The sequence below is a fragment of the Erythrolamprus reginae genome, chromosome 1 (assembly GCF_031021105.1).
Source record: "Erythrolamprus reginae isolate rEryReg1 chromosome 1, rEryReg1.hap1, whole genome shotgun sequence".
Lineage (NCBI taxonomy): Eukaryota > Metazoa > Chordata > Lepidosauria > Squamata > Dipsadidae > Erythrolamprus > Erythrolamprus reginae.
In genome coordinates, this window is record NC_091950.1 from 131,530,846 (window position 1) to 131,658,247 (window position 127,402).

A 127,402-nucleotide genomic window follows, 5' to 3' on the forward strand; every position below is an offset into this window, starting at 1 on the left:
CTTTCTTATTACCTATTGTTATCCTATTACGTATTATTATTGCTTAGTTGGTTGTATCTTATGATTGATCACTTTGTTGCTTTTATGTACACTGAGAACTTATGCACAGGACACAAATTTCTTATGTGTCTAATCACATTTGGCCAATAAATAATATTCTGTTCCGTTCCATCCCACCCCACTCCACCCAAAGCTGGCTGAGGAACTCTGGAAGTTGAAGTCCACAAGTCTTAAAGTTGCCAAGGTTGGAGACTCCAGCTTTAGACTCTTGGTATATTTGAGTGTTTGACAACACTTTCTCCAACATAGAGATATCCAGGCACAGAATTTCATTGCCTTTATGCTTTGTGAAGGTTTGCAAGAAACAAACCATTTCTGCACATCCTACAAGAGGTGGTTGCACAATCTCCTCATTTCTCTTCAGTCACTCTATGTCTGGTTGGAGAGGACTGAGAAAGGGCTTTTTATTATTTTTTCTATTTACCATGGCAACAACCCAGGTGCCCAATGCAATAACTTGATGATAAATCTCAGGACAGAAGAAACGCAACATAAATAAAAGATGCGCCTGTTAGTCATCCAGTGCTGCCTCAACAAATGAAGTCAGAAAAGTATCATTTTGTTTGTGACTGATGGTGATACTCAGTTTCCTCAATGCAAGGGAAGCTAATTTGGGATCCCGAGGGAATGGATGATAGTGAAGTCCCTGTGTTATGCTCTTATCTCCATTCCACTAATAACCAAATGCAAAAACTACACATGCTTATTACATGAATAAAGTATTGCTTTGACCAGATGTTTATTGCTAGTTCAAATCTGGTTTTGAACTTCCAGTTTAATAAAATCCAGTGGTCTGCCAGTGGCAGTTTTAATAGCTCCATTATATGGGTGGAGCAATACTTTTACAGGTAGCCCTTGACAATTTTCCGTACTGAAGGAGTGGGTCCACCAGTCACATGGGTTGCTCTCTGTCCAATCCGCTTAGGACCGAGCCTTGTCTTTTAAAAGATTGCTGGATCCGCCCCTTCCCAGAATTTGCTCGTTCCTCCTACCGGCAGGATGAGTGGTGGCTCAGCTCCTCTCAAAACACCTTCCCTTCTTCGTCTTACCCTGCAATTTAACAGATAAGAAAATTAGTTTTCTTCATTGCTCCTATCCTTTCATTCAGAAAACATTGGTTTTCGAGCCAGCCCCCCTGGGCTCGGCTTTACCTGGAGAAGCCATGGCGCGGTTTTAATCGCGGATTGCGCAATTGCCTCGCCTGTGCCGCCGGCGGACGTATTTACCAGTAAACCCAGCTGGGAGGTTTAATTTTTGTTTTTCCCTACTGCGGAGTCAACAGATACCCCACCTGGGACTTACCTCAGGTTCTGAATTCTCTTACGCACGCTCTATATGGACCGTTAACATCGGCTTCCTTCTGGCACCTGTCGTTTAAGGTAGCCTTCCTTGTGGCAATCACTTCGGACACTTTTCTGAACTGGAGGCACTCTCCATCCACCAGGATCTATACCAGTAGTCCTCTGCCTGGACCCTACATTTCTACCAAAAGTAAGTTCCATGTTCCACAGATCCCAAAACATAGTCTTACCTTCCTTCGGCTCAAGCCCGAACCATCATCCCTCTATCAAATGGCACACGTTAGACCTCACAGGAGCGCTACATATCTATATCCAACGGACTAAGACCTTTTGTAGGTCTGAAGCCTTATTTGTGGCATATCACCCCAGATCCCTAGAATCCAAATCTCGTTGACTGTGTTGGGCCGTTGGATACGAGGCACAATTGCAAAAGTGTACGAATCAGCTTCCCTCAATGTTCCAAGAGGCATTACTGCACATTCTACAAGGAGCGCAGCCACAAAAGCCCCATTGGAAGAGGTCTGGAAGGTGGCCACTTGGGCCTCCCCTAACTCTTTTATATGCCATTATAAAATTGACACTTATGCCTTCAGCAGATGCTGCCTTTGGCAGGAGAGTCCTCCAATCTGTTATTCCTCACGATATCTAAACTAATCCCTCCCTAGGAACACATCTCTTGGCTGCTGGACCTGCTCCTTCAGTATGGAAAATAGGCATTGAATTCTTACCTGAACGCCTCTTCTCGTACACTGAGCGGGTACAGCAGTCACTTCCCTCTCTATAATAATAATAATTTATAATAATTTATTAGATTTGTATGCCGCCCCTCTCTGAGGACTCAGAGCGGCTCACAACAATAATACAACATGTACAAATCTAATGATAAAAAGCAATTTAAAACCCATTATTATAAAAAGAAAACAATCACACAACCTAACCATACATAAAACCGTGGAAGCTGGGGGCATATTAATTTCCCCATACCTGATGACATTGGGTCTTCAGGAGCTTTCGGAAGGCAAGGAGGGTAGGGGCAGTCCTAATCTCTGGGGGGAGTTGATTCCAGAAAGCCATGGCCACCACTATGTCTTTCTGACTACTTGCTTGTGTTTCTAAACTTTATCCTTATTCATGAGAGTAGAGCACCTTTTAAGCCATCACTATCGAGCCAAAGTCTACGGATTCACGAATTCTGTGAAGGGGCGGATCCAGCAATCTTTTAAAAGACAAGGCTCGGTCCTAAGCGGATTGGACAGTGAGCAACCCACGTGATTGCTGTGCCCGCTCAACGTACGAGAAGAGGTGTTCAGGTAAGAGTTCAACGCCTAATTTCTGTTGCTAAGTGAGATATTTGCTAAGTGAGTTTTGCCCCATTTTACAACCTATCTTGCCAGAGTTGTTAAGTGAATCCCTGAAGCTAATAACTTAATTTGGTTCTTAAGTGAATCTGGCTTGCCCATTCACGTTGCTTGTCAGGAGTTTGCAAAAAGATGATTACATGACCTTGGGACATAGCAACAGTCATAAATATGAATCATTTGCCAAGTATCTAAATTTTGATCACATGAAATATGCCCCAATGTGTCTTTTGGAGCAAAAAATAATGTAAGAACTGGTTTTATTTTTGAGGAAATACTGTAGTTTCTGTATGATATGTCATTCAGGACCTTGATGGGTATTGGGTTCTGCTGTTTAAACCTAGGAGAAATTACTGATTGCATCACAACTAGATGAGGATATTGTATGTAAGGATGAAGTCAATTTAAGCAGACAATGTCCCAGGCTCGGCATAAAGACTTCTTATGCCTGTGTTGATTTGATTATATCCATGTTTCCCTGAAAATAAGACCCTGTATTTTTTTTAAAAAAATTGAACCCTGAAATAAGCCCTTGGCCTTATTGCCATGCATTCAGAAGACCAATTGGTCTTATTATCAGGCGATGTCTTATTTTGGAAGAAACAGGGTAGCATTTCTTTTTAAAGTGATTTGGAAGGATAATTTTCATGAGGTTGCTGGAGTATTATTCATTTTAATTTTAATTCTATTTAATGTAGGTGTTTTGGAGGATATGAGAAGTTAACAAGAATACTTTTAAAACTAATATACCAATGAGAACAACCCTTCCAGCAAAAATGTTACTAATAACTGCATGTGTATTTTAAAAAATATAGAAAGTGGCACACTAGGGGTAAATTGGCATCCGATGTCTCCAGTTGTGAATAGTTCACATTCAAAATACTATTATTAATTTTTGAAAAATCAACATAAGCAGCTGTAAAGGAAATAATGGGTTGGATTGCACTGGGATAAATAGCTCCTGTTGTCAGAATTTCTATAGAAATGTACGTATTTGATGGCACTAATTACATTTGGTAATTTAACAACGTAGCTGAATGGGTGAAATATCTATGAAATCTTCCATGCCACATTATAATGTGAAGAACCCTTGAGAGCTTCCATGGTGATTAGATGCTCAGTGAGGAGATAGAAAATTCTTTTTCCATCGGCACTCGTCTCTCCAAGCAGTATGTTTTCCTCTAATCAAGCCTGAAGTGTTTCCAGTAGAAAACATGATAGTATGTCAGCACTGATTAATTGCAATAAAATGCAAACGGCTTTGTTACCTTCCCTGGGCCAAGATAAGGAGCCATCTGTTAGTCATAATTACTAATTTTAAAGTAAATGTTTTCTTCAATGGAGAAAAGGCACAAGCACAGTGATGAGTAAGGATTTAGAGAAGAGGATATTTCAAAGGCCATTACAGATTCCAAAAGTATAATGGATAAAAAAACTGCAAGTGCAACTTTTCATAAAGGATGAACAGCATTCGCAGTTCTGGGCAAAGTTTCAGCATTCCTAGCCCAATCGTGTGTGTTTCAGTGGATCCCTGAGTGAACAAAAGCTGACACAACCGTGGTATACTTCAAAGGGAAATACATCTTTCTGTAAATCTGAATGCTTGCCATAGTCGTGCCATTGGCTATAGATTCAAAATAAGAAAACTGAATGTTGTGGATGTTGAAACTTTTGTGTCTTTCCAGTCACTACTGTAAAATGCCTTTTATAGCAGAATATCTTCCAAACATTTCCTGTAGCCGGTGATAACTATGATGATTAAGTGCCATTAAGATGGTATCAGCTCTTAGCAGCTGCCTAAATAGGCTTTCTCCATGATCTGTTTCTCTAACTGGTCCTCTTTGGGGCCACTATTGGGCTAGGAAGGCAGAAAGACCAGAGATATCAATAACACTTCAGATTTATATACTGCTTTACAGCCCTCTCTAAGTATTTTGCCTCCCAAGAATCTGGATCCTCATTTTACCCACCTCAGAGGCTGAGTCAACCTTGAGCCTGGCGAGATTTGAACTGCCAAATTTATTTATTTATTTATTTTATTAGATTTGTATGACGCCCCTCTCCGTAGACTTGGGGCGACTCACAGCAACAACAAAACAATGTACAACAAATCTAATAATTTAAACAACACTAAAAACCCCATTATTAAAAGCAAACATACACACAACAATACCATGCATAAACTGTATAGGCCCGGGGAGATGTCTCAATTCCCCCATGCCTGACGGCAGAGGTGGATTTTAAGGAGTTTGTGAAAGGCAAGGAGGGTGGGGGCAGTTCTAATCTCTGGGGGGAGCTGGTTCCAGAGGGTCGGGGCCGCCACAGAGAAGGCTCTTCCCCTGGGTCCCGCCAAACAACATTGTTTAGTCGACGGGACCCGGAGAAGGCCAACTCTGTGGGACCTAACCAGTCGCTGGGATTTGTGCGGCAGAAGGCGGCAGTGTTCCCTCTAATTTTTTTTTGGGGTGGGCGGAAAATTATAGTGTCTGAGCGGCAGTCCCTTCGGGACTGGGCGGCACAGAAATAAATAAATAAATAAATAAATACTGTGTGTCTATAACAGTGAGCTCATAATAGGGCAACTCTATCAATATCAAAATGCCACTTAAATAGTTGAGCTAGTTTCAAACTAGATTTTGATTTTCTTTCTCTCTTCCTTACTCCCATTCTTTTTCTTTTCTCTTTTCCTTCCTCTCTTTTTTCTATCTGTTTCTCTCTCTTCCTCTCTCTCTCCTTCCCTCTCACTCTTTCCCTCTCGGTTTCTGGGCAGGTTTGGAAAACTCTGAGTTGATGATGATTTTTAAGTGAGCAATTGCTCACTGCTCAGCTTAGAGGGAACTATGGAAGGCGGTCCCGGAGATACTCTGGTCCAAGGCCATGAAGGGCTTTATAGTAACCAACACTTTGAATTGTGACCGGAAACTGATCGGCAACCAATGCAGAGTGCGGAGTGTTGGTGTAACATGAGCATACCTAGGGAAGCCCATGATTGCTCTCGCAGCTGCATTCTGCACGATCTGAAGTTTCTGAACACTTTTCAAAGTTAGCCCCATGTAGAGAGCGTTACAGTAGTCGAACCTCGAGGTGATGAGGGCATGAGTGACTGTGAGCAGTGAGTCCCGGTCCAGATAGGGCCGCAACTGGTGCACCAGGCGAACCTGGGCAAACGTCCCCCTCGCCCCAACTGAAAGATGGTTCTCTAATGTGAGCTGTGGATCGAGAAAGACGCCTAAGTTGCGGACCCTCTCTGAGGGGGTCAATAATTCCCCCCCCCCCAATACTGCACTCTGACCACTGTGCCACCATAGCTCCTAGAATAAGCCAGCCTGGGATTCTTATCAAAGGACTTCAGTGCTAATGAACTAGTCCTTGTGCCTTAGTGATGATTTGCATTTGAAAACCCTGGCACAAGTAGTCCTCAACTTAAAACCATTCATTTACTGACCATTTGAAATTATAACTGCACTGAAAAAGTGGTTTACACGTTTATGATGGTTGCAACCTTTGCATGGTCTCATGATTGAAATTAAGGCACTTGGCAACTGGCATATATTTATTTAGATTATTAAATGTATATACTGTCCATCTCGCCATTGGAAACCATTTAGGATGGTTGTAGTATCTTGGGGTCATATGATCAGATGCTCTAACCTTTCCAGTTGACTTCTGACAAACAAAGTCAATAGGGAAGCCAGATTTATTTAATGACTGCATGTTTCATTTAACAATCGCAGTGATTCATTTAACAGCTATAACAAAATAATAATAATCCATGAAACTCATTTAATGATTGCATTGCTTAAGTTCAGAAATTCTGGACCCAACTGTGGTTGTAAATCCAAGATTACCCATAAATTGTAGATTTTGTTTCAAGGAAAAGTGATGGGAACAGCTTTAAAACACTGATTTATTTGGCTTGTTTGCTTATTTGTTTTCAAACTGGCAACAAAATCATATTGGTCTTTGTTCAGTGTTTTTTCATTTGCCTTTTTTTTTCTTATTTGATCAGTGGGCAATCACTCTGCTTGATGACACAAACTCGGTGTTTTCATTTTCTTTTATTTGCTGCAGCCTCTTCTCTATTGTGTGCAGGTAGCAGAATTATGTTCTCTGCTGGCTAGATTAAACATCCTGACAGGGAAGAAGATGGAACAGCTATGAACAGCAACTGGATGGACCAGCTTTGCAAACAACGGAAAATTGAAGAGCTTCCTCCTTTACAAACTCTACTTTAGGAAGGGTGGATGAGCTATTTACTTTAAACAACCAATTTCAGCCACTAGACTCCACAGAAATTGGAATGGAGTGAGAAATGACAATTGCCCTTCTTCCCTGCCACTATGCTCACAAAGATGGACCTTGTTCCAAATAAACAGTTCAACATTTTAAGGAGAAATGACTTGCAGAAGAACTTTCAAACAGACAAGCAATCTTCTCTATCTGCAGATACAATGGCTCTGGGTTTTAATGAGAAAATGTTCAGTTAGACTGAATATGCTTCTGAATTTTGTTCCATTATTAACCTTAGACACAGGAAATAGACTTTTAATCCCTTCTATAGTTTTGGTAAAGCCAGATGCCTACCAGTCTACTGATAATATTCTTGTTTCTTTCTCAGTGTTTAAAATTTAGTTTAAATAAATGACTAACTGCAGTAAACAGTTGCAAATGATGTTCACAATCTGAAGTTAGTTGCGGGAAAGATCAGAAGCAGCATGAGAAAATATTTTACTGCAAAAGTAGTAGATGCTTGGAACAAACTTCCAGCAAATGTGGTTGGTAAATCTACCGTAACTGAATTTAAACATGCCTAGATAAACATATATCCATCCTAAGATAAAATGCAGGAAATAGTATAAGGGCAGACTAGATGGACCACGAGGTCTTTTTCTGCCGTCAATCTTCTATGTTTTATTTCATGTGCCACATTCATATTGTGTAAATGTGAATAGCTAGCTCAAAAAAATGAAACAATTAACGAGTTGGAGCTATACTCATTCCTTCCAAATTTATGAAATTTGCCAAGCCTCGTGCCTAAGGCGGACTTTTTAGAGTGGCACCTTTGGGGGTTATGAAAGTTGATGTCATTAGTACATTGTCAGTTTGGGAAGCGTGACTTAAACTCTCTGTTTAAGGCTTTGAGCAAAATGTTAGCAATTTATGGCTGAAGGAAAACAAGATCTTCAGTGTATTTTGCTGAGTAAATGATTGGCTGTTGAAGAGAGCTTTAACCTGGAAGGAAATTTAGTACCCTTGGTACTTAGGTTACCCTATTTCTCTTATCTACAGTAGTTTATTTATACTGTTCATGCAAAGATGATGAGATTTTCTGCTGTCAAGAAATTCAGCATCCTTAGTATCTAAATGATTCTCATAAAACCTTCTGCCAAAAATCGAAGCCTCTGGGAGGCAGCTTAAGTTATGCCTGAAACATTTTTGTTATAATGGCTTTTAGAATTGTTTGCTGAAAAAAAATCATTAATGTAGAAATGTGTTCAAAATCAGTCAAAATGTGCTAGCCACCTGTTCTCTATATGGTATGTTTTACTAAAGTTAAAACTGAATACCATTTATACTGCAGTCACATTTTTAATCAGGTTGGCAAGCTAAATTATGATGGCAAAAAAGGCTAACAAATTTCTTCTTATAGGCTTTAGGACATAGTATATGATAAGGACTGATAGCCTTTTCATCATTTTTTGTTTTTATTATATAAAATACAAAAAAGAAAAGACAAAATAGGAAATTAAAGGAAGGAAAAGGAGTGCGAGATGACAAGGTCCTGAGTCCATGGAGAGGGGCGGCATACGAATCCAATAAATAAATAAAGGGAAAAGAGAAAAAGAAAGAAAAGGTGGCATTGACTTCCAACTCTGAGTAGCACATTACAAGATAAACATACTCCAACCTCAATTTTTTGCTTTTACACTTTAACATATAACTAACCATTCCAAAACACCAAATCTTTCTAGTCAACAAAGCCAAAATCAAAGTTTTATTTTTGCCCCAGAAGCACAAATTCCAGAAATGATATCCAAATAAGAACATATTTTCTGCTTTCAATAAAACAATCAATTTAACCATTCTTGCTTTATCTTCCTTCCTATGTAAATAATGTATACAGTGATCCCCCGTTTATTGCGTCCCCAACCATTGCGAACAGGGTACTTCACGATTTTTCAACCCGGAAGTCAAAATACCATCTACGCATGCGTGCCCGTTTTTTCTATGGGCACGCATGCGTAGATGGCAACCGGGAGATCAGCTGCTGGGCGGCTTCCCTGGGTCTTCCCCCTCTTGCTGGCGTCAGCGAGGAGTTTCCCCACCGCCCACGCAAACTCCTCGCTGCCGCCCGCCCTTCGCCTGCCCACGCCGTTCATTCTCGCCGCTTTCGAGCTGAGTCCTGAAGCGAATTCGCTCCAGGACTCAGCTCGAAAGCGCCGAGAGCCAGCGTGGACAAGCCGTTCGCTGGCGCTGGCTATCGGCGCTTTTGAGCTGAGTCCGGAAGCGAATTCGCTCCCAGACTCAGCTCGAAAGCGCCGAGAGCCAGCGTGGACAAGCCGTTCGCTGGCGCTGGCTATCGGCGCTTTTGAGCTGAGTCCGGAAGCGAATTCGCTCCCGGACTCAGCTCGAAAGCGCCGAGAGCCAGCGTGGACAAGCCGTTCGTTGGCGCTGGCTATCGGCGCTTTTGAGCTGAGTCCGGAAGCGAATTCGCTCCCGGACTCAGCTCGAAAGCGCCGAGAGCCAGCGTGGACAAGCCGTTCGTTGGCGCTGGCTATCGGCGCTTTTGAGCTGAGTCCGGAAGCGAATTCGCTCCCGGACTCAGCTCGAAAGCGCCGAGAGCCAGCGTGGACAAGCCGTTCGTTGGCGCTGGCTATCGGCGCTTTTGAGCTGAGTCCGGAAGCGAATTCGCTCCCGGACTCAGCTCGAAAGCGCCGAGAGCCAGCGTGGACAAGCCGTTCGTTGGCGCTGGCTATCGGCGCTTTTGAGCTGAGTCCGGAAGCGAATTCGCTCCCGGACTCAGCTCGAAAGCGCCGAGAGCCAGCGTGGACAAGCCGTTCGTTGGCGCTGGCTATCGGCGCTTTTGAGCTGAGTCCGGAAGCGAATTCGCTCCCGGACTCAGCTCGAAAGCGCCGAGAGCCAGCGTGGACAAGCCGTTCATTGGCGCTGGCTATCGGCGCTTTTGAGCTGAGTCCGGAAGCGAATTCGCTCCCGGACTCAGCTCGAAAGCGCCGAGAGCCAGCGCCCCCCGGACCCCCAACCCGGGTTTGGGGGGCTGCTAGGAAGCCCCCCATGCCGGCGGCAAACAGCCGCGCCACCCCCAATCTTCGGCTCCTCGCTAGCGCTGTGGGAGTAAAAACACCATCTGCACATGCGCAGATGGTGTTTTTACTTCCGCAGCGCTACTTCGCGAAAACCCGCTCGTTGCGGGGGGTCCTGGAACGGAACCCTCGCAACGAGCGGGGGATCACTGTATTTCTATTTGCACTTAGTAATCTTTGTGTACTGTCACCATTTTTATTTACAACATTTATTGTATTCTTTCAAATTCTTTGACCTTACTTAAAGAAAGGGGAAATACCCTGTCTTTCACTCTTTTTTCTCTTCAAAGTCCTAAACTTTAAAAAGAACACTTATTTTTTTAAAATCAAAATTTTCTAATACATCTTTTTCTTTGACTTCTTAACATACAAGCTATCAACTTTAGTATTACCTTTATGTCCCTTCCTCCAAACTACCCTAGAAATCCCATCACCACCTGTCAGCGGTGATGGTTTAGGAATATATAATATTCCTAAAACACATATATATTTATAAATATCTTAAACATATATAATGAGGCCAGAACAAGGCCGAAATGGGACCATCCTAGTCTCCCTTAATTTTAAAATTCCAGCTAAAAAAAACATTTGACACATACAGAATATAGTTGTCGGCTCTAAATAAATTAACTGCCTTGAAATGGTCCTGGGTTGGGCCTAGAGGCAAAAAGGAGCTGTGACGTTCCTTCAATATACCAGGGTGATCCGACATAAAAAAAACATATAGCCCCTCCCTGGTACAGAGCTGGAAGGGATCTGATCTGATAGCTCAACTGCTAATTCTCTGCCTTACAAGGCAGAGTCCACCGAATCGAATCCCAGTAAGGAAGGGTGTGGCTAGCTGATGAGGCCAGAACAAGGCCGAAATGGGACCATCCTAGTCTCCCTTAATTTTAAAATTCCAGCTAAAAAACATTTCTCTCTCTCTCTCTCTCTCTCTCTCACACACACACACACACACATATATAGTGCACAAAAAATAATGGGAACATTCAAATAACACATCCTAGATCTGAATGTATGAAATAGTCTAATTGAATGCTTTGTTCTGTACAAAGTTGAATGTGCACAAGAGCATATGAAATTGATTGTCAGTGTTGCTTCCTAAGTGGATAGTTTGATTTCACAGAAGTTTCATTTACTATAGTTATATTGTGTTGTTTAAGTGTTCCCTTTATTTTTTTTGAGCAGTGTATATAAACATCCTCTAACATTCAGAGTTTTTCTTTAAACTGGTACATCAATTTCTTTAACTTTCTCTTAATACAAGTACTCTCGAGTACATTTTCAATATCTTTTTGATGGCTTTTCGAGGCAAGGAAGAACCATACATATTTATCAGTTAGCTCAACCAGCAAACCCAACTCTACGTACTTTCTGTTGAAGAAACAACATAACTGACTAGCTCAGTTCAAGATGGAAGAATTCTTAAATTGAAGCCTTGTAATACTGAGACCACCTCTCATCAGACACAATCATTAGACCAGCTGGAAAATCAGGGGAGCTTAATTAATGCAATATAATGAATGAGTTGTGAGCAAACATCTGGATTGCAATGTTGCATAGTGCCTCTATTTCTATGAAAAAAAGCCTTTCAGCATGGATTCAGAACACAGCACCTTTTGTTGCTATGGCCTTTATAAAATCACGGGCATTTTGTAACCTTGTGAAAGGGATTGCGGGGAACAGACAGGTGAGAATTTGTTCCCATATACATCACATAATGGGTGATTTCAATTTTGTGGCTGTTTCAGAATGTTTTCAAGGAAGAAGTGTGTGCCAATCACCAGGTTTGATTTGAGCAACAGTTTGGAAAATAACATTTATCAGCTTGGCCATTTAGTTTCAAATTTGAAGCTTTATTCACTACTTCTTCGTCTATTATGAACTGTCTATTTGGTCAAAACTGGATGACAATTACAAGATTTGCTTGAAAATACAACCAAATCTATTAATTATGGTCCCACTGAAGAGAGGCAGATGACATTGGCCACATAATAAGTTCTAATAAAACATGTCACTATTTTTTAACAAGATAAACACACAGTGGCAACAATAAGTGAAATGTAAGCATTAGAGAATAAAAGAGTATTAGATGTAACGAAAATATTTTAGGTTTAGAGGGGGGGGGGCAAAATAAAAAAGAATCTATGGATTTCTAAACAGTTTGTCAGGAATTTTGGTGTAATCCTTGGGGTGGGGGAACGCATAGTTACTTTGCTTCTAACCCACCAAGCAATAAAATTGAATCCTTTTCTAGCTCTCCTATTTAATATATCTGAATTCAGTGGTATTTATCATCTCAGTGATGGGCTGTTTGCTGCTGATGGAATCACTTTTTCAATGGGCTTTGAGAGGAGTTGCAGAACTCTATAAAAAGTGAGGGCTTACAATCAATCAATCACTCTAAGATCAATCAACTTTGTGATTTTCTTGGGTTTCTTCTTATCACAAACATCAAAGGCAAATTAGATAACATCAGAATTTGAAGAAGCTCCAGCTTTGGCATAATTTTTCAGACCTCTAGAGCTTGGCACAAACGATTGTATTTCTGCCAAAGCTAACAATAGTGTCAAGGCAATCCTGTTTGTTTTGTTTTCATTCTAACAGAGCAGATGCCTACCTGCCACCATCAAACTTCGTAAACAGATTTAATTTGCCATATCTATACTCCAAATGCTGTATCATTCAGAATGTGCCCACAAGGATTCAAAATCCCTGAAATTGCTCCAAATGAATTGTAACATGTGCTGTCCCGCATTCACCTGTGTTTCATATGCTTTAATGAAAACTGACATTTAATTGGGAAAAGAGTTCATATCAGCCAATTATCTTGTTGGCTTAAATTCCTGTTTTCCAAAGTTCCCCTGGTCTGATTAATGGTTTTTCATGGTTTTTCATCAAGATGGAAAGAAAAAAAAATCTTAGCTGATTATTCATTCAATTCAGTGATTATTGTGACCTTTCCATCTACTCTGCTACCCCTAGATTTAAAGATAAATACAACTGAAATCCATCACTACTGAACTACTGAAGTTTGCAGACAATATAACAATGATTGGTCTCATTCGTGACAACAATGAAATTGCATACAGATGGGAGGTTGAACAACTAGCCTTGTGGTATGACATGAACAATCTAGAACTGAACACACTCAAAACCATAGAAATGGTGACATACTTTAGGAGAAACCCTCCCATCCTACCACCTCTCACAATACCAGACAGCACAGTATCAACAGTAGATATCTTCAAATTTCTATCATATTGCAAGACCTAAAATGGTCACTTAATATCAAAAACGTCATCAAAAAATGTTCTTTCTACACCAACTCAGGAAGATCAAACCGCCCAAGGAGCTGCTGATACAGAGGAATCTGAGTCTGTCATCTGCACCTCTATAACTGTCTGGTTTGGTTCTGCAACCCAACAAGACCGAAACAGACTTCAGAGGATAATCAGAACTGCAGAAAAAACAATTGCTCCCAACTTGCCTTCCATTGAGGACCTGTATATTGCACGAGTCAAAAAGAGGGCAGTGAAAATATTTACTGATCCCTTGCATCCTGGACATAAACTGTTTCAACTGCTACCTTCAAAACGTTGCTACAGAGCACTGCACACCAAGACAACTAGACACAAGAACAGTTTTTCCCTCAACACTGTCAAACTGTTTACTAGTTCTGCACTACTATTGCTACTAGTTTTTTCTCATCATTCCTCCGACTTATGCCTATATGACTGAAACTTGTTGCTTATATTTTTCAGATTTTTATTAATATTGTTTCCTCATTGCTTATTTGACCCCAGGATAATCATTAAGTGTTGTACCTCATGATTCTTGACAAATGTATCTTTTTCTTTTATGTACACTGAGAGCAGATGCACCAAAGACAAATTCCTTGTTTGTGCAATCACACTTGGCCAATAAAGAATTCTATTCTGTTCAAATCATCTTTGACACTATACAGCAGATGAATTTCGATGCTATAGCCATCCTTCAGTGGTGGTTGTAATTTGGAAATTTTTTATACATTTTCAATGTATTTTAATCCTCAACTTACAATCGTTAATTTCGTTACCGTTCAAAGTTACAGTGGCATAGACTTATGACTGTTTTTCAGCCTTACGGTCATTGTATCCTCCCCATGGTCATAGGATCAATATTCGGACACATGGCAAATGACTCCTATTTATCCCTGTTGCAATTTCCTGGGGTCATGTGATTCCCCTTTTGAAAAGCAAAGTTGATGGGAAGCTAGATTCACTTAACAACTGTGTTACTAACTTAACAATTGCAATTCCTTAACAACTGTGGCAAGCAAGGTTGTAATACGGGGCAAAACTCATTTAACAAATGTCTCGCTTAGAAACCTAAATTTGGGGATTAATTGTGGTCTTAAGTCAAAGACTACCTGTACCTGCAAAATACTTAATCTTGCTTTGTCTCATTTTAGTGCCTCATTCTTGGCAATATTAGTTTCCCCTGTACTGTGGTGCAGTGGTTAAAATGCAGTATTATAGGCTAACTCTGCCTCGTACCTGGAGTTAGACCCTGATGGCTCAAGGTTGACTCAGCCTTCCATTTTTCTGAGGTTGGTAAAATGAGAACCCAGATTGTTGGAGTCAATGTGCTGACATTTGTAAACCATTCAAGAGTGCTAGCTTTGGTGTCACACAACTCAGAGAACACCAAAGACCCCTACAAATATTCAACAGTACTATATGACAGCCCCCTTTAACTGATGGGCCCTGTGTTTGTAGTGAGAACGAACCTGAAATACTATCATTGCCTACCATTTCCTTTTGCAGGGATTTTCATACAGAGGCATAACATTTCCCTATTTTATTATGATGACATTAAGAAATCTTTCTTTACTCTGATATTATTGCATTTTATGTAATTGTATTTCTATTTATCTTAGGTTTTATCTTTTTGATTGTATTATATTCTGTTTTTCTCTGTCTCAGTTTTTTAAATCTTAATTTTTCTATTTTATGTGACTACCACACTGTTCATATTACATTGGATTTATTGTTCCATGTTTTTATTTTGCAGGTTATTGGTCATAACTAAATAAATTACGGTATTCCTTCTAGAGGTTAATATTTGCGAAGGGCAAATATACTCTTTCTATATAATTAAACAGTAAGTTATCACAATGAGATAGTTCGACTTTAGCTAGCAGTTGGATGAATGAAAGCAACAGTTATACCAGTTGAACTTGTTTAAGTATTGTTTATTAATCTCAGAAAAGCAGAATGAAATGAGAAAGCAAGTTTGGTGCTATATAGAAGTTTATGCCTGCAGATTATGTTACATTATTTAAAGACTTGTAACCTGTGCCCCCACCTCCCAAATCAGCAAAGCAAGAGAAAGAAGGATGGGCATATACAAATTTAATTTTCTACATTACAATGCTATACATTTCTATCATTATGTTAAGACTATATGAAAGAGAAAGACCCTCCAAAGAGAAAGACCTTCCAATGAGAATGCTCTCATGAAAATAGTTTGCCAGAATGAATGTAATTTTTTTAACATGAAAAAGTCATTAATTTGATTAAGCAACTGGCCAATAGAAAAATCCAAAGTAGCACTGAATGATGACTGATTTCTGATGAGTGATTGTTGGATTTATCTTGGAGTAAGAAAAATAAAACATTTTCTCCTTCTAGCTGGTTGCGGCTTCAAAGATGCATCCATTTTTGCACGTACATTCATCCACATATAAATAGTCATAAACGATGGTTGTGCCATTCACACATGTTAAGGTCACTTCTTTTTTATGGCTCTTGAACACTTGGCAACAATTACAATTAAGATGGAATGCCTTTTCCTTTTGGGAATATCTGTCCAGGTGGAGAAAACAAAAGTTATCGGTAGATACTTTTGGTAAAAATGTAATTTATTGCATGCATTTTTACATTGTCCATCTCAAATCAGTCTTAGGCGTTACTGCAGATTTTAAAAACTCCAACAAATAGTTGGTCAGAACGATTAAAAATGCACATGGCCACTCAATCATCAAAACAATCCAACATAATCAACTGATAAATTGAAAGGGGCTCTTGTCTCGAAAAGCAAATGAAGCTGATATTTTACGAATATCACATTACCCAGTAGAAGAATGAATAGATAAAAGTAGGATAGGCTTCCTTGTTACTTACACTGAAGAGCTTGGACAAGTTCCTTCACAGTAAGTCAATTCAATAGGTTCAGATACACATTCATCTTCATGGATTATAGTTTGATTCTTGTATGGCTTGCAGTTTGGTACTAGAAAATGAAAGGTGAAAAGGAAATATTTTACTTTTCACAGTCTTCATATTCACTCTTGTGGTTGCTGATTAATGAAACAATCTATTTGTTTCCTTCAGGGTTTGGTGTTTTGTTTTGTTTTGTTTTTATCTTCCCAAACTATCCTACAACTTTGGAATTTCCTAATGCAGTGATGGTGAACCTTTTTTTCCTCGAGTGCCGAAAGAGTGTGAACACACATTATTGCGCATGTGCGAGTGCCCATACGCATAACTCAATGCTTGGGGAGGGCGAAAACAGCTTCCCTGCCCCCTGGAGGCCCTCTGAGGCTGGAAATGGCCTGTTTCCCAACTTCTGGTGGGCCCAGTAGGCTTGTGTTTCACTTTGGAGCCAGGGAAGGGTAAAAATGCCCTCTGTATCCCACCCTGGAGGCTCTCTGGAAGCTAAAAACGCTCTCCCAGAGCCTCTGTGTAAGCCAAAAATCAGTTGGCCAGCACACACACACATGCTGGAGCTGAGCTAGGGCAATGGCTCGCATGCCAGCAGATATGGCTTTGTGTGCCACCTGTGGCACCCGTGCCATAGGTTCGCCATCACTGCCTTAGTGGCTGCCCATTCACATGTTAATAATCTATTTTCCCATTTAACTTTTTAGTTCACATAATGTATGCATATGCTAGATGTTGCCATCTGTTCAACGCACTACTAATAGTGACAAATGTTACACAAGCACACAAAGCCTTCAGTAATGCAATAATTGATAACACTGGAGGATTACTTAAGAGAAGTGTGCAGGATGTGCTTCATAAACAGACTAGATTTTGCTGAGCTGATACATGTCCATGACATGTAAGATGTAAGCAAAAAGAAACTGAATATTTTTTTAGGAATCTCAGGAGACAATGTATCTCTAATGATATAGCAGAAGGTTTAGTTCTTGTCCTGCCCTCTTCAACGTTTTGATTCATAAATTTAAATGAAGACGTAGAGGTAATACTTATCAAATGTACTTAGTAAAGACCTTAAGAATTATGGATTTTTCAATTTTTATTTACTTACCCTCTTTGCATATTTTGCAGCAACCATTGTGAGTCCATTCAATTTGATCCTTTGATAACAAAGAAAGTTTGTATTATTAATTTAACCAATATCACATCTTGATGTATAGTAAAAGTAGACATTTCTAATAGGGGATTTTAATTGTCTTCAAACGTCACTACCTACATAACAAAATGTTTCCATCTATCATTATTCAATGTTTCCAAAGAGGAGAATCAAAACCAGAAAGTTATGAATCGATTATGAGTTATTGTTTATTAATATGTTATTGCTTATCTTTATAAAAGGACAATGATTTCAGTGAATAGATTTATTAATAGAAGCATTTTATGATTTTTTTTTATTGAGCCAACAGTTTCAATCAATTCATCCAAGTGTGTGACCACTGCTCTTCTGCCATATGCAATATACGTAGAAGTTTTTTTAAAAAAATTCATGCTGAATATATGAATATTTTCATTCTGAACAGGATGGGACACACACCTAGCTTTAGTCACCACCATTTCTTTTTTCTGAACAAATAACTTGATCCACAACTTTATTGTATAGGAGGGAACTGTTAGTTATTCAGTGTTTATGAATTAAGAATCATTAGAAAGAATAATTGATAACATTAATCTCAATCTTGAATGATGGCTGTTGATCCTGACTATTTGATATGGATCTTTGGTATGATTTAAAAAAACATTATATTCAACAAATGTAGACCATAAATGAAAAAAAGAATAAATAAAAAGTGATAGAAAACTTACAGGACTGCAGGTTGGATCAAAGAAAGGGCATGTTTCTTGAGTCTCAACCACAACTAGCGTATTGTTCCTTGGTTCACATTTGTACTGTTTACAATTATCCGTTATTGTATGCCCGGGCTGTTTTTTGTAAATTAGAAGAAAGTATGAGAGAGGATAGTTATTTTAATTTTAAACTTTGATAGAAAATTATAAACCAAAGTTCTTAATACGTTTATATGAGAGTTTCTCATCTCAGGAACTTTAAGATGTACAGTATGGACTTAAACTTCCATAATTCCTCATCCAGCATGGCCTCAGGATACTACCCAACATGTTTCAAGATATCCTAGTACTGAAAGCACATATAGCAGTGCCCAGTTCAGTGTTAGCGAACCTTTTCGGCTCAGAGTGCCGAAACGCAAACGCACTCCAGGATGATCTTCTGGTCCCACCTGGTCTTTGGTTTCTGGCATGCATGTGTGCACATAAAGACCAGTTGTTCTTCAAGCGTGTGCATGCGTGCCAGAAACCGGAAGACCCAGTGTCCTGTACCCATGTGCACGCCAGAAACCAGAATATCTTCCTGATGCAAACTGGGCAGCTGCTTTTCTAGTTTCTGGTACTACAGTGCATGTGAAGACCAGCTGGCTGGCGTGCTGGAACCCAGAAGAGCAACCAGCGATGGCTCATGCGCCTGGAGAGATGGTTCTGCATGCCACTCCCAGCACGTGTGCCATAGGTCCGCCATCATGGGCATAGATGCTTTTGTGAATGGCGGGTTGTCTACCAGTGCAACGTGGGCTGCACCTCTTTCTCCACCATCTTTCTTCTCTGTCCTCTGCCACCACCCCCAATTGACACCTCCCATATTGACCGTTCTCTCAGGAAGCCACCACTGGTTCTTGGCCTTGCATCCTGCTACCTCTTCCCTGATTGGCCCTGGCAAATTCCTTTTGGCAGATGAAGGTCCAATGCTCTCGCTGCACACATTTCAGAACTGCACCCTTGTCCAGTGATTGGATTCAGGGCCACCAGCAGGAGATAAAGAGCAAAGGTCAACTGTGGGCTGCAGCACTGGGGAGCAGCAGGGTTATGTGGCACAATGCAGAGTACCCAAAAGGGCAGAAATGGGAGAGAAGAGGAGTGAAGGCAGGCACGCGGAGCAGGAGAAATGTGAAGTCCTTGCCTATCAATAGCACTGGCCTGACCTGATGATTGCAACCTGGAACTGCTATTGCAATTGCAATTGCAATTACTAAGCAATACACTCAAATTATGTTTTGCCTAATGGCTACATTGCTTAGCAATGGAAGTTCCTGTTCCAATTGTGATCATATATCAGGGACTACCTGTTTTCAGTTTAGTCCAGTTTAGTCCAGTTTTCCCATCCTATCAGTTGCTACCAGTTATTCGGGATGATGAAGCATATTGATATGCTTCACAAATCTAATAAATAATAATAATAATATTAGGAGGGAAGCATGCTGAGTCCTATTCACATTTTAACAGCTTACAGTATCAGTTCTCATCTGCCAGTGCTATGAAGAAAGTAGGCATTGAAATGCAGTCTTACAGTTTGACAAGGACTTCAGATTAGTTAGGGAAAGCACAGGAATACTGCATTATTTCACTTGTGCACAATACAAATGAAAAGATACTACCTCCAGTATCTCAGCAGTGCCATTAATGATGACGATGCAAGCCACCTGGACGCAGTTTCCACAACATTCGCCAGGTTTTATTTGGTACTCATGACCCTGTTACGAGACAGCATGAATTAATACTGATGGAGAGATAGCCTATTGTAAAAATCCAGTTAAGCTACATTTAGGCAGGAAAGACTTGTTCTTACCATGGGACAATCTGTGTTGCAGGTAACTGGCTTACATTCCACAACATTTTTCTTGGTCGCACTGTCCTTAGCTGGACTACAGATGCAAGTTTCACAGGGTTTACCAGGAACGATCATTCCAGTCTGGGGGGGGGGGGAATACAGAATATAATTCAATAAAATCCTCATAAGGCAGCATTTGTATTTACTGTAACCCAAGTCTCTATATATTTCATTAGGCATGTATGGTGATAGGGAAAGATGGTGCATATTAAGTAGGAATCTATGTCAGAATGTCAGTGGGTGGGCAGCTCTGAAGCTATGGTCCTGGTCCCTTTTCTTTGCTTACTTTTATTTATTATTGTCACATGTAGAGTATATTAACATCCACAAGAAAACAACCAAGCTCAGAGAGTACCAAGGACTCTTCATTTCAACCCTAAGTTATAAACATTCTCCTTTATAGACTTAAAAGGCTTTGACTGTGACATTGTCAGAAGTGGGTTCCTCCTGGTTTTCACCTGTTCACCCAAACAGGTAGCAAAATGCTGGTGATGTCATGATGATGTCGTAGAACAGTTTTGATTGGTGCTGGTCTGTATATTTTTTAATTTTTCCAGTTTTTTTCCCTTCAGCGCATGCGCAGAAGCCGAGTTTCCAGAACTGCACATGCGTCACCATCTTGTTTTCAGGGAGGGCGGTGGGGGATTTTTTTCAGATTTTTCAGCACTGTGTATGTGCAGGCACGCAAATCTTGCCCACGTGGCACAGGAGGAAGCGAACCGGCAGCCAGGTAAGTTAGAACCCATCCCTGGCCATTGTAAATATCATCTTGATATTTGGAGTCCCCCTCATATATCTCTCTCCCTGTGTGGGTTGCCTAGAGTCCAAGCCAGTGAACTCTTTTCCTGACAGGGATGGTCAAATCCAGAATACAGTATGGATTTTTATGCTAAACTTTTGATTTATTATTGAAAATGTATAAAACAGTTTTATTCACATACATGAATAATAAATACTAGTTTCTTTACCTCATAAATTGATTCATTAACCAAACAGACATCTGGCCTTAATTCTGAAAATGGAAAGAACCAATTATTTAAAGTATAATGGGAAAAGATATTCAAACTTAAAGATAATAATAAATAATAATAATAAGAATTTAATAGAATTTAGAATCAGAATTACAATGCTTTATTTCACCAAGAATGATTAGACGCACAAGGAATTTGTCTCCAGTGCAGAAGCTCTGTATACATGCCAAGCAGTAGAGTAATAATAATAATAATGTTACCAATAAGAGGGGGTACTAAGGAAGTTGAGAAAGATAATAGTAATAATACAGCCAGAAGGGGCGTGGCCAACATCCCAGTACAATGAGTGTCTCTTGCACTCCATGGGAAACCCCAAATCCCAGCTGTTTGGGAACCTGGAACCTGGACAGGTGGTGAAGAAAAGAGGAATCAGTTGATAGTCTGCAGGGGGCTTGCAACCCCCCCAGCAAGCCAGCACCAGCCTTTCAATCAGCCACTGTGGAAGACGACTGTCGCCATTAGCTGGGATTGCCATGATTGGAAAGATTGGAACAGACACATCATGGATTGCTTGGGTGACAAGATCTAACATTTGTGCTGGAGAGATGTGAAGAAGTGTTGAAGCTAGGTGAGTGTTTGGCTGATTTAATGATAAAAAGAAGAAATTCAAAAGGAGACAAAAGATCCCAGAATGGAGTTAACAGTTATCTAGCAATTGAAAATACCATAGAGTTAAAGGAACAGAGTTTAAAAGCCCAAGAAACATGAGGATGCCGTCTGCAGGCTAAAAGAAACTATTGCAAGAGACTGGAAAGCTTGAATTTGCTGGCAGTTGGAGATTGATCTTGCTCATAAGAAAATAACTAGGAGTTGAAAGGATTTAAAAGGAGTATGTGTTGTGTTTGATGGTGTACTCTTGGTGACAGAAGATAATAGGACTTTGAACTTGATTGGACTGAAATACAAAGAGATTATATGGACTTAAGCTTCAAGCAAAAAACCCCAACAACACCCTAAATCTCTAACAATTGTGAATTTGACAATATGAAGATGTGTAACTATGAAGAAATTACTGAGATCTAAAAAAAAAAAAAAGGTTAGCAATCACTGCCTTATAGTGAAAAATCCTGAAGGAAGGAGTTGAAACAGTTTATGCTCAGGATGTGAGGAATCTATAAATATTTTCCCAGCCCTCCTTCTAGCTTGTGCAATATACAATTCCTTAATGGAAGGCAGGCTGCTTGCAATTATTTTTTCTGCAGTCCTCAGTATCTGTTGGAGTCTGTACCTGTCCTGTTTAGTTGCTATACTAAGGTGACCAGATTTTAAAATTAGTAAAGGGACACCATTGATGGGGGTGGGGAGGTGGGGGTGGAGTTTCGTGATTAAAAATTGGTCTAAATTGTAAAAGCCTCTGTAAAAGTATTCTGAGGCATGCAGGAGTGATTGTTGGTACAGAAATTTGATAAGTAAGTGAACTTTGAGTTAAATGTTAGATTTTTTTAAAAAAAATTGAAGGAGGTACAGAACAATTAGAAATAGAAAATTACTTGGAAATCTAAAAACAAGCACGGTAGAAGCATTCAGAAGAAACCAGATTTTGGGACTTGATACAGGGAAGTTTAAAACTTGCAGCCATAAAACCAAGGACGAATCTGGCCAATGTAGTAATAGCTTGTCTATGATAAGATATGGACTTCATTTGGCAGTATCAATTGAAACTGGGGATTTTTGCTTTATATTGCAAACATTACAAACATTTATATTTTTTAAAAAAGAGGACCAATCTTACTTTATTTCTGTTGCACACTAACTCTCTTAAGGTAAGCCAACAAGTCTTAACTTTCCAGCGGTCATTCAGATTTTTTGCAACCCAGATCTTGTCACTTAATTTCACCAGAATACACAGAACTGAAGCTTTGGTTGACTAAACTCATAGTTTCAAACTAAATTTTGCTCTCTCCCTTCCTCCCCCCGCCTCTTTTTTTCTTTCTCTCTCTCTCTTCCCCTCCCTTCCCTCTTTCTCTTTCTCTCTCTCTTCCTTCCCCTCCCTTTCTCTCTATTTCTCTTTCCCTATAACTGGGCAGTTATAGAAGTACAAACAACAGACTCAATAACTCCTCTGTAGAACTGTATCAACAGTTCCTGGGGCAGTCTGAACTTCCCAGTTTGACTATTTAATACCATTTAACTAGCCAGGAATAACTAGTAAGACAATAGCGGAATACTTTATATACAAAGTTATTTTTATTTTATTTTATTTATGACTTTTTATATTGCTTTCCTCCAAGACACTTATAGCAGCCAACAAACCTCTGGGATATATAAGGCACAAATATAGTGATGAGACTAAATCCCTCATTGATGGAATCCTGGGTGAATCTCCTCTGATTTAAAACCCACATCCCCAAATTCAGGGAATATGTGAATATGAAATGTCAGTCTTTATTGCAGAATGAAGATTTAAATGGGGATTTCACAGTTTTACCAGACTTTGCTACCCTAAATTCCCATTTTTAAATTAAAGTTTGTTATGAGATAAAATACAGATAGAAACAAAAGTTAGGAATATATTCACCCTACATGTTGTCATGTTGTTTCCTTGCATCTACATTTCCCCTGGTTATGGCTGTTTTCCCCTTAGACTGTATAATCCATTTATCTTATACCTTAGCAAGTTTAAACTTACCACATTCAAACCCGCCACAGCATTTCTCATAAGAGATTCGGGATACGTGATATCCAGGTTTGCAAGTCATCTTTTCCTTGGAGCACAGAGAGGTGTTGCATACTGTGGAATTGATCAAGAAGAAGAAAGAACTGAATGAGGCCCCAAACAATTGGACTTGCCTGGCGTTCTAATGTGATATCAGAACAAGTAGAGCCTGGCATATTGGGTGCTCATAATCTTGTTCCTCTAGGAAATAAGGAAAAGAACATTTCCAGATGTCTAGTTTTCTGTCCAAAATCTCTATTGGAAGCATATGGTGCTAGTATGCAAAGAATACAAGGTGTTTGAATCTCCAAAGATTGCTAGCTATCTTATATATCAAATATGTGGATTGGTAATTAAATTATCTTTTAAATGTTCATTTACTATCCCTGTTAGATTCTCTCTCTCTCTCTTTCTCCAGGTCCATTTTTTCTCTAATGGAAGCATATTTAATTTTAACATTTTAAGGCTCAATTATTACTTTTCTTGTTTCTGTTTCCAAGAATTGCAATAGCTTTGGATAATTGTTCATCACCATACTAAAAAGATAAGTGGTGGCAGAAAGTTGAAATATCTGTATTTTCTAGGCATAACAATGCCTCCCTTCTCTTCCAAAATCAAAGAGTGCTGCCTATGCGGAAGATTCAACAACCACAACCAGATAAACCTGTTTAGTCTCAAAGGTGCTGGTGAAAGGGGCAGTTTGTGTCAGCCAGACAGAAAACATGATAAGATACACCAGATAGAAAACTTGATAACAAGAGCTAATTTTACTTTATTGAAAAATTACAATCACAAAATCTTGCAAATATGAAATTACTTCCTTTATAGCCTCCAAAACTAGGGAAAGTATATTCTGAGCTCTTGCCCTGCTCACGGTCTTGCTCAGCGATGGGCTACCAGCCGGAACGCTAAATTGTGCTCGCCATTGTGGCTCGTAAGTTCTTGTGGGACAAGCGCAATTTTGCTGCTGCACCTGTGGAGGAAGCAAAATTGCGCACAGAACCGCAGGTGCGCCCATATTTCGCTGAGGGTTTTTTCCCTCTGTGCATGCGGAAACATGGGCGCACCTGCGGTTCCATGTTATGAGCTGCCGCGGTGAGTGCAATTTAGCGTTCCGGCTCATAGCTGGTCTTTCTGTAAGCTAAGTTGCCTTTTAACTGATCCTTCCCTTAGCTCAGTTGACTGCCTTGCATCTCAAGGTCATTTCACATATATCTCCCTCCCTCTCAAACCCTCTCTCTGTGTAAGAGAGAGTGAGAGACAATTCTACCTACAAGCAAGCCCAAAGTTTTCACTGATCATTTCGTATTTCTTTATAGACCTTGGCTGTGCAACACCCTGATCTCATTTCTTTAGATCATTTTCCTCAGACATTTGGGCTCCTACCGCTTCCAACCAGTCTTTAGAACCGTTAATAGCTTGCCAATGACGTCACAGAGACGGTTCTGTTGGTGTCTCTGTGGGCGCCATCATTTTGGATTTCTCCTGGCACAGAAGCTATTTTTATTGCTGTGGGCACATGCGCACAGCGCGACCCTGGCAGCAAACTGGCAGCAAAAGGATCCACAACTAACCCCTGATCTGAAGGTTCATTGGACCGCAGCCCTTGTTGTTCCAAGCAATCATAGCACCACCAGAGGGCAATAGACGTTGTGGTGGTGTTTGTGGACCCTTTAATACAGTGATGGTGAACCTTTCCTTCCTCGGGTGCCAAGAAGAGCATGGGTGCGCACTATTGCGCATGCGTGAGTGCCCACCCCCATAATTCAATGCCTGGGAAGGGCAAAAATAGCTCCCCCTCTGGAGACTCTCTGAAGGCCAGAAATGTCATGTTTCCCAACTTCTGGTGGGCCCAGTAGGCTCATGTTTCGCCCTCTCCAGGCTCCAAAGGCTTCCCTGGAGCCAGGAGAGGATAAAAACGTCCTCCCCAACCCTCCTGGAGGCTCTCTGGGAGCAAAAACCAGCTGGCCAGCAAACACATGCACGTTGGAACTGAGCTAGGGTAACGGCTTGTGTGCCAGCAGATATGGTTCCGCGTGCCACCTGTGGCACCTTTGCCATAGGTTCGCCATCATTGCTTTAATATATTAAAGCAGTATATGGATACAGGTGTGTGAGAGAGAGCACGACAGAGCTTCACAACCCTTTTTAGATATAAGTAAAGAAATAATGCATACCACATTTTATTATGGGGCAGCATCGATCATCAGGATCTAGTATAGAGATGGGTATGTATCCTTCCTCCTTACATTCTTCGGGTATTGATGAGCAGTTCTGTGGCTTACATTGTATGCTTATAGTCAAAGGGTCACATGTACACTCTTGACAGTTGCTCTTCCATTTGCTACCAGGCTGTCATTAAGAAGGGTTAAATTAACAACAATGCAATGATAACTATAATTTTTTAACTTATCACTTGGACCATCAGTGTACTTAAGAAGAAGCAATTACTTGGCTTTAAACTTTTCATTATGTCAGATATACCTGCTGAATTTTTCCTTAAACTTTGGAAGAGATTTTCTTCATGGTGATTTTATTTAATAGCCAAGAAGGGCTCTAAAATTACAAACCACAGAAAACTATGATAAATTCAAAAGTTCTGTCTGATAAATATAAACTTAATACTAGTGGATATGAAGTTGAGAATTGTAGTTAGTACTGATTTTTTTAATTTTTTCATATACAGAAGATGGTGAACATACCAATACTCCTTCCCCGTAATATTTTCCCCACAACAACGAGGTTAGTTGAGCTGTGAGAAAGTGCCTAATCTAAAATCACCCTGCCAGTTTTGCATTCCTAAGGTAGGGCTAGAATTGATAGTCTCCTGGTTTTTAGACCAGAACCTTAACCACCACAGCAAATTCGCTCCCTAAATTTTATATTTTAGTTAGAGTTTATTTTACAAGGTGCTATCCAAGTATAGTCCGAAACTTTATTTTCATTTAATTTAATCTCGCTCTTCCAAGAACAACTTTTGGGCATGTGTTTTGACTCTGCCTCTGCCTCCACTGACAAATTGTCCCATTTTGTGTTTCTAAGTGAAATGGTCTCCCATCTTCAATCAAAAGTGGCATGATATATCCTTTTCTAGTGATGTACCTTGGGTTCGTGATGACATAGCATCCTGTATGAATTACTTACCAGTTTTGGGGATCCATCTGGTCCCACACAACCTATTAAAAAAAAGGTTAAAAATTCACACAAATGTCCTTTGCTTAGATAATATAGTACAGTCTGCTTTAACATGGAAGCATCCAGATGCATTAAGACCACAATGAGCTTTTAATTCTGAACATTGTTTTGAGAATGCTGCCTAATTTGGGTAACGAAACTATTAAAAGTTTTTTTGCAAAATTCAAAGCGCACACAGATGACTGATTCAGCTGGATTCAATAACTTCTTTATAAACATAATAATAGATGAATTTACAATACCATTAGCAGAGTTCTTCAAGCAGTTACAAACAGCAGAAAATAGTTAGATTCATTTCAGCAGAGTTCAGAGTAGAAGCATGCAGACTGAACCAGCCTTAAGCTTAAGTATTCAGTTTTGATTCTCTGCACAGACTCAGAAGTGGTTAGCTCCTATTGACTGACTCAGTTACTATGCCTATTCATTGGCTAACGTAGTTAACATGGCTCTCCCAGTTCATGAATATCGTAATAAAAACTTCTGCAAGAAATCAAGCAAACTCAGAGAGCACCGGGGACCCCTCATTTCAACGCTGAGCTACAAATATTCTCTTTTACTGGATTAATACCAGTTATGAAAAAAACTATGGCCACGAGAGCTGGTATACTTAATTTCCTTAGAAAAGCAAAGTTGAAAAGGACATCTCTCCTTCCCAAACCATACAATTGTTCTTCCCAACTGCCAAATATAAAGATGATTCTACCTATTATCAGTATGTTGTATGCTTCAATAACCAGGGGGTCGTTACTTTTCTTAATCAAAAAAGAAACTTACCACATTCTGGAACACAGAGACCACTGTGAGAATTGAATAAGATTGAGTCCTCTGGGCAAACACATCGTTCCGCAACATGGTCATTCTCCTCATGCTCTAATCTGCAAGAAGTAGAGAAAACTGGATATTATTGAAATATTTTTTTAGTATTATATAGTAAGCGAGCCAGGGTGGTGCAGTGATTAGAGTGCAGCACCGCAGGCTAGTTCAGCTAACTGCTAGCTGTAGTTCATCAGTTCAGAGCTCGTCACCAGCTTAAGGTTGACTCAGCCTTCCATCCTTCCAAGGTGGGTAAAATGAGGACCCAGATTGTTAGGGGCAATATGCTTATTCTGTAAACTGCTTAAAGAAGACTGTAAAAGCACTATGAAGCAGTATATAAGTCTAAATACTAATGCTAAATGCTATATATAAACATTTATTTTTCAGTAATAAAATAGCTGCCAGACAGATTAATATGGTGTATTCCAATTTGTAATTAAATGTTTGAAAAGCACATCATGAAGAGATGCAACGCCCCTCCTCCCAAACAACAACAACAACATATTTTAGTTCTTTAAGCATAAAAGAAAATTGGCACTGTCGGGGCTAATTCTATGTCATTCCTTTCCTAGCTTCCAGCAGTCAAAGCAGCCATTTATCCAGCCAGAGCAGAGAAATGCTTGATTGGTTCAGGGTGCCATTTCTGGGCGGAGCCTTTCTCATCAGAGTTGTTTAAGTGAATCATTGTAGCTGTTAAGTTAATAATATATTGTTAAGTGAATCTGGCTTCCCCATTGATTTTGCTTATCAGAAGATCGCAAAAGGTAACCATATGACACTGGGACACAGCAACCATGATAAACACAAGGCAGTTGCTAAATGTCCAAATTTACATCATGTGACCGTGGGGTGCTGCAATGGCGATAAGTGTAAAAAATGGTCATAAGTCACTTTTTCCAGTGCTATTGTAACTTTGAACGGATACTAACAAAATGTTGTAAGTTGAGGACTACCTGTATGTGTCTACTGAAAAATAATCTCCATTAGGATCTAATCTTTTGATGCAGGGATCTTTGAGCACCTTCAAACTTCATGCATATTCCCTATGTCAGGGGTCCCCAAACTTGGCAACTTTAAGACTTGTGGACTTCAACTCCCAGAATTCTCCAGCCAGCTATGACCTTTGCCCTATGTACTTTGGATTGGTTTATTTTTTCTGCTTTAATGGTAGGAGATCTGAATGTAGAAAGGACACTCAGAAATGGCCATTTTTGTTGCTTACTCTCATTTAATAATTATTCAAAATTAGATACTTCAAAAATCCATTTTTAGCTTTTGAAATCTCCTCTCTCAAATATGAAAGTTAAGGCAGACTGAGTCTGAACTATGTTTTCAAGTAAAGTACGTGGAGATGACTTATCAAAGAGCTTCCCTTCTACAACACTAGAGTGCCTTTCACAAATAAAGTTTGCAGCTTACACTACCTTAGGACTTTTCTGGATTTCCTTAAAAGAGTCCAATATTTTTCTGGTGAGCTCAAACAAAAGATGCAACTGCTTTAAATTATTCAAACATTAGATGACAATCAACTCTTTAAAAAGCAGGGTGTTTTTTTCTCCAGACTCAAGCAGAGATTTGAAAAAGCAGGGCTACGTTAGAATTGGGTGACATCCAAATTGAATAAAGGAATAAAGAAATAATAAAAATAAAATTCCAGAAAATAATCACACAGTACAGTGACAGGTATGCAGTCGTGTAGAAGGTCAGTAAAATGTAATCTCATTGTATGAACTAAATGCAATGTTACTTTAATTTTCCTCATACATCATTATATGGATTAAAATGTTTAAAATAACTTTTTTTCTAATTAATACATAAATTGTCATTATGTCACACTTTGGTCTAAATTCATAATATACTATCAAGTCACATTTCCTATAGAAAGAAGTAAAAAATAAAGGAATTAGTATACCATTACTTAAAATTTCTTACCCATTTTCACAGGTTCGTGGATGAATAGGGGCACAAGGAGCATACACTTTGTCTTCTGGGCAATTGTAGGCTGTAATGAGAGAACAAAACACATTATAAATAGACAAAAGTAATGTTTCCAATAGGGGAAAAACTATATGGCACCTATAGATACACAATAAACACCCTAGAAAATGTCCAGAGATACTTTACTAGAGAAGCCCTCCACTCCTCTACTTGCAACAGAATACTCTACGCAACTAGACTTACAATCCTAGGTTTAGAAAGCTTAGAACTACATAGCTTTAAACACAACCTAAGCATAGCCCATAAAATCATCTGCTACAACGTCCTTCTTGTTAACGACTACTTCAGCTTCAACCACAACAACAGTCGAGCACACAACAGATGCAAACTTAAAGTAAAACGCTCTAAACTCCACTGCAGGAAATATGATTTTAGTAACCAAGTAGTTAATGCATGGAACTCACTACCATACTCTGTAATATCATCACCTAACCTCCAAAACTTTACCCTTAGACTATCCACTGTTGACCACTCCCGATTCCTAAGAGGTCAATAAGGGGCGTGTATAAGTGCACCAGAGTGCCTTCCGTCCCCTGTCCTAATGTTTCTCTTTTACTAGTATCATGTATATAAATATTATTATATCTTTGTATACCACCAATACATACTAGACAAAACAAATAAATAAAATAAACCTCTTTCTCCAAAGATTTTGTAGAAGAACAAAACCAGTAAAACATCTACAAATAATTTCAAATGTTTTGAGAAACAAGGAGATGAAAGAAACTATAACTTTTCTTTCTTGTTATTTATCTTTCTCCAGTCAAATCCCCACATAATTCCACTAAGAGTGCTGTCTATTAAGATTGCAGGACTGAATCTTAAGTACAGTATTTATAAGTTCATGGGGCAGAGGGCAACTTCTTCCTTTTGGAAAACATTTATGTCCTGATAAACTTGCAATTGTTAATCAATTAAAAAAACTTTTCAATTGCAAGAGGGAAAAAAATATTGTAACAGAAATAGAATCTTTGGATTTGTTTCTGAGCTCTTTAAAACAGATCTTGAAAGTGTTATATTTAGGATATTTTCAGAAACTTTGAGGTCTCTCCCCTACCCCCTGGAAATGCTTTTTTGTTTCATTATTGTCAAAAATAAGAGTGATAACAATTTAATGAATTAATAAACAATTTCATCCAGTAGTTTTAAACTTTTTACTCATTAAAACTTAAGACTTGTGAACAGGCACCTTCTCTTTCGATGGTTAACCAACATAGTATACAGTATGTATCTATTTAAAAAACAAGGATCTAGAAAATATCAGATCCTGTGGGATAGGATAGGACATTGGGTACTATCCAACAGGGCACCGGCAGATTTGATTTATACTGTACAGTATAATATGCAGAACTGAGGATGTTTGCTATTGTTTGAAACTTACCACTGTTAATGGTTAAGTCACCAGGCTACAAAGCAGGAGACCATGAGGTCTAGTCCCTCTTTAGCCATAAAAGTTGGCTACCTGGCCTGTGTTGGGCCAGTCACTCTCTCTCAGCTGAACTCACCTCACAGAATTGTTGTAGTGGGGAAAATAGGAGGAGGAAGGTGTGTTGGATATGTTCATAACCATGAATAATTATAAAAACAATATTTTTTTAAAAAAATGTATCCTAAACAGAGGTGGGCAGCTATGGCTGCTTTATGACTTGTGGGCGTCAACTCCCAGAATTCCTGAGCTAGCATAGTTTTGGCTCAGGAACTCTGGGAGTTGAAGTCCAAAAGTCACGAAAGAGCCACAGTTCTCTACCCCTGTTATAGAAGAACAGAAAGACTTATACAAGGGAGCAGATACATCTGAAGACTAGAATATAATAAAGAATTAGCTAAAGCTTATGTTCTAAGTGCAACTTCCAAGAAATTGAATCCACTCCTTTTCTTCCCAGTACTTTACATATTTCCTTCTGCCTTGCATTTTGCTTTTCAATCCTTCAAAAACAATTATGAGGTCTGAAAAAAGGTTGGGATACAAGACGCAAATAATGTAGGCTCGTGTCATTGTTGTTCAGTTTGTAAGGTTGACTCTTAGTTTTTTAACAGAAGCAGAAACATTTCATTTTCTACTTACGGCATTTCCCTTCAGTTTTGTTCCTCCAGTCAGCACAAGCTCCGGTAGCCGTACAAAGAGAGGCATAGAGGTCAATGTAGAAGCAACTCAAGGTAACATTGGAAGCCTGACATGTTTCACTGATGCAGGTGTCATAGAATTTTCCTGGAGACAGAACTTTATGGCACTCTGCAAAAACACTTTAAAACCAGGAGATGAAATTATCATAATATCAATTAAACAAGCTTTTTTTCATGGTGAAAGAATAAACCTTGTAGCAAGACATGATACTGAAACATATAAAAACTGCACTGCTAGGTCATATTCCTAGACTACTATCTGATGTATAAGAAATCTGAAGACCGTTTGAATATCTGGTAAATAATACAAAGCAATACCTAATTCTGTGAGATATCATAATAGTACTACAGAAGGTATATGTACAGTTGGGGAGACCATTCGTGGTCCAAGGACTGGTTGTGGACTGAGATAGCCTCCCATCAGGACTGCTGTTAGAACTGCTGTTTCCTAGCTCAATCAGATAATGGCCTGGTTACCAAGAATTGCTATTCTGCTGGTGAAGCCTTTGGAATGAGGGAGGGCGAGGGTTGGGAGGAGGGCATCCCAGGATCACTGCTCCAGTTCCACAGAAGGCAATAAAGGAATTTTGGTTCTGATTTCTGCCCAGACAATCTTAGCAAAGTGCAAATGTCCATGTCTGGAATATGAAGTAGGTGAGTTATCACCCAAATCTACTTTAGGGCAGCAGCAGCAATTAGATTAGATTAGATTTATTGGATTTATATGCCGCCTCTCTCCGCAAACTTGGGGTGGCTCACAACAAAGTAAAAACAATACATAATAGCAAATCCAATACCCACCAATCCAATTACAATTTTAAGCTAAAAAATTCATTAAAAAACACCCCAGAATATTAAAAAACAAGCACACAATAAATCTAACACCAAAACAACATGGGCAAGGGGAAGATGTTTCAGTTCCCCCATGCCTGACGGCAGAGGTGGGTTTTAAGGAGTTTGCGAAAGGCAAGGAGGGTGGGGGCAATTCTAATCTCAGGGGGGAGCTGGTTCCAGAGGGTCAGAGCCGCCACAGAGAAGGCTCTTCCCCTGGGTCCTGCCAGACGTCATTGTTTGTGAGCTGATGCTCCAGTTGCTTTCCACCCAGGGGAGGCTTGGGTCCAACTGGGGAGCTGATTGGGGAGATGATGAGGTGGATTGTAGTGATGGAGAAAGTCCTTAAGGAGATTGATAAGCATGTGTCCCTGACTAATGGCTGAGTCTTGAAGAGTGTGTGTGTGTGGCACGGGGGCCCTATTTATACCTTTTCCAGACTCAGTCCTGATTGGTTAAAGGTGATGTTTTCCCATCCTTGGAGGCTAGCTCCACCTACTATGGAGAAAGCAGAGTTTCACTTACTCGCTTAGAATCACCTCGCACAAAGGTGAGGGAAAGCTGCAGGGTGTTGGTGTTGGTGTTGATGTTGGCGTTGGCATTGGTGTTGGTGTAGTCTTCACTGGTGTAGTTGTCATAGTTGTGCTCATTGTAGGAGGTGGTGTTGTTGGCTGCTGACAGTAGGGCTTCTTGATATCAGGCACTTGCCAGTAAATAGCCATTTCTGAGCAGGAGGAAGCTTTCTGTCCATTGGGCTTGCGACAATCATCTGATCGGTCATTTGAACAACTCCCTAGGAATAAAAACAGGTGAATCATAAGTAGGCTAAAAATGCAAGTTGTATGAATATTCAGCATGCCCACTTGGAATAACATTTGGACGGTGGGATAGATTTCCTATTTCAATAATGATAAACTATGATATAATATGAGCAAATTTCTGTAACATACAAGCATGCACACAGACTGGGAATGATGGCTAACATTGGTATATATATTTGTATATATGTGGGTGAATTTGCTTTATATTAGGGGTGTCAAACTCAAGACACATGGCCATGATCTGGCCTGTTAGGTGTTTAGAATTGGCCAGCAGGGCTGTCCTGGAAACAGCAAAGGACCGACCCATGGTGCCTCTGTCAGTGAAAACGGGCTTTCCATCTCCATTTTCAGCTGGGACGGCCTCCTGCAACCCTCTGCCAATGAAAACAGAGCTCATGGCCCTCCATTTTTGTTGGCAGAGATTTGCAGCAGGAGGTCCCAGACAAAAACAGAGATTGGCAGCCTTTTTTCACTGGCAGAGTCTTGGGCCGCCACAGGCACCCTGACATCAAGATGGCCATGCCCACTCTGGCTATGCCCATCATAGTCCCCTGAGGCCAAATGCAACCCTGATGTGGCTCTCAATGAAATCGAGTTTGACACCCCTGCTTTATATCAAGTCCTTTAGAAAGTGTCATCACCTAGCTGACATTGTTTGCCTCACAATTTAAACTGGGAAATCACCTGGGACCTCCAACGCTATTTGTTAATACAGTGATACCTCATCTTACAAACCCCTCCTCATACAAACTTTTTGAGATACAAACCCGGGGTTTAAGATTTTTTTGCCTCTTCTTCCAAACTATTTTCATCTTATAAACCCAAGCCACCGCCACTGGGATGCCCCGCCTCTGGACTTCTGTTGCCAGTGAAGCACCCATTTTTGTGCTGCTGGGATTCCTTTGAGGCTCCCCTCCATGGGAAACACGACCTCCGGACTTTTGTGTTTGTGCGATGCTGCAGGCGAATTCCAGCAGCACAAAACCAGGTGCTTTGCTGGCAACGGAAGTCCGGAGGTGGGGTTTCCCAGCGAGGAGAGCCTCAGCGAAATCACAGCATCACAAAAACACGGAAGTCTGGAGATGGTGTTTTGAGGACTTCCGTGTTTTTGCGTTGCTGCAATTTTGCTGAGGCTCCCCTCGCTGGGAAACCCCACCTCCGGACTTCCGTTGCCAGTGAAGCACCCGTTTTTGCGCTGCTGGGATTCCCCTGCAGCATCACAAAAATACGGAAGTCCGGAGGTGGGGTTTCTCATGGAGGGGAGCCTCAGGGGAATCCCAGCAGTGCAAAAACTGGTGCTTCGGCTGGCAAAAGGGGTGAGTTTTGGGCTTGCACGCATTAATCGCTTTTCCACTGATTCCTATTAGAAACATTGTTTCGTCTTACAAACTTTTCACCTTACAAACCTCATCCCGGAACCAATTAAGTTTGTAATGCAAGGTATCACTGTACTTCCTTGAAAAGAAAGTGTTCAAATATTTTATTTATTCTTGCTCCTTACATAGAAACATAGAAGACTGACGGCAGAAAAAGACCTCATGATCCATCTAGTCTGCCCTTATACTATTTTTTGTATTTTATCTTAGGATGGATATATGTTTATCCCAGGCATGTTTAAATTCAGTTACTGTGGATTTACCAACCACGTCTGCTGGAAGTTTGTTCCAAGGATCTACTACTCTTTCAGTAAAATAATATTTTCTCATGTTGCTTTTGATCTTTCCCCCAACTAACTTCGGATTGTGTCCCCTTGTTCTTGTGTTCACTTTCCTATTAAGAACACTTCCCTCCTGAACCTTATTTAACCCTTTGACATATTTAAATGTTTCGATTATGTCCCCCCTTTTCCTTCTGTTCTCCAGACTATACAGAGTTTTTCCTGATATGTTTTATGCTTAATACCTTCCACCATTCTTGTAGCCCGTCTTTGGACCCGTTCAATTTTGTCAATATCTTACCGCACTGTCCCTCTGTGTTGTCTTGAAAGAGTTTATGTGGAAGCAGAATAAGGAAGACGTAACCATTGAAGGAAACAAAACTGTTGATTTCAGGTATTTCAATGGTCATGGTAAAACCGGTATTAGTAGCCACAATGCCATTTTTGACAAAACCTTGTGGGACAGACTCATTGCCGAAAAAGATCTAGAAATATCAGGATAAAGGAGATTGAAGAGCATACTGCAATGTAAATCTGAACAATTTACCTTATACCATTTAAATGCATTTTAGTTCAATTACTTCTATAATACTTATGATCTACTACCTTTTAGATTTTTTTAACCTGCCTTTTCCCCAAAGTACCATTAAAGCTAACATTCAAATAATAATACAGTGGTACCTCTAACTTATGAACTTAATTTGTTCCGTGACCAGGTTCTTAAGTAGAAAAGTTTGTAAGAAGAAGCAATTTTTCCCATAGGAATCAATGTAAAAGCAAATAATGCGTGCAATTGGGGAAACCACAGGGAGGGTGGAGGCCATGTTTCCTCCCTGGAGATTCCTAGAGAGGCCCCATGGAGGCTTCTCCCCACCTTTTCTGACCCTGTTTCCTCCCAGGAGACTCTTAGAGAGGCCCCGTGGAGGCTTCTCCTCACATTTTCCAGGCCTGTTTCCTCCCAGGAGATTCCTAGAGAGGCCCCACAGAGGCTTCTCCCCGCCTTTTCCAGCCCTGTTTCCTCCCAGGAAATTCCTAGAGAGGCCCCATGGTCTGGAGTCTTCTCCCTGCCTTTTCTGCTTACAGTTTCGGAGGCTCGGGTTTCTAAGTGGAAAATGGTTCTTGAGAAGAGGCAAAAAAAATTTGGACACCCAGTTCTTATCTAGAAAAGTTCGTAAGTAGAGGTGTTTGTAGTTAGAGGTACCACTGTAACGATAATATTCTGACTTTGCAACAAACCACCTTACTTGGAACTGCCTGCATACCTAAATATTACCTTAACAGTTCTTTAGGTCGTCGGTTAGGACTTGAACTTTTAAATTTTTAAAATAATATGTTTAAAAAGAAAAAGGAAAAAAATATGTTTGTATGCACACACACACACGGTATGTATGTATGTATGTATGTATGTATGTCTGTACCGTGTTTCTCCGAAAGTAAGACAGTGTCTTACTTTCTTTTTACCCCCAAAAGCCCCACTACGTCTTACTTTCGGGGTATGTCTTACATTGGAAAAAAATTGAAAGGGCCGCGTTCCCGAAGGCATCTCCCTAGAGTCCAGAAGGGCAGCCGCGGGACAGGAGCCTCGTGAGCCCTTTTCCAAGTTCAACCTCAGGGCTCCAAGCGGCGTGCACGCGTGGAGCCACAGACACGTGTCGGGGAAGCGTGTGTCTGGAGGGGAGGAGCCGTTCTGCGCAGTTGGGCAGCCCCACCTGCCTGCCGGAAAGGAGGCGGGCAAAGGAGGGCGCAGCTCCGGCCGCTCGCCTCGGAGCTGGTCGGCCTCGCTGGCCGCTTGCAGCCGAGCTTCGGCAGGACTCGGTTGCTGGGACGAGCGCCTTCGCTGCAAGCCGCTGCCCGCTCGGCTCGCTTCGGACCAGCGCCGTTCTTCGCTTTGCCAAACCGGGGAAGAGGCGGTGGCGCCGCGGCGAGGCGAAGGCGAGGAGTGCGTGGGGAGCTTGGAAGCGACGTCATCGGGCTCCCCCCCCTCCCGGCAATACCCCCGTGTTTCCCCGAAAGTAAGACATATGTCTTACTTTCGGGGTACGGCTTATATTAGCCGACCCCCCTGAAACCCCCGATACGTCTTACAATCGGGGGTGTCTTACTATCGGGGAAACAGGGTATGTATGTATGTATGTATGTATGTATGTATGTATGTATGTATGTATCTCTGTCTCTGTCTCTTCCTCTCTCCATGTTTCCTATATGCATGTTTCTCTCTCTATATGATACAATGATGTTCAACTGTTTAAAATTGCAACCATTCATAACTGGCAATTTAATAAAATGTCCTTGAGTATAAATGCAGCTGGCTGAACTGTTTGAGCTTGCTGTTTCTGAAGACACATAATCAATGGGCAACTAGAATGTCAATGATTGGATGTGTGAATGCTCTTCTGTCCCCATCAGATATCTTTTCCAAAGGGCAGTGTTATGATTTGGTAGGATTGTGTTTACATGAGAAAGGGCTTCAGTTTAAAATGGTGTTTGATTGTAATCTGGACTTAGCTATTACAACACTTTCTGTTCCACCCTTCCATCACTATGTGGCTCTGTGAAGCATCTGGAAGCTTTTAATTCCCCAAGATGTGGTCTAATGGCATTGTTTCTAGGAAGATATTTACCTGAACTCCTAACTCCAAAACCTTTTATCTCAGATTACCTATAATTGACTTCTCCCCCTTTCTAGGAGATCTGTAAGGGGTGTGCATAAGCGCACCATTGTGCCTACCATCCCTGTCCTACTGTCCTATTGTCTTTTATCATTACTCTTTATCATTACTTTTCTAATGTTTTGTTTATACAAATTACCATCTTATAATTGCCTGACAGATATAAATAAATAAATAAAATAAAATAAACTTTATGCAATGTATTTGTATCGGGAAACATCACACCATAAATAAACTTTAATTCAAGATTAAAATTACAGTAGTTAGTCTAACCTACAGATAATTCAACATTTTTTAAAAAATATTTTCTCGTGATGACTAAACAACTATTTTGCAATATTGTCTTACCATAACTATAGTTTAATATATTTGGTTGAAATACTATTATTGTTAAAACCCAGGACACTTTACCTTGTTAACTCTTACTCCTTCATGTATTTTACTAACTAGTCGGACTTCCATAGAGTTGTAATATATAATCAGGGATCTGGAACAGGATTGATTGGCAGCTATATCACAGAAGTCATTGTCAAGCAAAATACGGAGGTTTCCATATGTGTTCATAATCTCTTTCACCAAGATATAAGTGCAATTGCCATGAAAAGTGTAAGAAGTGCCGTCAAAAGTCATAAAATTGTAGTGGTCCCATCCCTTACAAATACCTATAAAAATTTAAAAAGTACACATTTATGCATGCAGTCTTTAGAAATTTTAACAAAGGATATTTAATACACCACTGAAAGAATTAGTAATCATTACATTTGAAGGACTACAGAACTGGCTTGTAATCATGAAAAAGAGTGAATAGGTCATAATTTGGCTGATGCTATTGGTGATGTATGCCATACGCACATATATATATAGGAGATAATCACATATTACATAAAATTAAAATTTAAGATTTTTTTCCCTTCCAGAAATCAAAACTGGGATGCTACAACTACAACTGCATAACGGAGGTGGAGTTAAACCTGGCAGAGCTTACCCCTGTGTGAATATGAATATTATACTGTAATCTATTTTGCTTACATTCACACTCATAGCGTTCTATGCAACCATCTTTATCCACAATTTTCTTTGGTTCAAGTCCACTGGCACAGATTATCTTCTCAGCTTGTGGGAGCGGCACCACAACAATTCGATTGTTCCCCTCACATGTTGCTTTAGTGCAATTAGTAAACATCCATGTTTCATTATACTGGGAGGCAAACAAGATAACATTATTCCAAAATCATTGACCTCATTAAAAATAAAACAAAAAACAAAAAAGAGAAAAAGTGGTAAGGTCAATTAGGGAGCAATGGAAATCAATCCTATTTGGGAAGCAAATGGGTATTTATTTATTTATTTATTTGTTTGTTTGTTTGTTTGTTTATTAGATTTGTATGCCGCCCCTTTCCGTAGACTCGTGGCGGCTCACAATACAATAAAACAATTCATGACATATCTAATAATTTACAATTTAAAATTTAAATGTGGTGCAATAATACCACTTGGGAAACATAGAGTGCCACCAGAGAACAACCCATTGATTTTGTCTGGCCTCATAAGATAATAATAACAATAATAACAATAACAACAACACAGTTGGAAGGGACCAATCTCTTGTTTGGGCAGGAGACCCTACACTACTTCAGACAAATGGTTATCCAACATCTTCTTGAAAACTTGGAGCATTCACAACTTCTGGAGGCAAGCTGTTCCACTGATTAATTGTTCTTACTGTCAGGAAATTTCTCCTCAGTTTTAAGTTGCTTCTCTCCTTGTTTAGTTTCCACCCATTGCTTCTTGTCCTACCCTCTGGTGCTTTGGAGAATAGCCTGACTCCCTCTTCTTTTTGGCAGCCCCTGAGATGTTAGAACACGTCCTTCTTTTCATTAAACTAGACAGACTTCAAATTATATAGATTGGTTTAGATTGGTTTAGATTGCTTAGAGCTACATCGCCTTCAATCGGATCTAAATGTAGTTCATAAAATCATCTGCCACAATGTCTTACCTGTCAATGAATACTTCAGCTTCAACCGCAACAATACACGAGTACACAATAAATTGAAACTCGACTGTGGAAAATATGACTTCAGCAACACAGTGTTCAATGCCTGGAATGCACTGCCTCTGGAATGCACTGTGGTTTCTTCTCCAAACCTCAAAAACTTTAACCTTAGATTGTCTACAGTTGACCTCACCCCATTCCTAAGAGGTCTGTAAGGGATGTACATAAGCACACCATTGTGCTTATACAGGTCCCTGTCTTACTGTTCTACTATCCAATTTATCTGTACCTACTTTGCTTTTGTTTGTTTATACCAATACCTACTATCCTGTACATGTTTAAACAAACAAACAAATAAACAAACAAATGTATGTTACTGGATGGAATGCTGCATACTGCAAAATGTTAAAAAAGATCAATGGGGATACTGGTTCTAGAATAGATCACCCTTTTAGAAAGTGAGACGAACGGGAATCTTGAAAGCACAAGACTTAGTTTTATGGATCCGCACTCACAGTAAGAAAAGAAAAGAAAAATACAACTGAGGATTTGAACATGGGCCTCCACATTCCATGGCCAACATCTGTTGTTTTTCTTATCAAAGAGACTTGCAGGAGGTCCTTTTTTTTGTTCAATTTGTTTTTAGAGTTTATGTGACACTTTGCATTTTGTCTTCCAGATCAAATACTGGTCAAACAGTAGATGTAGTCAGGGAAGGACTCAATAGTGTCAACCCCTAATCCCCAACATTTCTCCCTTAGACTATCCACGATTGACCTCTCCAGGTTCCTAAGAGGTCAGTAAGGGGCGTACATAAGTGCACTAGTGTGCCTTTCGTCCCCTGTCCAATTGTCTTTCCTTTATCTCATATATCATATATATTTTCTTCCTTTCATATATCTTCTCCTCTATTTTTACATTTTATCTTTTTATATATTACTTCATGTCTATTCTCTTCCATATGCATTGTGTATTGGACAAATGAATAAATGAATAAATAAAATAAGGCTTTGAGAATGACAAGGAGGTGTTTGGGGACTTCATGCACTCAGTCCAGCTTTAAACCTCCAACGTTTACTTTGCTGAAGGCAAACCTTTAGAGAGTTGTGCCCCATTAGTTTAAATTCCCCATGCAAGTCTTGTAAATGTCATATTTCATCATAATTAATAGAAAATTGTGTCAGGAGTGAGTAAAAAAAATCACATTACCTTTCTAGGTGGATCTGCTTCAGGGCAATCTGGTGTAGGAGTTGAGAAAATGTTTTCCTTAGTTGTAGAACTGGGAGTAGGTAACGTTCCTGAGGTTGGACGGGGAGTTATTGTAGGGCAGTATACTGGATACCTTTTAATTTCGCAATTTTCATCACAGATCGCAATAAAATGGCATCCAGAACTATCAGTTCTATTATATATAGTTTCCCCTGTTTAAAAGAATCAATAAATTAAAAACCAGCATATGCAAATGCTATGAACCCAAACATATATTAAATGTTAAATACATGTGTAATTCAAATATTTTGTTTTTAATTGCAACATGTCATTTTAATCAAGTTTATGCAGAAGTAAATCTGGTATGCTATATAAGCATCAAAGAAGTTATCATTAAATGTGATTCAGGATGTGTCCTTTGAAGAGAGACCCATTTTTGTTAGCGGATATTCCTCCCCAAAAAACATGGACAATATTACAGCTTTATGATTTATAATAAGCAAGTGGGAGGGGAGAGAGAACAAGAGAGCAAGAGAGACTAACATGAGGATCAATAACTATTCAGTTTCCTTGTCTAGCCCCAAATGGTGCCCGACAGAGAAGGATAAATAATTTATTCTATCTGATTGCAAAATTTCCTGAATCTAAAGGAGAATAAAATATTATAGGCCAGCCAAAATCTATCATTTTAAAATATTAAGCAAAATTACACAACACATTTATAAGGAAAAAAACATTCCTCATCAGGATATAAAACAATGCAGTCTCTAGGAAAAAAAATAAGCATCAAAAGATGCATATTAACAGAAATGTTTACAAAAACCATCCACATGAGACTAAGAAAAATGTCTGAAAATAGAATTTATAACCTTATCTAGCTTAAGCCAGAGGATCCTGGAAAAACACAAAACTCATGATCCAAATGCTAGGGAGCAGACTGGTAAACTATACGTTGATTGGCATATGATAATGAGTCTCGAAGGACCAATATCCTTAAATTAAGCATTTAAAATAGGAACTGATGCTTTCAGATGCATTATAAAACAAAATGTTAAATGCCTGAATAAATGATAGCATTTCCATTAGCTTTTCAGCAAAACAGCCTTCCCCAGATAAAGTAGTCGAAAACTATAGCCTACTTGTGTAGAAGTGGTGGCATACAAATCCAATTTAAAAATCCAATAAAATAAAATAAATAAATAAGGGTGAGCTCTGGGACCGACTTCTGCCCCATGAATCCCAGCGACTGGTTAGGTCCCACAGAGTTGGCCTTCTCCGGGTCCCGTTGACTAAATAATGTTGTTTGGCAGGACCCAGGGGAAGAGTCTTCTCTGTGGTGGCCCCGACCCTCTGGAACCAGCTCTCCCCAGAGATTAGAACTGCCCCCACCCTCCTTGCCTTTTGTAAGCTCCTTAAAACCCACCTCTGCCGTCAGGCATGGGGGAATTGAGACATCTCCCCCGGGCCTATACAGTTTATGCATGGTATGTTCGTGTGTATGTTTGCTTTTAATAATGGGGATTTAGTGTTTTTTAAATTATTAGATTTGTTGTACATTGTTTTATTGCTGCTGTGAGCTGCCCCGAGTCTACGGAGAGGGGTGGCATACAAACAAACAAACAAACAAACAAACAAATGTATAGTAAAAGCAATTTTTGAATGAAACTCACCAGGAGAAAACAAAGAATCAGGAGTTCCAGATACATGGCAGAAACATGGAGTTGCTCTGCTTAAAGTAGTTGCTAGTGTGAAACCTAATATTGACAAAGACACAAAATGTAACATAGAAGTAACCAAACAATATGAGATCGATACCAACTGAAATTGTACTACCAAAATTTAATACTGCCCTTCATAAATTATGGCAAAAACAAAACTCCCTATCAACACAAAAAACACAGTTATTAAAACTAAAAATTCTGCAACCACATTTAGGAAAACAACCTGATGCTTAGAAAAGCCATTCACCACTGACTACCTCAAATCCATACTTACTGAAAGTACTGTCAAAAAAATCCAGTCCTAGGCCTGATATTGTAGTATGAATTAAGTGAACCTGAATGAAGTTGTTTTCTTAGTACATGGGGCAAATGCAATTTCTCACTAAACTACATGAATTGCTACCACAGCTAAATTGATCAATATGCATTTAAAATGGCCCTGAAATGTCTTGCTGAGAAGATGTAAGATAATAATAGATATCACATGATATACCCTACTTCTCTCCCTCTTTTTGGTGTCATGAAATAAGTATTTGACAGACTGAGTTAACAGTGGAATAAAAATAGAAACGGTGCTTGCTTACCTGTTGATACTACTACACTTGTAGAGACAAGTGTTGATAGTGGAGTAGGGACAATAGTGGTTGTTTGCTTTCCTGTTGTTACTTCTGCACTTGTAGACACCACAGGTGTGCTTGGAGTAGTGGTCAATGCAGTGGAGATAATTCCAGATGTGACTGGTTTTGTTGATGGTGGAGTAGGGAGAGTGGTAGTGGTATGCTTTCCTGTTGTTACTTCTGCACTTGTAGACACCACAGGAGTAGTGGTCGATGCAGTGGAGATAATTCCAGATGTGACTGGTTTTGTTGATGGTATAGGAAGAGTTGTGGTTGTATTATTTCCTGTTGTTACTTCTGCACTTGTAGACACCACAGGAGTAGTGGTCGATGCAGTGGAAATAATTCCAGAAGTGACTGGTTTTGTTGTTGGAGTAGGGAGAGTTGTGGTTGTTTGCTTTCCTGTTGTTACTTCTGCACTTGTAGACACCACAGGTGTGCTTGGAGTAGTGGTCGATGCAGTGGAGATAATTCCAGATGTGACTGGTTTTGTTGATGGTGGAGTAGGAAGAGTTGTGGTTTTATGCTTTCCTGTTGTTACTTCTGCACTTGTAGACACCATGGGTGTACTTTGACTGGTCGATATTGTGTGTGTTAGGGCAGATGAATGGAATGTTGTGGAAGTATGCACTGTTTTGGCTGATGTGGGTTTGGAAGTTGCAGATGTTGTGAGTGGTTGGCAATCGCTGTAATTACAACAAAGGAAACTCAGCTCATAGTTGACACATTTAAATGGTTTCTTTGTCTGCTCTGTATGATTGCACACTAGTCCAACTTTTACATCGCAGTGAATATTCTGCTCAGGGGCAGGATTCTTAGTGTGTGCATAGTCTTTTGCCTGACATCTAATGTCTTGGAGATGATCACAAGCCAATCCACGTGCTCGTATATCTTCAATGCGCTCAAAATCTCCATCAGGGTTAGTTTTGGGATTGTCGGTATCAAACCATTGGGTCCACTGGCATTTAGGACGGCAAGATGTGGATCCGGTCTGCACTGAAGTTAGTGTAGAGGGCTGGGAAGTAGGGCGAGTGGTCTCAATAAAATGTGGAGTTGTAGATTTAGGTATATAAGGTGCTGATGTTTTTGTTTCAGTGGATGGAATTGTCCCCGCAGTGGTACTCGTAATATGAATTGATGTTGACAATGGAATGGAAAATGTTGTAGATATGTGCTTTCCTGTTGTTACTTCTGCACTTGTAGACACCACAGGTGTGCTTGGAGTAGTGGTCGATGCAGTGGAGATAATTCCAGATGTGACTGGTTTTGTTGAAGGTGGAGTAGGGAGAGTGGTAGTTGTTTGCTTTCCTGTTGTTACCTCTGCACTTGTAGACACCACAGGTGTGCTTGGTGTAGTGGTTGATGCAGTGGAGATAATTCCTGGTTTTGTTGATAGTGGAGTAGGAAGAGTCGTGGTTTTATGCTTTCCTGTTGTTACTTCTGCACTTGTAGACTCCAGAGGTGTGCTTGGAGTAGTGGCCAATGTAGTAGAGATAAATCCAGTGGTAACTGTTTGTGTTGTTTGTGGAGTTGGAAGAGTTGTGGTTGATTGCTTTCCTGTTGTTACTTCTGCACTTGTAGTCTGCAGAGGTGTGCTTGGAGTAGTGGCCGGTGTAGTGGAGATCTTCCCAGTGGTGACTGGTTGTGTTGTTGTTGGAGTAGGCAGACTGGTGGTTGTTTGCTTTCCTGTTGTTACTTCTGCACTTGTAGACACCACAGGTGTGCTTGGAGTAGTGGTCGATGCAGTGGAGATAATTCCAGATGTGACTGGTTTTGTTGATGGTGGGGTAGGAAGAGTTGTGGTTGTATGCTTTCCTGTTGTTACTTCTGAACTTGTAGTTTCTAGAGGTGTGCTTGGAGTAGTGGCCGGTGTAGTGGAGATCTTCCCAGTAGTGACTGGTTGTGTTGTTGTTGGAGTAGGCAGACTGGTGGTTGTTTGCTTTCCTGTTGTTACTTCTGCACTTGTAGACACCACAGGTGTGCTTGGAGTAGTGGTTGATGCAGTGGAGATAATTCCAGATGTGACTGGTTTTGTTGATGGTGGAGTAGGGAGAGTGGTGGTTGTTTGCTTTCCTGTTGTTACCTCTGCACTTGTAGACACCACAGGTGTGCTTGGAGTAGTGGTCGATGCAGTGGAGATAATTCCAGATGTGACTGGTTTTGTTGATGGTGGAGTAGGTAGAGTTGTGGTTGTATGCTTTCCTGTTGTTACCTCTGCACTTGTAGTCACCACAGGTGTACTTTGACTGGTTGATATTGTGTGTGTTAGGGCAGATGAATGGAATGTTGTGGATGTATGCACTGTTTTGGCTGATGTCGGTTTGGAAGTTGCAGATGTTGTGAGTGGTTGGCAATCGCTGTAATTACAACAAAGGAAACTCAGCTCGTAGTTGACACATTTAAATGGTTTCTTTGTCTGCTCTGTATGATTGCACACTAGTCCAACTTTTACATCGCAGTGAATATTCTGCTCAGGGGCAGGATTCTTAGTGTGTGCATAGTCTTTTGCCTGACATCTAATGTCTTGGAGATGATCACAAGCCAATCCATGTGCTCGTATATCTTCAATGCGCTCAAAATCTCCATCAGGGTTAGTTTTTGGATTGTCGGTATCAAACCATTGGGTCCACTGGCATTTAGGACGGCAAGATGTGGATCTGGTCTGCACTGAACCTAGTGTTGAGGGCTGGGAAGTAGGGCGAGTGGTCTCAATAAAATGTGGAGTTGTAGATTTAGGTATATAAGGTGTTGATATTTTTGTTTCAGTGGAGGGAATTGTCCCCGCAGTGGTACTCGTAATATGAATTGATGTTGACAATGGAATGGAAAATGTTGTAGATATGTGCTTTCCTGTTGTTACTTCTGCACTTGTAGACACCACACGTGTGCTTGGAGTAGTGGTCGATGCAGTGGAGATAATTCCAGATGTGACTGGTTTTGTTGATGGTGGGGTAGGGAGAGTGGTGGTTGTTTGCTTTCCTGTTGTTACCTCTGCACTTGTAGACACCACAGGTGTGCTTGGTGTAGTGGTTGATGCAGTGGAGATAATTACAGATGTAACTGGTTTTGTTGATGGTGGAGTAGGAAGACTCGTGGTTGTATGCTTTCCTGTTGTTACTTCTGCACTTGTAGACTCCAGAGGTGTGCTTGGAGTAGTGGCCAATGTAGTAGAGATAAATCCAGTGGTAACTGTTTGTGTTGTTTGTGGAGTTGGAAGAGTTGTGGTTGTTTGCTTTCCTGTTGTTACTTCTGCACTTGTAGTCTTCAGAGGTGTGCTTGGAGTAGTGGCTGGTGTAGTGGAGATCTTCCCAGTGGTGACTGGTTGTGTTGTTGTTGGAGTAGGGAGACTGGTGGTTGTTTGCTTTCCTGTTGTTACTTCTGCACTTGTAGACACCACAGGTGTGCTTGGAGTAGTGGTCGATGCAGTGGAGATAATTCCAGATGTGACTGGTTTTGTTGATGGTGGAGTAGGGAGAGTCGTGGTTGTATGCTTTCCTGTTGTTACTTCTGCACTTGTAGACTCCAGAGGTGTGCTTGGAGTAGTGGCCAGTGTAGTAGAGATAAATCCAGTGGTAACTGTTTGTGTTGTTTGTGGAGTTGGAAGAGTTGTGGCTGTTTGCTTTCCTGTTGTTACTTCTGCACTTGTAGTCTGCAGAGGTGTGCTTGGAGTAGTGGCCGGTGTAGTGGAGATCTTCCCAGTGGTGACTGGTTGTGTTGTTGTTGGAGTAGGGCGACTGGTGGTTGTTTGCTTTCCTGTTGTTACTTCTGCACTTGTAGACACCACAGGTGTGCTTGGAGTAGTGGTCGATGCAGTGGAGATAATTCCAGATGTGACTGGTTTTGTTGATGGTGGAGTAGGAAGAGTTGTGGTTGTATGCTTTCCTGTTGTTACTTCTGCACTTGTAGTCTTCAGAGGTGTCCTTGGAGCAGTGGCTGGTGTAGTGGAGATCTTCCCAGTGGTGACTGTTTGTGTTGTTGTTGGAGTAGGGAGACTGGTGGTTGTTTGCTTTCCTGTTGTTACTTCTGCACTTGTAGACACCACAGGTGTGCTTGGAGTAGTGGTTGATGCAGTGGAGATAATTCCAGATGTGACTGGTTTTGTTGATGGTGGAGTAGGGAGAGTGGTGGTTGTTTGCTTTCCTGTTGTTACCTCTGCACTTGTAGTCACCACAGGTGTACTTTGACTGGTTGATATTGTGTGTGTTAGGGCAGATGAATGGAATGTTGTGGATGTATGCACTGTTTTGGCTGATGTCGGTTTGGAAGTTGCAGATGTTGTGAGTGGTTGGCAATCGCTGTAATTACAACAAAGGAAACTCAGCTCGTAGTTGACACATTTAAATGGTTTCTTTGTCTGCTCTGTATGATTGCACACTAGTCCAACTTTTACATCGCAGTGAATATTCTGCTCAGGGGCAGGATTCTTAGTGTGTGCATAGTCTTTTGCCTGACATCTAATGTCTTGGAGATGATCACAAGCCAATCCACGTGCTCGTATATCTTCAATGCGCTCAAAATCGCCATCAGGGTTAGTTTTGGGATTATCGGTATCAAACCATTGGGTCCACTGGCATTTTGGACGGCAAGATGTGGATCTGGTCTGCACTGAACCTAGTGTTGAGGGCTGAGAAGTAGGGCGAGTGGTCTCAATAAAATGTGGAGTTGTAGATTTAGGTATATAAGGTGTTGATGTTTTTGTTTCAGTGGAGGGAATTGTCCCCGCAGTGGTACTCGTAATATGAATTGATGTTGACAATGGAATGGAAAATGTTGTAGATATGTGCTTTCCTGTTGTTACTTCTGCACTTGTAGACACCACAGGTGTGCTTGGAGTAGTGGTCGATGCAGTGGAGATAATTCCAGATGTGACTGGTTTTGTTGATGGTGGGGTAGGGAGAGTGGTGGTTGTTTGCTTTCCTGTTGTTACCTCTGCACTTGTAGACACCACAGGTGTGCTTGGAGTAGTGGCCGGTGTAGTGGAGATCTTCCCAGTGGTGACTGGTTGTGTTGTTGTTGGAGTAGGCAGACTGGTGGTTATTTGCTTTCCTGTTGTTACTTCTGCACTTGTAGTCTCCAGAGGTGTGCTGGGAGTAGTGGCCGGTGTAGTGGAGATCTTCCCAGTGGTGACTGGTTGTGTTGTTGTTGGAGTAGGCAGACTGGTGGTTGTTTGTTTTCCTGTTGTTACTTCTGCACTTGTAGACACCACAGGTGTGCTTGGAGTAGTGGTCGATGCAGTGGAGATAATTCCAGATGTGACTGGTTTTGTTGATGGTGGGGTAGGGAGAGTGGTGGTTGTTTGCTTTCCTGTTGTTACCTCTGCACTTGTAGACACCACAGGTGTGCTTGGAGTAGTGGTTGATGTAGTGGAGATAATTCCAGATGTAACTGGTTTTGTTGATGGTGGAGTAGGAAGAGTCGTGGTTGTATGCTTTCCTGTTGTTACTTCTGCACTTGTAGACTCCAGAGGTGTGCTTGGAGTAGTGGTCAGTGTAGTAGAGATAAATCCAGTGGTAACTGTTTGTGTTGTTTGTGGAGTTGGAAGAGTTGTGGTTGTTTGCTTTCCTGTTGTTACTTCTGCACTTGTAGTCTCCAGAGGTGTGGTTGGAGTAGTGGCTGGTGTAGTGGAGATCTTCCCAGTGGTGACTGGTTGTGTTGTTGTTGGAGTAGGGAGACTGGTGGTTGTTTGCTTTCCTGTTGTTACCTCTGCACTCGTAGACACCACAGGTGTGCTTGGAGTAGTGGTCGATGCAGTGGAGATAATTCCAGATGTAACTGGTTTTGTTGATGGTGGAGTAGGAAGAGTCGTGGTTGTATGCTTTCCTGTTGTTACTTCTGCACTTGTAGACACCACAGGTGTGCTTGGAGTAGTGGCTGGTGTAGTGGAGATCTTCCCAGTGGTGACTGGTTGTGTTGTTGTTGGAGTAGGCAGACTGGTGGTTGTTTGTTTTCCTGTTGTTACTTCTGCACTTGTAGACATCACAGGTGTGCTTGGAGTAGTGGCCGGTGTAGTGGAGATCTTCCCAGTGGTGACTGGTTGTGTTGTTGTTGGAGTGGGCAGACTGGTGGTTGTATGCTTTCCTGTTGTTACTTGTGCACTTGTAGACACCACAGGTGTGCTTGGAGTAGTGGTCGATGCAGTGGAGATAATTCCAGATGTGACTGGTTTTGTTGATGGTGGAGTAGGAAGAGTTGTGGTTGTATGCTTTCCTGTTGTTACTTCTGCACTTGTAGACTCCAGAGGTGTGCTTGGAGTAGTGGCCAGTGTAGTAGAGATAAATCCAGTGGTAACTGTTTGTGTTGTTTGTGGAGTTGGAAGAGTTGTGGCTGTTTGCTTTCCTGTTGTTACTTCTGCACTTGTAGTCTCCAGAGGTGTGGTTGGAGTAGTGGCTGGTGTAGTGGAGATCTTCCCAGTGGTGACTGGTTGTGTTGTTGTTGGAGTAGGGAGACTGGTGGTTGTTTGCTTTCCTGTTGTTACCTCTGCACTCGTAGACACCAGAGGTGTGCTTGGAGTAGTGGTCAGTGTAGTAGAGATAAATCCAGTGGTAACTGTTTGTGTTGTTTGTGGAGTTGGAAGAGTCGTGGTTGTATGCTTTCCTGTTGTTACTTCTGCACTTGTAGACACCACAGGTGTGCTTGGAGTAGTGGCCGGTGTAGTGGAGATCTTCCCAGTGGTGACTGGTTGTGTTGTTGTTGGAGTAGGCAGACTGGTGGTTGTTTGCTTTCCTGTTGTTACTTCTGCACTTGTAGTCTCCAGAGGTGTGCTTGGAGTAGTGGACGGTGTAGTGGAGATCTTCCCAGTGGTGACTGGTTGTGTTGTTGTTGGAGTAGGCAGACTGGTGGTTGTTTGTTTTCCTGTTGTTACTTCTGCACTTGTAGACATCACAGGTGTGCTTGGAGTAGTGGCCGGTGTAGTGGAGATCTTCCCAGTGGTGACTGGTTGTGTTGTTGTTGGAGTGGGCAGACTGGTGGTTGTATGCTTTCCTGTTGTTACTTCTGCACTGGTAGACACCACAGGTGTGCTTGGAGTAGTGGTCGATGCAGTGGAGATAATTCCAGATGTGACTGGTTTTGTTGATGGTGGAGTAAGAAGAGTTGTGGTTTTATGCTTTCCTGTTGTTACTTCTGCCCTTGTAGACACCATGGGTGTACTTTGACTGGTCGATATTGTGTGTGTTAGGGCAGATGAATGGAATGTTGTGGAAGTATGCACTGTTTTGGCTGATGTGGGTTTGGAAGTTGCAGATGTTGTGAGTGGTTGGCAATCGCTGTAATTACAACAAAGGAAACTCAGCTCGTAGTTGACACATTTAAATGGTTTCTTTGTCTGCTCTGTATGATTGCACACTAGTCCAACTTTTACATCGCAATGAATATTCTGCTCAGGGGCAGGATTCTTAGTGTGTGCATAGTCTTTTGCCTGACATCTAATGTCTTGGAGATGATCACAAGCCAATCCACGTGCTCGTATATCTTCAATGCGCTCAAAATCTCCATCAGGGTTAGTTTTGGGATTGTCGGTATCAAACCATTGGGTCCACTGGCATTTAGGACGGCAAGATGTGGATCCGGTCTGCACTGAAGTTAGTGTAGAGGGCTGGGAAGTAGGGCGAGTGGTCTCAATAAAATGTGGAGTTGTAGATTTAGGTATATAAGGTGTTGATGATTTTGTTACTCCAGTAGTTTTGGTAGCAGTTGTTGGTGTCAAAGGACCACATGGTTCAAAATTGCAACAGAAGAATCTGGTCTCATAATTGTGGCACAGTGGTGGAGTCTGATCTTTGTTATTGCAAATCAAGCCATCAGTCGGTGTGCATATTACATTTTGATTGAGGGAATGCAATGTTTCATTGGAAAGTTCTTTTGGTCTGCATTCCACCTTATCTGGATTTTTGCAAAGATTATGTCCTTTGGCTCTTATGTTTTCCGGAGTTTCATAATCTCCACTTGTTTCATATGACGGATGGTCAACATCATACCAACCCATCCATCTACAAACTTTATGCACACACATTGTTGTTTGTGTTGGAATTGATTCTGTAAAATAAAACATAATTGTTTCAATAATGTGCATCGGGAGCCCGTCCTTTTGAGGAGCGGACTTCTTTTCCCTATTGTATAATTTATTATTTAAATGTAGACATCTTTAAGGGTAAAAAAAGCAATACTCTTTTTAATGCTTATAACTTTAAGGAAACAAATTGGGAAAGATTTCTATGTACAGAAACTTCCCCACTTACAATAGTGAGTCTTTGAATTTATAACAGCACTGAAAAAACTGACTTATGATAATTTTTCACATTTATGACCATTGCAGCATCCCCATAGTCATGTGATTTACATATGGTTGCTTGACAATTGACTCACATTTATGATGGTTGCAGTGTCTCAGAGTCACGCGATCCCCTTTTGCTCACTTTTCCCATGCAAAATCAACAGGGAAACGGATTCACTTAACAGCCATGTTACTAATCTATGAACTGTGGTGATTCACTTAATAAATTGTGATAAGAAAGGTTGTAAAGTGGGGCAAAACTCACTTAACAAATTTATCATCTCTTAGCAGCATACATTTTGGGTTCATTTGAGGACTAAATGTATATCTTTTTAATTTTATTATATAGGGTCACGTAACAAAGCCAAGCAACTCTGGTAGTTCTCATCATAATCGTATTTTCCTCTGGCTTGGAAAATATTTATTGTACTTAAAACTTTCAATATCAACAACAACAACAACAATGAAATTGTAAGTGGATACAAATTCCTCTTGCCACCTATTTATTTCCTATCCTGATTCAGACTGTAGGAACTATATAATTGTTGGATCACTCTGTCATTAGTTTTTGTTTTTTTTAAAGCTGGTGCTTTACATCTTTTATTTTTTCAATGAATTTATTACCTTATAAATAAATTGAAATAAATTAATGTATCAATTTTGTTAAGGTTTGAAATTCTTTTTCAGTCAATGCATTCAACATATCAGACTTAGTGTGTCTCTGGTGAGAAGTGAGAATGGGCCCAGTCGGTCTATAATGTCTACGTCACATAGTGACGTTAACCAATAGTTGTTTGTTTGCAAGTTTGTAATAAATTATCTGCAGCAGGAAGGCTATCTGCTATAGACAAGAGATCAATACCATGATTTCTTGCTCTTCATAGATGGGACCTGTGTGATTCAAGATATAAGCACTGTTCATTGCTCCCTCCATCTGCAGGGGAGGCTTTGGTCTTCTCTGAAAATTTTTGCTCTTTTTTATATTAACTCTGATACTTTCTGTTTCCAAAGGTAGGAACATACTACCATATACAGAACGATATTGATACATGGGTGAGATCATCCAAGGGCATGGGGTGAGGTATCATCAATATGCCGATGATACCCAGCTATACATCTCCACCCCATGCCCAGTCAACGAAGCAGTGGAAGTGATATGCCGGTGCGTGGAGGCTATTGGGGCCTGGATGGGTGTCATCCAGGCCCCAACAGTGTCAACAAACTCAAACTCAACCCAGACAAGACGGAGTGGCTCTGGGTCTTGCCTCCCAAGGACAATTCCATCTGTCCGTCCATTACCCTGAGGGGGGAACTACTGACCCCCTCAGAGAGGGTTCGCAACTTGGGCGTCCTCCTCGACCCACAGCTGACATTGGAACATCATCTTTTGGCTGTGGCGATGAGGGCGTTTGCCCAGGTTCGCCTGGTGCACCAGTTGCGGCCCTATTTGGACAGGGAGTCACTGCTCACAGTCACTCATGCCCTCATCACCTTGAGGTTTGATTACTGCAACGCTCTCTACATGGGGCTACCTTTGAAAAGTGTTCGGAAACTTCAGATTGTGCAGAATGCAGCTGCGAGAACCATTGTGGGGCTTCCAAGATTCGCCCATGTTTCTTCAACACTCCATGGCTTGCATTGGCTGCCGATCAGTTTCCGGTCACAATTCAAACTGTTGGTCATGACCTTTAAAGCCCTACATGGCTTTGGACCAGACTACCTCCGGAACCGCCTGCTACCGCACGAATCCCAGCGACCGATAAGGTCCCACAGAGTTGGCCTTCTCTGGGTCCCATCAACTAAACAATGTCGTTTGGTGGGCCCCAGGGGAAGAGCCTTCTCCGTGGTGGCCCTGGCCCTCTGGAACCAACTCCCCCCGGAGATTAGAATTGCCCCCACTCTCCCTGTCTTTAGTAAACTACTCAAGACTCATTTATACCACCAGGCATGGGGGAGTTGAGATATTCCTTCCCCCTAGGCCATTACAAGTTATGCATGGTATGTCTGTGTGTATGTTTGGTTTTATAATAAGGGTTTTTAGTTGTTTTATTATTGGATTGTCACATGCTGTTTTTATCATTGTTGTTAGCTGCCCCGAGTCTACGGAGAAGGGCGACATACAAATCCAATAAATAATAATAATAATAATAATAATAATAATAATAATAATAATAATAATTATTATTATTATTATTATTATTATTATTATTATTATTATTATTATTATTATTATTATTATTATTATTACATTTCTGCAAAATTCAGTATTCCATCACTGGAGGAAGAAGATTTCTCCAAATCACAAGATACTTGCAGTGTGGTTTATTTGAGGCCTTTGGAATTTTTAAAATAGCTGATAGTTGTATTCTCTTTGCAGTTATTCATGTAGATCTGGTGGGGCTGATTCCCATTTTGATTCATTTTTAGCCTTTGGCAATATCTAATATCTTCTAGATATATTAGACAAATACATTGGAAAAGGGTCACAAAAGCTGGTGTCAAATCCAAACTTTAGAGTGGAATACCTGTTTTGCTTGAAGTTGTGAATACAAATGGTGGTGTTGTGGTAGTTCCAGCACATCTATAGACATCTCTATCGATTGTTCCATTGACGCCACAAATTGCAGTTATACATGAACCCAAGCCATCCGTGGTATTGTAAATGACTTCGTTGTAGTTATACCTCTTTCCTTCGTAGTAGCAGTAGCAAGCTGCAGTTAGAAAATAAGAATGTGTGACTAAGTTGTATCAAACCATTTTATTGTGCTAATAATAAAATCCTTTCAAGTTACCTTTAGTATCATATTTGCAGCTAATAATGCCTTCGTTGGTACATTTACTGAAAGAAAAAACAGTGACATATGATTTATTAAAAACATGTTCCAATTTATTTCCTACCAAATTCCACTGAATAGCTTTGCTTACGCATGTCTCAAATAGAACATTTAACACCTCTGAGGACTATCGTAAATCTTATACTGAAATGTGGTTCTCTAGCAAAGGGTATAATAATAACTTCAACATTTTGGTTTTCTAAATTAGCGCCCAGGCCTGAGATCTGAGTGCCATGCAAAGGGGTGAATTCCCATTACTTGTTCCAGCTCCTGCACACATAGAAGTTTGAAAGTATGGAAATGCAAGTAGCCTTCCATGTGCCTTTGGCATATAGCCATGCTGGCCACATAAGTACAGAAAATATCTAGGGACAATGCTGGCTCCCTTAGCCAAGAAACAGAGATGAGCCCTAGAGTGAGACATGATTGTGCAGGGAAAACTTTACCTTTTATATGGCTATTAAACTTACTGAAAAGGGCAGCCATCCACTACTACAAGAAACAAAATTTATGTAAATTATTTTAGGAAAAGTTGAGCATGCATATGCTATAGATATTAATGGATATCTGAATCTCTACTAATGCTTATATATATAAAAACCATATATATAATATTTTCTTACATATATATAAGAAAAGACAGACATCACATTCTTTGGGACATAAAATGTATTATTCACTTAGCTTTTGTTAGCCCTTGATAACATCAACCACCACTGAAGATATATTTGCTTTTGTGCATCATTGATCAATTTGGCCATTGTGTGCATGGTAGGCTCACCGACCTGCCTCCCACCTATAATTAGTTCTTCAGACACAATAATAATAATAATAATAATAATAATAATAATAATAATAATAATAATAATAATAATAATAATAATTATTATTATTATTATTATTATTATTATTATTAATTAGATTTGTATGCTGACCCTCTCCGCAGACTCGGGGTGGCTCACAGCAGTGATAAAACAGTATACAATGACAAATCTAATATTAAGTCTAAAATAACAATTTTACATTAAAAACCTAAAGAAACCCTTATATAAAAACATACACACAAACATTCCATACATAAAACTACATAGGCAAGGGCAGATGTCTCAGTTCCCACATGCCTGATGGCAGAGGTGGGTTTTAAGAATTTTACGAAAGGCAAGGAGGGTGGGGGCAGTCCTGATCTCCGGGGGGGAGCTGGTTCCAGAGGATTGGGGCCGCCACAGAGAAGGCTCTTCCCCTGGGTCCCGCCAGCCGACATTGTTTAGTCGACGGGACCCGGAGAAGGCCAACTCTGTGGGACCAAACCGGCCGCTGGGATTCCTCAATGGTGGTTTTTACACACTGATGATGTTGGCAGGAGTAAATGAAAGTTAAGTGAATAATATATTTTAAGTTCCAGACATCGTGATGTCTGTCTTTTCTTTTCTAACTACACCTGGAACTCGGACTTTTAGGAAGTGTACACATACACATACACATACACATCTCTCTCTCTCTCTCTCTACCTACCTACCTACCTACCTACCTACCTATCTATCTATCTATCTATCTATCTCGTAGATTTTCATGGGTATAGGTATGTAGGTCTTGGCATATTCGGATCTTTTCCTGTGTAAGGTTGATAGACTCCTGGCAACATTTCAACGAGGTCCCACTTGTCATCTTCAGGCTGGTGTCCTCGGCTTTGTATTCACCTGAGCACACACACAGCTTTTTATTTATTGTGCATCTAAAATTAAACTCAAGCTGTTGTTTCCACCATATAGATTCCTCTAAGAAGAGAATAATCACCAGCAAGATGGATGGATTACAATGGCAATGGGTGTAGCATTGGAAGACCTGAAAATTCAGGTGAAGGATGGATCATTATTGGAAAAAAAATCTGTGTAGTCTGTAAGAGTCACCAGTGCCTTGATGGCACATAATCAATCAACCATACAATGAATTAACATATTGTTGTAAGTGTATGAAAATGAACAGGATCATTTTGGAGTCACTGCAACATGTATTCTGAAGATACCTATTGTACCAAGGCTTGTAGTATTTATTATTACTCACCATGATTGACACAGCTCTTCAGTAGTAAAGGTTTCTCCTAACTGATGATAGTTACCCTTAACATCATAACAGCCGCAAACGCTAACACATTTCATCTCTTCCTCGCTGAAATAAGGTTTATCTCCAGGGCATTGTGGATAGCAGCCTAAGTGGAGGGAAGGGATAAAGGCCAAGAAAAACCAATAACCTGGATGATATCGAATTCAAACAAAGTGATAATCAACATTTAAGCTGCTTTGGATCAATTCCAAGACCAAGATTCCACAAACTAGTATTTTAATATGTTCTATATTACTTTAAAATTGCTACGCTGTCCATGAATAATATCTCTTTATACAGTCCTGGGCATTTTATGGTCCACATCTGGCCCTTTAGCCATCCCTTTCTAGCCCACATCAGGTCAGTTGAAAATTAGAAATCAAACGTAAATAAGTATATGCTGTATGTGCAATATAATTGCATTGCTTTTACTTTGAAGGTAACTGCTATTATTTTTAATTTACATGTGTGTATGTGTGTGTATGTGTGTGTACTTGTGTGCACCTTCAAAACCCTATTGGTTTAACCCTCCACAATAGTTCTAATTTAGAATTTGTTGTTCCCTCACCCTTGATTTCTCTGGTATATTTATTTTATAGCTTTAATCAGTTTAATGATCACATTCTTCCAAATGATATATGGACGCTCCCTTTTCCTTTTTTTTTTCTTTTTGCCAATTACCCCTTCTGAAACTCTCCTCTTTACAACCCCAATATTCCTGGTCATTACTGAGAATTTAAAAAAGGATGAAATACTGGTGTCTTGCCTTTTTATCCATTCCCCTCAATCTGCAACTTGAGGCAGAAAAGATTGGTATTGAAATAAAAGAAGTAGAATGAAAAGACGAACACTCTGTTCAGCTCTGTGCACCCATCCAGTTCAAACTCACAATTATTAAAGTAGGTGAACCATGAAATCTGTTGGTAGCTTTCCAGCCCCATGCCTTGGTAGGGTCTCTAAAAGATTAACTATGAATTATTTGGAACCAAAGACAGAAACATAATAGACATTAAACAAGATGACCAGTGGTGGGTTGCCCCAGTTTGGACCAGTTGTCCCATACCAGTAACAGAAATTTGCTACTGCTCGCAGAACTGGACATGGTCAGGTGTGCCTCGAAGAAGGAAGGTCAGCTTCTGGTCTCGCAACTTTTTGCTGAGAGTGCGAAGAGCAAAAAGTTGTGAGACTGGAAGCTGAGCTTCCTTCTTTGTGCCTTCCAAGTTTTCAGGCAGCTGCAGCGCCCTGTCCAGCTGGAGCTTCCCTGGTGGCAGCAGCAGGTGAGCTTTGGGGCATGGCGGGAGGGCGGCGGCAGCGGGAGGGCGGCGGCAGCAGGAGGGTGGTGGCAGCAGCGGCACCGGGCAGTAGCTGCTGGGCGGCGGCAGGCTGGTTGGCTGCAAGCCAGAACTCCAGGACAGAGGCACAGACGGCGGCGGCTGGACATGTTGCTGTATGCCGTACATGCTGGCATTGCGTGGCTGGCACTTGCCTGCTGGCTGGGCCGGAATGGAGGCTCCAGCCCCATGCCCATGCCCAGCGCAACGCCAGCATGTACGGCATCTAGCAACATGTCCAGCTGCCGCCATTGGTGCCTCCGTTCCAGAGCTCCACCTCACAGCTGACCACCCTGCCGCCGCCCCACGTCTACTGCCCAATGCCGCTGCTGCAGCATGGTGTACGAGAAAGAGAGAGAGAAAGAAAGAGAGAGAAAGAGATAGCAAGAGAGGGAGAGAGAGAAAGAGAGAGGGAGGGGGGAGAGAGAAAGAGAGAGAAAGCAAAAAAGAGAGAGATAGCAAGAAAGAGAGAGAGAGAAAGAGAGAGGGAGGATAGAGAAAGAGGGAGAAAGACAGCAAGAGAGAGAGAGAGAAAGTAAGAGAGAGAGAGAAAGAAAGAAAGAAAGAGGGGTGAAGGAGGGTGAGGGAAAGACATAGAGGGATGGAAGGAAGGAGAGAGAAAAAGAGCAAAAAAGAGAGGAAGGAAGGGAGAAACAAATAGGGATGGAGAGAGAGAGGGAAAGAAAGAGGAAGGAAGGAAGAGAGAGAAAGAGGGAGAGAGAGAGAAATAGAGCAAAAGGGAGGAAGAGATATATTTTTTTTGTCCAAACTTTTTTTACCCCCCCCCTCCCTGCTCAATGTTCCCCAGGATTTTGTAAATGTGAATAATGTGCTGCGGCTCAAAAAAGGTTGGGAAACATTGCTCTACACATGTGCAAAGGGTAATTTTTGAGTGGTGGTGCATGCACAAAATGCATACTTCCAACATGATGCGAACAGGTAGGGAGGGTAAGTAGAACCCACCCCTGAAGATGACATTCTTTATAGAGTGATAGCTTTGACCTACTATGCTATAAATAATCATAATCCTCCTTATATAAGATATTGCCCAAGTATTAAATATAACACTAGCTGGTATACATATAATAAGAAACATCTTCTCACCTTCTAAGCCAGGTAAATGATAAGCGCACCTCCCACTTGGATTCCTACAGGTCTTCATGCATGGAGCTCCACAAGGTTTGTAGTGCCATTCACATGCATCTTCATTATTGTAATAGTCACAAAACATGGCTAAGGGAACCAAGAGAAAACCATGAGGAATCAAATATCTCAATTCTTGAGAAATGCTAGAGCTATGCCACTATGGAAATAATCACATTTTAAGGCCTCCATTTTAATGATTGGAAGATAACTAAAACGTGCAATTGGGTTGATATTCCTGGAGGCATCTGTAATATGGTAAATGATTTAGCTTTACTAGATAAATGGTCAAAGCAATGGAAACTGCAGTTTAATGTTTCCAAATGTAAAATAATGCACTTGGGGAAAAGGAATCCTCAATCTGAGTATTGTATTGGCAGTCTCTGTGTTAGCAAGTAGTGATCTCTGACAATCTCAAAATGGGTGAGCAGTGTGGTCAGGTGTTAGGAAAAGCAAGTAGGATGCTTGGCTGCATAGCTAGAGGTATAACAAGCAGGAAGAGGGAGATTGTGATCCCACTACATAGAGCGCTGGTGAGATCACATTTGGAATATTGTGTTCAGTTTTGGAGACCTCACCTAGAAAAAGATATTGACAAAATTGAACGGGTCCAAAGACGGGCTGCAAGAATGGTGGAAGGTCTTAAACATAAAACGTATCAGGAAAGACTTAATGAACTCAATCTGTATAGTCTGGAGGACAGAAGGAAAAGGGGGAACATGATCGAAACATTTAAATTTGTTAAAGGGTTAAATAAGTTTCAGGAGGGAAGTGTTTTTAATAGGAAAGTGAACACAAGAACAAGGGGACACAATCTGAAGTTAGTTGGGGGAAAGATCAAAAGCAACATGAGAAATATTATTTTACTGAAAGAGTAGTAGATCCTTGGAATAAACTTCCAGAATTTAAACATGCCTGGGATTAAACATATATCCATCCTAAGATAAAATACAGGAAATAATATAAGGGCAGACTAGATGGACCATGAGGTCTTTTTCTGCCGTCAGTCTTCTATATTTCTATAACTACTCAGGCATGAGATGAAGTGGTGCCTTAACATGATTCAAACACTTGAAGTAATGTCTGTCTTGCACAGATGTGGGGAATGATGAGCCCTTTATGACTTGTGGACTTCAACTCCCAGAATTTCCTACCCCTCATCTAGCATCAAGAGTCTGTTTTCTGTTTTGTATTACAGGTTGGCCAGTTGTTGATTTAATAAATATCAATAGTTACACAAACATCTAGATGTTTCCTTCACTGCATCTTATGATAAGGCATGGTATGAGAACATTGTCATATATACTCAGGGGATGATATAATGTCCAAGTTGATACTTCACTTCCCAGCTTTGGTTTGTCATTGTCCATGCAATCATATAGGATACTCACGACAAATCGATGGCGTTCTCCATGATAAACATACTCCATGATCACTGCATACTTTTGCATATGCAGCTACAGCTGTACAGAAACATTCACAGTCTCCCCCAGTGTCACAAGCACAGGCATCAGTCACACAGGCGTCATAGTATTTAGTTGGTTCCACCTATGACAAAGTGAAGACACTACAGCTTTTGATCTTCTAGTGACAATGCATTCAAACATTTCTGGTGACAATGCATTCAAACATTTTCGCAAAACATTGACTAAACCCATTTGCTAAGGGACGTGGTCATTAAGAGAGTCATCAGGTGATTGGACCCAATTTTATGACTAATTTTTTTAAAGCAAACAATGCAGCTGTGAAATGAAACATGTGATCATTGTGTGACTCTAGCTCCCAAAACTGATTGGGAAGAAATGACCACAAAACACTCGCAACATAAATGCGAGTTAATTACCAAGTGCCCAAATTACGATAATTTATTTATTTATTTATTACTTAGATTTGTATGCCGCCCCTCTCCGAAGACTCGGGGCGGCTCACAACACGTGGAAACAAATCATAAATAATCTGACAAATTTTAAAAAATTTAAAGATTTAAAAAAGACCCCATATACTAACAGACATACACACAAGCATACCATATATAAATTAAACATTCCCAGGGGAAGATGTTTCAGTTCCCCCATGCCTGACGGCAAAGGTGGGTTTTAAGGAGTTTACGGAAGGCAGGAAGAGTTTGAGCTCTGTGGTGGTGCGATAGGTTGTAACTTTCAGGAAATGTCACAAGGAACTTTTTCTGAGGACATTGTAACTTCAAACCATCATTAAATGAAAGGTTGTAATTCAGGACTACTGGTAGGTAGGTAGATAGGTAAGTAGGTTAGTAGATAGGTAGGTAGATAGACAGGCAGGCAGGCAGACATGATTGCCACCTAAAAGAATACTCTCCCTTGAGAAATTTGCTCTGAGAGTTTGATGTACCTGAGAGTGGCAGGCAGCAAATACTTCACTGTTGATGATGCTGCACTTCTTCTGTGACCAAGCTTTCCTATAAGGGTTCTTGGAGCAAGGATCCTTGACACATTTGGCATCGGGGCATGTGGGTGATACCTTCCAACTGTTTCCAAACTCCAGTACATCACCTACTACAGATCGACTCCGAGTTGTAAAGTCATTAACTCCATTTCCATCATAGTTCCCACATAGTCCACAGACCTCACCCTGAAGAGAGCAAATTGATACAAATTGATTGAATCCTATGGAATGTGCAACATATTTAATGCTTCATTTTTCAGTTTAATTAACATACCACCACTCTAAAGTTCATTTAGCATAGGAAAGGTTCTTTATTATTCCTACTATATTATTTTAACCCTTTTAATAAAACAATAAAACTTGTGTGTGGCCTTATATTTACATTTTGGGACATTTAGTACTGATTTTGTATCATGTTCATAATCTAAACTGAATTATGTTGCTAAAAATTATTATTTATTACTGAACTAGCAAATAAATTAAAGGGAGGGAGGGTGGAAGGAAGGAAAGAAAAAAGAAAAAAAGGAAGGGAGAAAGTGAGGGAGGAAGGAAGGAAGGAAGGAAGGAAGGAAGGAAGGAAGGAAGGAAGGAAAAAGTTTCATTTCATTTCATTTGTGACAAGTGTTAATTTAGGATCAAAAAGGCTTATTTATTCTGCCAGTTGGCTTCGGGCTCTAATGGGGATATGTCATGCTGAAGATGGTTAAGAGAAGACCTCTTCTCTATCCCATCACATTCCACCCCATCTTTTAAACTGTAATTTATACTGCTATTAAGAATATTTATTGTTCACGGTCTTATTGGCTTTTGATATTTGTAAGCTACTCAGTTGCCAGAAAGTGAGATGGATGGCAAATAAATCTAATAAATAAACACCCCCTCCCACCAACTCCAATAGAATGGTTCCTTCTATTTAATCCTGTAGATCTTGAAGCAAGCTATAGGGGGAGAATCTTCACTGATTTCCCACTTCTTTCTATGATGCTTTGAAGATTCCTCAATTTTTAGAATAATTTTAGAGAATTTCTTCATTTCCCCCCAGCATGACTGGGATTTTATTGACTATAAGTCTATATAAAATCTAGATGAATGTTTTTTTTTAATAAGATGGTTCCATCTATGTCAGTTGTTGCCAAACACCTAACAAAATCCATCCACGAGAGGCATGTTTTAAAATGTTTTTAAAAGAGGATCGACTTTGCCTTCTTTTTCTGATTCAGCTGGATCACAGCTCGCTCTGTCGTATCTTAAAAGAGCTGGAAGAGCTATTTTAAAGAAGGCAAGGTAGAAAAGACAATTTTTACTTTTCAAATTATGTACACATGTCTATGGATCCATTCTTAAACCTTTAATTGTTTTGTGCATTTATTTTTTCATTTTATTTATTTTGTCCAAAATATAATGAAAGTTACAGAGGATATACTCATAGTAGAAAGAAACAATGAAGGATACAGGGAAAGATATAGGAATACAATATATCATTTAATTTTAAATCTTTTTGACAAGGACTTTATACAGAGAGCTAGGGAACTAAGAAATGAATACACATAATTTTTTAAAAATTGTGGAAAATACAATATACGTCAGGTGTCAAATTCAATATTATTGAGGGCCGGATCAGGGTTATGTTTGCTCTTGGTGGGGTGAGTGTGGGCAGGATGGGCACTGCCAGCTTGATGTCACTTGTGTCAGGCATGCCTTTGGCGGCTTGAGTGCTCTGCAAGTAAAAACAGGCTCCTAAGCTCTGTTTCTGGTTGAGATGGCTCTGCCAGTGAAAACAGAGTTTGAGAGGCCCACATACCACCTTTGAGAGCTCCATTTTCAGCTGTGATAGCCTTCTGCAACCTTCTGCCTGGGAAAATGGAGCACGGAGCACAACAGGCCAGTCCTTCACTGCTTCCAGGGCAGCCCTGGAGGCCAGATCTAAGCACCCTGCAGGCCAGATCCAGCCTCCAGGCCTTGAGTTTGACACCACTGGTTTAGAGGAATCTGACTCCAACCAATGTCTCCAATTATCTAATCCAGAATGCCACCTTCTCTTATTTCCAGTTACATTTGCTTTCTCCCACAAGATGTGCTCCAAGTCCTCTTTATTATAAATGCCATCTAATGGGACCCAGGCAGGGGTGGGCTACTGCCTCGATGGTGGGGGGATGCAGTGGAATAGCGAAAACGGAGTTCCACCCCAACGGAGCACCTGTCCTGCATAAGCCACACCCACAGTGTGGTAGTAAACATTTTGGTAACCCTTCACTGGACCCAGGAAACATGTATTCTCTGTTGTAGGACCCACCCTGTGGAACACACCCTTTGCCTCAAGATTTGATATTTTATTTGTACACTATTTGCCAGAGTGACTCCAACAGACCCTATCATCATTTACTCTGATTTGTTGCTGTTGAGTTTTGCTTGACGAGTATATCTTTGCTGTTGTTCCAATGTTTTTAATTATATTGTTTTGTCAATTGTTAGACACTCAAAATCGTGTGCCAATCAGGCAGCCTTATCAAACCCTTCAATATATTCTGCAATAAATGAATAGATAATATGTCTTTTCAATTATATCTCACCTTGAATTCTGCACCGAGTTTGATAAATACAGCTGTTTTCTTGTCCCATATGACAATTAGTCCTTTCTGAATCTCAATCACTAAGTAGATGCCCATATGGTAAATTCTATATGGTATGTGACCTCCACTCCCTCTTTTTACCACTTTATACTGCTCTTCAGTAAGTATCAGTTCAAAGTTCTGAAAGAATTCAACAAATAATAGGGAACAATGATAATTTTCCAAAGGTCCCTCTTGAGTTATTTATTAAAAAAAATATCATCTGCATCATCCAGTAAATAAAAACAGTATATAGAATAGGGAAGAACAGTACCAGACTTTGCAAATGCTGGAAAGACAATGTACAGCAATGGGAAAGTCTTGTACAAGTTCAATAGGGTATTTGACGTATTGTTTTTAATTTCGCACATGAATTAAACCAGATTACCATTCTCTATTTGTTTGCCTACATTTCCAATACAATTTGGCACAAAACAGGGGGAATCACTATCAATATCCCAAAGGTAATACTCCATTTGCCAGGGCTGGCTTAATGCACGGGCCTGAAGGGCACTTGCCTGTGGGTCCCATGATCACAGGGGCCCCATTCCAACATCGATTTTGTTGAAAGTGCCAAAAATGAATATATGTTTAATTTTATTGACCATTTACATTTTTATTCCTTTGAGTAGTTGTCATAGGGCCCCCAGAGCATTGCTTTGCTCAGAGCCCATAATGCTGTTAAGATTGCCCTGCCATGTGCTCAATGAAAGTAGTTCAATTAGTTCAAGTCTTCAATTAAAAAAAGTTATTGTGGAAGATTTTTGCGGGGTGGGAGTGAGAATACCAGGCAGTTAATGGTAGATCACCAACGCTGCAGCAATGTTACTCACTTGGAAGAACACTTTAATAGATTTAGAACAAGTGGTGCCGGTGGTGCCACAAGGAATATTTTCACTGATGATTCGGAATGACCCCTCGGTGGAACTATTCTGGCCACAATAATCCTAAGAAGGAAGGTGATAGAATTAGAAAAAAAATGCCTTCTGTGTTAGATCCAGACAGTTTCTCCAGCGAAAACAAGAAAACAATGGTTGATACCTGCAAGAGTGTATATTCACATTGCCCATTGAAAATATAACGCTTGTCATCAAAGGTAATGTAATGTCCATCTCCATAAACAGCACAGGTTGATAGGCACGTCTCCATGGTACATTTCCACATCCTGTTCTTGCATATACTAACATAGAAAAGGGAAAATACATTTCAAGAATAATTCTCCTATTCACACCTGTATAAGCAACATTGTGTACAGTATTCATGTATTAGAATATATTTTAATTGTGTAGAGTTAAGTTAAATAATTATCTCATGAATTTAATCATAGACTACAGTATTTTTGTAGTATAAGGTGCACCTTAGTTTTTGGGAGGAATATAGGAGAAAAAAAATCTGCCTACCAGGTATTCATCTACCTAGCATCCTTAGTCTGGTCAGTTTCAGCACATTATTTTATCCCTTGGTTAGGGCTTAAAAAAACTTATTTGAAGAGAGTAACAATGAAAGAGCCAGCAAGCTGGGAAAACTCGTTAGGGCTAGAAAGAAACTTATTTGGAGCAAGTAGAGGAATAAAAAAGCCTGCAAAAACCTAGGGCTGGAAAGACAATTGAATTTTAATTTGGGCACTTTTTATAGAAAATTGAATTATATTTGAAAGTTGTTATTCTGTATTATAGGAAAAAATTGGACAAACTTTTCAGATTTATTCTCAATCAGTAGGTTTTCCTTGTTATTTATGAAGAGGGCCTAGGAAAATTGGCCAAAGCCAATTCACCACCGCCAACCTACTGAGGGACAACTCACCATTCAAACCTGTATTATTAGTTTCATTCAGTGGAAATTTTACTTTTGTATTTGTTTCATTTTCCTCCAGCTAATTGTCCCATGGTGAGTTAGCCATGGAGAGTTGGGTGTGGTGAGTTGGTCATGACAAATTGTCTCATTCTGTTATGAAGGTCAGTGTTCCATAATAAAAGTTGCTGAGTAACTGAACATGAAGTTACATTGCATTCTTCCCTGACCTGTTATCCTCCTGAAATCTATTTCAACTCTTGCCTCAATAGTTGGGAATTCTGGAGACCTCCCAAGAAATGTCATACTGAGAATGGTATTTTTCAGAGGAAAACTGCTTTGCACATGTGCTTATACATCCATTAAAAAAAACATTTTTACATCCAAAAGCACATTTCAATGTATTTTTCAATGAGAGATGGTGCAAATGAAAATTATTGAATTCCTCCCTCCCCCTCTCCCTCCCTTCCATAGCTGCCTTTTCAAAGCAGAATACTGAACACAATAACCTTGTGAAACAAGCTAGATTGAAATGGAATGCCTGTAGCAAAATGACCCTGTTTGCTTCCATGGATGAAGGTGGATTTGAATCTAGGTATCACCTAACTAAGTTTAACATCATAATTATTTTGGCAACTCCAGCTATGATTAATCACAGCTCCAGTGCAGGGCTACCAAAATTTTTACTACCACACTGTGGGCGTGGCTTATGCAGGATGCCCTGCATTTTCTTTCAACATCTTTCTGTGTAAATTGGGTGCTCTGGGGTGGAGCTCCATTTTCACTACCCCACTGCGTTCCCCCCTGTCCGGTCAGCAGCCCACCCTTGCATAGCTCCATATAACCTGGCCCTTGCAGCCAGATTACAGACAACAAAAATCTATAATCAAAAACAAATACATGGATTCAAGAAAGAAAATAATTTGAAAAACAGAAAATACATTTAGAACAAATAAATACAAACATAAATTGGCTGGTGATATATTTGTTACAGTTTTAGGTACTTAGGTAAAATATGCCCCATTATCCTTGCCAGTTTGCTTTCAATCTGTTGTTGGGGGTTTCCCCCCTCAAGGACAATATGGCCATTTTACTTTATAGTTTATAGTTTATTACATTTGTATGCGGCCCCTCTCTAATATCTAGTAGGAATATATATATACTTCCAGCAGACGTGGTAGATAAATCCACAGTAACTGAATTTAAACATGCCTGGGATAAACATATATCCATCCTAAGATAAAATACAGAAAATAGTATAAGGGCAGACTAGATTGACTAGGAGGTCTTTTTCTGCCGTCAGACTTCTATGTTTCTATGTTTCTATATCTAATAAAAAGTGTTCTATTTACTAGCAAACACTTACCAAGTGTTACAATCAACTTTTATCTTTTCCCCAGGCTGATATGTGACCTCATTGTGAATACATGGGCACTCTTCCACAGGAATACAACCGCCTTTATCATCTGACACTAGCCCGTCTGGACATATGCAACCAGAGACGCACTTTGAATTGTACTGTAAGCATCAAGCAGAAAACACAACTCAGAAAAGAACAAATAAGCAGTCAAATAACTTGCTTTTCCAGACCAGGTTAAAGAAAGGTGGCTCAATTTAAACACAATGGTGGTGTCAATTCAGCTAGAATTGCCAATAGGAAATAACCATCTGAATGAATAACTCTGGTCCATACCCAAAAGATCTTCTATCCGTATAAGTGTATTTGAGATAATAATAGTATGTTTCTGAATAAATAAAAGACAATGAAGAAGATGGAACAATAGGACTTAGAAGGAATTGGGCAAGGCGAGACTGGGGAAGAGTGACTTGTCTAAGATTAATTCATGCCTTCATGGTATAGGGAACTATTTTCTGATTTGTAATACAATCTCTCAGATAGGGCCTCAATACTTACACAATGTCTATCAAGAGTCTGACAGCTTTTCTGACATTCGGCCCCTTTGCTGTCAGTGGTTGCATTTCTGCAGTCAAAGTAAACCATTGGAGCGGTACATTCTATGCAGAACAGAGAAAAAGTTGGTATATCACATGAAAAAATAGATATAGATGTCATGGGTCAAAAGAATTGGGCAAAAGATGTCTTTGGAACTAACTTTATTTATTTGCACTAAAGATTTATCAACTTTCAGTTGTTTTTGAGTCTCTAATTGAGTTATTGAGAAAGGAAGGGAGGGAGGGAAATCTGAGTCCAATTCATTTCGTTATCAAAATATATCCCAAAGTGAATATATTCTGCCTGCAATGTTTGCAAGGGAAACCAGCGTTTAGTTTTGAATGCAATTTACAGCCAAGAAATATTTATAAAAAGGACACTGAATTATACAATAATTTTCCTTCTCTCAAATTATGTTTTTCCATACCCACCTTTTCTAATGAAAAAAAGAAAATTAGTTCTATTTGCTTACTGTTTATATCATTTTTAAATACCGGTATGTTGAAATCTCTAATATAATTTAAGCATTAAACACAATTTAGGTCCAAGTGACAATTACCTTCTTTGTCAATCCATCTACAAGATAAATGGCTCTCACTAAAATATAAATTTGTAATTTCATCTGTGTATATTTACCTAGGCATAAGATCCATTTTGGATCTGACTTCCAGTTATCATGCTCAGGACTGTAGACAATATTATAATGCTGAGTTGTTCTGGATTATCTTTGTTACACACGGCTATTTTAATTAGGCTGGTTCAATTTAAATGAAAAGATGGACCAAGAAATATGCATGTGGGTAATGTCTCTGTATTCCTTACCTTCCTTGGATTCTCCATCACCGTAGCAGTTTAATTTTCCTTGATTACAATTGCTGAGTAAAAAAAAAAAGAGAGAATGATTACTGTGTCCTGAGAATTTCTAAAACTTTTTTTTTTAGTTGAGAAGTTTCAAATGATCAATTCTATGCTAAAAAATACTTCCAAGGCAGAATAGCTAACATAATTTGGATATAAGATTAAATATTTAACATTTATGGATAAACTTGTAAATGTAATAAATCTTAGTTTTCCAAACTTTATGATTTTAAACAGTGCCATTATTTACTTATAGCAAAAATACTTGGGACCAAATGAAAACATTCTAGACTGACACTATTCAATCAATTCTTGATAACCATGCTTAATTTGTAACTTAAATCCTCTTACCACTTAACTCCAGACTCATGGTAAACTTCACCAGGGGGCAAGGCTGTTCCTTTGTAATAGCAGGGACATTTGTTAGCAGACACACATATTTCAGATTCATCCATGTAAGTTCCAGCTCCACATGTACAACCATCAACTGGGACAAATTTGATGTTGCAGGTAATATCAGGTTCACTCAGTGATCGGCAAGTGGGTTGACAAGAGCTAATTTCATAGCTATAATTCAGGGATGTGGGACAAGTAGTATATTTGGCTTGAAGGAAGAAAAAGAAATAATAATAGTTATTTATATTGTGTATTGATTACCTGCTGATCTCAAGTCTCAGTCTAGAATTCCTTGCTGAATGGTTTTATCAGATTACTCACAACAAGCGTTGACTCTCCATCCTTCAAATTCAATTCCTTTGGTTCTGCATGCTCTGACATAGGACGAGAGGGCAGCACACATGCACTTCTCACTTATCTTACAAGCACAGGTATCAAACATGCAGTTCTAGAAAAGGGAAACATATTCTTAATCAAATAATACTTTCCATGTCATTTCTTGCTACAAGGTTGACTCAGCCTTCTAACCTTCCAAGGTCAGTAAAATGAGGACCCAGATTGTTGGGGGCAGCATGGTGACTCTGTAAACTTCTCAGAGAGTGCAGTAAAGCACTATGGAGTGGTAGATAAGTCTAAGCACTCTGGCTACTGCTATCCTACCACTAAATCGAAATTTTATATCCAATCAGATTTCGGGAGCAATCCTTTTTAGTCTGTCAAACTCCTGAAGTGCATTTCACCCAAGTAGTACTTTGAACAGGGTGTGTCAGGCTTTTTTAGTAGCGTGATGTGCTTTCTCATCATTTTGGCAATATTTATTTATTTTATTTATTTATTTTGTCAAGCATGTATGAGAAAATAAGTATAAGTATAAGCATTCAAATCTAATAAATTATTATTATTAATTATAAATTATTATTATAAATATATAAGTATAAACAGATGTAAGTATAAGCATAATAAATGAATACAACTAAATGGGGACAATAGAACAGGGACAGTAGGCACCCTAGTGCACTTATGCATGGCCCCTTACAGGAATGTGCTGTGGTCTATAGTAGACAGTTTAAGGTTAAAGTTATAACACATGACCAGTGATGGGCGAACCCAACAGTGTTCGGGTTCAGCAAGTTCGGCCGAATTTTACGCAAAATTTGGCCGAACCCGAACCGAACCCGAACTGGGAATCCCTCCCATGAAGAGATTCCGGGGGGCGGAGCTTTGACATCACCAGAAGGTTGCTAAGGATGCCAAGGTGATCACTTCCTGGATTCCATGGAATCCAGGAAGTGATCACCTTGGCATCCTTAGCAATCTGCCAGTGGCGTCAAAGCTCCGAACGCCGAACACAACCCCGAACTTTGCCTGAACTTTGGAAAAATTTCGTGTTCGTGTTCGGCATACTGAACACCGCAAAATTTGGTGTGGACCCGAATTGTGCGGGCTCAGTTCGCCCATCACTACACATGACATTGAAAATCCAGTTCTGTGAATGAAATTCAGTTTGTTTTTCTTCAGGAAGATCCACCAGGGTGGGGGTGGTGATGTTTACAGAACTTTCTGCAATAACAGTCTACTGAAACTGACCAGATTCCGGCCACAAGTAACATTTGCTCACCCCTCCCCTAAAGGATGATTCTGACTTCCCACCATTGTTAACGTATTTTCAGGCAATGTTGTTAATTAAAATGAATGATCATAATACCGTATGATAAGCTTTTGGATTCACTATGGGATGGCATTTAGCAAAAGGTCCTTCAGCATCAGTCAGGAGTCCACACCAATGACGTGCATATTTTTCTAAAAAGAGAAGTAAACATCTATATCATTTTGGACCATTTTTATGGAGATACGTGGCAAATTTAATCACAGATTACATGTGTAGCTTCAATCTTCACATTATTAGCATGCTAATAATAGACAACTATACCTACATCTGAAAAAGAGTGGAACAAACCTGAGTCCATTTATCTCATAAACTTAAATCTTTCTCAAACTTTGTTTAAATTAAATTAAGATCTTAATTTGAACATTTTCTGATTTTTCACTCTTGTTATTAATGCATTGCTTTTATTCCCCTTCCTCATTTGTAAGATTTCTATTGAGTTTTCCGTTAAAAGCTATGTAGAAGAAATTGAGAATTGTTTTAAAGAATGGCTATTTTGGAGTAATTCTGCTCACCATTTTCAGTGCTCACTGTGCAAGGATCATTAAAATGCTGTTTAATGTTGTCGCAGGAAGCTTGCGTTTTCCAAGTATTAGCAAATGCACTTGCTGTTCCTTCTATCAATCCATTTAGGGTTCTGAAGTCATCTCTCTGGTTATGATTAAAGTTGCCACAGAGGCCTTTAAAAGAAATTTTATAATGTGAATGATGGCAAAATAACAAAATGGACTCTTTGAAGGCATAGAATTTTGAAATATCCCTTACCACACATTCTCCCTTTGAAAGATGAATCCAGATAAATGAACACCTGTAGCAAAGGTAAAACCTGGACCACGATCTGAAGGCCAAAATTTGTTTCCATAACGATGAAGGAATGTGAAGGCTGGAAGATTGTTACATTAGCTATGGGGAAAGAATAAATGCCATTCTGAATATATCAGTACTTGCAGTTCTTCAGGAGAGGAAGAGCTAAATTTTGGGTAGTCGTTTGCTACTACCACATTGGTGAATTGGCAATATGGTACAGAGCTTGATAAAAAAAAAAATCAAAAACAACCTACCTGGCATAATTACTTTTACCATGTGTTCAATTGTCATCCCAATGATATGATACACACAGCATATTTCACTAAATTAGTTAAGAATCTAGCATGTTGTTTTACATAGTTGCCTCCAGCTCTTTGTCTCCCTATAAACTGGCCAGAACAAAGCCAGCATTAAATACCCTTTTTCTGGTTATTCTTTTTTCCCCGTTTTGGCAATAGTAATGGCCAACTATTCTATTTGGAGCAGTGTTGGGTTCTAAACCCTGTCACTACCAGTTCACTCATGAGCATGTATGATGCTTCTGTTCATGCACAGAAGGATCCCAAGTGGGTGGCGGAGCCTCCTGCCACCACTGCTATCGGTTTACAGCACCAGGCCAAACCAGAAGCAACCCACCGCTGATTTGGACCCAAAATTAATAAAGCATCCTACTGTCTAACTGGTTTGTTCTTTTTAAACTTCGCCCCACTTTCCCATGGTAAGAAAACAACCAACAAATATCTTTCTTTTTGTGAGCAGAACTTACAGGGCATACTTTTGAAAACCTTAATGCAATTTACAAAGTTAAAGCATCAAAATTTACATTTATGCAGGTATAGCAGCCAGCCTAAAGCAAAAGTTCCTTTCCACAACTTTCTAAAGTTTGGTTCTCTGTTGCAGCTGCTGCTATAATAAAGCTATAGTAGCATAGGGGCGTTTACTCTTGACTCACATGCTACAAGTCAAGTAAACTGAGTCTTCGGAGAGAGGCGGCATACAAATCTAATAAATTGAATTGAATTGAATTGAAAAGTTGATCAGCAATAACTTTTTTTAAAAAATAACTTTTTTACTTTAAGATTCCGATTGGTTTTATTTGTTATCTATTTTATTTACTTAATAAGCAAATTTATATGGCCGCTCATAGTGACCCTATTCACCAGTGTAACTTAAGACCTACTTAAAGTAGAAGGATTTTACTCCGGTTCCCAAATCACTCAAGTGGATAAAGGTTGCACAGGAGTTACCACTGTATTTCTCTGGTAGGGAGGTTAAAAAAAAATATCCAAATTTTTCACTAGCTTACTGGTGGACTGAAACTGTTAAAGATGTAGGTTAGATTACCTATACCATTGCTTTACCAATCTTTGAGGAATTTGTAGTGACACTAACAAAAAAATAATATGAATTTTTCAGCAGATTTCATTCATTTGTTTCGTTTATTGGATTTATATGCCGCCCCTCTCCGAAAACTCATTGACCTGACAAATAATACTCCATCAAAAGCTCAGCAAAATCTTATCAAGAATTTGAACTGTGATTGGAAACAAATTGCGAATTCTATGAAGTACAGTTTTTTAAAAAATACTTATTGAAGCAGGTTCCTTAATCAGTTGATTACACTAATCTGTACAGCTGAGATCTCCAAAAGGAATTCCTTTTCCAGAACTGCAAGCTCAGTTGTCAGTTTAATACCAAACCAAATTTGATATGCTGAGTACATGTAAGATTTAAAACTCTTCTTTCTGCACAGTCAGATATTTCTAATGAGCTACATACCTACTGAGATAGGCAGCTGAGTAATCATTCCATTAACAATTACTTTGCCTTCACGGAAAATTGCAGCATACTGGTGAGTAAAAACAAAGAAGAAATAATCGAAATGTTCATGATCTTAGAAACTGATAAATAGAAATATGAAATCTCTCCCCCCCCTCTTCCCCCCCTCTCTCTTGAAAAAATCCACCCTTTGTGTGGAAAGGCTGGTCATTCAATAAATATACAGAAAGGGTACAAGATGTCAAAATTCTGTAACAACTAATCTGGAGATGAATATCTAAAGAAATAATTCTAAGATATGTTCACTGTGTGTGTGTGATTCAAAGCAATTAATATCTAACTCTCTCCAATCTTTTCATTACAGTAGAGGAAAGACACAGTTTGCAGCTTCTGGAAAGGCTTACAGGGTAGTGTTGATTAAACAGCTACCATTCATCCTATCAGATGCAAATTCCTGCTCTCATGAACAATTCTTTTGGGCATCTACTACTCTTCAGGTAGGTTTTTACAGAGTGATATAAACTATTAGAAAATGTTTTTCTCTTTCTTGAAGAATGCTCTGTGAGCAGGATTGAACAATGTCCAATTCCTCTTAATGTTTCATTTTGTTTTTCTCAATAGTACATTAACAGCTACATATTAATGATATACATATCATACATAAATGTGGATATGTTTGTAAATATAAATGAATTATATGGGAAGGAAGAAGAACAAAGGAAAGGTAAGAAGGGAGGGACATTACAAGTACTAAGTAAAATTTTCACCTCTCATCAATTCATATCTAAAGAAATTTCATTTGATTTAGTTGTTGACAGGAATTTAACTGAACTGTTACTTAAGAGGAAAAGGAAATTAAACTCCTGTAATCCAAAATTTCAAAGCTCCTTCATTTTATGTCTAACAGTGAAAATCTTGTTTAAATATAGAAAAAGAAGTGAATTCTGCTAATTAGATATGTGACAAAAGATATTTTTAGATTAGTAGGCAAGCCTAATGATTGCAGATTCTGAACTCCATGGCACCTGAGCCATTCTGATTCATTATGGGTCTTACCGTTTCTCCTCCATTGATGGTAAGAGCCACCATTTTTAAGCAAGTCTCAAACTCTGTGAAGCCACATGGCCCAACTTCTCCAAGAACAGTAAAGGTTTCTTCTTCACAAATCTGAGGGAGAGAGATCAGGAAAAAGATAATAACACAACAGACATATTTCAATGATGCTGCTTTAAAAATATTTTGGGATAACTTCTATAAGTAATTTGGTTGACTTTGCAAAAAAGGGAATAATTTGAGTCCAGCTCAGTTGGAAAAATGCTCATTTATTTTCTTTTTCATAATATTAAACATTGAACCAATCTTATTAGAATAGAGGTGAAGAGCCAGATTATGTTAGAGCATTTTCTGAATTGTTCGGTCTATTTTTAGTTAGCTTAATTATGTTTTCATTATCAAGCCACTTTATTGAGCCACATAGAGAGTTCTGTCTGTTTTGTAGATCAAACTAATATAATAACTGATTTAATCAATTTAAAATGGTTATCATTTATATCTCCTGGAAAGAAAGCAATAGCTTGGTGAAGTTCTTCTCCATCGCTCAAGAGATCCTCTTTTTAATGTACAAATGTAATAGTAAACTACCATTTTATAAGAAAAGATGCAAGATATAAATAAAATCTAAAAATGGAAACTGAATAAACCATGTGATTTGATATTTATAGCAATGGACTGATATCGCGAACAATAAATGTAATTTTATAATTACAGAAATAAAAGCTCAGGTTTAGGCTGTGTACTTAAACATTTTTGCTAATGTGAAATTTTAGATGACTTGCCTTAGTTAGAATATAATTACACTTTCCATGGAAATTATACCACACTTCATCATAGGTAGAAATATGTGACCCTCCTTCTACTGAGCAAATACCACGACAAGGAAGCTCTGTGCAATTCCACTCACCACCACTGCAAATACTGGAGGAAAGAGAATATAAAATTAGGGATTTAACTTTGAAGAAAAAGTACTTTACTTGTATTATTTTGCTATGGTATCAATTGAATCCCAATTCTGAAGACATAAATATGGATACTTAGTTTGATTGTGTCAATCAATATTATCTTGTAATTCAAAAAATATGGTAGGCATGATCTACTACATGATCATAGCTTCGTTTCCTGGAAACAAGTAGTGTTTACATGGAAGCAGCAAGTGTTTACATGGAGGTTTATTTATTTATGCTACCAGACCAAATATAATATCAAACATTAATGTGAAATTATACACTAAAATATTAAAGAGAAAAATATACAGCTTATCTTACAGCATGGAACAATATGATAGTACTTAATGTTTTCTTACTGCAACCATGATTGAACGATATTTTGATTTTGAGATTTCTGAATGTTATCAGCTAATAAACATATTGTCTCCCACTGTACATTTGGAACAATTACCAGAAGAGGTAATAGTGCAAGTGTGTGGAAGTCTTTGTCTCTAATCTTGTGAAGCTTTTGTCAGTCGGAGTGAACAATACCTGCAAAAGATGGAATTCTATTTTCTTCTTTTTCCTAAAGAGTTTCAGATTAACAATATGCTCGTTGGTTAACTGCTATTCTTTAGTTACCTAACTTGTTTAAAAAATCCAGCAGAATCTTCCTTTTGAATGAGTCTGAAGTCTATTAATAGCCAGAAGTAATATATGCCATCTGAAAGCTTAAATCAATTTTAGATCAGAGCCCAAAGTAAAGAATTACAAATAAAAAATATTGACCTCACCAATAAAAAATAAATTCCTGCAAAAACCATTGGTTGAATGTACAAAAAAAAATATTAATTACCAGGATCGGCATGGAGCTGAATATGTCATCCCTGGAGCATAGGATTCTCCATTATAAATGCAGGAACATTGCTCAAAGGGGATGCAGGCATTGCCATTGATGTCATCCAAAACAGTTCCTATGGGGAAAAATAAATTATAATATATTTTCAACATGTGCCAGAACAGTTTCATTTCATTTTCATTGGAGTTATTCTATACCAATGTTTTAGAAAGTACTAAAGGGAGTATATATAGTAGACCAGAATTCCCCAGCCAGCATTCTTCAAGTTGCCAAGGTTGGGAAACACTGTAGAAGATAACCCAACCCAACAGGACCGAAACAGACTTCAGAGGATAATCAGAACTACCCAAAAAACAATTGCTGCCAACCTACCTTCCATTGAGGACCTGTATACTGCACGAGACAAAAAGAGGGCGGGAACAATATTTACTGACCCCTCCCGTCCTAGACATAAACTGTTTCAACTCCTACTCTCAAAACGTCGCTGCAGAGCACTGCACACCAAGACAACTAGACACAAGAACAGTTTTTCCCCCAAATGCTATCACTCTACTAAACAAATATTTCCCTCAACACTGTCAGACTTTTTACTAAATCTGCACTTCTATTCTACTAGTTCTTCTCATCATCCCTATCATCCTTTTCCTCCCACTTAAGATTGTATGACTGTAACTTGTTGCTTTGTATCCTAAGATTTTTATTAATATTGATTGTTTCTTCATTGCTTATTTGACTCCTATGACAATCATTAAGTGTTGTACCACATGATTCTTGACAAATGTATCTTTTTCTTTTATGTACACTGAGAGCATATGCACCAAGACAAATTCCTTGTGTGTCCAATCACACTTGGCCAATACAAATTCTATTCTATTCTATTCTATTCTATTCTATTCTAGACAATACTATTTTAATATCGGGTCATTCTTTGTCAAGTGGACCAGGTGTCCCCACTAAACTACTTTCAATTTCAATGAAACCTTGCACATATATTCCTTATACTGTAGTATAAAATTGAGGTATGCAAAATTTTAGGTCCATATCCTAATATATGTGCAAAGTTTCATTGAAATTGAAGGTGGTCGAGTGGGGACACCCGGTCCACTTGACAAAGAATTACCCTATTGTGTTTATAGGACAGTAGTACAATACACATACTTAGCTCCATATCTTCACATTTCCTTCCCATCCATGGTAACAGAATAATTTATGCTGAAGATGGCATCTCACCTGGTGGACAAAAGCAGCCGTCTACGCAGTGATCTTCACAGACATGAGATCTTTCAGAATTAGTACAAGTATTTGCACAAGGTGATCCACATTCGTGATATTGCATACCCAAAGAGCATGATATTGCTGAAATAAGAACCATAAGACCAGGTCAGTTCTCCGCGCAGCATGTTGTGCATAAAATAAGCCTGACAGAAAATCATTATCAGTCATATATATCATGTTCTTCATTAAATTTGCAAAATGCCATAATTTGAAAGGACTCTCAGCAGTTAACACAGATACATGAGATAAGACCTCCATGATAACAGGATAACTTTAATCATCAACATCAACATAATATCCCAACCAAAATCAATAAACAGGAAAAATCCACATAGCAATCAATCGCTCGTACTACAAAAACTCTGTGGATGAGCTTGGTCATCATTTGAAAAAAAAAAAAGGATTGGCCTGATGTCTGCCAGAAGATGGCTTGATGCTGGAATGGAAAAATAGCATCTCAGTGTTTCAGTCCTCCTTACTTTATGGGAAGAACCAATATAGTTTCACTTGATACAATCAATCAAGGTTGGAGAATGGAATCCTGAGAATATGTCAGTGCCAAAAATATAGGTCTTAATACAGCAAAACCAGCACTCCAATTTGAGCTTGGAAACCTACGTGAAGCCAATGCAGGGGTCACAACACTGGTGTAATGTTTACTGGGGGCATGTGTCAGATAACAGGTGAGCCACTACATTTTATAAACTAGAGTATTAGCATTTGGATAGATTCCGAAGGTGTCCTCAAGTACAACACATTGCAGTAATACATGATGCAACTCCAAGTAGCAACTGCCATTCATAATTCATTGTTTTGATGTTTCAGAAATCATTTTCAAATTAAAGTGGCTACACAGCACATCCCACCACCTGTCTCTTGTTATTTTTGCATATATTTCATGATCTTTATTTATAGTAAATAATGCTTGCCAATCTAGCCAAATAATTTATATACATCCATTATTATTTTTTTATGGAGAGAGAGAGAGAGAATATCTGTTCTGAGTTTTTCTCTTCTTCTCCTTCAATGCTTCATTGTTCAAGACTTATTGAAAGCAGAGACAATATAAACAAGAACATGATTCCTCAGTGATTGATAACCCAGTTCAGCTGTTTGTCATCTTAACTGAACAACTGAGCAGAAAAAACAACACTTGCCACACACAAGCACACATCCAATGAATGGTTCATCCAGTTGCTTTCTTCATCTCATTGCTTCAAGAATAGTGCTAATATGTTTTAGTATTTTTGAAGAATGATTAACTTTGTAGTCATTGCAACTTTCCCAATTCCTTTGAACTGTGTACAGTAGTACCCCTAGATACAAGCATAATTCGTTCCAGAAGGGAGCTTGTATGTCGAGGCAACTCGTATCTCGAACAAATAACTTTAGACGTTGTTTTTCCCCTCCGAGATAAGCAAGGATTCTTCCGCCACCTAGTGGACTCTCGGCTCGTATCCCGAATTTGAGCTTGGGACTAGAACAGAAATGTCTCTCCCCTCGTGGCTCGTATCTTGAAATACTCACATGTAGAGCAACTCGTATCTAGAGGTACTACTGTATTATCTGGGAAGGTAAGGCTTGTATCTTCTCTGATCCTTCAAGCTGTTTGTAACTCTATAACAAGTACAGGGATCCGCGAAATGAAGTATTTTATTTATAATGTAATTTTTATTTATTGTTTTCTGTTGCAAGTAGAAAACTATTCACTCATATATTTCTTGTTTTGGCAGCAATTTTTCATTTCTATACTTTCAACTAGAAAATGAATCTGAATCAAGAATCCTGATAAGTCTAGAGCAGGGGTGTGAAACTGGCGGCCTGCAGGCCGGATGTGACATGCAGGTCACACCTAACACAGCTCCATGAAGGGAAAAATTTTGTGAAACGTCACATGACAGTAAAGTTATGCCGTGAGTTTAACACCCGTGGTCTAGAAGGAGAGATTAGACTCAAGTTACTTTGGTCACTTATTTGGCAGAAGTTTAAACTTACGGCATAGTTCTGGACTTCTCCAGTTTTGAGGTCGACCACCAGAATGAGCACATTGTCGAGAATATTCAGTGAAAGTGTCACAGAGACAGGAGGATTTTTCAACTTTATCACAGAGACACAAATCATCTACACAAGCCTCAATGTAGCTATTCACACCGACAATATCATTACATTCATAAAATGTAGAACCAGTTAATATTTTCCGACAAATATCCTAGATGGAAAAACAAAAGGCAAAAGATTTTATGAAACAATTTCCTTCTAAAATGGGGGGGGGGGGCTTTCCCTTTAAAAAGAAAGCCCTAGTTTTTCTTGCTTACATCATAGATTAGATCATTGTAGTTTACACAGTAACATAAGCCCTTCCTCCAAAGTTGGATTCCAACCTAAGATGTCAGACCCTAAAACAACATCAATACATGGTAATTGTTGTTTATTGCTGACTTGTTTATTTTTCAGACTGAGCACGCTACTATTAGCATCTACAATGTACTCTATGAAATATTAAGGCAGAGGTGTCTTTACTCTCTTCTTCTCATTCATAACATCTGGACTGATTTTTGCCTCTTATTGCTTTGGAATGGCAATAAATTTAAAATAATAAATTTAAAATGTAAGACTCTAGAATCCTTTTGCAATGTAAAATAGAAGAACAAGAAAGAAAACTCTCACATGTTCATCAGTGCAATTGTTCTGAGGAGGAGGTATAGGGTCCTCACAATCTTCTGTTGGATCATTCATCTTCCATTGATTCCCAAACTGGAAGTCCGTTATGGGGATATCTTCAAAAAATAAAGTCATAATAGAGATTTGTAAGTAACAACAACAACAACAACAACAACAACAACAACAACAGAGTTGGAAGAGACCTTAGAAATCTTCTGGTCCAACCCCCTGCTTGGACAGGAGACCCTACACTACTTCAGACAGATGGTTATCCAACATCTTAAAAATTTCCAGCGTTGGAACATTCACAACTTCTGGAGGCAAACCGTTCCACTGATTAATTGTTCTAACCAGTGTTCCCTCTAATTTTTTTGGGGGGTGGGCGGAAAAGTATAGTGTCTGAGTGGCAGTCCCTTCGGGACTGGGCGGCACAGAAATAACAAATAAACAAACAAACAAATAAAAAACCCACCCTGTTTTGCCTCAGAGAATTTCAAAATAAAATACTGTACTGTGTGTCTATAACAGTGAGCTCATAATAGGGCAACTCTATCAATATCAAAATGCCACTTAAATAGTTGAGCTAGTTTCAAACTAGATTTTGATTTTCTTTCTCTCTTCCTTACTCCCATTCTTTTTCTTTCTCTTTTCCTTCCTCTCTTTTTTCTATCTGTTTCTCTCTCTTCCTCTCTTCCTCTCTCTCTCTTCCCTCTCACGCTTTCCCTCTCGGCTTCTGGACAGGTTTGGAAAACTCTGAGTTGATGATGCTCAGCTTAGAGGGAACTATGGTTCTAACCGTCAGAACTTTTCTCCTTAGTTAATAGTTAATAGTACCTCTTTCAGGAAAGCCATGTCAAATTAGCTATGAAAGTTGGTCAAGATTTAAAGATCTGTGTGGCTTTCAGAAAAGCAAAAATAATCTAAATCCAATCCCCAATAAGATAAAAAGCTCTTTCCTGTTTGTAGCACCTCAACTTTCATACATGACAGAGAATATATTTTTTTCATATGAAATTATATTGATGTAGACTTCTCAGAATCTGTCTCTTAAAAATATTTTTATTAGTTTTTAATAATAACAACAGATACACACTACACAAAATAATAATGATAATAATAATGATGATAATAATAATAATAATAATAATAATAATAATAATAATAATAATAATTTATTAGATTTGTATGCCACCCCTTTCCGAAGACTCGGGGCGGCTCACAACAACGATAAAAACAATATTATATTGGCACAAATCTAATATTAACCCCCCCCCCAAAAAACCCTATCATAATTAAAAACCAAACAGCACATACATACCAAACATAAATTATAATAAGCCTGGGGGAAAGGTGTCTCAAATCCCCCAAATCCCCCATGCCAAAAGACAAGTGCACAGTGATATGTGCTCCCACCACCCAACATTATTCATTCGGACCCCTCCACCAAAATGAGGGTGTACTGATTTATATTATTTTAAACCAAGAACATTATCATGTTTACAAATTATAGAGTGATTCCAATTTATTCTTTATAGTTTTGTCTTGAATTCTACTAACCATAAAACCTCTAACCCTGTCCTGTCTTCCCATCAGTTTTAAAAAAAAATTCATGAATTGTATTTATTTTTGTATCCATAATTTCAAACTGAATGTGTTCCACCATGTACCGGTACCAATTTTGTATTGTCTACTTTGTTGCATTCTTCCAACCTAAGACTATTACTACTTGGTCACTTTCTATAGCTGCTTCCTTAATTTCTCTGAATTCACCTATATCACTCATTACTAATACTGTCATCTCCTTTGTAATCACCCATTTTTTGTATAACATCCTATTAATTTCATCTTTCCAGAATTTCTGCACTCCCAAACACTCCCAAAACATATGCATAAACACCCCTCTCTCCTGACATTCATGCCAACATAAAACCTTCTCAGAACTAGACTTACAATCCTAAGTTTAGAAAACTTAGAATTACATCGCCTTAAACACGATCTAAGTATAGCCCATAAAAACATCTGCTACAACATTCTTCCTGTCAATGATTACTTCAGCTTCAACCACAACAACGATTACTTCAGCTTCAACCACAACAACACATGAGCACACAGATACAAACTTAAAGTAAACCACTCTAAACTCGACTACAGGAAATACTTTAGTAATTGAGTAGTTGATGTATAGAACTCACTACCAGATTCTGTAGTATCATCACCTAACCCTGCAAACTTTATCCTTAGACTATCCACTGTTGACCTCTCCCGATTCCTAAGATGTCAGTAAGGGGTGGGCATAAATGTGCCTTCCATTCCCTGTCCTAATGTTTCTCTCTTACTAGTATCATGTACAGTATATGAATATTATTATATCTTTGTATACCACCAATACGATACGTACTTGACAAAACAAACAAACAAAATAAATAAATTAATCTGTCTCTCTGTGGATTACGAAGTGATTTAATAAGGTGGGATGGAAAAAATGAAAAGACACCCTTGAGTTAAGGTTAATTCCTGGTAATTACATAAACATTGTGTAGTTTTTCTTGATATTATTGTAGAAATACTTTGCTACTGGATAATATAGGATTTTTGGGTTTGTTTTTGTTTAACTTTTCAGTACAATTTTTGACCCTGATAAGAGTAAAAAACACCTTATTTTAGTCCCAAATGTCATACAGTCACATCTTTCAAACATAAAATAATAACAGATCTACATATTATTTTGAAATGACAAAAGATTTGATCTTAAGTCAGAGAACAAGATGATTATAGTACTAATTCTAAGCTTGAGAGCATTTAAAGTTTGAAAATGACTTTGTTTTGATGAATATGGAACCTAATATTCATCCAATGTCCAAAGATGTAAAAAGTGAAGAATGACAGATATGAGGCAAAATTACCAGGTTGTTAATACTAATTATCTAAATATTGAGGAAAAAAGGTTTTTTTACTTTGCTATTCCACCATATTGAAAAATCGGGATTATAAAAAGCTACAGCATGTTTCTGTAGCATTCATTGAATTCAAGAGGGGTAAACTGTGATAATTAAATCCAATAAGCCCTTTTTTATATACTTACTCTCAAAATAAAATTCTTTATACTTTGGAATGCCGTTAAAATCTCCACAAAGTCCACAGGTCTGGTTGGCATATTTTTTATCAAGTTCCAGCTGAAATTGCATATGAGAAGGTTGATAACATGTAAAAGATCAACTCTCCCTAATAAATATTGGACATTCAAGACAATACCTACACTAGATAAAACAAAATAGTGTATCAAAGTTGTGTTCCAAAAATCCAGAGTGAATTTATTGGATAGAAAATTGGGATTTCCTTTGTGAGTCACAGACTCAATATTATTCATAACAACCTAATTTTCATTGCATTAGTCCTAACAAAAGCATCATCTTTGTTTCCCTTATCATTTCTGTATTTTTGAGGAGAAAAACACCCCAAAACCCCAAATTTGCAAGTAAGGTTGCAATCTACGAAACTAATAAATTACCAGACAATGACAATTTGAGATCATATGGTAAACATATAGTCTAGATGTATATGGTAAACATATAGTCTAGATGTGCTTTCATCTTTAAAAATAGAAATAAAATGTCAAGTTAGAACATGCTGGGTAGCTTACTTCAGTGTGAAAGGGTTTTTAAATAAAGGACTATTATCTAGGACTATTACTGGCAACATAATAGTTACATACAGCTTAGAGATGGGTTCCTTCCAGTTCAGACCTTTTCTATAGAACCGGTAGTAACTTGGCAGCCTGGGTCACTAGAACCAACAGTGGCCCAGACCTGCCATATCCCCGAACAAGTTCTTTCAGTGGTGCCATAAGTGCCACCACCTTGTATTTTGCTTCGGTACATGTGCAAAAGCTTTGTTTTAGCACTGTGCATGTGTGAAGAGCATGCAAAGTAAGCTGGTGCCTACACGGCACATCACTAAGCGAACTGTCAGTGAAGAAAACCAGAACCCATCCCTGATACAGCTGTAAATAAGAGCATTTGAAAGAACATTCCTTGTCTTTACAGCTAATCTGATAAATTTAAAGTAGGAACAATTATTACTTTGGTACTGGTGTTGCTGCTCAAAGTCTTATTTTATTGCAGTTATACCCTACTTTTTCCTCTGAGAACTCAAGCTGTTATATAGAGGATCATTCCTTAAGCTTATCCCATCACAACGATTTGTAAGATAGATCAACCAGAGAGGAAGAATGATGGCCTCAGCCATCATTAAACCCCGGAATCCCCAGTTGAAGTCTTAATTTAATTATTATATTACCTTGGTTTGCAAATTTATTAATTCTTAATTTGATTAAGAATTAAGAATTTGTTAATTTATTAATAAATTCTTAATTAAATCATCTCTTTGCTTGATATATTAGACTTTAGCTTAGATATAAAGTTATGATTACAGCTTAGCCATCTTTCTTCATTGCTTATTTGACCCCTATGACAATAATTAAGGGTTGTACCATACGTTTCTTGACAAATCTATATTTTCTTTTATATACACTGAGAGCATATGAGCTAAGATAAATTTCTTGTGTGTCCAATCACACTTTGCCAACAAAGAATGCTATTCTACTCTATTCTATTCAATTGCTCTGATGAAGAGAAGATCCCTGAAGCACCAAGGGAGAACATTACAGTATCTAACTGCCACTTCTGAGAGGATCTCCTTGCCAATAAACTTGACGTTTGAATTTTAGCGATCATATCTGTATTGAGAGGGATGATCTATGATATAAGTAACATGTGGCCTTAATTATGTGTCATAATCAAAGCCTTGCCCTAGTAAGCAGCTAATGTAATTTTCAATGGTTGTGCAATATGATTATTGTCCATTTGGCTGAGGTTTTTAGAACTCTGAATCAAGCATAAAGATAGCTTAAATTCAGTTGTGGGATGTGAGCTCTAAAAGTGAGAGTGAAATCACAGAATGCAGGAAGTGTGCTAAAGACAAAAACAGAAAACTAAGAATGGCACAAAATATTTTGGAAGAAGCAGGCATTTGAAGCTACCTTCCCTTTATTCATCCCTATTTTGTTACAGCTCACATTTATCAGTTCTACATCATTATATACTTACCATCAGACTGTCTTTTTTATTCCACAATAGGGTTAAGCCAATTTTACTATTCACTTTAGTATAGTTGAGAAAATTCTCTATTTCAAATCCAGGTCCATTGTAAGGTAACTGAATCCTGAATGCATTAGAAATAAAGGGTGTCATTTATGTCACAATATTTCTACATTACCCTCCCCCCTTTTTTTGGCTGGAATTTTAGTATTTATTTAAGTATGGCTTCTCCTTCTTCTTTTTGCAAGAGAGGTATTGGTATCTTGTTGATGTTTGGTATTATTGTTAATATAAAAGATATGAGCAGAACAGGCAAATAATAGTTGAAATAGCCACCGTTGTCTTTAGATCTATCCACTAGTTCCAGATAGGCTCAATTTCTGTTCTACTTCCTACTTTCTAAGCATATTTTTTCATATTACATTAAGTGCTCCCGGCTATTTCTGATAGGTCACTGGCTATTTTGAAGAGGCAGGAATGCCCCTTCAATAAGTCACTATTTATTGGGACTTGCAATGTTTTTAGAACTATAGTTTAATGTGAGTGCTGTGATAATACTGAATCATGAATGACTAGAAAAACAATAAAATAGTGCAGTGAGAGATTTGATAATAAACTCATGGGGAAACATGACAAATTGAGTGAAGAAAAAATACTACAATATTTTTCAGAATATAAGATGCAGCTTTTTACACACACACACCCCAGGAGGGTGAAAACGTGGGTGCATCTTATACACCGAAAGTAACTGCCATCCCTATCCTTTGGTCTCTGCCTCTCAGCAATTTGCTTTTTTGCAGCAAGCAGCCCAAAGCGTGATCAGCACAAGCCACTGATTATATGCCTCCGGACTCTCAGCTGATTGATTGAAGCTGCAGGCAAGCCCATATGCTAAAATGAAAGTGAAACTAAAGCTGCATGGAGGCAAATTGCTGGCAGAGAGAGGCAAGATAGAATTTTAGTTTCTTCTGCTAATCAACCTGTGCTGAAACTGGCTGTTTGTTGTTTTCTGCAAGGAGATAAATCAATAACTATGAATGCCTATAGAATGTTCAAATTATTAGACTTATTTTTTTACAGACTGTTGTATTGTTCTAAACAACTCAACAAAATGAAGAAGCAAATATATGAAACCTGAAGAAAACTTCCTATTCCTTTCCTAATCTATATAATACCACAATATTGTTCTTGTCATCTCCTACTGGTTAAAGAACAGTTTCTGGAGTATAATTTCTTCTAGTCTTTATCTAGCCTCTTCAGATTCTTTGGTCACATAGCTATTAACTCACCTAAGGACTGCAACCCTTCCTATATTAAAAACAAAAGGTAATCTAATGAGATGATGTAAGTATTTGGGCTGTTTTTCTTCCATATGTGTGTAGTACATATCATGTTATCATGGTATTTTGCTTGTTTCTTTACTCATGTCCCAGAAGTTAGAAGCAACAGAAACTGATCCTAAACATCTAACTTGTCTTCATTATGAATGTTTGAAATAATGCCACTTAGGATGTCCTCAAATCTTGTACTCATCTGCAAGTGTTTTGACATTACAAACATCTGCATCTTCAGGCACGTTTGGGGATAGTTGTTAATTTATTTTTATTATTTTTATTTTATTGATTTTATTAATCAAATTTGTATGCCGCCCCTCTCCGCATGATAATGACTGAATGTGCATATGTGTTATCACAATACTCTTTCTGTCCTTTTGCATTTATGGTCTAGTGTTGTATACAAATATGTAAAAGCTGAGTTTGTCTCACAATGTACTGTGTGATTTCTCGTCTCGTATCCTCTCTTGTCGATACCTATGTCTGTAGACATAGGCTTCTATATCAACATTTTGAGAAATACAAAATTCAGAGTATGTTATGAATTCTAGATGAGAATCTCCACAAAACGTAACTATTCAGAGCAGAGGACTTACCGTTTGTCATTTACCAAAATTTGATCCTTTTCCATTTTAAAATTTGTTCCATCCAGTACCACGGTGACATAACTAATTGTGGAGGTGTTCCCCACTGCTTGGCGTCTAAATTGTATGTTGAAGTCCTCAAAGGGTTGAGAACAATGAGTGGCAAATATGTAATTGCAACCGCCAGGAAAAGTAAAGATGTCACCATCAAATGTCTTGAAGTGATAGGCACCCCATGTACTGCAGACCTGTCCATTATGAGCGGAGTGAAGGGCTGTGAAAACCCAAGAGGATTTCATATTAATACATACACCATTATTACATTTTGTTTGGGGTGGGTAAATAAATAAATAAATATAGGGGCATCAAACTTAAACATTTAGACAGGAAAGAACTTTGCAACATTTGGCTGTTTCCCCATTTTGATTCCTTCTTTTGTGTTCTTGACATAGAACTGGGCAAAAAACTTTGGATATTCGATTGAATTAGATAAATGGGGAAAAGTATGGTCCTTTAATTGGCAAATTACCAGGTTAAATGCATTTAAAGAAAACCAATGCAAGATTGCACTTAGCACCCAAGAGAATTTCAAAAATGTTTACAAATGTATCACCATTGTGTTGGAAATGTAAAAAAGAAAAAGGATCCTTCTTCCATTTATGGTGGACGTGCACCAAAACAAGAACCTATTGGAATACGATAGGGAAATGGTGAACAGAAATTCTAAAGGAGGAAATTAGAGAAAAAGCCAGAATTTTTCTTATTAGGGATTTTAAACAAAGAATATAAAAAAGAAGATAAATACTTGATTACCCATATTCTAACCGCGGCTAGGATAACATATGCCCGATTATGGAAAAGCAAGGACACACCAAGAAAAGAAATGATAATTTAAAAAGTTATAAAATGTGCCGACATGGATATGTTGACCAAAATATTAGAAGGGAAATAGGAAATGGATTATTATATGGTATGGGATAAATTCTACAATTGGTTAAAACAAAGAAATAGCTAACTAAGTGAAGTAAAATGAAACGTTCAAAAAGATCAATAACTGACATGTTTATCTTTTTAACTGAAATCAGATATTTCTATGTTTTTTTCTTCTTTTTTCATTTTTGGATCTTTTCTTTTCTTATGAAGTGTACAGTATATGAAGTAAAGTATACAGACAAAAATGTTCTCAAATAATGTAAAAATGTATACATATGGTTGCCAAGGTTGGAGACCTCTGAGCTAAAGCATTAGTTCATATGGATATATATATATATAACAGTCCTATAGCCTCCCCGATATATCATATATCTTCTCTTCTATCACTATATCTTTTCTGCTATTCTCTCATAGATATATTTTATTCCTATATTTTCTCTTCTATTCTTTCTTTAATACATTTTACTCAAGTTATCCTCTATAACCTTCATTGTGTATTATTGTGTATTGAACAAAATAAATAAAATAATAAATAAATAAATAAATCTCCATTTGTGCTTCTGATGGAAATTGGGATGTAATCATCCCAGATGTGTGTGCTTTTCTTTTATGTGCATGTGTTTTTCTTTATGTGTGTTTTGTTTTAAATAAAATAAAATTTTAAAAAATTTCTCACTTAGCAATTGAAATTTTGGATTCAATTGTGGTCATAATTGAAGGGCTGTCTGTATCAGATGCTTTATTAATAATTGGCTCCATGACTAAATCTCATAGACTCAAGAACAGTTTATTTTAGTCACTTACATGATATAACAGACACTTTTTTCAAGGGGGGGATGATGGTAACTCTTTCAGGTACATCTTCTTCACTTGAAGCTACAGAGAAAAGAAAAACATTCATTTAGCTGTGTGCATACATACAGCAACAGTCAAACAAGGGCTTCAATGGGTAAAACAGTGATAAAAATGATGTCATACAAATGAGCAAAGCTTGAATTTTTCATTGTTTTTTTCCTTTTTAGATGCATGACTAAATTCAGTTTATGCCACTTTGATTTTGTTTTCCTGCTAAAATTGAATACATGCATCATTTTTATTAATACATTTCAATGGTTTCAATACAGGTAGTCAGATATGCACACACACACACAAAAAAAAAAGATGTCAAGACCCACTTCTCATTTGCTCATCTCTATCCCATTCCTTCATCAGGTATCCTCAAGACATACTGGCATTCTAAACCCAATTTTAGTGACTCCCCATACAATTATATGGAAGCTGTCTGTGGGAGAATGTTCCACATAAAATATGGACAAGTTGGACAATTGAAAAAAATTGCAGAGATTCTTGCGATTCTCCATCTTGGACTAATTGATACAGTATAGCATCTAACTAAAATGAAGAAATATTCTCTATGGACATAATCTAACAAAATTAAACTCTTAATAATCTTGGAATGGAAAAAATGGTATTTTTGAGCACTGTAACAGGTAGAATCAATGATTAAAGTCAGAAATAAGGGGCGTACATAAGTGCACTGGTGTGCCTTTCGTCCCCTGTCCATTTGCCTTTCCTTTTTTTCACCTATCTTAAATATTCTCTTCCTTTCATATATCCTCTCCTCTAAGTTCACCTTCACCCTCTTTTTATATTATCACATGTCTATTTTCTTCCTATGTATTTATGTATTGGACAAATGAATGAATGAATGAATGAATCAATCAATCAATCAATCAATCAAGGAAGCTGATTGAAATGAATAATTCCTTGATTTATTTCTGCTTTATGTAATCAAAGGTTTTATAGATTGATGGTATGACAGGTTATGTGTTTCAATTCAGGGGGGAGGGGCAATAACTTTTAGATGCTTTATGGGATGTAGCAGGACAAGTCTTCTTAATGGTTCTTGAATGAGATAAAACCACATTACTCTTTGAAAAACAACCAAATGGAAAACATTTTAGACTAAATCCATATCAAACATTTGATTCCTTTTACTTTATGTATCCCCCTATCTATTTCCAATAAACATTATATTTTCTTTTTTTTAAAAAAAAATGATTCACTTTCTGTTAAATGTGAATCAAATTAAAAAGTTTATTTATCATTTCTTTATACCAGCTGTAAAATAATACAGAAAACTAACTCTTTGTTCCTATCTGGTGGCTATTCAGGTTTTGTAATCCAAATAAAAGGCCAGATGCAAAAACATGGGTGTCTGAGCAACTGAGTCTCATTCTATCTCTCCATTTATATAATTAAGAAGAATGAATAAGTTTTTGTTTTTCAACAATATCCAAGTTTTGATAGGAGAATTAATCTTCTTAAAAACAGCAGCGAACATATACAGAATATACTGTACCCTCATGTCTACCAAACAGCACAAGGTTATTGTTTAGATAAAGGGAAGCTGTTAGTGTTATTGTTCTTTGTAGGTTAGTTATAGACTGCAAGGTTTAATATTTTATTTGAAAACAAAATAGTTCTAGAGCTCCTTAAGCCAAAAAATGCTCCACTTGTCCTGATCTCTTCAAATAACTTGCATCATTCAAAAGATATACTGTTATTGTTTTTTGAATGTTAAGTTTCCAAGTTCTGCATAGGCTATGCAAATTAAAGAAGGCACTGGAATAACTTAAAAAGTCTTTCTTCTGAAGTCTTCTTTTGAAACAAGAGACATTCAGTAAACTTCATCAATACAAGCTAATTATTTTGATTAGAAACTTGTATTGATGATGAAATAACTTTTGGAGAGAGATTTATACTTTTATAAGACTAGATTTAATCTTCAAAGCTTTCTTTATAGATCTGTCAGGCTGCATCAAATTAAAAGGTTTCCTTCAATGAAGAAAGATGCATTAAATATTTAGTTTAAATAGTGCTAACTGTTAGAGAAAGGAACTCGCCGAAATTGGAAAAACCCATATAATTTACAAATCGAATAAACTGTGTTTTTCAAAATCAATTTATTATCTATTTGATTGCTTTTTAAAAAACAAATATATCACAAAAATTAGAGATGGCTTGTTTTTTTACCTTTCTGTTGGATACAGCAGATCACTATAATTACAACCCATAATGGCATCCTGGGTCTTCTACCAAACCCCATCTTGAATGGAGCTTGGCAGCAATGTGTGTGCAGCCAGCCTCTGACCAGCAGGACCTGAACTGTTAAACTCTTATATAGTGAGAGATTTGAGCTATTTTTCCATGCAACTAACAAGGTGGAGCTGTCAGAGGTAAACAGAGGATGCTCTTCTATTTCCTTGATGGTGAGCTAAGAATGTTTGCTTTTGGTGAGGTTGTTTTGTCTTTTGTCAAAGTTCCATCTAGTAAGGGAAACCATAAATGAATAAACAACAAGTAAGAATCATTTGGAAAAATAAAAAAATTGAAGATCCTGGAAAAAAAATAAGCTCAAGGATCTTTTGATCCAGAATGTGGTTTTGTGGATAACAGAGATGCTATTATTTAAGGTTATGGATATTGCTAAGTATTGTTGTTAAGCATTGATTAAATGGGGAATACAGTGTTCCCTCGATTTTCGTGAGGGATGCGTTCCAAGACCTCCCACAAAAGTCGAATTTCCGCGAAGTAGAGATGCGGAAATAAATACACCATTTTTGGCTATGGACAGTATCACAAGCCTTCCCTTAACACTTTAAACCCCTAAATTACCATTTCCCATTCCCTTAACAACCATTTACTCATCATTATTACTGGTACTCACCATTGAATAAGACACTTGGTGATCCTGATATTTATAAACATAATTATTTATTAACAATAATAATTATTTATTTGTCATTTATTTGCAAAAATTATTAGTTGGTGATTACGTATGATGTCATTGGGGAGGAAAAACCGTGGTATAGAAAAAAACCCGTGAAGTATTTTTTAATTAATATTTTTTTAAAAACTGTGGTATAGGCTATTCACGAAGTTCAAACCTGCGAAAATCGAGGGAACACTGTATAGAAAAGAAGTCAGATTTCTATTAATTTGACCCAATGTGTCAACACCGGGGGTGCTTGTTTGTACAGTATTCAGGACTGATAAGGCTTGAACTACCCAACTCTTTTTATTTCCCCCAATACATAGCAGGTAGAAGCACTAAGGATCACAATTAGAAACATCATGCTCCAGTGGCCTTTCTGCTCATCAAATTCAGACTGGTATCACTATCTGAAATAATGGTTTTATTGGATAGTGAAAAAAAAGGGTTTACCAATATTTGTACTCCAGATTGAAATGAGGGTCCTTGGTGCTCTCTAAAATCAAAGACATACACAGGGATTTTCACTGTCTCAGGCATCCTCTCACAATTTTTTTTACTATTTACTCCTCTTATATTACAAGTTGCAATTTTCCATACATCTTAGTCATCAGTATGAGCCGGGCTGGTGCAGCAGATAGAGTGCTGTACTGCAGGCCACTGAAGCTGACTGTAGATCTGTAGGTCAGCGGTTTAAATCTCATCACCGGCTCAAAGTTGACTCAGTCTTCCATCCTTCCGAAGTGGGTAAAATGAGGACCCGGATTGTGGGGGCAATAGGCTGGCTCTGTGAAAAAGTGCTATTGCTAACATGTTGTAAGCTGCCCTGAGTCTACGGAGAAGGGCGGCATAAAAATCGAATAAATGAATGAATGAATGAATGAATGAATGAATGAATGAATGAATGAATGAATGAATAAATAAATAAATAAATAAGTAAGTAAGTAAGTAAGTAAGTAAGTAAGTAAATAAGTAAATAAGTAAATAAATAAAAAAATAAAAAATAACAAGTTGGACCCAGGGATGCCTATAATGGTTTTCATCAATCAAGTTCTTCACATAAAACTTTTTCATAATACTGACCTGGAGTGTCATAGTGGTTAGAGTGCAGCACTGCAGGCTACTTCAGCTAACTGCTAGCTGTAGTTCAGCAGTTCAAATCTCACCACCGAGTCAAGGTTGACTCAGCCTTCCATCCTTCCAAGGTGGGTAAAATGAGGACCCAGATTGTTGGGGGCAATATGCTGATTCTGTAAACCACTTAGAGAGGACTGTAAAAGAACTATAAGTCTAAATGCTGTTGCTATACAGAGAAAGTATATATTTGGTTATAAACCTTAGTCACACTCATGGCATGTATAGTACTTGGTAATGGTAAGGATATTATCAATCAATTCTGGCACACTTTGGTTACTGGGCCACAAGGGCAAATGAAGGCCAGTTTTGTGTCAAGTGTTATTCTGTGCAATCTAGGATCTCAATGAAGGAGAATATTTGTAGCTCAGGGTTGACATGAATGGTCCTTGGTAGTCTCTGAACTTTCTTTCTTTCTTACAGATGTTTCATTACCCAAACTGGATAACATCATCAGTGCTAATCTGTCAAAAAAATAGACTAGTGAAAAAAAAATGTTTGCTTGAATAGTGAGAATCTAACAAATAAGGATCAGAGAGTTGTTGGGAAATAGGCCTGTTCCACAACATAGCTCTGCTCACACCACAGTAGACGGCTCTAAATTAATGATGAAATATTTTTCTACTGCAAATCATGAAACACAAGAGGAAACAGACAAAACTCTGCCACCATGCTTGAGAATCTAGCAGTGCTGGGGAGTTTTTACAATGGCTTTGTATAAAACTAGACTTTTATAGAGGGGATTTTGGCTACTAACCATGGTTATTTGATGTTATAAATGCTTTATATGTACATATATTCAGGGGTGGGTTCAGTGAAAAGCTACAAAATTTTTTACTACCACACAGTAGGCATGGCTTATGTAGGACACCCTGCATTTTCTTTCAACATCTTTCAGTGCAAATTGGGTGCTGTGGGGTGGAGTTCCATTTTTGCTACCCCACTATGTTCCTCCCTGTCCGGGCAGCAGCCCACCCGTGGGTTGGTTCACTTCCTTCAATGCCATGTTAGAAGATAAATGTATTTGATTAATAGACAAGCACACAGTTACTCTAAAACTTCTGCAGGGTTATTTCTCATATTATTTATTGACTTTTTTGAAATAATTTATTTTCAACTGTCTATAAAATTATGTTCTTATCTGGAAATTCACCTATAGAATGGTTCTCCACTCCCTCTACTACCCTTCCCTTCCCACCCCGCCTTTTCAGTAATTTTTTAAAAAGTTGCTATTTTCAGAAACAATATGTAACATTGAGCAATGTTGAGCTTCAAGGTTTAGTGACTATGATCTATATATCAGATTTCCTGACCTTTCACCACTGATTGTGGCTTGCACCTTCAAGAAATGTCAGCAAATCTGTTGCATAGACCACAGTTGCTAAACCGGATGCTCAACATGACCCAAAGCCTACACCAATATATTATATAACATTGCTTATATTCTGTCTTTTTCAATCTAAATTCCTCTACAAAGAGAGATAGAATTACAGATTCCACTACCCTCAATTATGGTCTAGCACCCTGGTCTAGCCGCCCTGAGTCTTCGAAGAGGAGCGACATACAAATCTAATAAATTATTATTATTAATTATTATTATTATTCCTAACATGGGGCCCACGCCCCACAGGGGGGCAATTTCATTTTTAATGGGGGCAATTGGAACCTTGTTTAAACCTAGTTAATGGCCTTTTAGGCTTCCTACGCATGAGTAGTTCACTTTTTGAATGATAAGAATTATAAGTCTTGGGGGGAGGCCTCAGAATTTTAGAGATGCTAAGGTGGGGCATGGCCAAAAAAAGGTTGGGAACCACTGATCTAACATAATGGCTACACAATAGGAGACTTGGTTCAACATGAGCCGGAGTGGCGCAGCAAGTAGAGTGCTGTACTGCAGGCCACTGAAGCTGACTGTAGATCTGTAGGTCAGCAGTTCAAATTTCATCACCAGCTCAAGGTTGACTCAGGCTTCCATACTTCCGAGGTGGGTAAAATGAGGACCTGGATTGTGGGGGAAATATGCTGGCTCTGTTAACATGTTGTAAGCCGCCCTAAGTCTAAGGAGAAGGGTGGCATAAAAATCAAGCAATCAAGCAATCAAGCAATCAAGCAATCAAGCAATCAAGCAATCAAGCAATCAAGCAATCAAGCAATCAAGCAATCAAGCAATCAAGCAATCAAGCAATCAAGCAATCAAGCAATCAAGCAATCAAGCAATCAAGCAATCAAGCAATCAAGCAATCAAGCAATCAAACAATCAAACAATCAATCAATCAATCAAACAAACAAACAAACAAACAAACAAACAAACAAACAAACAAACAAACAAACAAACAAATATGAAAGGCCCAGGTCTGGAAAAACTTGAAGTATGATGATTCAAACAGATTAAAATATATTTTGAACACTTTCTTCAGGGTATTTGTCAGCTCATATAACTTTGGTTGCCTGTGTATTTTTGCTGCTGATATTCAGTAAATTGTGATAGTGGTGAACTACTAAACACATATGCAACAAAAATTATATGCCTTTCATTTAGAAATGAATTAAAAATATTTGTTACATTTCCTAGATAGATTATTCGTATTGTCATTTCATGTGCACCTGTTAATCTGATTTTTTTTTATTTTTTGAAATACAAAAGAAGATTTTCTACAAATCTTTTTCAAGGGAGTAAAAGTTTCCAACACGTAAAACACAGGGTAGTCAGTACGGTTAATTAGGATATTGTTTAAAGTTAAACTACTCAAGACCCACCTATACCGCCAGGCATGGGGGATTTGAGACATCTTTTCCCCAGGCTCCTTATAATTTATGTTTGGTATGTATGTGTTGTCTGGTTTTAATATGATAGGGTTTTAGTTATTTCTTTTAATATTAGATTTGTGTCACTATAATATTGTTTTTACCATTGTTGTGAGCCACCCCGAGTCTTCAGAGAGGGGCGGCCTACAAATCTAATAAATTGAATTGAATTATAATTTATTTTTATTTTATTTATTTATTTAATTTGACTTCTATGCCCCCCAATCCCGAAGGACTCAGGGTGGCTTACAACAATATAAAATTACCATATATAATTGCAAATAACAACAATCAAGAAGTCAAGAAATCTAAAACCTTAATTAAATTAAATTAAAATGATGTTTACAAATTTCTGGATTGGGTAATATTTCTGGCTGAAAAAAGGAAGATAGAAAAATAAAAAATAAAATAAAACTGAACAGTGCAAGGAAGAAAACACTGTAAATGGACAAGAGATTTTGGCACCTATTAATCATGAATTGAAAAAGGTCAATTATATCTACACTGCTCCACATATTTGTCAAAAGGATTAAACGAACACAATAATCAGCTGCCACAGTATTTTCATTCTCTGGTGTTGGATATGTTTTGGTTTGTCAACATGGATATTTAAACAATAAATATCCAGGAGAATGTTCCTGATAGAAAGGAGGAAATGCTTATTATTTGTCAGAAACTGATGAATGGCAAAATTCCCCTTCATACTTTCCTAAATCCTATGATTAAAAATGATCTTATAGGAGAATCTCATAGGGAAATAAATGAAAGTTGCTTGAAGAGCTGTTTTTCTTTCGCTGAGAACAATTGAACATGATGGCTTTTATCAAGAGTGTGCACTTTATTTAGAATAAATCACTGTAATTGTAGATCTTTAAGAAGGACTGCATGGGGACATAGGAGGGACAATGAAAAGTCTTTTAACAAAACTGAAATCTATCTGAGTAGTTTTTTAAATAATTTGAAATCCCTTTGTTGCAAAATGATTAGGATAATTGTATAAAGCTGTTTTGAAATAAAGCCTTTTATTGAATTTTGGATATAGAACGTTCTGAACATATAAAACACATGATAGTCATGATGTCTGTCCAAATCCTCAACCTGCCCACTGGATAATAAATTAAGATTTTATTTTATTTATTTATTTTGTCCAATACACAATAATATACAATGAAGCTTATAGAGATATAGTAGAGAAGATATAGGAGATATAGGAGAGACTATAGGACAGGGGACAGAAGGCACTCTTGTGTGCTTATGTACGCCCCTTACTGACCTCTTAGGAATCTGGAGAGGTCAACTGTGGAATGTGGCTAGTCTAAGGGTAAAATGTTGGGGGTTATGGGATGATACTACAGACTCCGGTAATGAGTTCTACGCTTCAACAACTCGATTACTAAAGTCGTATTTTTTACAGTCAAGTTTGGAGCGGTTAATATTAAGCTTGAATCTGTTATGTGCTCTTGTGTTGTTGTGGTTGAAGCTGAAGTAGTCTTTGATAGGCAGGACATTGCAGCATATGATCTTGTGGGCAATACTTAGATCATGTTTAAGGCGTCGTAGTTCTAAGCTTTCAAGTCCCAGGATTGTAAGTCTAGTTTCGTAGGGAATTCTGTTATGGGTAGAGGAGTGAAGGGCTCTTCTGGTGAAGTATCTTTGGACATTTTCGAGGATGTTAATGTCAGAAATATGGTATGGACTCCAAACAGATGAGCTGTATTCTAGGATGGGTCTGGCGAAAGTTTTGTAAGCTCTGGTAAGTAGTGTGAGATTTCCAGAGCAGAAGCTAGGTAGGATAGATTAACAACTCTTGAGGCCTTCTTGGCGATGTTGTTGCAGTAGGCTTTGGCACTTAGATCTTTAGTTATTAGTATTCCAAGGTTCTTGACCGAGTGGGGATTATCTGTGATAATTTGTTTATTCAGTTTGTATTTGAAGTTCTGATTCTTTTTGCCGATGTGTAGGACAGAGCATTTGCTGGTTGAGATTTGGAGTTGCCATGTGTTGGACCAGTCAGAAACTGAATTTAGGTCTTTTTGTAGAGTAGTTGTGTTATCAGTGGTGTTGAAGAGTTTTACATCATCTGCAAAAAGAACACAGTTGCTTGTGATGAGATCACAAAGGTCATTGATGTAGAGAATGAAGAGCGTAGGCCCCAGTATGCTACATTGGGGGACACCACTTTTAACAGGGACGGGTGTGGATATGGAGCTTCCTATTTTGACCACTTGTTGCCTGTTTGCCTATTAGGAAATATGCACATCTAAAATGTCACAAAAGAAAGTAGGAAAGAAAAGCATTTATCCAGAACTTTTCATCAGATAATAAGCTGCAGAAAGGAAAGAATAAGGAAGACATTCAAAGAAGTACTCCCAAGTGGTATAGAAAATTTAAGTTATATATTGTACTAAAAGTATTTGGAGATGGGAGTACAAGACCATCTTATTTGTCTCATGAGAAACTTTTAAGCTATGAGGACTTCAACTGAAAGCACAGGGGATTCTGGGAGTTAAAGTCTGCACATTTTAAAGTTGGGAAGGCTACGAAAGACAGATCTAGGTTGTTATAAAGATGTTGATATTGTATTGTTGCAGGATCTCACTCAATATTTTCCTCCAGGTTGATCCAGAATCATATAGTTGGACTGCAAAACAGCAAGTATCTTGAAAGATGAATCAATTACATGACATTACATTAAAAGAAATGTTTCTAGAATTATACTTACAAACAATAATTTCCTCATTAAGTTCTCTGGAAATAGGTTCAAAAGGTTCATTCACTGCCAGATTCCAGGCTCACAGGCCGTATTTGACCTACGGGGAGCTTAGATCTGGCCTGTGGAGCTGCCCTCGAAACAGCAGATGCCCAACCTGGGCTCCATTTTCACTGGCAGAGGGCTGGTCATGCCCACCCTAGCCATGGCCTCTCACTCCCTTCCCCGAGGTCAAAGACAACTCTGATGTGGCTCTTAGTGAAATTGAGTTTGACACCCCTGCTGTACAGAATTCACCGTCCATTTCATTTTTAAAAGAAAGGTAGTTACTTTTCAAAAGAACATCTTAGTTGGGAAGATTAGATTTGAAAGCCTTACTTCATAGAAATATGTGTAACAGAAAATGACATAAGAAAATCTTATAATAAGCTTTTTCCTATGCAAAAAGTAACCCTAGCTAAAATGCCACATTCTCTCACCATTCAATACACTACAAAAGACATACAGCTATGTATATATTTACAGTATACATGTAAATTACAAGATAGTAAAAATAAATACATGCTTGTATTGCATTTCTGCTTCTTTCTATGACTGGTCAAATACAGACTATGGGGTGATGGGTGAAGAAGGATCTGGTTTAATTACCCCTAATTTTATCAGTAAGATAGTGTGACATGGTTATGTGTGCTGTTGGAAACCCATTGATCATGCAAATAAATAAATCTGCTGTGTAAATAAAGTTCCTGTGCTTAAATCCCAGCATTAATTTTATCTTCCTCTAACAATGGTGGGATTAGAGATCCCAGATTTTTTCTCCAGAAACACATGTGAGAGTATCTGGAGTTTTTTAAATAGGTAATTTAATGTCTTGTCACTTTTTTCCTCTCTGAAATTTCCTACCACAATTGTTTTCTTTTAAAGAAGTGTTTAATCACACTCTGCCACCACCCCATTATCTTCAAAGGGACAATCTGAAAGGAAAAAACAACTTCCATTTGAACTTGCTGAATATGTAAATTGCCTTAATGACCCCCCTCAATGAAGAGGACTTGCAACAGCAGTCAGGTTTTAACACAAGATTTCAATTAAATTCCTTTGTCCCTCATTTATCCTCCAGCCTGAGATGGTAAATTGAGATCCTTTTTTTTCAGATCATAATGTTTTCTTTTGCATAAACCCTTAAGCTATCACATTGCATCTTGTCTCCATTTTACACACCATTAAATACCATTATTTCTTTCTTCCCCTCTCTCTCCCCCCCCCCCCACAGCACTGGTAACCCTGTAATTGATGGTCCTCAATGAAAGGTTCATACCAAATTTCCTTATTGCTTTACAATCGGCTACATCCTTTTCCATTTGCCTAAGGTGCATCTGTTTGGCAAAGGTGCATCACTTTGAATAAAATCTCAGTTGATCATTTAATCCACTGTAAATCTCAGTCTTTCAAGTTCAGCTGAGAAGCATGGCCTATTCTTTGACACTTCTGTGTATATAGACCTTTTATTTATTTTACACAGGTAGGCATTGATCCTCTTGGCCATTAATTTAACCTATTGTTTGTGCTAAATTGTTGTCTACATTGTTAGACAAATGTGAATTCCCCCCCCCCTGCAAACAATAAACTGCTTAAGAAATTTATAGTAAATTATGCTTAAATTGATTTATAGGTAATATTAGTTCTAATGATGTCCCTTTCCCTAAATTCTGGTGAAGGCCCTTCTTTCTGCTTCAACCACGAAATAGGCAGGATATAAGGTGTAATAGCTAGAATAAAGTTTAAACATAGAGCTGTCTGATATTCCAGGATGGTGCCTTTTCTATGGGACATTTGTGGATTTTAGAAAATTTACTTGCATGCGTTGTTTTCTAGCTTTTATACAGTAGTTCCTTCTGTTAGAAATTGTTTCTCTTGCTTTTGTTTTTCTTTTAAACTAGCATTTTTATTAATAATAATATTACTGGAATAATAATAATAATTATTATTATTATTATTACAGTGATCTCTCGGTTAGCGCGGGGGTTACGTTCCAAGACCTCCCGCGCTAACCGATTTCCGCGTTATACTGGATGCGGAAGTAAAAACCACCATCTGCGCATGTGCGCCATTTTTTTCATGGCCGCACATGCGCAGATGGTGGAGTTTGCGTGTGGGCGGCGGGGAAGACCAAGGGAAAGTTCCTTCAGCCGCCCAACAGCTGATCTGCTCCGCAGCGCGGAAGCAGCGAGGAGCCGAAGATGGGGTAAAGGCAAAGGGGAAACCCCATCTTCGGCTCCTCGCTGCTGCCGCGCTGCGGAGCGGATCAGGTGTTGGGCGGCTGAAGGAACCTTCCCTTGGTCTTCCCGCCGCCCAGGCAAAGGGGAATCCCCAAGATCGCTTGCCGCTTGCCGCTTTGCAGCTTGGAGCCTTGCTTCGCCTCCTTCGCTGCAATAGGCAAGCGGCAAGCGATCTTGAGAAAGAGAGAGAAAGGAGGGCGACTTGCCAGTCCACGCCCCCCTGGATGAACAGCCTCGCATGGCCCCAGCGCCGGGCTCCGCTGTTGCCTCCGCCCCCATTCGGCTCTGCAGCTGAGAGGCCTTCCCGGCAGAGCCCTCCCCAACAGCTCCCCAACTAGTTACCAGTTTGGAAAATCAACAAAAGAAAGCACACAGATCCCTAGAAAGAGACCTTGCTACGTGGGGAAGAAAATGACTGCTGGGGAAGGGGGGATCCTGCGCGTGTCTCCCGTCTCCCAACGAAATCTCTGCTGGTGACACATTCCATTTAGTGGAGGGGGGGGTCAAATGAAAAGAGGAGTTCTTGGGACAGCAACGTCCGAAAGAGGGGGCACAGGGAACCATAAAAATGCAGCCACCGCTGCTGCTGCCCTCATAAAAGTAGATTTGGGAGAGTTAATTGTTGAAGAAATGTGTAGTTTATTTTTTAAAAAGGCTGCTTTGGGCTCAGCTGCTCTGTCCAGCCCCAAGGACGACAAGCCCTTCCTCAAATTAGTTTTTAGCCTATCAAATCCGAAACTGCTTGGAATGTCAAAATCGAACATCCCGAATTGGGTTTTCAGATCACATGAATTATAATCCCCAGGTGTCCATCTGCTGTCCAATTTCAAGACTGGAATTACTCTGGACACAATGTAAACATTTATGTTGCCTCACACAAGGAATAAGAGTGTGAGAGAGGAAGAAAGAGAGAGAGAAATGATAGAAAAAAGGGGAGAAAAAAGAGAAATGAGAAAATGATTGAAGCATAGTGACAGGAAAGAAAGAGAAAGAGACAGAAAAGTGACTCTTGGTGATGACGTATGACGTCATCGGGTGGGAAAAACCGTGGTATAGCAAAAAAACCGTGGAGTATTTTTTAATTAATATTTTGTGAAAAACCGTGTTGTAGCGTTTCGCACTAATCGAGACCGTGCTAATCGAGGGATCACTGTATTATTATTCCAGTGATATAATAATAATAATAATAATAATAATAATAATAATAATAATACTAATATCATATAAAAATTGAGTTGCAATGACTCTGGCATAAGCCAGTGAAAGTGGTCCCAGTGGTACTTGGCACGCTGGGCGCAGTGCCAAAAGATCTCAGCGGACATTTGAAAACTATCGGAATTGACAAAATCTCCATCTGTCAATTGCAAAAGGCTGCTTTATTGGGATCGGCAAACATAATTCGCCGCTACATCACACAGTCCTAGGTGCTTGGGAAGCACCCGACTGGTGATGAAATACGAAATCCAGCATAGTGATCTCGTTTGCTGTGTTGTATTGACATAATAATAATAATAATAATAATAATAATAATAATAATAATAATAATAATAATAATAACAACAATGACGATGATGATGACAATAATAATAATATAAAACAATAAACATTGACAAAATCATAATATGTCAGTTGCAAAAGGCCAGCTTGGATCTGCATGCATCATACGAAAATATATCACACAGTCTTAGATGCTTGGGAAGTGTTTGACTTGTGATATTGTGATATGAAATCCAGCATACAAATTTCGTTTGCTGTGTATTACTGTTTTTTGTGAATATAATATAATAATAACAACAACAACAACAACAACAATAATAATAACAACAACAACAACAATAACAACAACAACAACAATAATAATAATAATACACTGTTGTAGGCTGTCATGGCTGGCATCAAAAGAGCAGTGATGAGTCTCTTTGCAAATGAGAGATATCCTACAAAGTTCAGCCTGAAAATGACAGTTGCAGCAGTCAGAACAGTCAGAACAAAACCAAATTAGACTACAGCCTGAAAACTCATCATTATTAAATAAATAATTTTATTGATAAGCCATGTTCCATAAAATGTACCCTATACACACACTTTATAGATTTACCTGGTGAAAACCTAGTGGAGGACTAGTGGAGGACTAGACATGATTTGATATAAATGTATCTCCTCTGACCCAAGGAAACCTTGTTCCTGCCTTTTCCTATTGATATAAGTTGAGCTGTGCTCATTTTTGAAGCTTGCTGGACTTAGGATGGTTAAAGACTTAATCAGTGGATCAACACATTTCCATTCTTACTGTACAGTATTATATGACTCTTGCCAAACAGGGCAGGATGTTTACCGTGGCTACCTTTGAATGACTGGTTAACTATTTACACATCCTAAGACAATATCTTCATGGTTCACAAAGCATGAAAAAATAGAATGCGGAAAAGTAAAAGACCTGGACTTTTTTTAAAAAAAATGTAACAATACTAAATTTAAACAAAAATACATACAAGTTTCAGTGTACGTGAAAAGGTATCCAGTCTTGAAAACTTTGAAAATTATACATACCCACACAAATATATATATACACACCACATTTTCTGAGTATAAGATGCACCTTAGTTTGTGGGGAGGAAAATAGGGTGGAAAACCTGCCTGCCAGGTATTCATCTGGCTAGCATCCATAGTCTGGTCAACATAATAATAATACTAATAATAATAATAATAATAATACTAATAATAATAATACTAATAATAATAATACTAATAATAATAATAATAATAATAATTATTATTATTATTATTATTAGTATTATTATTAGTATTATTATTATTATTTGCCTTGGATATGGCCCCAGGAGGGTATAGCAGGGTAATTTGACAAACATATATATATATATATGTGTGTGTGTGTGTGTGTGTGTTTAAACAAAGAAGCAACAGCCTTTGCGATTTCCGGAACATTTAAAATTTATTAAAAACTACTAAAATTAACTAAGCTTTCATTAGTCGTCTACTAATGTCGTCAGAGTGTTAAAATCCCCATTGAAGACAGTTGATTTTATATAATGCTGCTCAATTTGCTCATTGCCCGTGACACAGGCCCACACCCTTCCTTTCCTCCTGTAATTAGCTTAGTTGTTGCTAGCTTAGTCGTGTAAATTATTGATTGAGTGAATGAAAATTGAATGTTTTTAATCTTTAAGATGTTTTTTAAGTCTTTTATTGTTATTAATTGGATCACATTGTTTTATTATGTATTCTGTGTTTGTTTTGAGCCGCCCCAAGTCCACGGAGAGGGGCGGCATACAAGTAACAAGTAACAAGTAACAAGTAACAAGTAACAAGTAACAAGTAACAAGTAACAAGTAACAAGTAACAAGTAACAAGTAACAAGTAACAAGTAACAAGTAACAAGTAACAAGTAACAAGTAACAAGTAACAAGTAACAAATAAATAACAAATAACAAACAAACAGGTGGAAATGTTATTCCTTTTTTATCTTTTGCGTATTGCCTTTCTCTCCCCAGGGGATAGAGTAGGGTTATGAGGCAATACTTTCCACTAGACTAGACCAGGGTGGGTGTGCTAATCACCACTTTCTCCCCCTTGTTGTTATTCCTCCCTTCTTTAGGTACCCATATTGTCTCCCCTAGCATCTTTTTTACCCATTATCGTGTATTGGGTCTGCATTGTTCTACACACACCCAATCTCTGTGCTCTTCCAGCATGCTCTCCTGCATGCAATTGGAGTTTGCCCCATCTTCATTAAGCTGTTCCTTAAGCCTATGGGGGGGATTTTTTTCAGATCTCCCTCTAACCCTAATGATCCCTCCCTCCTAGGCCTTTGCTGGTATTTTAATGCCTGATATACCGGTGATATATCAATGTGTCTATTAAGGGAGTTTTGATTTAAAAACCAGGCTTCTTTTAGGAGATGGCCTCCCTTTGTTTCATCATGAGCCAGAACCTCGGTCATGGCTTTGCCCCTCCATATAGGTTCAGATCTGGGAGCGCTGTTCTTGGTATCAGACCACTAGTTTAAGCTTGTGCACCCTGGTTTTTAATTGTTTAGCCATTTCTCCTACATAGTAGCTTGCACAATTTCTACAGTTTATACTGCAAATTACTGAGGAAGTTTCCTCCTTTGGTAGTGTTTTTCAGTAATTTACTGTACTTTACTGTACAAACACTTGGCCAATAAAGTATTCTATTCTATTCCATTCCATTCCATTCCATTCCATTCCATTCCATTCCAGTCCATTCCATTCCATTCCAGTCCAGTCCAGTCTAGTCTAGTCTAGTGGAAAGGGTCTACTTAGGATCCCATCTGCCATAGAATTTCAGCTGACGGGATCCAGGAGAAAAGCCTTTTCTGCTGTGGCCCCAATTTCTGGAATATTCTCCTTTTAAAGGTGAGATCTGTCACCATTCTCCTGGCCTTCTGAAAACTTGGCTCTGCTGCTCGGCCACCTGAGTTAGAGGCTGACTGACAGAGACTGCTACATTGGTAGTGACTGACCAGATCGAGAAAATCACCACTCCAAGCTGCCCATCATCTTGGTTTTTAGCATTTCTACTTGTTTTTTCTAATTTTAATTGTCTTGTGGTACTTTTTTTTTACTGTTTATCATATTGTAAGACTCCCAGAATGACTGAATTAATGAGATTATTTAATGAATGAGGAAATAAAATAAATACTAAAATACAGAAATAACTATTCCTTTCACCCATGTTTTTACAATTTGTAACATTTCTGTCCAGCTATTTTTCAATAAGATGTTAATTGAAGTCTTTTCCAAAGATTTTTCTCTTGCTTACATATTTTTTTAATTGGAAATTCCTACAGTGGTATAAAATTACATTAATTTTAGTTTCATAGATTTTACTTGAAGCCAGACTCTTATCAGATTTATAGATATTTTATTTCATAAATGATGTTATAGCTGATTCGCAACAGATTGCAATACTGGGGGGAGAAAGCTAAGAGTTGTGCATAATTCTGTAATGGAAAAAGTTTTTTTTTTCTATAGAGTGCACTCAAAAATTTCTGACAGCAACCAAGAAAAGCAAATGTGAGCTTTTTCCTTAGCTTTGACCTACATAGCTATTGATAACTAGGGAATGAATATATCTAAAGCAAGATATCCCTTTTAAATTTTAATCAGGTCCCATCTGCTTACACCAATCATTCCCTTGTTCTTTTTCACACTAATAAAAACATTTCCTCCTCTTTTATATTCAGTAGAAATATCAAAGAGATGGAAAGAAAAGGAAAAAGAAAAAAGGGGGGAGGTAAAATTAGAGGCAGGAGGAGCTGAATTGGACTTTCAGACCAACTACGAAAGACAACATACTTTTCAGCAACTCTTATCATACCTTGACAGAAATCAAGAAAACTAAACCCTCAGAAAGCCTCATTAGTTAGGTGCATTACACAAAGAAACAAGGTTGAATTACAGAATCTTGGAAATTTGAGGTGTGTGTGTGTGTGTGTGTGTGTGTGTGTGTGTGTTGAGACAGGTCCTCCTTAATGCATTTCTATCTCTCCTTTGATTGGTAGAGAAGGTGGTTATCCATTTAGGAGATATAAAAGTAATTTCCATCTGTTCTGATTTTGCAAACTTCCATTTTCATTTCAAGGCTCTGAGAATTCCATTACAACTGTGTTTGAAGCTACAGAGCTACAGTACATGCCTCTCTCATCATTCTTTTGTTTTCCACAATTTCTTTTATTTTTATCTGAAAATATAATTTATATGTAATTTGGGGGAGAAATATTCTAATGCATTGCATGAGTGTGCAGGGAAAACATTTTCTCACAGTTCAAAATACTGCAAAATTAAGATGCAATTGGTTTCTGGAAAATGACCCATGTTCTCTTGGTTGATACTAAAAATCCAAGTTTGTAGAAAATATACTTGTACTCACATAAATACATCTACAATACAGTAAAGGAAAATATTTGTAGGTTGGGGTTGAAATGAGGAGTTCTTGATGCTCCCTAGGCTAGGTTGGTTTCTTGAAGATGTTACATTACCCAAACTAGGCAACATCATCAGATCAGATTACAATACAATTTTATAAAGTTATTATAAAGTTTGGCATTTTGAAAATTGCTGTCTAAAATTTTGCAGTTAAGCACAGAAATGTAATAGTATTATGTGTATAACTATATGTGGAAAGGAATTACAAAGCTAGATTTTGTTGAGTGTCATAACGATTTTATGGCATTATGACCAAAAAGAGCCATTGAAAGCTGACAATATTCAAAAAGTATGATCATCCTCTTTGCTTTGCTCCCATCATCTGATATGTAGAAAATTCTATTTTAATATCTCAAGGGTGAAATTTTAGATTGCCAAACTGGCACCAGAGTGCCTTCCGTGCCTTGTCCTAATGTTTCTCTTTTACTAGTATCATATATAAATATTATTATGTCTCTGTATACCACCAAACAAAAAAAACAAATAAGTAAATAAGTAAATAAGTAAATAAGTAAATAAGTAAATAAGTAAATAAGTAAATAAGTAAATAAGTAAATAAGTAAATAAGTAAATAAGTAAATAAGTAAATAAGTAAATAAGTAAATAAGTAAATAAGTAAATAAGTAAATAAGTAAATAAGTAAATAAGTAAATAAGTAAATAAGTAAATAAGTAAATAAGTAAATAAGTAAATAAGTAAATAAGTAAATAAGTAAATAAGTAAATAAGTAAATAACTTAAAGTAAATATACTTCAGGGGTGTCAAACTGGTGGCCCATTGGCTGGATGCTTCACACGTAGGCCACGCCCAGTCCAGTTTCACAAAGGGAAAAAACATTGCGATACATTGTGTGGATCAGCGGTCCCCAAACTACGGCCCGGGGGCTGGATGCGGCCCGCTGAGGCAATTTATCCGGCCCGCGGCAGCCCACAAGATTTTATCAATAGATATAATAAGCTCCCGAATCTCCTGTCAACTCACCGCGGTCTGCTGCTGAGCGAGGAGGTGGTACAGAGGCAAGGGACGGGGAGGATAGGAGGGAGATAGAGAGAGAGGGAGAGAAAGAGGGAGAGATACAAAGAAGGAGAGAGAAAGAGAATGAGTGAGAGAAAGAAAGAGAGAGAAAGAGAGAGAGGGACAGAGAAAGAAAGAAAGAAAGAGAGAGAGAGAGAAAGAGGGAGAGATAGAGAGGAAGAGAGAAAGGGGGATAGATGGAAAGACAGAGAGAGAGAGAAAAGAGAAAAATGAGAAAATGATGGAGAGAAAACGAGGGAGAGGAAAATGAAACAAATGAGAGAGAAGGAAGAAAAGAGAGAGGGAAGAGAGAAATGGAGAGGAAGGAGGGAGGGAAGGAAAGAAGGAGAAATGGAGGGAGTTTGTTGATTTAAGTTTAAATTTACTTGTTAATAAAGAAGTATAAATTACTTTATTACTTCATTATTTAATTACTTATTTATTTTAAATATTGTATTTGTTCCCATTTTGTTTTTTACTTTAAATAAGATTTGTGCAGTGTGCATAGGGATTTGTTCATAGGTTTTTTTTACAGTCCGGCCCTCCAACAGTCTGAGGGACAGTAAACTGGCCCCCTGTGTAAAAAGTTTGGGGACCCCTGGTGTGGATCATCGTGTGTTGGCAAATTTGACACCCATGCTATAATTCATTCATTCACTAATGAAGGCAAATGAAGGCAAACCTCTGTTTCCCTGCTTCTGGGAAGTTTCCCTGAAGTCCCGGAATGCAAAAAAATCACCTAGTGTGCAAACCAGAAGTTCAGAAAATGTGCTTTGGTTTTGCCCATTGTGCTATTTTTGCACTCCGGAGGGTTCATGCATGCATGGGGACAGCACGTGTGTGTATATGTGCACATGTGTGTGGGGGGAAGGAAGGGGCATGGGCACACATGCTAGCATACCCACACAACCCCTTTTGGCATGCAAACCAAAAAAGGTTCACCATCACTGCTATAATTCATCCATGTGCTGAACAGTCATTTATGAATGGGGCCACTGCTGACATCTATCCCCCCCCATAGTATTGCTAGAGTAACTTTGTATCCAAAGGCTGCATGTTGAGCATGAACAATTGAGGGAGTTCCTAATGATATGGAATCTCAATCCTAATCCTTTTCAGCTTGATCTATCACACTTCTTTTGACATCTGATCTCAACATGTGAAAAGTTGGGAGAAGAGAAATGTCTGGGATGGAGTAATTAATGTAATCCTCTCTTTTCTACATGTAATGCATTGAATACATATAACATGTGGATTGCATTTTAGAAATCGCAATTTATGCTATTGCAACAGTTCAGCCCATTATGACTTTTGTTATGATTGTGTATTTACTATCCTTATATGTTAAGTATTATATAACTAATGAATTTAATTTTGTCAGAATATACTTTTATTCCAGGAACAAGAAATGGGACAAATTTTAGTTTAAGTAAATTGATCTAGGCTTCATTTCAAAGCTAATCAAACTTTACTAGAATGTCAACAGGATCTCACATGAACAAGGTGTGCTTTTGGGTGGAACTCAGGTTACCCTTTATTTTATCTAATGTTTGCTTATCCTAACCTTTCTTTATACGAAAGCATGCAACTGCTATACTATTAACATAACTAGAAGTGATTGTATTACAGGCTTACAGGAACAAACAGTCCTGGTACACAGGGATCGTTGTATTACCAATTTTCAAAATTCTGGCATTTTGTTTCCCCATCAAATCTGGCATCTGGATCATGATTTAGAATTGATTTAGTCTAGTTGTTTCCTCGATTCAGAATTACAGCAACATTTATGACTGTTTAATTGTTGCTTGAAGACTATATTCGATAGGCAGCCCACCTTGTATGCACCAAGACAAATTCCTTGTGTGTCCAATCACACTTGGCCAATAAAAATTCTATTCTATTCTATTCTATTCTATTCTATTCTATTCTATGCCAGCTTCAGCAGTGGCATGGGACCAATATCATGGGTTACACTACTGGAGAGATTTACACAATTAAACCAGCCTTCTCACTGTCTCAAACACCTTTGTCTCTATCTCCATCTCTGTCTCCATCTCCATGTCTTTATTTATCTTATCATCTCTATTCTCTCTCTCTCTCTTTCTCATCTACCTACCTATCATCTACCTATCCTATCTCTCTCCCTCTCTCTTTCTCATCTACCTACCTATCATCTACCTATCCTATATCTATCTATCTATCTATCTATCTATCTATCTATCTATCTATCTATTTTCTTCAGCTCTGGCTCCATTCCTTACCATCCAGTCAGAGCTGAAGAAGAAAAAACAAAAAACAAATGAAGTTCAGGTGCCTCCTGAAAAAAGCACCTTTGTCCTGTTGTTCTTCTTCATGTTTTGCTGTAATGCATTCATAGTGGTTGAAGAGGCATAAAAGCACTTTAAGCAATTAATTCAAATATGCTATAATAATACTTACATATTCTTGAAGCATCACTCTAGTTTGGAACTGGAGTTTGTTAGGGGGGGAAAATCCACATTTTATATAAATAGTATAAATAAATACAGTAATAACTTTAGGAGAAAATACCAGTTGTAGCATTATAGAAGGATCTGAATAGTCATCAAGTGAATATTTATTTGGGCTGAACATTAAATTAGAGACATTTTAGCTAACAAAAACACATCTTCTTATATTCTTGTTTGTTTACAAGAACATTCAAGTAAAGCAAATAAATGTCTGGAGTACTGTACATTAACACTGACACCACGATTCCCTTGATATAGGAATAGTCCTCAGATAAAGAATAACAGATTAAGTATTAGATCAGTGGTGGGGACCTATGGCCCTTTTAAGACCTGTGGACTTCTACTCCCAGAATTCCTGAGCCAATATATCTTTCAACTTCAACGTGGGAGTTGAAGTCCATATGTCATAAAGGGGCTTATTTTGAAAATAAGAATTTTTAAACCATCTTTTGCTAAGAATTGAAGAAGATTCAACTGGTTTAATATAATTTTCCTTTCTGAAGGCTCTTAATATCAAAAAAGCTCTTAATAAGCCATTACTTGAGATGGCTAAGAAAGTATGTGACCATAAAGATTTTGAACCCAGATCTGGTAGCTTTAGACTCCATTAGCAAAGCCTCTTTTCCTGGCCAGAGCCAAGGGGAAGGGCTCAGTAACCACCTCCCCATCGCAGCAGATAATATCAAAATCACTCTTATGTTGAACTTACTGAATGGGAGTTGAAAGGGACCTTGGAGGTCTTCTAGTCCAACCCCCCACTCAGGCAGGAAACCCTACACTACTTCACTAGACCCTACACTAGACAAATGGTTATCCAACATCTTCTTAAAAACTTCTAGTGTTGGAGCATTTACAACTTCTGGAGGCAAGCTGTTCCACTGATTAATTGTTCAGTCAGGAAATTTATCCTTAGTTCTAAGTTGTTTCTCTGCTTGATTAGTTTCCACCCATTGTTTCTTGTTCTACCATCAGGATAATACTTTGACTCCCTCTTCTTTGTGGCAACCCCTTTGTAGAACACTGCTATCATGTCTCCCGTAGTCCTTCTTTTCATTAAAATAGCCATGCCCAGTTCCTGCAAACATTCGTTATATGTTTTAGCCTCTAGTCCCCTAATCATCTTTGCTGTTCTTCTCTGTGCTCCTTCTAGAGTCCCAATATCCTTTTTACATCATAAAAAATTGTTTTTCTACCTGATTAGTTTTCATCCATTGCTTCTTATCCTGCCTTCAGGTGCTTTGGAGAATAGCTTGACTCCCTCTTCTTTGCGGCAACCCCTTAGGTATTGGAACACTGGTATCATGTCACCCCTAATCATTCTTTTCCATTTTCCCCATAGCCTTATGCTTTCCCAGATTCCCCTTCCAATGTGCCATTAGGCAGATTAGTATTTTAAGGTTTTAGTATGAGATGAGCAAGGTAACGGAAGAAGACTCAAAGCAAGCTTCAAAGTTTTATGCAACAACGTTCGGTACATCTAAGATATTTGAGGAAAAGAAAAAGCAGTGCAGTTTATTGTTGTTCTAGTTATGCTCCCCAGTAACTTACTTCTGTGTGTTCTGGTATCAAACCCCACCATCCCATTTCTCTAGGGCAGTGATTTTCAACCTTTTTTGAGCCGCGGCACATTTTTTACATTTACAAAATCCTGGGGCACACCACCAACCAAAAGGACACAAAATGACACTCTTAAGACACTCTCCTCTCTTTTTCCATCCCTGTCTCCTCCCCCTCTTGTGTGTGTGTGTGTATATATATACATACTCTTGAACCATTTCCAAAAACAGGTGAGGGCTGGGGTTTCTTCTCTCTTATTTTTTGGGTGCTTTTTATCATATGTTTTAAATCAAGAGTCACTTCTCTCTCTCTCTCTCTCTTTTGTTTCTCTCTCTTTCCTCTCATTTTCTGTCTCAATCATTTCCTCATTTCTCTTTTTTCCTCCCCTCTTTGCTCATTTCTCTCTCTCTCTCTTGCTTTCTCTCTCTCTCTCTTTCTTTCTCTCTCACTCTTTCTTTCTTTCTCGCTCTTTCTCTCTCTTTTCTCTCTCTCTTGCTTTTTCTCTCTCTCTCTTTCTCTCTTTCTTGCTTTCTTTCTCTCTTTCTCTCACTCTTTCTTTCTTTCTCTCTCTCTCTCTCAGCAAAAAGTTGCGAGACCAGAACCTGAGCTTCCTTCTTCGCAGCACACACAGCACACTGGTTGAAAAACACTGCTCTAGGGGACTGTAAGAAGATCTAGAGATGTATTTACTTTACAAAACTAGTAAGTAAATCTCAAATATTGAATAGGGAACAACATTGCTGTTCAACAGATGCCAATGAATAAAGGAAAGTAAGATGGTTGCATCTGTCAAACATGTGTTAGGATTCTAAATTGCTGGTTAGGATGACAGCTGGCACTTTCTCTGTACCTTCACTGATTTTTCTAATTTTGCATGCTTTTCTACAACTTGAAAAACCCATCCAAGCAGAATAAGACTTAATTGAGCATAGAATGAAGCTGATTTTTTTTGGCCAACGTATGTCATTGCTAAGCAAACAGAGAACCAGATAAATCTGGAAAAGAAAATCAACAATGTAATAAAATCCAAAGAATATTTACTTTGTAGTAACACTCATTTTACCCCTGAAGTTTGCTTTTGTATAAATAGGATTTCAGTCTTGATGTCACCATTGCGCATTGTGAGCACTGATTTTATAAATGGTGCCTCCTATTCTTGGAAATTGCTGTTAGGATGTAAGGTGTTAGAATGTAACCTGGGAACACATTGTTTATCTATTCTGAGCTTTTTCTTAATGCTCCTATTTAGACTGAAAAGTGCAGGTATAATGAACCATCTATTCTCTTAACCCAGCCTTACATTATTGGTATCATCATAATAGATGAACCTTATCTTGGCAGTTCTGTGTTAGTAAAACCTTCAGAAGAGAAGGATTTAGGGGTAGCGATTTCTGAAATGGGTGAACAATGCAATCAGGCAATAGGGAAAGCAAGTAGAATGCTTGGCTGCATAGCTAGAGGTATAACAAGCAGGAAGAGGGAGATTGTGATCCCGCTGTATAGAGCACTGATGAGACCACGTTTGGAATACTGTGTTCAATTCTGGAGACCTCACCTACAAAAAGATATTGATAAAATTGAACAAGTTCAAAGACGGGTTACAAAAATGGTGGAAGGTCTCAAGCATTAAACTTATTAGGAAAGACTTAATGATCTCAATCTGTATAGTCTGGAAGATAGAAGGGAAAAGGGGGACATGATCAAAACATTTAAATATATTAAAGGGTTAAATAAATAAGGTTAAGTAGGGAATGTTTTTGATAGGAAAGTGAACACAAGAACAAGGGGGCACAATCTGAGGTTAGTTGGGGGAAAGATCAGAAGCAACGTGAGAAAATATTATTTTACTGAAAGTAGTAGATGCTTGGAACAAACTTCCAGCAGACGTGATTGGTAAATCCACAGTAACTGAATTTAAACATGCCTGGAATAAACATATATCCATCCTAAGATAAAATACAGGAAATAGTATAAGGACAGACTAGATGGACCATGAGGTTTTTTTCTGCTGTCAATCTTCTATGTTTCTATGTTTCTTACCCAGTATTGAAAATGGCCAATTTCAACAATGGCCAATGTGGCTGGGGATATTGAGAGTTGAAATCCATACATATTCATGAAAATATAAGTAATTTCCCAAACTATATCACCACATCAAAGCCTGAGATAGCTGCATAATTTATTTCTATTTCCTTAGTAGCATTAAGAACAACATCAGCCTCGGTGTAATTTGAAAGGACATTGTTTGAAGAATACATATATTCATAGCATTTATATTCATTTGCAAATCTATAGTGCGAGTGTCATAAAGGCATACTCTAAATACTCGAGGTAGCCCTCGAATAGCAACATTTCATTAGTGACCATTCAAAGTTACAATAGGCACCGAAAAAAGCGACTTATGACCATTTTCACACTTATGACCAGTTAAGGGCTACCAAAAATTTTACTACCACACTGTGGGTGTGGCTTATGCAGGATGCCCTGCATTTTCTTTCAACATCTTTCAGTGCAAATTGGATGCTCTGGGGTGTAGCTCCATTTTCGCTACCCCACTGCATTCCCCCCTGTCGGGGCAGTAGCCCACCCCTGCTTATGACCATTGCATAATAACCATGGTCATATGATTTATATTCGGATGCTTGACAACTGGCTTATATTTATGACCATTGCAATGTCCTAGGGTCCATTTCCACAACCTGCAGCAATTTTTCTGTACTTTGAATCACATAGTCATTCAAACTTCATTTTTCGTCTTCTACAGTTTGATGGATTTGCAATACCGCTCTTCCCTCTATTCTTCTTGGTAGGTACAACCTGTCAATGTCACTTTGTAGATGTAAAGAGCAATACATATTCAAAAGTTTATGTGTTTTCCTGTCCATGTTTTCCAGTTCAGCCAAAGTCCAATTGATGATTCCATCTGGGTAGTATATCACTTGAACTGCCCTTGTATTAATGTCTTTAATTATGTTTCCGGCATTCAGCTTTGCTTTTAATATTTTGCAGACCCTCTTGTGTTGACTCTCTGACTTTTCCATTCAAGATGTTATCTGCTTCTAATATGCCTAGGTATTTGTAACTATCATCTTTGGCTAATGCTTTCATTAGACTTCCATTTCTCAGTTTTATTCCTTCTATTATTATTTTTTTTACATTTTTCCTCGCTGCATGGATAATATAGCACATTTCCCTAGTCTAAAGTTCATTGCTGAACAGTTGAACTGTGTTGATTTAAGTTCAGTGAGGCTTTTTGAATATCTTTAAGACATCCATGTAGAATAGATGGTTTATCTTGTCCTGTTGGATGATGATGTTGTTGATGATGATGATGATTTTGCAAATAACTGTATAGGGTTGTACAGTGGACAGGTTCATGCTTTTTACCCCTTCTTTTGAATTCTGATCTATACTGCTTCCCTTCCTTTCCCGGTTTATTGTGTGTGAAATAAACTTTTGCACTCAAAGGTAAACTATGCCTTGAAGGATCCTGACCTGAATTGCAACTGATATGCTGATATTATCAAAGAACAAATAATTCAGTCCTGGGCAATGTGCTCTCTGACATCTAGCAAGCTTTTATGAAGCATCTCTCCTAGTTTTCTGTGAAATGTACCATGAAGGAAATAAAAAAACAATGACCATAGAACATTTAGCCTAATAATTCTCTTAGCACGTAGTTCTCTTTGAGTTGTAACCATTTCTCTGAGGCATTTATGTTGTATCACCATTCTAGGATAATGGTAGAAAATATGACATGTGTGCGGATTTTATTTATCTTGGAGGTACATGCTTTGAACTGACATTTCTTTATTGTTGCTGGTGGCTAAAGAGGATTCTATTTATTATAGTAATTCTTTAGTGATCTTGGGAATTCAGAACAAAGTTATATTTTCCAGAAAGGGATCAAAGTTTGAGAATGTTTGAGAATTAATCAGTCAGCAATGAATAAACAACTGCAAATAGGGAGGTGAAAATAAACATGTACAAATTGGGCTCTTCCACACAACTAATCTATTTACCTTTGTGTTCTGTCGGGCTCTCTAGTAGAATCCTCCCAAAAATTCACAGGTACAAATTTCAGACACACACACGTTTGAACATTCAAAACAATGTTCTTTATAATGAAAACTCACTTAAACCAAGCCCTCTTTTGGTATAGCCAAGAGCACTCGTCTCCAAACAAACTGGTAATTTGTACAAGTCCCTTATCAGTTCTGTGATACTTAGCTTGCAGCTGTGAGGCAATTCACAGTCCTTCTTTCACAAAGTGAAACACACTTTGCTCTGGTTTAGTTTCAAAGCGGGGAAAAATCAGCACACAAATGGTCAAAGTCAGTAAAGCAGTCACGAAACACAACGATCAGATAATCCTCCACAATGGCCAAACCCACAGGCTGCTATTTATAGCAGCCTCACTAATTACCATAACCCCACCCAACCACAGGTGGCCTCATTTTCTTTGATAATAATCTCTCAGTTGTTGTTGCCTATGCATTGCTCTCCGCATGCGTGGCTCTATCATTAACTCTTGTTCTGAATCCAAGGAGGAGCTAGATAATTGATCTCCTTCTGAGCTGTCTGCCCCACTCTCCTCCTCCCTCTCACTCATGTCTTCTTGGTCAGAGGAGCCTTCATCATCAGTTTCCACTGGGGGCAAAACAGGCCTGCAGCATGTGGATGTCTCCCCCACATCCACAGTCCTTGGGACAGGAGCTGGGCCAGAGGTAACTACAACACCTTTGAATCTTTCTGAATCTGATTAAATGAATACCAAAGATTTAGCCAGGGTTTTTTTAAACTGTTTTTTAATATTTGACATCAGGACGCCTAGGAATATTCATATGTTTGTAGGTCTAAAATTTGCAAAACATCACCAGTGATTCTCCCTTTTCTACCCAATAGCTGAGCACAGAAGATTATTGATTAATTAGATTAATTAGATTTGTATGCCGCCCCTCTCCGAAGACTCAGAGCGGCTCACAACAAAATACAAATCCAATGATTAAAAAAGCAGAACAGTTAAAAAAGCCCTTGATTAAAAACTTTCATGGAACCCAAACAACCATACATAAAACAGAGCGGCCAAGGGGAATCAATTTCCCCATGCCTGGCGACAGAGGTGGGCTTTTAGGAGTTTGCGAAAGGCAAGGAGGGTGGGGGCGGTCCTGATCTCTGAGGGGAGTTGATTCCAGAGGGTTGGGGCCGCCACAGAGAAGGCTCTTCCCCTGGGTCCCACCAGATGGCATTGTTTTGTCAATGGGACCCGGAGAAGGCCAACTCTGTGGGACCTAATCGGTCACTAGGATTTGTGCAGCAGAAGGCGGTCCAGTGGCTTATATGTCTCAAATCATCCTGTCTTCTCAACTCCATGTTTAAACAAATATCCCTCTACCCTTCTCACAAAAGAGAGAGGAAAAAAAGAGAAAGAGAAATAAATTGTTAATTTCCTCCTTATTTTTGTACTTATTCCTGTGGAACATCTCAATTGCATTCCAAATTCATATGCTGGCATGCCAACAATTTCACATGGGAATTCTTGACCTAATCATGCTAGGGAACTCTGTGACATTTCAGGAACTGTAAGTAGGGTGAAAAACAACCAGTCCAGTGGTGAGTTGCTCCTGGTTTGGACTGGTTCTTAGAACTGATAAAGCTGGTGGCAGAGGGCTCCAATCATCTGTAGGGGATGCTTCTGTGCATGCTCAGAAGCATCACACATGCACGAACTGGTAGCAAAATCACTTACAACCCACCATTGCAACAATCTCTTCCAGCAGAAGGGTGTGATAGGCTACTACTTTATAATGATGGATACAATGGTGGTCATACTGGGTTATATACTGAAATTGGTTATAATTGCAAGCTCCAAGCACATGTAGGAATTCATGTCATCTCACTACAGAGATGATGCAAGGCTTTAGACCAGTATTTCCCAACCTTGGCCACTTGAAGATATTTGGACTTAAACTCCCAGAATTCCCCAGCCAGCGAATGCTGGCTGGGGAATTCTGGGAGTTGAAGTCCAGATACCTTCAAGTGGCCAAGGTTGGGAAACACTGCTTTAGACAGATGCTTGGCACCTGCCATTGTTAAACATGGCTTGCATGGTATGTGTCTGCATCTCGAAATTGCCTATTTTCATTTTTTTATCACTGTTACTCACCCTTCAGAGTCTGCTATATTGGATCAGGGCAGACAGATAGATGAAAAAAGATTAATGAGGTAAGCAGAAAACATATAAAATAGAAAGGAAACTTACTTAAAAACAAAACAAAACAAAGGCATGCCTGCATTTTGGAATTTCCCAAGAGATCCAAACATTGTCGTTTTGTAACTGCTTTGTGCTTTCTACTGAAGCTTTCTTCTTTCTTTTCAGAAAGGATAATTAAGGAAGGAAAGATTAACAACTTTTAGCATTCTATATTGCATATAATCTTTTGAGAGTTGCCAGAAATTGTTCATTTTTGGAAGCACCCCAAGGCTGTACTGGATTCAACCTTGAACACTTTTAATACTGTTTTACAGGGGGGGGGGGGGGGGAACCTAATAAGGCACTCTTGAAAATAAAGATTTTGTCACGGTGACAAATGCTTAGTAATATCTGTGTTATTACAATTGCTATTTGTGAGAGTCTGCTTTCCCATGCTGGATGGAAACAAAAATTTGTCTGAAGAACCACACTTAGAGTATTGGATCAGGCTGGTTGTGAGGAATACGTAGCTCTCAGTTTACAACAGTTTCTTCAACTATATTATTACTAGTAGCTGGATACCTGTGCTTTGCTATGAAATTAGATTAGATTAGATTTATTGGATTTATATGCCGCCCCTCAAATTATGTGATCGGGCTTGATATATTGACACTTAAAGCTTGAAAATATTTGTAAATGTGTAACTCAGAGCGTGTTAATATAAGGTAACCGGCAGTTGGAACAGAGGTCTTTTCGAATGGGGTGGGGGAGTAGAATGTCTAAACTCCCAACCTGCAGGCCACGCCCATAGCCAGTTTAGTGAAGGGACACATCAGAGTGTCTTAATATAAGGCAACAGACAGTTGGAGCAGAGTTCTTTTCAGGTGGGAAGGAGGAATAGAATGTCTAACTCTTTAGCGTCAGAGCATTTTAATATAATTACTGTATAAGAAATACTACTGATCTAATGGTCATTTCAAAAAACTCTTTCTTAGCAACCACCTAGAAACCAAGAGGAACATACGTGCCAAGTTTCAAGTTTGTAGGCTTTACAATTCTGGAGATTTCACGATGAGTGACTGGTATTTGACTTTTATATATATGTTCCTGTTTTTCTAAACAGATTCCTATGTTTACTATCTTTCATTTTCTTAATCATGTTTGAAAGGTGAAGTCCAAATCCAAACATATGTTTTTGTATGCAAATGCAACAAAGGCATGAGTGTGCATACTCTGAGGACTACTCCCACCTTTTGTCTACAGGCTTAAAACTATTGTTCTAATATGGCCATGACAAGGAATTCTTTGGCTTGGACAAATCAGAGTTTCAAGGGACAAAATAAATGTCTTAAGTCCCTGCAAAATTTCAGACTCCCCTGATGCCCCACCAGCTGACTTTTAAATTTCTCAAAATACAAAATGGGAAGAAATAAGTATCAAGAAGTTGCATAAGAAGCTCTAGCTAATACTATCCTAATAATATTTCATCTTCAGGGACAACTAACCAAAATGTACACTTCTTGAGAAAAGCACTAAAGTTAAAGTGACCAGACGTCCTGCTTTTGGCGGGACACTCCCGGTTTTGAATAATTTGTCCCGTGTCCCAGGACGTTTCAAAAATGTCCCAATTTTCTTCAGCCACAAAAAGATTCTCTTCCCTCCCGTCCCCTTCCAAGAGTCTCCAACTTCACAGATGCCACTGCTCCTTACCTCCCCTGCCCCTGGAATGCCCGCCCACCCGCCCTGCAGAGTCTGCAATGGAGAGGTGCTGGGATAAGCTCTCCCTGCAGCCTCTCTCTCTCTCTCTCTCCTCAGCAGGAGGAGAGAAACTACGTTCATGACTTTGCAAGGGTCGGGTGGATTTTTGCAATCCAGGCAGACTTGTTGGCTTACCTTAAGAGAGTTAGTGTGCAACAGAAATAAAGTAAGATTGGTCCGCTTAGCTTTTTAAAAAAATATAAATGTTTGTAATGTTTGCAATATAAAGCAAAAAAAATCCCCAGTTTGAATTGATACTGCCAAATCAAGTCCACATCTTATCATAGACAAGCTATTACTACATTGGCCAGATTCATCCTTGGTTTTATGGCAGCTTTTCTTTCTTTTCTTGCTTTCTTTTTAAAAGTAATTTTATTGAATATAAATATTTTAAAAACATTTTCAATCAACATTTCTGGGAGAGCAGAGTAGAACAGAGCAGAGAAGAGAAGAGAAGAGGAAGTTCCACAAGGAAACAAGGCAAGACAAAGACAAGACATCCACGTGGAAACAAGGCAAGACAAACGCAAGACATCAAACCGTAAGTGATTGATCCCTACTGCCCATTGAACACCACAAAGCCTCAATCTGCCCAGCACCCCAGTGCTGTGTCCGCATAGTAACAGCCGGCTGTCAGAATCTAGCTCGCGTATCCCTCTCCAGGGTGCTGATTGGGCGCGTAAGCCCAGTTACTTGTAAGCGGGAACTTTCCTCTGTTTGTCATTGGTAGCTGCCTCAGAAGGCGTGCTGTATATAAGTCGGTGCTCTCATATCTGTGTTCTTAAGCCTGTATCTGCCCGGTTGGCAAGTTCTGTGATTAAACTGGCATGTATAACTAAAAGGCCTCAGTTATTATACTGGCGACGAGAATTTAACCCTGCAATTCCATCTCGCATCTATACCTGCAGTAAGTGAAATGTCTGTACAGCTTACTTTTCCCCCTTTCAACCCACAAGGGGAGACCTGGGACTCTTATGTCTCCAGGTTCGACTGTTTCCTGATCTCCAATGGGTATACAGAGATTTCTGGGGACCGCAAACGATCTTATTTTCTCGGTTTCTGTGGCCCCGAGATGTTCGAGACGGCCAGGGCTTTATTTGCTCCAGTCTCCATACACGATGTGCCTTGGCAGACGTTCCTGTCAACGCTTCAAGATCATTATGCCCCAGCCCCATCCCGCTGTGCTCGCAGATACGTTTTCTATCAGAGAAATCAGGCGGAGGGTGAATCAATTAATGAATTTGTGGCTGCTCTCCGCCGGGCTGCTTTATACTGCGAGTTTTCCGACTTAAATGATTACTTGCTGGACAGGCTAGTGTTCGGAGTCCGGGATGGCCGCCTTAAACGCCGCTTGTTGGCCACCCGGGAATTAACCTTTCAGACAGCTTTAGCTGAAGCTCGTGCTTTTGAGCTTTCCACGCAATCTCTGGCAGCCATGGACAGTTCGGTGAACGTAACGGCCAAAGTGCCAGCGGTGCCAGAGAACCCTAAAGCCGCTGCAGAAAAGGAGGTTGGCAGCGAAGCTGAGGAGGAGGAGGTCTGCCGGCTGGGGGCTTCTAGGGGTCGTGAGCCTCCTGCTACTCGCCCCCGCCCCCCTCTGTCCCCGTGCAGGGGTTGTGGGGGAAACCATTATCGGTCAAATTGCTCGTTTAAAGAAGCGGCTTGTCGGCGTTGCAGGGCCAGAGGCCACATTGCGAGAGTCTGCCGTTCCCGGAGGTCTCCTCCAGCCGCCCCTAGAGAGCAGAGGGAGTTCCAAGGTTTCAATCCCCGCTGGCAAAGGAGATTTTCTTCCACCAAGAGGGATGACTGCAACGCCATCTATAGCTGCCCGCGCCCAGCTTGTACATTTGTGAGGAAAACATCAGTTTCAGCAGAGAAGATCTCCGTGACAGTTCGCCTGGGAGGCGTGAATTGCTCCATGCAAGTGGACACGGGCTCCGCGCATTCCTTGGTTTCCTGGGCCACCATAAAGAAATGCATGCCCGGCTTGAGCAAGAATCGGTTACAGCCATGTACTGTGACTTTACGGGACTAACAAGGGGCGCCCATTCCGGTGTTGGGGGAAGGGAGATTCCCTGTCATATTCAAATCGTTCATGGGCAGGTTGCCTCTTATGGTGGTGGACGGGCCATTTTCCAGCCTCCTGGGTTTAGACTGGTTTAAGTCCTTGGGGCTTTCTGTGTCGGGGGTGAACGCTGTGAAGGGGGGGTCTGTATTTCATGAGCTTACTAAGGAATTCCCCTCAGTCTTCGATGACAAGCTGGGTTGCTACACAGGGACCCCGATTTCTTTTAGCCTTGACCCCAAGGTACCAGCAGTGAGGCTGAAGCCCCGTAGGGTGCCCATTCCCCTCAGGCCAAAAGTTGATGCTGAATTGGACCGTCTGATTGCCCAAGGGGTGTTAGAGCCAGTTGACCAGGCTGTCTGGGAGACCCCACTGGTCATCGCTTTCAAAGGGGATGGGGGGTTGAGACTGTGCGGGGACTATAAATGCACTGTTAATAAGGCCCTGGCTCACCACTCGTACCCGCTCCCAGTGGTGGAGCAGTTACTTGCAAGCTCTTCGCCAAGCTCGACCTATCCCAGGCTTACCAGCAGCTCCCCGTGGACCCCATGACTGCTGAAGCCCAGGCAATTATAACACATAGGGGGGTTTTCAGGTGCCACAGGCTACAATTTGGGGTCTCTATTGCACCGGGTATGTTTCAGGGATTGATGGAGCGGTTGCTGTATGGGCTGGAAGGCATGGTGCCTTACTTTGACGATGTCCTGGTCTCGGGGAGTTCCGAGGACGAACTACTTCTCAGGGTAAAGAAGGTATTGATTAAGTTTCAAGAAGCGGGACTGAAACTCAAATCAAAAAAGTGTGTCTTTGGGGTTCCAGAGGTTGATTTCCTGGGTTTCAGGGTGGATGAAAAGGGAATCCATCCCACCCCTGAAAAGACTAGTGCCATTTGGGATGCCCCCAGACCCCAGTCGAGGGAGGAGCTCCAGGCTTTCCTTGGTCTCTTGAACTTCTATGCGGTGTTTATCCCGCACAAGGCTTCGGTGGCAGAACCGTTGCATAGGCTTCTGGACAAGCGGTCTGCTTGGCACTGGGGGGAGCGGGAAGAAGCTTCCTTCAGAGGGGTCAAAGGGATACTCACCTCAAACAGTGTCCTGGCTCAGTATTCCCCAAGTCTGCCATTAGTTCTCACCTGTGACGCTTCCAGGTACGGAGTGCGGGCAGTCCTCAGCCACAGATTGCCAAATGGCTCGGAAGCCCCTTTAGCGTTTTTTTCTTGGACTTTGGCCGCGGCAGAAAGAAACTATGGACAAATAGATAAGGAGGCATTGGCCCTTGTGGCGGGAGTTCGCCGTTTCCACGAGTATTTGTATGGTAGAAGGTTCGAGTTAGTGACGGACCACCAGCCCTTGTTAGGGTTACTCTCAGGTAACCGCCAGAGTCCAGCTGTGTTGTCTCCGCGTATGACACGCTGGATTGTTTTTTTGGCCAATTACACCTACACCTTAACATATAAACCGGGTCGTCACATTGCGCACGCCGACGCACTCAGCAGGTGCTAAGTACAGGAGGAATTAACAGACCCTGCACCCGCCAGCTCCGTTTTTGCTCTGACAGAAGGGCCATTAGTATTAGCTGCTCCCGAGGTGTCTAGAGAGACAGGAAAAGACCGCATTTTGGCCCAGGTAAGGCAATGGGTTTTGAGGGGATGGCCACTCGCTGCCCCAGCTGACCAGTTCATTCCTTTTTTCCACTGTCGCACGGAGTTCTCAGTAGAGAGAGGAGTTCTTTTAAGGGGTGGCAGAGTGGTTATACCAGGCAAGCTGAGGAACCAGGTGTTGTCCCTGCTGCACAAGGGGCACCCTGGAATAGTTAGAATGAAGGGGTTGGCCAGAGATTACGTGTGGTGGCCAGCATTAGATAAGGAAGTAGAGCAGTGTGTGGCTAACTGTGCTGTTTGCCAGGAGAGCAGGCCCATGCCCCCACGGGCTGAACCTCTAATGTGGGAACCACCAGCCAGCCCCTGGACACGCTTGCACATTGATTTGGCCGGTCCCTTCATGGGGCAAACATTTTTAATCACCGTGGATGCATACTCCAAGTGGGTGGAGGTGGCACAGTTGCAGTCCACTCAGTCACAGGCCATCATTGAATCTTTGATGACCCTATTTGCCACCCATGGATTCCCGGACCTGCTAGTTTCGGACAACGGCCCGCAGTTCACATCTGTCCTGTTTGAATCATTTTTAGCTACTGCTGGCATTAGACATGCCTTAACCTCGCCTTGGCATCCGGCCAGTAATGGCCAGGCGGAACGGGCAGTTCGGTCAATTAAAGAGTCCCTTAAAAGGTTGCCCCAGAATTCTTGGAAAGCCAGATTGGCTGATGTGCTCCTGGCCCAACATACCACCCCATGTGTAACCACGGGAAGGACGCCAGCGGAACTTTTAATGGGTCGCAAGTTGCGGATTATACTTGACAGGCTGCACCCAGGGTACACGGCAACAGTGCAATGGCCGGAAGCAGCCAGACGTGAGGTGTCCGTAGGAGACGCGGTATTTGCCCGTGCCTATTCAGGCCAAAAGAATTGGGAGAAAGGGATGGTTTGCAGGGAACTGGGGCCTCGTTCGTTCGAGATAGAGTTAAGAGACGGGCGAATTTGGAGAAGACACCTGGATCAGATCAGACTTAATAGGGAGGAACGGAGTGGTGGCCGGGAAGCCAATGAGTTCCAGGGGGAGTGTTTTCAGGAACCGCCCACAGCAGAAGAACCGTCAGGAAATCCTTCCTCGGCACATAGCAGGGAGGCGGAGGCGATTCAGGCTCCCCAAGCGATCCACCCGGCTGAGATCGCCGGTTCGGAACATGCCACAGAGCCCCGGCGCTCCGAGAGGATCTGTCGCAGACCAACATATTTAAAAGATTATGTCTGTGTCAGCCGAAGGGGCAGGAGTGCTGTGTCCGCATAGTAACAGCCGGCTGTCAGAATCTAGCTCGCGTATCCCTCTCCAGGGTGCTGATTGGGCACGTAAGCCCAGTTACTTGTAAGCGGGAACTTTCCTCTGTTTGTCATTGGTAGCTGCCTCAGAAGGCGTGCTGTATATAAGTCGGTGCTCTCATATCTGTGTTCTTAAGCCTGTATCTGCCCGGTTGGCAAGTTCTGTGATTAAACTGGCATGTATAACTAAAAGGCCTCAGTTATTATACCCAGGACCTCCAGCACCCTAGCATCATCAAACATCTTGCCATTGCCCGAACCCCCTGCAGAACCAAGCTTACCCTGCCATCAGCAACCAAGGCTTGGAGCCATCTGATGCTTGTAAGCCAAGTGAATAACCAAGAGAGAAACCCTTAGTTTGAACAAGCTTTAGGAGTCCTATTAACAACAAAAGGACCTGTAAACGCTCCATTCAAAGGGAGACTGAAAAATCTTCTAAATCAACTTATCAAACACCATTTGGGCTAGTAAGGCAAGCTTAAACTACTAGGTGCTGGCTGCAAAGGAAGAGGGAGGCTTACTGGGCATTTGAAAGCCATTGTTCTTGCCTGTTTCATCTAATTGCTTCTCTCTTAAAGTTACAAACTCCTAATTGCCTCTCCCTCAACACGCTATAAAGTCATAAAGAGGCCCCCTGAGCTGGAAGCCAGAAACTCAGGCAGGGCAACCAAAAGACTTTCCTGAAGCACTAACACCACCAACCCCACACACACACCCTGGTAGACAGACGCTGGCACAGAACTGCTCAAATCAAAGCAGAAATGCCAATCAAAAAGAATGTACAACAACAAGACCAAAAAGAACAACAAGCAACAATTGATAATCACAGCCATCAATGCTTTAAATGCAAAGAAATTATAAATGATCATGATGGTTTCATAAAATGCGAGACTTGCAATCAGTCTGCTCACAAAAGCTGCTTCAATATTTCTAAACATATTGACACATTCCTAAAAGCAAACTCTTCATTTTTTTATATGTGCACATCCTGCGCCCCCAAGCTAAATACACTTAACAGCTTGTCTGATGAGATTAATACCTTAAAAGAAGCCATCAAAACCCAAAAAATATTAATAGAAAGTATTGAACCAAGACTTCTTAAAACACAACAAGAATTGAAAGAAAGTATCGAATCAAGACTCTCATCCATGGAGAAAAATATCCAAACACTGAATCCACCCGACAAAATACCACTCACCACTCCACCCCCCCAACCTCAACCGCAACCGCAACCACTTCCAATACTCCAAAAACCCACTAATTCTACCAATGATATCTCTACCCTAGTCAAGGATGCCATGGAACGTGAACAAAAATGCCACATTGCTATTCTCTTTGGTCTTGATGAAAGTCATGAATCAGATATAACAAGAATAAGAAATATCATCCACCAACATCACTCACATGCACAAACATTCGCCCAAGAAGACATTTTGGAAGTTACCAGAATTGGACCTGAGCACAAGTATAACGATGGCTCAATAGCTCCCCGCTTCTGCAAAGTAGTATGCAAAACTGAACAAATAAAACAGCAATTCATCAAGACCATTAACCACATTGCCAGAAATAACAAGTCCTTCAACAAACTCAGATCCAGACCAGATCTTTCTCTCCTCCAACGTATTCGCTCTCGCGAACTACGGGCAGAACTCAGGAGACGCTATGAACTTGGTGAAACAAACCTTTACATAGATTACCGCACAGAAAGCATCAAACCCAAAACCCATAATTCTCCCCACATCTTCCGGTCTAACTTTCAACCTACCATCTCACAACATCAAACTGACACCTGCCAGACCACCATCCCACAACAACAAATGGACAACCCTACCAACTCAAACCAAGAATAGGAAAGCGTGCCCCTTACACAAGACCAATCTCAAATGTAAACCTTACACAATCCCCAACACAAGACCAATCTCAATGTAAACTATTAAATGCTAGAAGTTTAGTCAACAAGATATCTGAATTCCTCCTTCTACTTGACACCTCCAATTTTGATATAATTTTTATATGCGAAACATGGTTAAATGCTTCCTACCCAGACTCCATTATCACATCAAAAAACTACCATGTTTTCCGCTCAGACCGTGAATCCCGCAGAGGAGGCGGAGTAGCTATATTTTACAAAAAATTGCTGAACCTAAAAATCCTCAAAGTTGCACAGGATTTATTGGTGCCGGAAACTATTGTGTGTGATTTATCCCTAAATACCACAATTCGCTTCTTACTCTGCTACAGAGCCCCGGACTACGACATCGAACATGCTAACAAATTATCCACATTACTAACGTGGGCAACCAACTGCCCATACCCCATTATCTTCCTCGGAGACCTCAACCTACCACACATCAACTGGTCCTTAAATGAATGCAGCACGGAAACCATCCATTCTACCGTATATAATACCGTCACCCATCTGGGACTCGACCAACTAATAACTAAAAATACCAGACTTGATAACTGTCTGGATCTCATCTTCTGTAACAGCAAAAGTACAATATATGGCTTACAAATAACAGAACCATTTTCCAACAACGACCACAGCATGATAAACTTCAGTCTCAACTTAAGCCACACTATGAACCACCAAAATAATACAACACCAAAATTCAATTTCAAAAAAGCGAACTACGAACTCATTGAAGCCCACCTCTCAACATTAAACTGGAAAACTCTATTCTCTGAATGCTACACTACTG

General features: G+C 39.2%; 1 protein-coding gene across 2 annotated transcripts; it reads right to left on the reverse strand.

The window, feature by feature from the left end:
- Positions 1–15,264: 15,264 nt before the first annotated feature.
- On the reverse strand, positions 15,265–91,163 carry LOC139174666 (mucin-5B-like). Of its 2 annotated transcripts, XM_070765180.1 has the most exons (50): positions 91,051–91,163; positions 88,819–88,890; positions 87,094–87,355; positions 85,173–85,287; positions 83,150–83,240; positions 80,074–80,183; positions 79,402–79,615; positions 77,362–77,487; positions 76,129–76,246; positions 75,126–75,264; positions 74,347–74,457; positions 73,291–73,360; positions 71,470–71,607; positions 71,220–71,384; positions 70,744–70,838; positions 69,360–69,486; positions 68,994–69,246; positions 68,607–68,659; positions 67,746–67,846; positions 67,197–67,348; positions 65,081–65,219; positions 64,873–64,986; positions 64,001–64,180; positions 61,377–61,616; positions 60,398–60,554; positions 58,968–59,096; positions 56,494–56,638; positions 54,391–54,437; positions 54,124–54,309; positions 48,125–51,360; positions 43,294–47,476; positions 42,659–42,742; positions 40,989–41,200; positions 38,814–38,982; positions 38,196–38,446; positions 35,417–35,600; positions 33,163–33,430; positions 31,748–31,926; positions 29,617–29,686; positions 27,643–27,743; positions 26,818–26,849; positions 25,851–26,025; positions 23,647–23,748; positions 20,955–20,998; positions 19,945–20,067; positions 19,754–19,849; positions 18,114–18,230; positions 17,362–17,410; positions 16,212–16,320; positions 15,265–15,893 (listed from the first exon to the last, which is right to left on the reverse strand). In XM_070765180.1, the coding sequence occupies exons 1-50, from the start codon at positions 91,121–91,123 to the stop codon at positions 15,716–15,718; spliced, it is 13,884 nt and encodes a 4,627-aa protein (XP_070621281.1). In that variant the 5' UTR covers positions 91,124–91,163; the 3' UTR covers positions 15,265–15,715. The 2 variants fall into 2 exon arrangements, with proteins under 2 accessions (XP_070621281.1, XP_070621272.1); XM_070765171.1 differs by having other exon boundaries at positions 43,294–51,360.
- Positions 91,164–127,402: the final 36,239 nt, after the last annotated feature.

What these genes read in the sequence shown, in the direction of transcription:
- LOC139174666 (XM_070765171.1), bottom strand. Translation starts at nt 91,123, where the DNA reads ATGGGGTTTGGTAGAAGACCCAGGATGCCATTATGGGTTGTAATTATA. An exon ending in CTGCAAAATATGCAAAGAGG is followed by an intron (nt 16,321 to 17,361) that starts GTAAGTAAATAA and finishes TTCATTTTCTAG; the next exon opens with TACCAAACTGCAAGCCATAC. An exon ending in ACTTGTCCAAGCTCTTCAGT is followed by an intron (nt 15,894 to 16,211) that starts GTAAGTAACAAG and finishes CCACCTGGACAG; the next exon opens with ATATTCCCAAAAGGAAAAGG.